General features: G+C 44.3%; 4 protein-coding genes across 7 annotated transcripts; 2 read left to right on the top strand and 2 right to left on the bottom strand.

Annotated features, from left to right (window-relative positions):
* The first annotated feature begins 37,197 nt into the window (after window positions 1–37,197).
* On the top strand, window positions 37,198–41,529 carry APCDD1L (APC down-regulated 1 like). Its single transcript, XM_074157553.1, has 4 exons — window positions 37,198–37,228; window positions 37,332–37,461; window positions 37,914–38,472; window positions 40,765–41,529. Exons 1-4 carry the CDS (start codon window positions 37,198–37,200, stop codon window positions 41,527–41,529), a joined length of 1,485 nt encoding a protein of 494 aa, XP_074013654.1.
* A 9,677-nt stretch (window positions 41,530–51,206) lies between these two features.
* On the bottom strand, window positions 51,207–80,594 carry VAPB (VAMP associated protein B and C). 4 transcript variants are annotated; one of them, XM_074156836.1, is made up of 7 exons: window positions 80,251–80,464; window positions 64,760–64,912; window positions 58,136–58,239; window positions 55,786–55,866; window positions 54,918–54,971; window positions 54,620–54,658; window positions 51,207–52,391 (listed from the first exon to the last, which is right to left on the bottom strand). In XM_074156836.1, exons 1-7 carry the CDS (start codon window positions 80,306–80,308, stop codon window positions 52,233–52,235), a joined length of 648 nt encoding a protein of 215 aa, XP_074012937.1. In that variant the 5' UTR covers window positions 80,309–80,464; the 3' UTR covers window positions 51,207–52,232. The 4 variants fall into 4 exon arrangements, with proteins under 4 accessions (XP_074012937.1, XP_074012939.1, XP_074012938.1 ...); XM_074156838.1 differs by lacking the exon at window positions 54,918–54,971 and having other exon boundaries at window positions 80,251–80,594; XM_074156837.1 differs by lacking the exon at window positions 54,620–54,658 and having other exon boundaries at window positions 80,251–80,339.
* Window positions 80,595–89,059: 8,465 nt separating this feature from the next.
* Window positions 89,060–103,911, bottom strand: RAB22A (RAB22A, member RAS oncogene family). Its single transcript, XM_074157024.1, has 7 exons — window positions 103,706–103,911; window positions 101,731–101,810; window positions 98,083–98,164; window positions 93,961–94,032; window positions 93,735–93,841; window positions 91,782–91,891; window positions 89,060–90,475 (listed from the first exon to the last, which is right to left on the bottom strand). The coding sequence occupies exons 1-7, from the start codon at window positions 103,739–103,741 to the stop codon at window positions 90,378–90,380; spliced, it is 585 nt and encodes a 194-aa protein (XP_074013125.1). The 5' UTR covers window positions 103,742–103,911; the 3' UTR covers window positions 89,060–90,377.
* Window positions 103,912–104,123: 212 nt separating this feature from the next.
* Window positions 104,124–129,652, top strand: LOC141471137 (serine/threonine-protein phosphatase 4 regulatory subunit 1-like). Its single transcript, XM_074157551.1, has 20 exons — window positions 104,124–104,130; window positions 104,251–104,295; window positions 109,870–110,002; window positions 110,331–110,437; window positions 111,095–111,237; window positions 111,745–111,891; window positions 114,263–114,370; window positions 115,510–115,575; window positions 116,133–116,291; window positions 116,818–117,011; window positions 117,370–117,806; window positions 119,658–119,890; window positions 120,893–120,985; window positions 121,452–121,637; window positions 121,916–122,077; window positions 122,693–122,793; window positions 123,866–123,986; window positions 124,677–124,811; window positions 125,538–125,679; window positions 126,607–129,652. The coding sequence occupies exons 1-20, from the start codon at window positions 104,124–104,126 to the stop codon at window positions 126,759–126,761; spliced, it is 2,874 nt and encodes a 957-aa protein (XP_074013652.1). The 3' UTR covers window positions 126,762–129,652.
* Window positions 129,653–143,527: the final 13,875 nt, after the last annotated feature.

The raw sequence follows: 143,527 nt of genomic DNA, 5'->3' as shown, positions 1-143,527 counted from the left end.
AGTAAACCCCCGCTGCTTCCTCACCCATGAAACCCTGTGGCTGATTTCTGACCTATTACCCTTCAGTTTTTCTTTTGAGGTTTATAGTACTTTTATGACTTGACCAGCAGACTGTAAAATACACATTTAAATGCATTCAACTCAGATAACAATCTCATCATTAAAACAGCCTACCTTCTTTGCTTGAAGTTAATCACTCCCAAGTTCTTCTGGATTCATCAGCACACTTACCAATACCTGGTTTTCTCCCTGAAGTTGACCACGTAATGTGACACAAAGACCTTCAGTTCCTAAAGGACAGTAAAAAAAGATTGCAAATCTTACTGAAAATTCCCCTCAACTTTAGAGAAAAATCTACAGAAAAATCAAATCCCAATTTGAATCCAGGACATCTTCAAACATTGAAAATGAATCAGCTCCTGAGGTTCAGGTGAAAGGATGACTTTTTCTAGTTTTATTATGCTAAAAATACAGCTGAGCAGCAAGTACAATGTGGTAACATTGCACAGGCAGCAAAATACCAAAATAACACCAAGGACAGGAGACTGTTTTAATGTGCTTTCTGGTAAGTTATTTAACGTGCTTTTGTTGGCAGGGCAGATGGTTTGGGACTCTGGACCAGACCTGCATTACTCAGAGCAGGCCATAGGCAGTGCCTCTCGCGCGCTGGTTGTTCCCAAATACAGCCGAAACTGGTGTAACGGGACGCTGGGTTCTGTTTCTCTTCTCTAACACAAACACCACACGTATCCCGGTGTGTCCTTAAGTTCGGAAGAAAAAAACCCACTGATCCATTGTGGCTGCAGATGCTGAGCTGGGTCCTCACCTCACCAAGAGGTCCCACCGCCCCCACGGCAGGAAGGAGGGACCCGGGGCTGGTCCCCGGCTGCAGGCGGCGAGTGAGCGCTGCGGGAAGCGGAGCTGGTGCCAGAGACGGGGGGGGCACAGGCTGGGGCGGGCAGCGCTTGGCTCTGCTGCCTGCCAAGTGCAGGTGGAGCAGAGGAGCTGTGTCCAGCAGAACCAGCCCCGCCGTCTGCCTGAGGTTGCTGCTCGGTAACTTCACCCTGGAAACCTTCTGCCAGGGTAACGACCCGAAAAATGTGTTTCCTTTTCTCCCCAGTTGGATCATTTGGTGTTATGGCCAACAATCAAAACTTTTATTTTAATACATTGCCTAATATATCATGGGCTCTGTCCATCATACACAGAAATGCTCATTTTTCAAGTCAAATATTACTGTGCCTGTGTTCATACACTTTCTCTGTGCAATCTTTGGCCTCTGCATTTAAGAAACATGACCCTGGGAGGTGTTTATAGAAGTCTGAATATAGGTTTATCTGTTCTAGTCTTTCCATGAAAGATCTTTTTCCTTCAACACGTGGAGATTAAATATACAGAGCAATATTAGTTAACACAAGGTATGGCACGCTGTGAAAATCGCCAGGAAATTTTGTTCTGAAGCTGACGTTCCAGTCCTAACTCCTGTTGACTTTATATTTCTTTTCTCTCAAAGGCATGAGCCGAGGATTGGGTGTTGCCTGTGGCCGAGTGACGCTGCTTCAGGCGTTCAGAGACACCTCACATTCATCTCTTTAGGTGCGCCCTGCGGGTTTGTTCAGGTCATGGTGGAAACCAAGAGCAAAAATCCCGCTGTTCTCAGCAGACCGGAACCTTTTGAAAGCAATATCTGTGAGCCCATTGTATTAACTCTGAGTTAAATAAAAGAAAATGAACCAAACTTGAGGGAATTTACATCATACCAGCTGTTTGCGTGCATCTTCTGCTGGTCTTAACTCTCACACTTTGGGCTTTCCTGTTAGCGTTTACAATAACATCATTGCATCGTGGTCCTAGTGTTTAATATTCCCTCTTTCAAAATATGAAGTTGCAGCTGACTCCCTGTATCCTTCTGGGATAAACACAGAAAAAGCTTTACTTAACAGCTGCTATATATTATTATTATTACCTATTACATCATATCTTATTACAGCTCTATTACAAGTTTCCCCTAAAATCTAATCACATTCTGGAATTGTTTACAGCGAAACTAGAAATGGGCTCGAGACATAAAGTTCACGTCCCAGCATGGGTCTGAACTTTCTTGCAGTTCAGATTTATTCAGACGCAGCATTTAACTCTCTTGCTCCTGAAACTCGGGAGCCGAGAGGGATGTGCGGTGCGGTACCTCCCGGGGGCACCTGAGATGTGCCCAGTCAGGGGCAACCTGACGTGGTGGCACCTGAGATCGGGTTTTGCTTCCTGGCGTGTGCTCTGGGACTGAAAGGCGGAGAGAAGCAGGGAAATTCTGGTCCCATACATGTGAATAGTAAGACTTCCATTGATTTCAGCACAGCCAGGATTTCACTCAAGCTAAGAGACAGATGACAGATAGACAGACAGGCAGATGCTAATTAATCAACTCATTTGAGCTAAGCTAGGCTTATTTCTTTAAAATGCAAGGGAACACTGGCAGGAGCATGTCATCTTACCCAATTTTAGCTGCTTATGGCATGTGTCCAGGAGCCCAGCATGGGGAAGGACAGGGGATTTGGAGTGGTTTGAGGCTCCCAAGATACAGCATAAAGCTCTCCTGTGCCCAGGTCTGCCCACTGGAAAGGGTCCGGAGCCTGCCTCAACCTCCAGGGACCCAGCCCAGCCCCTCGGGAGCTTTATCACGGTGCCCAAACATCTCCTGCCTTCACCCCCCAGGCTTGCGCAGCCCCTGACCCAGCCCCTGGGCGAGACAGCGACGGGCAGAGCCCCAAGGGCTTCTCTGACAGGAGCAACTGCTGCTGCTGTGGGTCAATCGTCACGGGACGGGCCCTCAGCAGAAGAGCACGCTCATAAAGGTGGAATAAAACCAATCCAGGTCACTAGCCTCATCCACACACTGACATTTCTATAGGTCGTTGCTTTACAGCTATGATATTAAGTAGTTTGGCTAGCTTTTTAGAAATGTTACTGTTTTCTTGACAAAATGTCGAGTAAGTTTTCAGGGGGGAATACTTCATAACTGAAGTATGTTTTCCTAAGGGCAATAAACCACTAAGAAATGTACTTTTTTCCCACCCAGCCTTTGAGCCAAAACTTTCACATGTTTTTCAAAGAAATAAAATTATAGGTGTTTTTCTGTAGTAGGGTGAAGTACCACCTGGGTGGCAGTGGTAGAAAGCTGGGCAAAGTTTATAAATCTGGAAGGGGGAGATTGTTTTGGCATGACTTAGGGTTACAGCCTGGGTTTCCTATGCATAATTTTAAAAGGAATTGCTCAAAACATCAGGAAACTCTTGCCGGTACACTATGCCCAGTGTATGGCTCTTACCTCTTTAGGCTCGTGGAAGATTGCCACGGCTGAAGAGAGGACTTTTTCAGTGCAACAAGCAGCGGAGTCAAGAGCAGAGTTTTAATTACTTCTGTATCTGACAAACCCACGCCCGTGCACGCGCTGCTTTAAGAGACCAGAAGAATGTGAAGAGAATGGAAAATAATGAGTTGGTCACCACGGTTTGATTTGGTTCCAGTTCTGAGGTGGGTTCCCATCGTCTGCTGGTCGTGAGGACGGCAGCACTGAACTGGTCTGGGACGTCGCCAGTCTAATCTCAGCTCTGCAGAACCAATGGGGGGTGGGGGGGAGGGGGAGTTTTAATAATTACCGGTAAATAGCTGAGGGGTTGCAAATGCACTTGTGTTTTGGTCATTTTAATCTCTGGGATCACAGTGCTTAGAATGAGAGCGCATACTATTTCTGATTGAACTCTGAATAGAGAAAATTAATATCAGTTCATCCACAATCGCTTGACATGGGATGGGGAAGGTGGGCAAAACCGAAGGAGACAGAAACTTTTGCTAAAATGTCTAATGTGGTGCGAGACCACGAAGAGTTAAGAAGCTCCTTGTGGGGCTGCCTGGCACCCTGACCCAGCCAGCCAGGCCCCCAGTATTTTTTTAAATATTAAGAAACAAGCAACGTAAAATCTCTCTCCTGGAAATCAAACACAAGGAAAACTAAAGTAAAGCTACAAAGAAAATCTTGTTGCCTGGCCTGCCCTGCGTGCTGGCTTCCTACGTGCCGGGCTGGGGAAACTCTGAATCCTGTGGAAGAAATCCATGGAGAGGAAGCAACAGCCATCGCACAGTATAAAAGATGGGGCTGGTTTTAATCAGGGCTGATTCTTCACAAATAACAAATGGGAAGGAGAGGTTAAAGTGGGGCATAAGGCTAAGCCAATAAAACCTTTTTTGAGACAAACTAAGGGCATATTTCAATATGCCACAGTGGAGAGGGAGTCGAAGGAGCTAACGTGTCTGGGATGTACCGACGGCCTGACTCCAGGCTCGCGCTGCCCGGCTCGTGGCCAGCAGCCGGCTCCCAGCTCAGGAGCTCAGTAACCCTCCTCGGAAGGCGAGTTCCTGACTATGTAATGGGGCCAGATCTTAATTGAATCAGACATCTAAAATTAGACAGTGTGAACCTCCCCACCCCCCCATCCCCTTCCCACCCCTCCACATGCACACGCATCCTTACCTGCCAGCGTCCTAGCATTTTTCAAACTTTACCGGGGAAAACATACAATTTTTGGAAAGTCAAACCAGTGGGGAAGGTGTGAACAGGAGCAGTCTTTGGCTCTCCCTGCATCTGGGATGCAGAGAGCTCTCCTCCTCGGGTGGACGCCAGGGTCTCCTGCCTGGGTTGGGGGGTGAAGGGTGTTACTGGTGCTGCTGGTGAAGGTTTCCAGCGGATCTGTGTGTGGTATGGATCCAGCGCACAGTTTTTAATGGTTCTCTTGCAGCCAGCATCTTAACACCAGCCCTTAAACTGCCAGGCTCCTTTTCCTGAAATTCTGGTGTGTCCAGAGGGTGGATAACTCGTCCGGAAACAAGGGACGGCTGGTGACAGACAGCAAAATTTCAAGAGGTCTCGATCCGATGGCCGTGTGTGGGGTTGACACTAAATCACTTAGTGCTGCAGCACTAAGGCTAAAAAGTGATTCCAGCAAGCTGTGGTAATGCCTTGGGTACAAGCAGATTTCAGGGCCAAGGGAAAGAACAACTTTTTGGATTTCTATAACAGATATTGGCAACACCTAGAGCAGAATCTTCCAAGACCACAATAATATTTTCAGTGCTTACTGGATTTTTTTCAGCATAAAGCTGTGGTTTGTGTGGGTTGCTCCTTAGTGTCTTTCAAGTAACTGGCCTGCTGCTATGCAAACATTTGGGGTATGCAGCGGCCTCTGTGGATGCTGTCTTGATTTATAGCAAACCCTGGGAAGAGCTCCTATAGCACCTGAAAGCAATCTTTCAGCAACTCAAGGAAGCAGAGTTGACTTTTAATTCCCCAGTGTTCAGTAAGAAAGCAGGAAACCATTTTATTTATATATATATATATATGAGATACAGTAGGGCAGGGGAGTTATGAAACCAGAGATATGTAAAATACAAGCTATTAAAATGCACCTATTACTGACTACTAAATGGCAGGTGAGATCTTTTCTGGGTATTGCAGCATATTATCGGAAATTTATTCCACATTTTGCAACACTGGCTGCTCCATTAACTGATCTCACTAGGAAAAAATCATCTCATAAAATAAATATGACCCCATGGCGTGTGCTAGTCTTTCAAGGACTGAAATCAGTTCCTAGACATCAAACGGTTTTCACAAGCCTGAAATTTTAAGGTCTGTAGAGGGTGAATCTCAGTGTCAATAGTCTTAAACCAGGGTCAAAATTAGCACAAAATTTAAAAGGATGATAAAAAAAAATAATCCAAATTTCCTTGATAAATTATCTGAAAGAAATTGAATTCCCCGGGTATGCAGAGATTTTAATAAAGTGGATCACAGCATTTCCCTGGAAGGAATTATATGCCACACTAAAGCATAGGTGGTTAAACAACAGGAAATTCATAAAGCCAAGCAGAAAGTTAGTGACTGTGCAACGTTATGTGGTCAGTTTAGTAACTTATGTTTGTGTCGGACCAAATATACCAATTAATGTATTTTTCCAGGAGTGACTGAGAGTAAAGGGATTGGTTTTTCATAATGCAATTGCTCTTTGCTGAATCTGATTTGGAACAGATCTTCCAAAGTATAAATCTTTTATTAAAAAAGAAATCATTAAAAAAAGATCAAATATCAGCTAGAACTCTCACAGCGAGGCGGTGCTGCCTGTGATTTCCAGGACACCAGAGATCACCCTGGTCTCCTCCTCCTCGGTGACTCTCCAGTTTGCCAGAGCCCAAAGGCTTGGCTGAGAGAGCCACAGCTGAGGCAAGCAAACAACGAGCCCTGCAGAAAACTCACTGCTGTAAGATGGTTTCCTTCAAAGGAAATAACTTTTCCAAATCTGAGTTTCGTGATTCTTCACTCCTGAAGCAAACAATTTTCAGCAAAAAGGGAGGGAAAAAACCAAGTTGGTCTGGAATATAATTTTCCTTCGTAGGAGGGAAGGATGAACTTGGCCAAAAGAAAAAAGACTAAATCTGTCCTGGAGGCGGGAGAGAAGTGTGCAAGTGACACAAGCCAGCGCCTCGCCTGCTCTCGGGCGGTGGCGTGCACATGCTGTGGAGAGAGAAATCACAGACGTGCCATGAACCCGCCATGCAGAAGGTGGGTTCCCAGAGCCCTCCAGGAGACATCTGAGCCTGCATTTTAGTGCAGCTGAACCAAGCCGTGTCCTCAGTCTGAGAACCTGCACTATATTCATTCCTATCATTAATCTTTCTCTGCATCTTGTTTCTTAAGTGGGTTTCTAAGGAGGTTTGGGTTGGGGGTTTTTTTTTCCCAAAGAATGTAACTTTCCACAGCACTAAGGAAAACATTCATCCAGCAACACCAGTAATTGCGATAGTGGCTCATGCAGCTCCAGCCCCTACCTGCCGCTGCACGGAGGGAAGCGATACCTCCTCGGGGGCCGTGGTGCTCCGCGGGGCTACAGGTGCTTCTCTTCACCCAGCCTGGGAAATCTGCAGGATATTTGCCGAGACCCGGGTATTAATTTAAGTCTTTGCTTTTTTGTGAACTCAGATGTCCAGCTCACACTTGAGCCCAGGTCCTCTCTGTGGAGACGACCCAGCTGGGGTTTCAAAGGGAGCAGGAGGAAACACTGATGCTGGGGATCAGACCCAGAGCTGGCATCAGCCCTTTGCTCACCCAGGACCAGCTGACAGCCCGCAGCACTCGCAGTGGTGCAGTTAAGGGGTTGTTGAAGGAGGGAGACTATTTGCTTTTATCCTTTGGGTATTTGCACTTGAAGGATTTACCCAAAAAAACATAGAAAACCAGCTAATCTCTGCACCCTAAATAAAAAAATCCTTCGCAGTGCTTCTTCCTTCTGTGAAACATGGCATGTGGCCCGGTCACTTGCTTTTCCATCCAAAAACCCTGACCTCAAGTTCTGTTTTCTTAGGCACGCTTACATTTAATTAAACGGAAACTATCAGACATAAAAGTAACCCTCTTAGATATGCTGTATCCAGTCCCAGGTTAGGCCTGTTCATGATTTCTCCATGTACAATTTCCTCCAGGATTCCACCCTAAATGGAGACCCGCTGTGATGCAACACCACGTTCAGCACAGAAGATAGGGTAATGCTGGCTTGACAAGTGAAATTAATTATTGCATTCCATTAATTTTGAGTCATGCGCCCAGCCCATGGAAGCTAGGAGAACCTTGTGAAAAACAAACCCGGTACATTGTACTGTAATATTGTTCTTGGCTGGAGCTCCAGGCCGGCGGCGGGGTCCTCCCGAGCAGCCCGGTGTCCCCCCAGCATCACAGGGCAGCTGCTGCCGTCGGAGAGTGAGAGGGGCTCAGTCTGCGCTCGGGACCGTAATGAGGACAGCAAGGCCCCCCTGGGTGTCTTTAAATGCAAGCAGGACTTGGGAGGGTGGTGACATTGGCTCCTGACGCTTTTGAGTGTTGAGCTCCAACTACACATTTACTGCAATCGCTAAGTGACCGCTCTGAGCATTTTCTGTGCATGACCTGGCTCCTGGAGCGTGGCATGGGAATGGCTGCAGCAGTGAAGGGGCTTTGATCCTCCTGAGAACAAGGTGACCTCCACAAAGTCCCCGTGACAACTTCATGAGTTCTCCTGCACCACAGCATTCAGCCGAAACCCCGCAGTAGCATCTTCCCAATCGTAAAGAGGAATGGCTTGGTGTGACTCAGAGCAGAAACACTGCCCATCCCAAACGCGGTATTAAAATTCTGAGTGTGAGTCACCCCGGTTCCCTCTGGGGAGCACAGTTGCTGCCAGCGAGCGCCTGCTGAGCAAGGCCCTGCTCGGGGACCGCATCCATGGGTTTCTCCCATGGGAATCCATGCTGGAGACATGCGGGCACGGCGCTGGCCTGGCACTGCCGGGGTACGTCCGCGACTCACAGCAGAGGCTGTCTTGCAAAACTGACTTCATCAAACTGCGGGGAGCTGATGGGGATCTACCAGACTTCAGGAGAATGGGATAAAGCAGAGCTTCCCAGGCTCCACAGGCTGACTCATGCTATGATGGGAAGATGGTTCGACACCTTCTCCTTCAGAAAGGGCAGTGGCAAAGCACTGAGGAGGCAAAACTAATGGATAAGCCTTTTGCACCCTTACAGCTAGGAGCAGATGCCATATCCATAGCCTGCAAGCCAGGGCAACTGTCCCCGTTCCTGTCCCCACTCTTTTCTCTTCCGACTTTTTCCTGGCAGACTGAATGGGGATGGGCCTCTACATTAACTGACTTCAATTACTTTGGAAAATAAAGAAAATCTTTTCCCCGTCTGGTGCTTAGCAGTCCCCTGGGTCCCTTCCATATGTGCGGCTGGGTTGAGGGGACACAAGCCTTGCCCCTCTCAGAGAGCCAGGACCTGGGGCCAGCGGCTGCCCAAGGCCACCCAGGAGCCTCCTCACTCATCTCCTCACCAGCGATGGCCACGGACTGCTTCCCGCCCCTCCTCTTTCCCTTATCACCCACTTTCCCTCTCTCCCTGGCAGATAATGAAGCATATAATTGCTGTCTTGTCTCTGGTATCTGTCTGGGGCATCAAAAAATCCTCCCTGCAGTGAAGGGAGGTGTTTGACACGGCTCAGGCCGCTGCTGGCTCTCCCCCTGGCCAGCTTTCTGCTTCGCGTGGGCAGAGAAAAGAGGAGAGTGGCGATGGAGATAAAATGGATGGTGCAGGCAGCCTGAAAAGCCTTTCGCTGAGCACAAGGACAAAGTGAGGAGGATTTATCAGCGGTGACAGAGGCAGGCTGACAAAGCCCCTCCGCCTGCCCCGAGCAGACCCCCAGCACGGCCGTCCCTGTGTCCCCACTGGCCCCCTGGCACCTTGGCTCCGGGGACTCCTCTGGGCAGCGAAAAGGCATTGCAGACCCTTAACACGGGAGGCTCAAAAGGGATCCTTGTCGCCGCTTGTTTTCAGTGGAGGCATTTTCAGTTAGTGGTATTATTTTAAGGAGAAGAGTTCTCTTCTCACCAGGCTCCCACCTTTCCGAGAACTGAAAAATCTTTAGTCCCATCTCTTCATTTTTGTGAGTACGAAAAGTCTCTGCAAGAATCTTCCATGGAAATCATTGGTGGTTTCTGTGACTCTGGCTGCTTTTATCTGCTTGTCCTTGGAGGAAGAAGAAGCAGAAGGCCAACTTCCAGAAAGACAGCTTCCTTTCTGGAGAGCACAGGAGCTTCTTTTTGCTTTCCATGTCCCAAAACAGGCTCTGCTTTTCTGGCTGTGGGAGATGTTGCACTTGAACGCTAGGTCAGCCCCTGCTCCTCGGGAGAAGCACAGGTACCAGGGTAAAGGTGATGCAGGGCACACAGGTGTCACCACACGCCAGCAGGACACACAGCCATGTGGACTCTCCACCTTCTTTGTTGTACCAGGGTGAATGACACAAAAGTCATCCTAATTTCTTGACTTTTCAGCTGAGCGTCTCAAAGAAAATCTAACATTTGGATTAACAAAATTGCACGCATTGGCACCAACTTCACAGCCAAGAACCTGAAGCTGAAGATGACAAACCCAAACCACATGGAAGATCAAAGTCTGGCTCTTCCCATCCCTGCACTAACCATGGAGCTGGCAACAGTCAGCCCCACAGCACAGCCCTGGTAGGAAATGCAAAGTTATAGTAGCTCATAGCAGTAGGGACCAGCCTAGTCTGCTGGGTGGGAAAATACAGGTAAGAAATATTAATAGATCAAGGCTCTGAGAACAGCCAGGGAGAACAAGTCAGAAACATTTTGCAGAATCTCATTGATTAAAGCGAAATCTCATTTAAAATAGTTGATAGCAGTAGTTCTGCCTTTACTGTTTCATTTTAGTCACATCAAAATGTTTCAGTTTGGTAAGAAAAAGCACCTTTATTTTAACAGTCTCAGTTGGATTAGTTCTGATTTATGTTACACATCAATCTTACCTGTTCTTGGTAAGTCTTGCAGAGATAAAGGCTCTGAAATGGATGGTACATGCTGTTTAATTTTAAAATGAAGACAATCATAAACTGCATTTTAAAACACAATTTCAACAGCATCCTTGGTGCAAAATGCCATGTTACATTCATTACAGGTAGTTTCCCGGGATCAGTCATCCAGGGACTGGGCATTTGATGCAAATCTTCGACCATAACAGACTGCCGCTTAGACTTCTTCCTCATGTACATCAAGCTTGAAAACACAGCTAATAAGGGCCAGATGGCTGCGGGCTTCTTCTCACACCCTTAATATTGATGGGAACATTCTGGAGGGAGTGGATTCTGCCTGAGCCTTTGCCTTGTGCATGACATGATGATAACCACATTTCAGCCTTTGCACCCTTCTGTCCTAACGCAATTCAAATGTTTCCTGGATTTCTAGCAAATGAATGAAGAGCAGCTCAAAAGAAAATATACCCAGCCCTTATTAGAAAAGGTTGTACTCATCACAAATGGTCTAAATACCTCATTTCTGACAGCAGGGAAATCCTTTTATTGCTGGGTTTGTTTGGAAAGATTTTAAATAGTTCATTATAAAATTGCTTTCATCTCTTCCAGAACATATAGAAACCAGCCAAAGTCCAAAATCTGGCCCCGCTCAAGTCCAAGGGATTTGGCATAAAATGGCAGAACTACTGAGCAGAATACTTTGACCTGGAATAAAGTAGTGCATCTTATCTGCTGATGTAACCCACTGAAGTGTGCTCTCCAACACCGCAAAGGCCTTGCAGTTAAGTTCTGTCTCACTACACTAATTAAGAAGACTAATTAATGCCAAAACATAATTCTCTGGAATGCTGCAGATATCACAGATACCGCACGATTGCACAGGATATTGCTCAGGATTAGATACTGTCTCTGTTGGTAAATTCCCCGTGGTTAGTAATCTCATCTTTTATATTTCGTTTTTAATAAGGAGCTGCCTTCATTGTGAAGCCAGCTCTCTTTAAAGCTGCAAGAAAAAAGGTAATTAAATCTGACAGGACTCACTTTCATGGCATATATTGCAGGCTATCTCATGACACGGAGACCTGGTCATATTTTCGTTATAAGGAGCTGATTTATTTTCACCAAGTATCTCTACTAGGATCAGAGTTTTCCTGAACTCTGTGTTTCTTCGCCGCCTGTCTCTGGCTTCATGCTCTGCGGCGCTGCTGGCTGCTCACCCTCTGCATCTTGACATGTCATGGTTTGAACATTTGACATTTATATGTAGCTGGCATTTGTTTAGTTGCCTTGCAACCATCTGGTTCCAGAAGAAGCTCATAAACTGCTGTTGAATCATGCAACCACCAGACAGCAAGCAGATAGAGCTGTAGGGCTCTGACAGCACATTTATCACACATCTGCGATAGCCGACACGAGCACTGCGCCTTCCCCTGCCTCTGCCCTACAGACCAGCCAGGGAGAGGGGGAGATTCTTCACAGCAGCGGGAGTTTACGGCTCGCACTGCCTCTGGCACACCCCGTATTTAGGGTCTCTGGCAGCCCACGAAAGCTCTGCATGACCCAGCCTGTGCCACCGGGTCCCTGTGTCTGGACACGGCAACCAGTCACCTTTGCCAGTCCCAGCAGAGGGGACACCTCCAGAGCCCGGGTTCTGAGCTGCACTTTCCCAGACCTTGGAAATACCGGGGGCAGATTTCAAGGCAGAGCTTTCATGCTCGGGCATGAAAAGAAAATGAAAAATGCATGGCCCATGCTGATTCTGGTGGTGGTGGCACACCTAGAAAGGGGACCGGCGGTGACCTGCCATCGTTCCCCGGCTCCATCACCCAGGCCAGAAGCAGGGGGCAGCGAGGCAGCCTGCTCACAGCTTTCTACTGGACAGATAAAATTTTGTGTGGAATGCTCTTGCCACAAAAGCTATGTTCTTTATTGTCAAGTTCTTTGCTCGGTGGATGGACTGATAGACGAATGGAAAGTTTCTAGGAACAAAGTGCGTTCTGGAAAACAGAGCAAGGAGAGTGCAGTTGCATTTTTCTTGGCTGTGGTTTATTAGGAGGACAGTGGCTCCCCTTGTCATTCCACTTGCTCGTCCTCTCCTTTTTATTTCCAGTTCCTAAATCCCTGACACTGGCCTTGTGTTCATGAAGCAAAGAGGTCACTTTTCTCAATAAACAGGAGAACTGAAAACTGCAGGAAGACCAGGTTATTAAATCCTAAGAACTTTTACTCACACATTATGTAATACCAATTTAACGAGAATCTTGGTCTGTAATTAAATCCCCATAACTCATCATATAACTGTTACCTCCTCTTTCCAAATTAAACATTGCTTTTTCTATAATTGGGTAATATTAGAGTACTACACCAATTTGGGTTAAGATTTCATCATTGGAATCTTGTTTTTATTTTCAGCTTCCACAGATGTGTACACGAACCCACATTGCACAACAATGCAAAAGAATGGCTTTTACTCTCCAACACTCAGCAAATAACAGCAGCAGTCACTGGAGGGCACCTGCCGCAGATTCTCACCTGGCTAAATGTGCCAGAAGGGAAAAGTGAGTACTTAAGATGACTGGAAATGCTTCCTCTTCGATTCCAATTGCCTGCAAAAATGTTTTTACTGGGTTCATACTGGTTTTCTGAGTCTTTAAGCTATACGTGTGTGCATGTGTGTGTGTGTCGGTGGTGGAAGAGGAGCCGGACGGGGGAGGTGGGTGTGCAGCTGAGTGCTCAGGATGGGTGACCAGGCACAGAGCTGACCCAGGTCAGCCAGGTCAGCACCTACTTTAGTATTTACTCCGTTCATTATTCTTATGTTAAAAAAAAATAAAATATGGGCTCTGTATGCTAAGGATTTCACAAACATGTAAGAAGAAGCCATTCCTGTGCCAGGGATTCTTATATGTATACGGACAAGAGGAGGGATGCCGGGGCAGCTACTGACACGGAGCAGGAACAGGGCTTTGTTATCAGGACTGGTCTGAACTTGACAGAGGCAGTGATTTTCCATGCCCTTTAATGGCATTGGCTCTTCAGGGAAGGGCTTAAAATCTTATTCTTGAAAAGTGCATCTCTGTAAGGGGTAGATAGAGGGAGAGGCGTTGCAAAGAGCCGGGGAGGCGCATCCACGTCCTTTTGCAGTGTTTACAATATCCCGCAAGAAGGTCTCTGCCTTCCGCGCTCCTGCTAGGGTCAGCGGCGTGGACAGACTGTGTCTCCAGTAGCCTAATAAAATATCTATTGATGCAAAGAAAGGAGAAGTAAGTTCCAGACCTTTTTTTTCATGGTCTTTGCAAAAGGAAGGACTGCAGCAATTTTTAGAAGTTGTTTTGTATGGGTTTTTTTCCTTCATTTAAACCAGCCAACACAAAAGTCATTCGTAGGTAATATTTAGGGAGATCTTTCACTCAAGTTCTGAACGCTCTTGGAATGTTTTCAAAGGAGAAAATGAAGGAAACTCCACCATTAACAGCCAGTTAGAGAAATTTTCAGATTACTTTCAGTTTCTTACTTATCTTGGCACTCCATTAAAATAATTGCATTTGCTGTAGCAACAGAGAGATTGATTAGACTGAAAACTTCATTGTTAGCATGTTTAACATTATATTTACCCCACTTAGCAGCTTTTGAGTCAGTCAGGCAGTGTGTTGAGTGCATAAGCTTAACAATAAGAAATGGAAAGTAATTTTTATTAGGAGGTTTCAATTTTAGTAGCTTCAGTCTATTCACTATAAAGGGGAACTATGGTTTAATCTAACTTTTCTTGGGCTTAGGAGACTAAATTATTGCTTGTAATCATGCTTTCTAGCCTTGCATGAAGCAACACATTAAAGCTGGGGTTTTAAAAGAGCTTAAGGAATACATCTATCATTAAAATTCAATGACACTGGCGGCTTAGCTCCCTGCCTCCTTTGAACATCTCAGGATTTCCTATTAATAAAACAACTTCTGTGAAACTTAGAAAAAATATTAATTTTCACCCCCTCTGGATATTAAATGGGCTTATTGGCTCAATGCAAACCCATCCCCCACTCCCGCAAGTCTTCCTGCACATTTCACTGTCCCCTGTGCAGTTTTCTTTAGTCCTAGGGTTTTTTTATTGCAATCCAATGTTTCTTCGAAGACACTTGGGGGCTGTGGTGGGTGGATTCTCTGACCATTTCCAGATATGGACAGAAAGGAGCATCAGCTTCGGTCAGGGACCACGTAGCGGGGTGGCTGCAGAGCATCGCTGAAACGTTTGGCCCAGAGCGTGGCCAAGGCGGCAGCACCGAGTGTGTGTGAGAGAGCCCGAGAGAGTTTGCAGGACCTGAAACTATGTTTGTGCTAAAGTCTTAGCTGATAATGCTAATTTTACACCCCAGGCAAATCACCCTCATACACTGGTCGATGCTCCCAGAAGCAAAGGAGCACACAAGGCAACGCTGCTGATGATTGAGAGCGGTGCCCACGGCCGTGCTCTGCCAGCCCCTATGAAATATGCTTAGACAAAGCTTTTGCACTAAAAGTGGCATTTATCTGTAATTCTTTCTCCCCCCAGAGTTTCCACTGGATTCCCTTTACAGACAGAAATCTGGCAACTGTTCAGGTTAAACACCAGAGTGAATTTCCTTGGCTCCAAGGAAGACATTTCTGCATCGAAAGCTAAATTATGTTGCTGTTTTTCCACCTGTTAATGTGTAGATTATATAATAGAGACATTTTTCTCAATTGGTTTCTTTTTTTCTTCTTATGATTACAATGATGTGGAGAAGGTGTGATCTTCACAGCTTCTTCATTGCTTCATAGAATAATGCCAATGCTTTTGTCAAAAAGATCAAAAAGTAGTATCTGAAACCATGAGGGTTTTACTTGCTGCTTACAGAGCTGTTTTTAGTGGTAAATGTTACAGAGCTTTTAGTCCAAAGCTATTTTTAAGGTTTCAATCTTTGGCAATACAAGAGCTCAGTCCTAGAATTTGGATGGTTGTGGGTAGCGCTGCTGGAAATCCAGATGTGTGGGTCCCGATCTGCATGTTTTGGGATGCCTTGATTTCAGGGTAGCAACATCTTTTGAAACTCCCAGCTTCCTGGACGGTGCAGTCAGGACATCTGGAGGCCAGTCCCGGTGCGTAATGAAAGGGCGAGTGCGAGTGGTGGGATCCCCAAATCAAGGGTCTGGGCTTGGGAGTTGATACGGGGCTGCTGGTTGTTCCCTGAGCCGGACCCGGGCTGCGCACGCCGGAGCCGTGCCGGTGTCACACACCGAGCCCGGGAGTGCAGCTGGGCTTTGTATTTTCAGACTGCTATTGAATATGTAATGGCAAGTCCTTGTTGCTTTTTTAATCTCTCCTTAAACAAAGTCATAGTTCTTACACAGTCACCTCTGAGACAGGGAGAGAAATATTTTCCTAACAATTACTGCCATCGGCTTAGCTGGGCATTTGAAAGTAACAGACATTTAAAAATATACAATAACAGTAATCTTTAAAAATACTTTATTTTAAAAATATTATTTGGGAAAAAAAGTCCTTGCTCCCTTTATTCAGCAGGAAATGCCACACAATTATCTTTATTTTCTTACTGTTTGTGGGGTGAATTGAAAATCACTGTTTTAGATGAATTTACCTAGCAGCAATTAACATTTAATTTCCTTTAAAAACATAGAAACAAGATTAAAATGCCCATTGGGGGGTCATTTCTCCTTGATTAAACTTTAGAAGTAACCAAAAAAAGTTGGTGTTCAATGCATTAATCAAGAAATAAGAGAATGAAAACTCATGTTTGATATTCCAGAAGCCAACTCAGAAGTGGCTCAGAAACTGTTTTAGCTTATTTTTATTACCAGAGCAGTAAGTGCTTTGCAGACGTACGGGTGACCACAGCCCACTGCAGCAAACAGCAGACCTTCCAGCGAACTCAGTGGGCCTTGGATTCAGCATGGTTGGAAAAGTGGGCTAATGTTTGTACAATCAACATTTTGTGTTTCCTTAGATGTTAAAGGACAGAAGGAATTCAAATGTGATAACCTGTGAGATTCAAATTCTACTTACGATGATCCGTATTAAAATATTAATTACTACAGTTATCTGACACTAACTTCCTTGTGATCCTGCAAGTTTAGGTCAAGGAGGACCAACTTTCACTTTCAGGCCATGCTTTTAGATCTCATGCCTTAAGTCTCTGAGATTTTTACTGGCTAAAGCAGAAAAAGAGCTGCTTCTGTTGCCTGTGTTCTTGCGTTGTCTTTCATAAACAAAGATGCTTTTGGGGACCACACTGTACCTTGTGCACATGGACAGAAGGCACCGTGCTCGAGCAGCAGCCTTTCCCGTGTGTGCTGTAGACACGCCGAGGCCATTCTCGTTTCTCTACTGAACAGCAAATGGCCCCATGTTTCAGACCTGCCCGTCTCCGCAGCAGCCCGGGGGGACGCAGCTGGTCCCTGCTCCTCCTCGGCAGGGATCCGCGCAGCTCTCTGCAGGCAGCACCGGCACCCCCGTGCTCACAGCAGGACGGGGTGGACACATAAACACGCAGGAGAATAAAGATGGAGACAGAATCATGACATTTTTATTGCATTTTGACTTTTTGCAGATTGTCTGAATAATTTGGAATCTGGCCCATAAACAATAATGTTCCAGATTGGCCAAAATGCACATGCAGTTGAATAATCGATTAATATGTCCAATTATTTGGCTTGTGAGTAGATTGGGTAAAACTTGGTACACTTTTCCAGCATATGGCTGTACTTGTTTGAAACTTTCAACTTGTTTGGAAAAAAAAAAAAATAACCCCAAATCCACATAAATAACTGTCCCACCATTTTTCCTGTCTGCCTAATTTTGTCTATTTTCCCCACTAGCAACCAGAGATCCAATAAACTATTGAAGGCCAAGGGCTGATGTAACTCCTTTTTTAGGGCAGTGATTTCAACAGCAGTGACTGTATATGAAGAGTTTTTTTTAAATTAGGGAAGAAGAGCAAACAGCTAGAAAAACAAAAATGTAAAGTGCTTATGCAAAAATCTGTCAGGGACATCTGGACCACCCCTGTCCAGCTCAGGAAATGTAACACCAGTCGTGCCTCTCGGTGAAAAGAATCAATTGCACTTTGTGTTCTTGGAGGATCAAAGGTCCCTTGTCAGAGCTGTGACAGGCTGGGCAGTCTCTGGGGTCCTGGTCCCTGTCCCCCCTCGGTCCCGCGGCACATCGGCTCCTGCCGCCGCATCCCTGCATCCCTGCAGCCGGGCACCCAATGCCACGGGGTGACACAGAAAAAGGGAAAGTCAGACAAGCACCCAAAGTCACCCAGCTCACCACCTTCTGCGAAAGCTTGACCCTCGAGCCCAACACACCATTGTTTACAGCACACGTGCAACTCACCACGATAATGGGGTTTAAATCCTGCTTCTGTAAACGTGGAGTCTCTCTGCTTTATCCCTAAGGTTTTGGGACATACGGGTACAGAGCTCAGATTTATAATTGTCTTATTTTTGGAATACCTAAAGTGTCGCTGATGTGATAGATGGTATTGGCTCCAAAGGACTGGTATAACTAAACAGAGACACAGTTTGATTTAAGATTAGATACTTTTGTAAAAACAAAGCTTTACAAAACATAAGATGAGGGGAAATTTGCCATATTTATAGTTCAAACACCAAAGAAATCTCTCTCCTCAACACTACTGGGTCTAGACATCTGTTTTTCATGCTTAAAATACAAATGCTGTAACAGCAAACCAGTTCACAACTGCAGGAATTGAAGCTGTCTAGAAACAAGAATAAAAATGACTTCTCCTCCATGGCAAGAAAAAGCAGGAGGGAAAAAGCCTCTTGCAATTAGTGGTGGAAAATAAAGTTAGGTTTTCAAAATTATTACAGCCATATGTAAGATGGACTCCCTCACTGCTGAAGCCACAGGGAAAACACAGTCTGGAGTACTCTTCATGCAGTGATCCCTAAATAACTGGGAACAATTGGGACTTTTTGAGTCATAAGACTCACAGCTATCCCGTGGAACCACATCAGAAACCTCCGCGAGAGGCTTTGCTCCCCCCGGCTCTCGTTCCCTCAGTCCAAGGCCGTACGTCCAGTCAAGAAGCAGCTCCCATCCATCATCGCCCGTCCGAGGTTACATCCACCTCCTCCCAGGCCTATTCTCTTTATAATGAACTGTGGTCTCTGCTGACGTAATCCTCATGGGAGTAATTGATTCACGGTTTCAAATGTAACATGGATAACATGAAAAGAATCATCTATAAAAAACCACACATGGCCAGATTCACTGACTGACCTGGACAATGTTCCTTCAAGTCTAAAGCCTCCATTGTGCTAAATACCCAGATGTTAACAATCTCTACTGGAGGCTATTGAATGCAGGAAGGACATGTTTTTAGCAATTAGAAAAATAGTAGTACACTTACACATGGCAATATTTAGCAGAGTTTGTTTGGTTAATAGGTCAGCAGTTTGGCACCATTGGTGGCTGCTCTGGGGCAGTGGGGAGAGTCTGTGCAACCAGACGTACCGGCCAGCACAAGGAACAAGGGGTTGGAACAGATGATCTTTAAGGTCCTTTCCAACCCAAACCATACTGTGATTCTATGGACAGCCAGGTGCTCATGGGGCACTCGGACATCTAAGTGTGCTAGATAATCCAAGGGACTCAGAAGATACCCATTATCCCTTCGTTTCCTTATACCTTTAAAAAAAAAGCTTTGAAAACACTGCGATAGGTTTGAAGAGTGGCAGGGAAAGTGCACATATACAAACTAGAAAAAATGCACAAGGCTGAATAACGCTTGGGGCATATAAGGATACTACACACGTAAGCCATGAACTGAAGTTCATCTCCATAAACACGTTTTGGGTAGAGCAAGAATTAAATAAGTGAATAAGTGCTTTCCTGATGAGGGCACCGGTCTCGGCTGCTGTTTGGAGACCCCTGCAGAGACCGTTCTCGTGCGCTGGAGGATGCTCCACGCAGGGGACGGGTCTCAGGTGCACAGGGACATCTCTCCCGGGGCAGACACCTCTCTGCTGCCACAATTTACCACGCATTCCTCACAGTAGCGTGAATTTGGCTGGCAGCCTTTGTAATTTATCTTTGCTGATATCATTATGTGCCTTGAGAACATTTATCTTCCTAAATGTAGGGAGTAAATGATTGTTTTAACGAGGAGAAAACAAGCTTTATTGTAACAGCCCTGGACTGGGGACCACAGAAAGGCTTGGATTTTTAACACACTCCCATCTGTTTTAACAGCTGCTTATGGTTACTACAGTCACTGAACAAAGATATGGTTATTATACCTTCCTTTGTTGATGGCCCAAGTTCCCTCTTATTTTCTCTGTCTTTGCAGAATGGCAGAGGCTATGCCTGGAGCCACAGATCTTTGCAGTGAGCCAGATCCGCACAGTTTTCTGCACACAGTGGTGCAACTGGCACTTCTTACACTGAAATCTTACACTGAAAATTGGATTACATATCAGGATACAAAAAAGGAGCCATATCCAATCTAAATAACCCATCCATTGATGTCGGTGGTGGTTTCCAGTCTTTTAGGATTCATGGACCCCAATGGAGTCACTGACAATAGACCTGCTTTTCTTGGTTATAATTTTTGCAGAACCTTAGAATTAGCTCACAGTCACCACAAGGCCTATGGAAAACACATAAAATCACGCATCTAACGTGTTTATAAGACGCTAGCACTTAAATTCCTACAATCTTAATGGGTGAACACTAATAAACCTTGAGGAAGTTTGATTACGTGCCCAGCAAACAGACTGGATCTATGATTATGCTCTTTCTAAGCCACACGCTGCCCTAAAGAAACCAGTCTCAGCACAGACTACGTCTCTATCTACAGTAGCTTCTCCTCTAGTAAAAGTCAGAGCTAGTGGGGATTTGCAATCCATAAGAATAAAAGCAATTTCTTTCCAGATTGTTATTCTTTTCCCTTCCTGGGTATGGGCAGAAACAGAAGAGAACACGACCTCCCACTAATCTGAAAAAGCTAAACCCCAGAGAGGAGTAAAATGAAGTTTTAATAAGGAATCAGGGCTTTGGAGGTGTCAAGTGTTAGAGTATGACTGTCCCAGCTCTCATGCCACTAGAAGGGAGAATGGAAATTAATGCTGGGCTGCTGGGGTTGTGGAGGAAGCAGCATAACCACAGAATCAGCACCAATTTTTTTGAATACAGGCCCAGCTTTTGCTTTGGAACAAGAACTTGGACTCACATGAATTGTGTGAGGGCTTGGCCTTGAAAAATCAATGGGTGCTCAGTATCTGGCAGGATCAAGTCCATGGCGAACAAGAAACTTGGCCCAGAAGTGAAACAACACTTCTTCTGCTTCCCAACCCCATGGTGCAACCACCAGACCACAAACGTCTTTCCCACTTTTTGCTGTTAAGAAGGAAGCGTCAATTTTCAGGCTTGGAGAAATGTGGTGGACTGAGGGCAGGAAGGATCTGTCATTCATACAAAAACCTGGGCTAGAGTTTCAAGATCTATTTAAATTTTAAATTTCCTTAATGCCGATAGAGTCCGGGGGCAGAAGAAGGTTCTGTGGCCTGTGGCTCCCGCTGCAGCATGGAGTGAGATCTCTCCTCCAGCTGCCTCTCACAGTGTCTGTAAAAACTAACGACACGCTTAATTCCTTCACACTTTGGAAAACAGTGGCACCTTGCACTAGATAGAGAGCTGGCTCATTTTTGATTCTTTCTTCCTTCCCTAGCCACGAAAGGGACCTTGAATTAATGCGCCCTCCTGATTGGCATGATGATATAAATCACAGTGAGCTGCTTTCATGCGGAGATGTGAAGCCAGTGCTCCACGGTGCCCTGCAGCACACGTGTTCCCAACAACTGGCAGTGCAGGGAACCCAAACAAAGCTGTTCCTGGTGTAATGTGCTACACAAACTGTTGCAATTATCTCTGAGGATGTGGGAGCTTTATCTGCTTCAAACCTTTGCTCTCAGACATTATAAAGTTAATTATAAAATGTGCCAAGAGGGAGGCATGGAGAAACCTTGTTAACCTTTTCTTTCTGTGGTTTTCCCCCCTCATTGCATTTACATTGGCCTTGAAGAACTGGGACATTTTGCAGATGGTTTAGGGTCTATAAATTCCTATTTAAATCATCACGAGCCAAGTATAACAGGTAGCAGTCCAGACTTCTCCAGAAAGGACAAACCCCAGCTAAGCCTGTAAATAATACTCCCGTGCTTCTTAGCATATAAATGCATCCCCGAGCCAGGTACCCTGGAAGGTTTATTCACATTTTCCTATTGTTACTCTGTGCAGTGCACTGGGTATGCACCCTATGACTCTGCAATATTTTTTTTAGTGCTACTCCTCAGTGAATAGTGCAAAGTAACAGGCTAAAGGAAGGTGATATTTCCTTCGCTGCTCCCCTTGGGTGGCTGACAGCCAGCCAGGAGGCTGGCCATCCCTGCCTGTGGCCACCAGCAGCCGCATAGGGCAGAGGCCAAAGAGGCTGTTGCCAGTCGTGACAAAGCAAGAGGGAATCGCCTGTTTGAGCTCAGGCTGGTGTAGGAGATGAGGGGTGACCATGGAGGGCAATGCTACGATTTCTTTACCGATGGGAAGCGTGTGGCCGCGGTGCAGCACGGAGCACAGCGCACAGCGTTGTGCTGTGCCCAACCCCGGGAAACGGGGCACTCGTCACTGCACGCTGCGTGTGAGACAGGCACTGATGACACCAATTATGTGGCCGAGCAAATCATATCGTCCCTGGCCCCTCTGTCCCTGTGGGGAAGACAACGCTGTCTTCCTCTGGCCATGTTATGAGAGTTAATGAATAAAGGCTCCGTGCGTTGTATTTCTGGTGAAGAATCCTCTGCACCTATTAACTGTTTTATTTAAGAGTGAAAGAAATAGAATCTGCACCTTACATTTATTATTTTTTTTTCCTGAGAAATTCAAGAATCCTTTCCAGGCTTGTTTATTTTTTATAGCTTTTTTTATATCTTTTTTCTGTCCCCACCTGCCAGCTCTGCATCACGGTCCATCTGTGGGTGAGTCAAAGAGTGTTAAATGTATATAGCTCCCTCCAGAGTTTCCCAGTGAGATTCAGTGAAGCTCTTGCCATGAGGGATGCCTAGCCCTTCTCCTCCCACAAGCCCCCAAAACAGGGATTTATTATTCAATTCCATCTGCTCTTGGCTGAGACTTGACAAAAGAAACCGTAGGTTGGAAGTCATTCACAGACATTGAGAAAGATGTAGCTCTGCTGATGCAGAACAACATTTTACAGGTGACCATCCATGGCAGTTGAAATTACCCGGACGAGAACAGACTCTGAATGTTAACAAAGATTATTTCTTTTTTTAATATTGTACATTCACTAACATCTTTGCAGTAGTCTTGTGCCTAAACATATAGGCTATCCTAGAAAGTTGTTAGGGCATACGCATTCCCATAGCTCCATAAAATACACCCCTGAAACTGAAATAAAGAGCAAGTGGTTCTGCAGGGCAAACATTAGTTGTAAATGCACATACTCAGCACTTTCAGGTTACCCAGTATTTTCAGCTCTGCAAACATTATATCCCTTGGTATTGCCTCTCAGAGACTGAACTGAACTGAACTTTCAGGTTACCCAGTATTTTCAGCTCTGCAAACATTATATCCCTTGGTATTGCCTCTCAGAGACTGAACTGCAGAAGCAGAGCTGCTGTGGCTTATGGACACGGCTTTCTGGGGACCAGAGTATCTCGCCAGAGGATCACTTTCTTCAGACAAACAGTATTTTCAGAGCTGTTGGCTTATTAATCTTTGGTTTCCTGGCCTGCTGCCTTCATGTGTGGTTGTCTATCCTTGCTAGTCTGGCAAGGGGAAGAGAAAATATTTGGCCTTTGGGGGCTAGGCAACTCATTGCCCTGTACCACTGACAGGAGTGCATGATTCCGAGTTCAAGTATTCTGTACCTGCTTTGCACAGGAATGAATATTACACAAGGTGCCAGGGAAGTGAAGCGTAGCTAATGTGCAAACACCTTGGTCTGGTTCCCAGTTACCCTGCAGTTGTGTTAGTATTTACAGTGCCGTGAGTAGTGCTCCTGAATCAGAATAGGAACAGCCTATATTCACTTTGAACGCATAAATTGGGCCACATAGTTCTGCTGGAATTACAGGCTATTTGCAATCATTTGTCTTCTTCCACGAGTTTTGCCCAGCAGGTATTCGGTAATTATTTGATAATAAAAATTATAGGCATTTTTACATTGCTGCTCCTCTGCAGGAGCTGAAGATTACCCAGCAATTTTTATACGAGCTGAGAATTTAAGCCTGATGCCCTGGCCAGCGTCCAGGCTGGAAGACTCGCTGGCCCATCCGACTCCTGCCGGCGTTTCTCACGGGCTGTGGCCCTCCCGGGGCGGCGCGCTGGGAAAAGCCGTGCTGCTGGGCTCCGGCAGCTCCGTGACCCATGGGTGGCAGCAGGAATTCCTCCACAGAAAACGCGTTCAGGACTTGGATACTGTGATAAGGCCCCTCAGGAGCCACAGGGAGGAAAGAGGCCGTATGAATGAAATCTATCGCTGTGCCCCGTTGGTCTGATGCATGGTAAAAGCTCAGGATAATTTACATATGATTATTAACATTTTCCAACACCTGTGTAAAAGTACTCTGAAATTGCTTTGGTTTTACTCCCTCCCTCAAAAAAATGCTCTCAAAGTACTCCAGAAGAAATGAAGGAGATTAGGATTAGACATTAGAGGTGCATAGTTGAAAACTGAATTTGTTACCAGTAGGAGATTACCCGTACCATCATCCTTCTGGGTTTCACTGGACTGGGTCTGAAAAGAGTATGTCCTGCTTTGTAAGGGAAACTTCTTGCAAAATTATTCCTTTCTCTCTAGCATCATTATAAAGGACAATTTTTTTGCCTATGCATTTGATAATTTATGTATTTGTAAATATAATAAAACTACAGTGGTTTGGACATTTACTGAGAATGACTGGTTTGGGGAATTTGAGAAGCAAAAAAGAGATAAAAACATCAGCTAGAAAAAGGAGTGCCTGCATTACAAATGGACTTTGTTATTTTAATCTTGGCAAGTATCATTAAACTTTAATTCTTTATGCACCCATGACAGATAAGTTTGTTCCCCTCTGCATTAAAGATGTTATGTGTTATTTTTGACAAAGTAATAAAACCGCTGCACTGAGACCTCACCCCAGCACACTGAAGCCTCCGCTCAGCAAATATGTGCCTGCAGAATCAGGCCTCCACTTCTTCTCCGCACTGCACTCAGCGGGATTACCACTGTGATCTTGGAGACGAGCTCTTTTACCCTACAGTTTCCCTTTACTCAGTGAAACAGCCGGTTTCACTAGGAAAAGTGAGTTTGCTGCGTCCTGGGGTTCTGCCGGGGGCACGCATGTATTTTGATTTCTTTGCCTCATTTGCAAAAACTGAGCTTAGTTTTTCAGTCTGGAAAAACGCACTGAGCTTCCATCTCTGGCGCCAGCCCCCCCTCCCTCGCTGCCCACAGACCCCCCGTCCCCACAGCACCCGGCCCCGCACCGCGCTCCCAGGGCGGTGGGTGAACAGGGAGGTTCACCAACACAGACAGGGAGAAGCGTTGTTTTGTCCTAGGCACGTCTGAGTTTGGATTTGTGCTTAGCTCCGTGCCAAGAGCTGGTTATAAGCCCTTTATCCGCCGCGGCTCTGTCCTTCAGGTCATGGAGAGGGAAGGGAAATGGCTGGCACGAGTGCCAGGGCCCCGGGCGGCCACACTTCGGAGTCACTTTCAGAGGGTCCTATACTTTTTCAGCAAGGGATGTTGAGGGGGTTTTAAAGGCTTTAGACTCTGCAGGGGACACACCGGTATCTCTTGATGGCCCCGGCAGCGGAGGGTGAAGATGAAGGAGGACTGTGGGGTCTGAGGGAGCCACGGCAGGAGGGCCTGCTAGCAGGGATGAGCCCCACCGAGGAGAGCTGGCCGAGCCCCACAGCTCGGGGTAGCTGGGGCAGCCCCACCGCCATGGGGGACACCCGCCCTGGCCCGCCGCGGGGCCTCTGAGGCGCAGAGCAGCCCACCATGGCCATGGCGCCCCACGGCCGGAGAAGCAGTGGGCCCTGAGGCCAAAGTGCCGGCCCCGGCCGGGGCTGCCGTCGGCCGGCCGTCGCGGCGGGGCAGCCTTCCTCCTCCTCCTCCTCCTCCTCCTCCTCCTCCATCTCCTCCTCCGCCTCCTCCGCCTCCCCCCGCGTGTGCGGTGCGGCCGCATGTGGGGCGCAGGCGGCGGAGTCTCCACCTCCTCTGGCAACTCGAACCTGTGGCTGCCAAGCTCCATCAGAGCCATCAGCGGTCGGGGGGACTCTCTCCACGGCGAGGGCGGGCTGGGTTCTGGTGGGGTTTTTAAAAAAGACATATTTTACTTTTTCCGCCCCCCGTTCGCCAGACGCGGGGCTGAGCAGAGACACCGCTCCGGACCCCCCCCCCCCCTCCGCCGCGGGCCGAGGCCGGGTCCCGCCGCCGCGGGCACCGGAGCGCCGGAGGCGGCCCATGGCCGCGCCGCCCCGCTGAGCCCGCGGGCACCGGCGGCCGTCCGCCCCTCCTGCCGCCGCCGGGCGAGGAAACACGGCGGCCACCATGCTCCGGTGCTGGTGCCTCGCCGGGCTGCTCCTAGGTAGGTGGCACCGGCGGCCGCTCCGCTCCGGGGCGGGTGGAGGGGAGCGGGAGCGGGAGCCGGAGTCGGGGTCGCCCCCTCAGGGCGCTCCCCGCCACCCCCTCTTCCTCCGGGCGCTGCGGAGGGGCAGGAGGAGGCTGCAAGGAACTGGGGTGCAAGGGGACTGTGCGGAGAGTGCGAAGGAAGGGCCGGGAGGGTGCAAAGAGGGCGCAGAGCGATGGCCGGGAGGGTGCAGGGGGCTCCAGGGAGTGTGCGGGGAGGCTGCAAGGCGGCGCTCCGTGGGGACGGCTCGGGGGTCCCCCGGGGGTCCCCGCCGCCCCGGGCCCTGCTGGCGGGGGCCAGTAGGACCCCGGAGCCCCGCCGGCTCGCCCCCTGCCCCGCTGTCCCCTCGGTGCCCGCCCGGCCCGGGGAGGGTTCCCCGCCGAGCGCACCCGCTGTGCCCGGGCGGAGCGTCCGCGCTTTCCCGCACCGCCCGCCGCCGCTTGCCCGCGGAGGGGAGGGACGGAGAGAGCCCCGGAGGGAGCCCGTAGCCCCGGCGATGCTGCCGAAGGGAGGGGGGGCAATCACCCCCCCGCCGAGGGGCTTCCCCGCAGCCTTCCCCGTCCCCGCTCCGGAGCGGCTGGTGGAGCCGCCAGCAGGGCTGGAGTCCGGTGGGGGCTCCCAGGACGGTGTCGAGCTGGGGCTCAGCCTCTGCCCCTCGCCCGAGGCTCCCGGGGTGGTGGGGTCGCTGTCACCCCCATCCCCTGCGGGACTTTCCCCGTTGCGGGTCGCTCCTGCCCAGGGCGCGGGGCACGGCGAGCGCTTGGGCTGGGTTTAGCTAAATCCGGGAGTGCTCAGAGGTGTTTCACTGGGAATTGGGAATTATCCCTGGGAGGATCCAGCACCTGCCCCACCAAGGGACAACTTCACAGGTCGTCTCCTGCTCCGGGGACGTGCCACCAAGCCCCAGCTGCGCAGACGGAACCCCAGAGCAGCGCGGGCTGCATTTTTGCAGCTCCTTTTCAGAAAGGCATCCCTCAACCCCACACTTCTTGGAACAGTTTCAGAAGAAAAGGTTCTGTCTTGAGGGACCATATGAGAGAACAAAGACAACTGTGCTGTGAAAAAAGGCAAAATGATGTCTGTTTACAACAAGGAGCAGAGCTTGAGGCTCCTCTATCCTTGGAGAGAGTCTTTTCCTAGGAAAGCAAGGGGGACCCCCGCTGAGACTCCGCAGAAGGGGCAGGTGAAGGGAAGGTGGGAGGGTGCCCGGACACCCCCGTGCAGCCTGGGGACTGGAAATCCAGACACCTAGGTTCCTGCTGCCAGCATCCTTTCTGCCACTTAGTTTACTCATCTGAAGTTTTGGGCAGCAAAACACCATGCTGACTTGTCTCTCCAGCTCAGGGCTTCGTTTAGGGATCATTGCGAGAGAATCGTTAGTGACAGCCATCGGACATTACTTGCATTAAGAGTAAAGGACCAGACTGCAGAAAGAAATCTCTAAGCAAGGTACTTCTATAGGGTTACTTTTCTGTTCTCCTTACATGGTATCTTTGTCATATGTTTTTCCCCAAAGATAAGGCTTAACAGGATAAGAAATATATATTTTCTTTCTCAAGTTGCTCTGCTCAGAGATCTGTTACACTGTGTTATGTAAAGGTTATTCACTTAAGTCTAATTAGAATACTTCTTTCTTGAATCTAATTTCAACCCTATGCTTGTTCCATCTGATGTCAGTGAGAGAATTTCCATTGACTTCAGTAAGATCTGAAGATGGACCTTAAAATATATATTTAAATAGCTAAGTCAGATCCAGAGCTCATTGAAATCAAAGCAAGGTTTGCCAGTGACTTTACCGTGAGCAAGACTGGCATGCTGTGTTTTGCATAAAACAGAACATCAGCGTGAGCGTGGCACCAGTGCATAATTAGTTGAAAAAGTGCTTTAGTTAGGTAACTGGATCTGATTTTGGAGTCTCCTCCAGCAAAGAATCACTCATTCCTGGGAATGTCCCCAGAGATTTGCTGAGTTTTACCTAAGCTTTCATTAAAGTCTTTACATTCCAGTAACACCACGCTGATATTTTTCATGTGTAGCTCCTCCGACATGGCTTTAACATAAAAGATCTATTCTTATTTTTAAGGTTGAAAATTACAGTGTTGGGGTAGGATAAGATCAGCAATTGCATTCAATTACGAGATTAGGAAGAGAATCCCATAAATGATAGTAATTCGTTCAATACAGAGGTGTGTGTTTACACATGCAAGTATATGTGCTGATGATTAAATTAACATCATTGTTCTTGGGTCAGATATGTGTTTGGGCAATGTTTACTTAGGTAATTTATTTTTACCAAGTTGGTGGATTTTATTCTTCATTTCTCAAGCTGGCCAAAAAAATCAACAACTAATGTATTCTACCAGATCGTGTGATACAACTCTATTTGTTCTTTCCATAATTATAGGTTAGCCATGTTTCAAAGTATATGGATATAGATAAAAACAGGGCTGAGATGTAAAAAAAGCACAAGTGAAAAAATATCGTGTGGTTTCTATATTTTCCCCACAAGCACAAATTGTTGAGTAAGGAGATTTTCAAAAGCCAGAAATTGCTGTGAAGAAAACCAAAGCTGGAATCCAATGCTAGGGGAGGCTGCATCTGGCAGAACAAAGTTTGGAAAGAGATTTTGCTTTCAATGGGATCCTGTGTTTCCCCACAACATAGCATATGTCATCTGTTCATGCATGAGATCCCATCGCTGCTAAAATCAACCTCAGAATTAGGAAGCACCTATGCAATGCTGTTACGCAATTCCTTTGCTTTTCATATTTATTTGCCAAGGAAGATAAAGCTTTGAAAACAGAGAGTTCCTAACTTCATGATTTTAAGGTGGTGCATCTCAGATAAATAATACCAAGACACGGACAGTGAGAATGTGAGAATTTTAACGTGTAACCCTTCTTCTGTAGGCTACCAGTGCTGCCAGAAACTGAAAATATGATTCATAGAACAGCTCCTTCTCTACCTAGTTTAAATTGTGTAAAACCTGAGAGGTTAGTAATCTGCAATCTGTGGTTTTATTTTCTTTAAGGATTTAAAAGGTCTCATGCTCTAAAATGCAAAATTAGGAAAGTTCTGCTTCTGTGCATTAGGAAAGAAACTCTGATGCCTATTTGAAATGCCAAAGCTCCAGAGTGTTAAGTGATAAAAGGGTTGAAATCCATTGTTATTTTTGAGGTTTTGCAGGGTGATGGTGTGATAATCATGTCTTCATATGATGTTTTCTCATTTCCAGTGAATAGCTTATTAAATCATCACAGCTTGAGTTCGGCTGAAGCTGAGAGTGCTGCAATGGAGCTCAGCTCCTGTGACACTGGGATCGGTGCAGCAGCAGCTCCCCACTTACAGCTGGTATGATGGTACATACATCAACAGGAGCAGGCTCACCCCCAGTGTCTGAAGAGATTTGCTTGAGTGTAGTTTTGAAAATAATGCTTTAAACTTGAGTGTACCCCTTTGGTCGATCACTGAAAAAGTCCCCTGCGGTTTCTGCTGGGTTAATAAGAAACACAAACGTGTGACATTTTGGCCTTGTGTAAGTCAGAGACAGAGACCCTCGGAAACGGGCGATCGCCCTGCACTCTGAGATCCGTGTATGCACCATGCTCCCCACGGAGACAGTTGGATTCACCCTCTTCGCACTCTTACTGCATCCACAGCTGCTGGGCTCTGGCAGGTCATGGCTTTTAAGTGTCTCTGTGCCCACGTTGATACAAAAATACAATGACACTTCAGTTTTAAAACTTTTCAAAGAATGTTTTTCAGAGAAAAAGTCATTTTTCCCAGTTAGACTCCCTGGAAAAGACAGATGAAAATATAAACGACAGCAAAGTTTTGTTGAAAAAAAGCTCTTAAGTTTTGTTAGTTTTGAGTAGCGCGAGTCCCGTTATTAGATTATGCAGCGCGTAGGTTGAATGTCAGCTTTGATTTTAGCATCTGTCGGCAGCGTTTAACAGAACTGGAACACATCAAAACTTGGCTAACGTTGACAGGCAAAACAGTAGACTGAAATTTCAGGCTATCTAGAAACCACACCCAGACCCCAAAACACATGTTAGAAGTAATTTTAATTCTGTACTTCAGCTGAACAAGTAACCTTTTTCTGTGGTCACTTGTGATTCTAAGTCAAACGTGTGCTTATTTCTGGTGTGGGCTACGTATCAGTTTACCACCTTTCTGCAGAAATTGTTTCCTGAGGATGCCTTCTGCTACAACTGCTTTTGAATGCCCTTCTCATCCTTGGCTTCCCAGAGCCAAGCAGCCTCAGACTATTAGATCCTGTTAGATCCTGTTTTATTACTATAAACAGTACTGTTTCAGCAGTGCCAAGAGTCCTGTTGTGTGAGGTGCTAAGTAAGTAGAGGACAGAAGGATCATTCTTGCTTTAGTGGCTTTATAATCTAATTTCCTGGGCTTGGATTTTCAGTGATGAGTACCTGGCGTTGCAGGGACCGAGAGGGATCCCCGCTGTGTCCGGCAGGTCAGTGCCTCTTGCAGTCACTGGTGTCGATGTGCACCTAAACCCCTTCCTGCCTCCAGCCCGTGCTTCTCCTCCGGCACAGGGCCGGTGGTGGTGCCGATGGGCAGACAACGGGTGTACGCGGGAGAGAGCTCTGTCCCGTGGGAGCGGGGACGGCCCCTCGGCAACAGGGACTGAGAGACTGCTCAGAGCATCCCCCAACTCCCTGCCAGGCGCGGGCGGTTCCCTGCTCCAACGCTCTGTTCAGCCCTGCAGTATCCTGCCAAGCAAGTGGTCTTATGCTGCCCACTCCATTGTGCCTCAAGAAGTTCACGCTGATACACAAGCCACATTTTTTCCTCTCTTCATTCACTCCCAATAGAACCTCTTCATTCACTGCGAGGAATTCCTTCCCTTCCTTGGTGTTTGTGCTTTGTGAATATTTATAGGCTGTTATCATGTCTATCTCACCCCGGCTGTCCCTCAACCAGGCTACGTGCTCTTTTAATCTTGCTTCGTAACCCAATCTCTCCCACCCCCTCATCATTTGTTATTGTTCTGCTCTCGACTCCCGCCAGTTCCAGTTGCTCATTTTGCTTTGGATAAATGCTATATTTATGTTAATGGGATGTGGTGGGTGGTCCTCTCTGTGCTTATGGTCCATGGGAGTGAGTTAGATGTTCAAATTGAGGTTGGCATTTTATAGCCAAGCCATGGCCTGATTACTGGTTCCGCTCTTCAAAGCACTCCGGGAAGAAATATGCTTAGCCATCAGTATTAAAAATGGCCACGATAGCCACTAATAAACTGTCTGTGCAGGAGTTTAAGGGAATTGCCAAAACTACGCGGGTGCTCTATACATTCAAAATGACAGTGTGCCATTAATTTCAAAACCACGTGCTGTATTTTTCTAATGAGTTTTCATCTCATCTAAATGGAGGAAGATAGAGGCAATACTTCCCGTTTGGTAAGAATATGAATTCCAGTTAGAATTTATCTGAGTCATGGTTGTACCCTTGAGGTGTTGTTCAGCTTGGTCTGGGTTGGTTTGCTTTCATTTCTGAAAATAAATGCTTTCCCCCATGTGTTCTCACCAATCTCTTGTCTGCGTACCCAGGGGATTAGAGATTATCTCACTGTGGTCTCACCTGTCTCACCAAATTAAAATTTAAACTTTCACCAGCGTTCAAGGAAAAAAGCTCTAACGTTGCCCTTCTTTCCTTCAGTTTCCTTTTCTTTTTGGTTATCTGTTCCCGTGTGCCAAACTTCTGCGGCAATACCGATCAGAGTTTAACACAAGGCAGGATGTGTTAGCGTAGCCTGAACCCATTTGGTTTTTCAGTGCTTGTTGATGCCAAAAGCAAGAAGGTGCATAGCAGTTACCCCGTTAGTTCTTACCTCTCCTCGTTAACCTTCCCTCTCCCCAGGCTCTCTGCTGGAGGGGCGTGTGGAGGTGGTGAATTGGGGCAGGGGAGCCCTGGGACTCCTCTGATTCCCAAGTGCCTTAAAAACCTGCAGCCAACTCACCACAAGCCCTTCATTGTTTTAATTGTGGACATGAGACAGATTAGGCAATGATCACAGCCTCAGAATAAAGCCAGGCTAATGCTGTAGAACGTGGTGTCTGAACCTGCTGGCCAATGTGTTGAAAGTATGTAGTGAAACCGTGTTTTGAAAATGTCTCTGAAATCCTGAGATGCTTGGGAATTTTGAAGTAGCTGAGTTCTCTCTCAGGATCTGCAGCATTTCATATCTGATGATGCTGTGTTTGCACGGGAAGCTCGAGGTGATGCTCTACAGTGATAGCTAACGTGGTACATTTATTGGGCCATCCTTAACAGAATAGCTGAGAAACATCTAGTGAATCCAAAACATTTTACAAACAACATGAACTGAGCGTCAGACTGGTGAAACAGCTATATGTAATTATACCCCTTTACAGACAAAAAGAGAAGGGACGAATAATAGAAATACTTTTCCAGAAGCCAGACAGTGCTCCAGTGAAAGCGCTGGCATCCTCCCTCAGCCACTTGACCACATTCTGGCTTCGGTTCAGGGAGGCATTACTAATCAGGAAAAATGCTCATGCACTGGCTTAATTTCAAACACATGCTTAAGTTTCACTGAAACCAATTAGACTTAAGCATGTGCTTAAGTCCTGTCCTGAACTGGGTTCAGTTTGCCGATACGCAACATGAAAAGTTCTGCTGTGATACAGTTTTCCACCCCCAGCGAGTTTTATAACTAATAATATTATAATGTAGAATGTATCTCTTCCCACAGAATTGTTCTTTTGGGAATGCCTTATTCTGAGTGAATTAAAAGCACCAATAGCTTAATCTCCACACAAATGCAAGAAAAATTGACTTGCTAAATACAAACATTGTCTTTGCTTTTAAAAGAATGCTTATTGTAGTGGCTAACCCAAAACCCATTCTGTGTGCTCTCAGGAGAGAAAAATGCTAAAGAAACACTATTTTGCTCTGTTAATGAAGTCTGTGTGGATAAGTATAATTTGCTTATGCAGAATATATTGATATATTTCTTATCGTCCATTTCATTCCAGTCTGAACATTCCTCAGCAAATATCAAAGGTTTTATGTCATCTCTAAATGAAGAAATGTGTAATGCTCCATGACTTCAGGCACTGATCTTATCCCTGTGAATGGGTGACTAACTGAAACATTAGAATTATAAATGGGAATAATAAATTCTGGCCATAGGAGGCAATAACATGTAACAGCTTAAGCAATCTAGCTCTGGAGAAGAGTTGATCTACAGTAACTAATTTGGTGCAAACTCTAATGTATGCATTTTCTCCTCCATTTGCAAAGAAACAGATGTGTGACTCAACTTTGCTTTTTTCCATAGTCAATCTGCTTGGAAGAACACAAACAAGATCTGTTTCCAACAGGGCATATTACAGTATTTCTGTCCCAGTTGGTGTTTTTTTCCTTTGAAAGTGCGAAGTGGGTCTGACTGTGGAGCACACAGCAGTCAGGGAGCACAGCCCCACTGGCAGGCTCTCATTTTCAGGCTTGGCCCTGGCCTAGGAATCTTTCATCTTAATTTTACCAAAAATTTACTTTGCAAAGAATTTCCAGTTCTGCATTTCTATCATTTGATGCTGTGGCTCTGATTTTTCTGGAAGCGCTTGTACAGATTAGCGTGTGGAGCAGCTGGTCAGCTTTCGCTGCTGCTGCTGTCTCGAGGCTTGATCCAATTCCTGCTGGTTCCAGCATCAGCCGCCGTTCCCAGTTCCTGGCATCCCTGCTTGTGCAGCCCCATCATTCCGGGACCTTGGGACGGCGCTTTGGATGCAGCAGGCACCGGAAAGCTGGAAAAAGATACTGTTTTGTCTAGTGCTGTTCTGGGGAGCTCTCTGGAAAGGCTTGTGGTTAATCGATACAGACAGGCGGGATAACGAGTGCGTGGAGGAGATCACAGTTGGGGATTCTTTTTAGATTTTCCTATGAATGAGTATTTTTGTCTTGAAGATGAATTGTGAATAATTCCTTCCTCCTGCCCAAGAAGTCTATAGAGCAGTTAATTTGTGTCTCTCACGATGGGGAGAGGAGCTGCTCTGGTGTGCTTCACCAGGGCCTGAGTCGCAGAGTGACACGTGAGTGACAGCCACTTCATGCTGCTCTTGGAACGGAGATGTGCCCTAACTATAGATATTAGGGCTGGAATTGAACTTTTCCTGCTTGAAAGGGTGTTTGGATCTGGTGGGGCTGGGCTGGAGTATTTGAGAGAGAAAAGCAGCCACAAAATTTGGACACAAGCCAATAGCTTTTGGTTTGAGGATACATCCAGCTTGGAGTCTTGTGTACAGTTAAGTAAGGCAAAATCCCTAGGAATTCCCATCATGTCAAATATTTACATTCTGGGGGCTTTTTTTTTTTTTTTTTCCCATGGCGTTTCATCCTGATTATAAAAATTCTCTTTTCTATTGGATGTGTCAAAATGTAGCGATTGCATTGCCAAAGCGCCTGTGCTCTCAAACAATGTAGACTTTTAGTGTTTCTGCCAAAAGGAGCAATAAGGGTTTAGTCAACTATTGAAGCTTCTGCTGCAATAAACACGCGCAGAGGCAGTTAGCGAGTTGGGAAGGGGCTATATTCTGTGCTGGTGTTTCGGTGTAGCCATGGACTACACCAACACCTCTAGAGTCTTTCCGTGGTTATGAGCAAGAGCAAATTTGACCATTATAGTCCATTACCTCTAACACAAATACAGGTATTTTTTAGTTTACCGTATTTTCTAGGATAATGATTTCATGTTTAAGTGTAATTCAGTTCAGCCTGTCCTTGCACTGAAGGCTCTCCAAAAGCTTTGCCAGTAATTAGGCCTCTTGATAGGTCCGTCAGATGAAACTTGGCGCATTTGGCAGCTGAGAAAAAAAAAAGAGGAGTAAAAGGAGCCCACGGGAATAAATCTGCCCAAGGCCACAGAGCATGGACCAGGTTTGTGGCAGAACCGGGATGGGGACACAGAGCCCTGACTCCTAATGGGCTCTACTGATTGGGTACCCATGGGGCAGCCTGTATGGATGCTGCAGCTCCCAATTAAAGGTTTAACTAAGAGCAATGGGGTTTGTATTTTCCCCTTTCCATATGAGGACTCATAGGAACTGCTTTTTAGGAGGCACTAGTGCAGGCAGTGGTGAAGGAGTTGGCTGCCCTTGCTTGCCACGTCCAGCTGTTAAAGATGATAAAAAACAGTACAATTGTGAGTCTGCTCCAAAAAGAGCCCGTAACTCTAATAATGTGCCTTTCCAGCTGGTTCATGCACTCCAGTGCACGGTGAGGTAACCGAAATCCAGAGCTGGTTTCCCTGGCCGTTGGGTAGGGAGGCTGCTTCCCTTACTGCTCTCCTGCTTCACCGGGGCATGACTCCCCATGTGTTCATTCACTTTGTGGTAGTTTCACGGTTTTGTGCTTAAATCTACACACATACATTTCAGGGACCCTGTTACTGTGACCTGCAAAGCCTTTGGGAATGGCAGGGCCATAGAGAAGTGACTCCAGATTTGTCCATCGGACGCAAGGCTTAAGTTATATATCACTAGAGTAGTAATAAAATACTACTGGAGTGGAAACCTCTCTGCTTTGCCACATGTTCAGGAGCCTCTGACTTGCAGAGCAGACGTTTAATTACCCAGTTCCCATTTGGCTTGGTCTCGGGCTTGTGTTTGTGGCAAATTTGGATGCTGGGGATGTGTAAGAGGGTTTAACCCTGCACGTGTAGGATGTGTTGATGCCAGGGATGAGAGGCTCCTGTTGGAATAAATTGACTTTGGGAATCGGGGGAGCCTGCCTGGTAGAGCCCAGCTGTGAAACTCCCCCAGAGTGTTTATAGTTGTCTTATTTCCTGAGCTGGTGAGCCAGGGAATTTTGCTGACATTGCTCAGTGGCTCGAGCCTTGCCCATGGCTTCCAGCAGATCCCTATCCACTCGCCTCATCTGCAAACACTTGGTGTTAAGAAGGTGGTGGCACCCTCTGACCGCGCTCGGGCCCGTCACCAGCTCGGCTGTCCCTTCTCTCCGGTGCAGGCGGATGAGTTGGGTTTCTCTCCCCAGTGAAGGGAGATCTCCCCGTGAGGATCATGGGGTGGTTCAGGTTATACAGGAGCACGTCCGTGCTCACAGGGGCTGAGGAGCAGATGTGACTCTGTGTCCAGATCTCCTTGACCGAGGCACAGGCTGTGCGAACGGTCAGCAGCTGCACTCTGTGGGAAAGTAATAGATAACGTGTTGGGTCTTTCTTCCAGCTGACGGGCAGGACGGAAGGCGACCTGTGTCCTGGCCATTGGTGAATAAAAGTTGGCTTGAAAATTTCCAGCACGCTACAAGGCAAATTGCAAAGTACAGCTCGAGCAAGGGACCCAGGCTGGGCTCGTAAACCCCGGCTGGGCCAGAGGGCCCGGCTGAGGGACCCGGCCCCCCCAGACCCGGGGCTGCGCGAGAGCAGAACACGGGGGGGGGAGAGGAGCCATGGTGGGAATGCGTTTCATGCTGTTATATAAAGAGGCAAATCCCACCTTCCTGACTGAAGCAAAGTCATGATGAGTGCAACAGAAGTTTGCTTAAGTAAAGAGTGAATAATATATAGGAATATATGTACATATATGTGTGTGCATGCAAAGGTCTTCAGGATTTAGCTGAGTGTTCACACATTCCCTAAGCCAATAACATCCGTTGTTATGGGAAATGAGGTAAGTGACAGAATTACTGTCCTTATGGCGGGCGACAGGCGAGTCTAACGTTCCCATGCTGTAATTCCCCGTTTCAGTTACTGCAGCAACAATAGCCCGAGAGAGGGAACACGAACAAAGAGCACTCAGTTTTATTTGAAGATTTCATCTAAGAAACAGTTGGATTCAGATGAGGCTCAAGTTGGAGAACAGTAGAAGACCTGTGTCCGTAGCTAAGAGCCTGCTGCGCAGCGAGACCCTTTGGGGTGCCGTGCTCTGAACCACCCCCTCTGGTTAGAGCAGCCAGAGGAGTTTTGGGGTGATGCCGTTTAAAAGGCTCTCTGTGCCAGTGAAGCCCTCAAGGGACGCACTCGGCGGGTCCGAGGTGCTGTAGGAGCCCGCCGGGCCCCGCAGCCCCCCAGCCCGGCTCCGCGGCTCTCCGCGGGGATGTGCCGGGGCGCGGAACCCTCCGCAGCCGGTACCGGCCCCAGCGGAGCCCCCGGCGCGGGGGGGGCACCCTCCGCGCTGCCCCGCGGCTCTGACACCCCCCTTCTCTCCCTCTCTCTCTCCCGCCCCCGCAGCCTGCGCGGCCGCGGAGCCGCCGCTGCGCTGGGAGCCGCGGTGCCGGCAGCAGCTCCGCCACCTGCGGGACGGCGGCGGGATCGCGGCGCGGCTGCCCCCCCGCCTGGAGGGACGATGGGTCTCCACCGGGTAAGGCACCTCCAAACCCTCCGGAAGGGTCCCCAAACCCCGCGGACCCCCCCGTCCCGCCCCGCTCCCCCCCCGAGAAGGCGACGCAGAGAAAGGCTGCGCCTTCACCCCCTTCCCCGCGCCCCCCCCGCCGCTGGGGAGAGGCCGAGGTACCCCCGCACCCCCCTTGGAGTCCCCCTGCCCCTTCCCACCCGGCTCAGCCTTCATCCCCCCCCCGCACTCCTCTTCTCCCGGGGATGGTCCCGAAGCCCAGGGTCCTGCACATTTCGGCAGCAGATGCCCGGAATCGCCCACGGGTGGCCACTGGGGTGGGAGGCTCTTCCCCGCGATGCTGCTCCCACCCCTGCTCCCCCTTCTGCCCCCACACCCCAGGTGCCCCTGGGAAGGGATTTCACCCCGCAAAGCCCCGGCCGGGCGCTGTGGGGGGCTCACATTTGCCTTCCCCCCCCCAGGTGTGAGGTGCGGCCGGGACCCGAGTTCCTCACCCGATCCTACCTCTTCTACGCCAACCGCCTCTTCAAGGCCCACCAGTTCTACTATTGGGACCCCTCCTGCCGCGACCCCTCCTACTCCCTGGTCATCAAGGGCAAGCTCCGGCTGCGCCAGGCCTCCTGGATCACCCGCGGGGCCACCGAGGCCGACTACCACCTCCACAAAGTCGGCATCGTTTTCCACAGCCAGAAGGCCATGCGGGAGGTGGCCTCCTGGATCAACCAGACGTCGGGCGCGGGCTGCGGGGGGTTCCTGCCCCCGGGGCGCAGCTGGGCGCCCGGGGCCCTCTACGAACTGCTGAGCGCCAAGGGGGAGCGCGACTGCACGGCCGCCCTGGGCTTCGCCATGCACGAGCTGAGCCTGGTGCGGGTGGAGACGCGGTTCCAGCCCCTGCCGCAGCCGCAGCAGAGCGGGAGCCGGCTGGTGGAGGAGCTCTACCTGGGGGACATCCACACCGAGTGGGGCGAGCGGCTCCACTACCGGCCCACCGGCTACCAGCGGCCCATGCAGAGCGCCGTGGTAAGGACCATGCCCTTGCGCGGTCGGTCACCGTGGGCTTTGCCGAGCGGGAGAGATTCCGGGCTGTTAAAGGCTGCGCTGAGCCCTCCTGTCCCGGGAGGGGCGCAGGGGGAGGTGCAGGTCCCTGGGGCGCTGTGAGGGGTCACTCTGTCCCCGGGAGACGGGGGGAGCTCAGAGAAACCAACATCACCAACAAGCCGCATTGGCGCGAGCCTGGAGCGAATGGCGTTTCCTTGGCTCCCTTCTCCTGGGAAATGCTGTTTCCTACTTTCCCGCACCAAAGTCAGTGAAAGCTTTGGGCTGGGCATCGTTAGAGCTGCCCGTTCTGTCCCTTTGTCTTCCTCTCCTTGCTGTCGCTCTGCGTCGTGTCCTCCAGGCTGAGAGAGGAGCGAGGAATCAACTTCTGCCATTACATCCCTGCTCCTCGGTGGAATGCCGTTAGAGGAGGAAAGTGCCCCGAGTAAAATTATGTTGTTAGCAGAAATCAAACTTTCCTTTTGACATAAAACTGAGCAGGAGACTTGGTTGCATTTTATTTTACTTTTTGCTTTATATTTTATCTTATTTTTTACTTTACTTTTTAAATTTTTGTTTTATTTTTTATTTTATTTAATTTGCAGGAGGTTAGTTTCCTAGTTTTCCTTTCCAGGAAAGCACATTTCTGTCTCAGTCACAGCTAATCAATTCAGAAATGATTGAGCAGTGAGATGGGGTGAAAAATCCTCTCTGAACTTGACCAGATAGAATTGAATTAACGGAAAAAACAATTATTTTGGGGGCAACATTTCCCCACACCCCAAACTGCACCAACTGAACTCTGAAAGACACAGAGCAACGCCTCTCTCCCCCTCGAAAGTGATATTCTCAAATTGGTTAAGCTTGTGTTATCTCAGGCCAAAACCATATATATGAGCAAAACCAGATGGTAAACATAAACACGTTTAAAAGTTGATTTAAAACCAAACGTAAAGATCCTGAAATTCACTCTCTGAATATAGCACTGTAATTAATCAGCTCACAGCTCTCCGATGGACCAGCACATGATGTCACCACTTGGCGATAATTAGAAGCTGCCATACATTGGAAATAACTTCACAGGACTGGTTTCAGCGAGTAAGATTTTTGGCTCCATGTCCAGAGTGATAATTTTATTGGGCACAGGATTTTTCTTTCTTTTTTTTTTTTTTTAAATTTTATTTCCTGAACTAACATCCATTTGCTTGCGCTAGTGAGGGTTACACAGCTATGTTAGGAATTATTTTTTAACCCTCTTTATGAAAATATCACTCTTTTTCCCTTAAATTTATATCTGTTTTAAAGAAACCCATTCTCCCAAATTACCTTTCATTATCAAAGAATTTCCTGTTTAAGGAGAGCACATACATTTGCCAGCTTCTGGGATTATTTAGCCATAACGTACTGTGTACTGTCAGCACTCATTAAGGTGACAGTAGTAGTAAAGCAAGCTGAAAATGACTAAATTACAGTCGACTCCAATCAACTCGCATGTAAATTACCCACCCTACGGTTAACTACCGAGTTATTTAACCTTGTTGCAAGCGACAGTTCAGTGAAGATTAGCTCGTGTTCTAGAAAACGATATAATGTTCAAACCCTGGTTATTTAAAAATAAATCAGTTGTGATCTGTGCAGTACAAGGAAAAGTCCTAAAGCTGCACAGGCCCCTCCTGGCGCTGGGGGGGCTGCGGGAGCCGTTCGACCCCCAGCTTGGCCCCGGGCGCGGGAGCAAAGTCCTGGTTTGGCAGCGGGTCCTTCCCTTCTGGGTGCTGTGGCCGGTCCGGCTGCGTGGCCTCGGCCAGGGGCCGCGGGACGTGCCGTGCTGCCGTTGGTGCGGGTGGCAGAGCCGCAGGAGCCTCCCCCCCCGTTAAGGTTTCTCAGCCTGTCCGATGGCGGGGAAGGCTGCATCGTTTTCTCTGGAAGGGTGCAGAAACGCGGTGGTGTATCTGACCTCTCCCAGCACCCTCATCCTCACCCTCGGATCGCAGTGCAAAACGTGGGGGAACAGCCTGGCTCTGCCCTTGCCCTGTCCCCTCCCCGCAGCCCCTCCTCGGCGCTTGCACCACAGGGCACAGACCCGTGTCCCCCCCAGGGCACCAGAACAGCAAAGAGCCCGGCAGCGCTTTATCTCCCTCCATCTGCTTGGGTGTCTTGGGCCAAGCCCACCGCAGTCGAACACCCTGCTGCAGGAGAGGGGACTTTCAGCTTTTAAAATATTCTGAAAGGGTTTTTTGCCCATCAGTTTACAAAAATGTTATTTTCTGTCTTCTGCAGCACCACGTGCATCCCTGCCCCGCCTGTGGGATTATATACAGGGCGGACGAGCACCACCCCCCCATCCTGCCCGCCCGCGCTCCCCTGCCCATGCGGCTCAGCGGCAGCTGGGTGAGCGCCCACTGCGAGGTCCGACCCGCCGTGCTCTTCCTCACCCGCTTCTTCACCTTCCACGGCAGCAACCACACCTGGGAAGGGTATTACTATCACTACTCCGACCCGCTCTGCAAACAGCCGACGTTCACCATCTACGCATCGGGGCATTACACCCCAGGCATCCCCTCCTCCAAAGTGCGGGGTGGCACGGAGCTGGCCTTCCGAGTCACGCAGGCTCGGGTGACACCGATGGACACGGTGACGGTGACGATGCTGAACTCCTCGGAACCGGGGAGCTGTGGGCTGACAAGCTCCTGGAGCGCGGGGGTGGAGCAGGACATAACCCCCACCAACGGGTGTCTGGCTCTGGGCATCAAGCTGCCCCACACGGAGTATGAACTCTTCAGCACGGAGCAGGACGCGCAGGAGCGCAGGCTGCTCTACATCGGGGAGCGCCCCACCGATGGCTCCAGCCCCGACAGCCCCGACAAGCGACCCACCTCCTACCAGGCACCCCTGGTCCAGTGTGCCGCAGCGCCGGAGGGGTTCTCTACCTACCTTAGTCTAAAATACTCGGGAAAAAAGGATGCTAATGGGAATGAAGCACTAAAACCTTTGCCTGTGGCCTTTTTATTGTTTATAGCACTTCTGTTTTTAAGGTGGGACTAGGTATCTGTTCAGGTACAGCACAGAATTCAGCTAGTCTTGGTGCTGGCACGATTTTTGTATCCTTCAAAAGAGCACATCTGGAATCAGTTTTACTTGGATTTGGAAACGCTTTTCAAAAACACCCAACAATGGTGAGCGAAGCCAAGAAGCTCTGCCTGACCACACACTGCTTGTCCTGTGGCTTCATTGCCTCATCTCCCCTCTTCGGTGCCTACAGATCTGATGTAGTGACACGGATGCGCTGCACATTGCAATAGATAATTTAGCAATACGAGGGGGGGAAAAGCCACATCAATTACAAGTGCTGCTTTGAGCTTTTGGCATTGCGAAGATTTAATCAAGAGCTTGATTCAGATGTAATTCAAACATCCAAAGTGTCGGCTGCTGGGTGTCTGTAAGGTTACGTTCCCTCCCGTCGTACTCCTTGTTGCTGTTCTTGCAAATTTAATGTGCAGCGTCAGTCAGCGACACACAAACAGTCAGCAAGTGCTCTCGATGTGGGCACAGTTCATCACGCCTTTCCCAGCTTGCAGACATTTTCTGCAGTTGTTGTGCATACGCACGCACACAACGATGCAACACAGAGTCCTCCAATAAGTACGTACAAAAAGCAGCCCGTGCAGAGCATTATGCCTGGCCCTGCTCACGAGGGAAGATAACAGTAAATGGAAAAGGATTCTGTGCACAACTGCTCCGGCCTCCAGCGTTACCCATCTGCAGGCACTGCATCCCAGCGGCGTTATCCTGGCTCTCCCACTGCAGGCACTGCATCCCAGCGGCGTTATCCTGGCTCTTCCAGTGCGGCGCTGGCCGGTGCTTTGGTGCCTCAGCAGCGTCCCCGTGTCCCCGCACGCCTGGGGCATCAGGCAGAGGCTCCCACTCGCCACGCGCCCAGCGAAGCAGATCTCTTACAAGTCTTCTCAGGCCACGTATTGTCACTGTCGCCTTTTCAGTGAGTGTCCTGGAGCACCAGTCGTTAATCCAGCTCACCCTTCAATCAAAGTGTCCCTGCCAGCCCCGTTCCTGTAAAGGTGGTTTATAAACCTGCCTCTCGTGAGCAACGGGCTGAGGAAACGCTCGAATCAGAGAGCACAGTCGGGTCAAGCTGATTTCTACTGACAAGAAGCACAAACTAAGAAATGACATTCCCTATCTGCTGCAGCTAAGAAGCATGTAATTTACTTGGAGAAGACCTCCTCCCAGTAGCTAAACCCTCTCCAGATAAGCCTATATATCTTACACACAAAGGATATTTTGTTAAACCAGCTATGCAATAGCTATCTTCTTAATGCTGTATTTATGAACTTGCAGCTTGTACTCAGATAAATTATGGGGTTCATAACATAAAAATACCTTTGGGGAATCTGTACATTAACTAATAATTCAAATGAGATGCTTATTAAATGCATACAGTTGTGACATAAATGTTGTCATCATGTTTGCACGCTCCAGGCATGATCAAGTATCAATCAAGCACATAAACAGTTACACTTTTAAGACGATAGACAAAAAGGCTAACCTTGGCTCCCTCTGCCATCAGTGAAGGAGACTTCTCACGGCTAGTTCAGCAGCCAAAACACCTCCCTGGTTCTGAGGGTCGTTGTGTTTCGTTGCCTGCTGCTGCGTGGAGATCCACGGGCAAACGTCTGAAGAACTGAAGTGCCTCCTGAGGACCACGGCATCTCCTCTGGGATGTCCCCGTTGGGGGAGCCCGGGCTAGCGCAGCCCCAGCTCCTGTAGCCACAAGCACAGCAGGACGTTTTCTGCAGCAGACGTGGTTCCCGGCCCCGTGCCGGAGCCGTCACTCGCTGCGGCCCAGAGACAGGCTCCCGTGACTCCCATCAGCGATGGTACGTGTCTCTGCAGGGCCCAAAGACGGCCAGAACAGGGAACAGCCTCGTGCTGCCTTTGGCGGGTGGGTGGAGGAGGGGGAAGGCAATTCATGCTCTATATTTACCCCTAAGACTGAGATTTGTGTGCAGACACTTGTTTTTTTCATTTACATAGTATGGAAACGTATTAAAATTAGCAAGTGCTCGGGCGTCGCACGGTGTAAAAACTCCTCCAAGACCACGGATCCTGCCAGGGTGGTGATGGGATGAACAGGGAGTAAAAAGCCACAAGACGTCACATCTTACGGGGTGCCCCTGGGAGAGCTCCCGCCTCCCACCCGGCTCCAGCAGCGCTGGATGCTCAGACACGGCCCCTGGACGGGGATGACGCTGACCCAACCTCCCTGCGGCATCCTTGCCAGTGTCCCCTGCCTCCCCCCCTCTGAGCACACTACTGGAAGACAAAAAGCCATGAAAAAGCTATTTGCATAAATATTGTAACTTTTATTGTTCTGTTCACAGTTTTTTGGAGAAACATTCCTAAATTACAGTTATTCTCTCTTCAGAATTTGTGCCTTTTTCCAATTTGAATTCGCCTGGCTCCGATTGCCAGTCAGTGATTCTTGTGTTCTTCTTTTTATCTTCAGAAAGCTGCGGTGTTCAGTATCTTCTCCCCGTGAAGGTACTTGTGCACTCTCTAATCAAGATGTTCTCAACTCTGGTAGATAAACTCAGCCAACTGAGTTTTCCCTCTCACCCTCTAAGGCATCTTCACACTCCACCAGCAATTTTTGAGTCTTTTTTTGCATCCATTCCAATTACTCAGCTTCTCTTTTAAAATGTAAATATCCAAATTGCATCCAAAATTCCCAGCTCTCACAGCTGAGACATACAGAAGTATAATCACTTACTGCTAACGGTAATTAAAAACAAGAACACATTCCTATTCATTAGTCTTTCACCCTGGGACTGCACTGGGAATGCGTGGAGCTCTTATTCACTCTGGTCCTGGGTGTGGGCATTTTTTCATGTTAACATTTTATCAGTAGTGATTTTCTATCTATTTTCACCAGTGACCTGGAACCCTGAATCGTCTCGGCTCCCAGCAGGATCCTTCTAAGAGCATCCCCATTTCACTGCGGCTCTCTGTGATTGACTTTCTAAACAGTGTGAATGTCAGAAACAAGCAGCGTTGCAGGGGCCCGGACACACTCAGCTCACGCTAATCCCAAAGACAACCGCAAACCAAAGACAGAATGAAATGAGATGCATCTCACTCCTTCATTAACACCCACCTCCTTTTCCCTCCCTCCAGCCAAGCCCCTCTCCCCTTTGCCATCCTCACCCCCCGGCAGAAGCTGCCGATACACAGCTTCTACACCTGCAGAGTTTAAAAAGGTTAATTTTTAATATTAAGCATTGCTAATGAGAGATATCACCCTTCCAGTTCTCTGACATCATCACCAGCAGTTTTACCACCTGCATGTAGTAACGGTCCTTATCCTACCGCAAAGATTTCGTCTAAACTTCAGCTCTTCATCGCCCTCCCACCCATTTTTCTCTTCCTCTGGCTATTGCTTATTAATTTTCTACATAATGCTCATTTTGATTTGATTGCTGTCTGCTTCCCCTTTTATTTGTTTTATATTACTTTACATCTAATTTTTCCCTTCATTTCATCACTGAAACCTGATGGACAGTTAGTCAAAGCTGTCCCCCATCCTGCTTGCAAAATTCTTGGGGTTTTGGCCATTTAATAGCTTTCACTTAGAAATGTGCCAGTTCTAATTCAGGTGTGCATTGGATTTTTCCTTCACTCCCAGATTTGATATGGAGTTTGCTCAGCTAAGCCCCTCAGAAGCAGGGGTTCCTTCTACGAGCAGTCTGCGTGGCTGCACACGCAGCTCGGGTGTAACGGGGATCCCACGGGAACCCCCAGCTTCTGTGGTTCTTTGATCTGACATCAACAAGACAAACCCAAATAACTTCATGTTTCGTGTCTAACGCTGCACTAGAAAAGCGGGTCTGGGACAGACAACAAACATTAGTCCTAACTACTGGATTCCTTTCAGCTGTAAAACAAATCTATACCTTTTTATTGTACCTGTGAAGAAAACCCAAGCACCCACGAGAGCTGGGAAACTCCTCCCCATTCGCCTCTAACACTTTTCAAAAGTTTAATCTCTTTCAACCACTCAAAAAAGCAGAGAAAAGCAAAAAAATAATGTTGAAACGCTCAGAATGCATTAGTAGCTTCCTGCACCGAGTCTAAGCATCAAAGCCTTTCGCGCCTTCTTCACGATCACTAAGCTACTTGAGTTGCCTCTGCAAATTTCTGCTTCTCTCGCAGGCAGGAAAATCTAAAGCAAGAGCTGTCTCTGCCTGGCACACACAGTGACGGGTCTGCTCTCCCCTTCAATTAACAGCAACTCATTTTAAAATAAGTGTAAAATGCCTTAGAATGTATTTTGCATTCTAGCCTTCCCAAACAATTCTTAAACTGAAACAGAACTCACAAAAACGTTCTAAACCCGTGCTGGATACATTAACAGGGTTCAGCTAGTGCCGCATTTGTGAACAGCACAGCAAACACAAAAGCCAGCCCTTTACCAGAAATAAACCTGCTGCAGTGAGGCAGCAGCCAAAAGCTGGAGACACAGAGCAGCTGGTGACAGGACTCGCTGCCCCAGACTCCGAGGAGCGCATAGGAAGGAGCAGGTTTGAGGGAAGAGGCAGCGGGACGGTGAGCGGTACCCGGGCGGGAGAAGGAGCACAGCGGGGCTGGGCCAGGGATGCTCGTAGCCCTGTGGCCAGGACAGGCAGCCCGGGGTGAGCGAGAATGGAAGGGCCACGGGAAGAGAAACTGAGATGGAAAATAAATAGACAGCAGAGAGAAAAAGCCACTTAAAGATACTGGGCTGAGCAGAGGTTCCCTTGCCAAGGAGCACAAGCAGGGATGGCTGGGATTGAACCAAAGGGCTGAGGGGAAGGGAGAGAGATTTGACAGCCCAGGCAGAACAGATCAGAAAAGAAACTGGGCAGGGGAGGCTGCAGCCCTCACAGAAAGAACTGAGCCAAAAATTCCTGGCTCCGCTCATACTTGTGTGTGGCCTCCCAGAGACATCAGACACTGCAGCTTCAGCTGGAGGCGACTCCCCAGACGGGACGCTCGGGGCAGGACACACACCTGGGTCATGCCCCCCACACCATTCTTTAAGTTCAACTTTTAAAAACCTAATTATATGTCTCTTAAGAGAACTTGAGCTCTTAGCATCCGGGGTCGGGTGGCGTTACCCACCCCCAGGCAGCCCCAGCCCCCCAGGAGCGTCCACGGGGGCACCCGGGGCTCGCCCACCCCTCACTGCCAGTGGCCGACTGTGAGAGTGGCTGCATGCAGGTAATTCCGTGCAGGAATTCGGCCAACTCAAACACGAGGGGCTTCAAGAGGCTCTTCTAATCTTGTGAGTTTGTCCACCGAAGAAAAAGATTTGATTAAAGAAAAAAAGAAGTACAGCTAAACCGGGAACAATTCTTCACTCCGGGCTGTTCCTCAGTTCTTCAGAGGCACTTTGAAATCTTGACAAAAGATACCACAAACTTGGAATTTATTAAATAAGAATGAAATGTACCAATGCAGAAACAGAAATGCCAGATGTATAATCTCAACTTGTAGTACGGGGCTTCAATTAGTTCTTCTTCTTAATTCATTTGTTTTCTTAACTTCTTTGTTTTGCCATCTGGAGAAGACCATTTTCTAATGACAGATCACAGGAGGAAAGATCCAAAGTTCAAGTTTGCTTCAAGGAAAAGCAGCCTTGTTTCCGCACTCACAGCTCCCTCCTGCAGCTCCCACTCGCGGAGGCTTCAGGACAAACTTTGGCCGGGAGCAGGAGGCAAAAGAGAGCTTTGTGGAAGTTCAGTGAAGTTTTACTCCTCAAAGTACAAAAGTGAAAGCAGTTCTGTAAAGGGAGGTGAGGGCACAGGAAATGGAACAAACGAGAGGTGTATCGGCATTCTGGAGGTGTGCACGTCTGTGCTTACCAGAGTATTCCATGTACGGGATTTCTGGCTGGTTCTTACTTGTGTTAATTTAAAACATAATCTACATTTATCCAGTTTTAAAAAAAAAAAAAAAATCAACCCATGTGTAAAACAAATTTTATAGTTAAGCAGATCTGAGTAGTGGAAACACACAACTTCTGTGTTAAAAGCTAATCAAAATAAAAGTGAGTAATGTCACTGCTGCACGGACACCCGTCAGGCACAGCCGCTCAGCGTGCGAGGCTGGCAGCGAAACGTGAAGAAATCTTCACTGGACACGGCCAAAGGATCAGCATTGCCCTGCTTGAACAAGAAATCCCACTATTAATCTAACTCTAACAGGTTATTTATACTAGCATTGTATGCCATTGCCGTCTTTTCATCAAGTAAATCCAGAGAACAGCGAGGTTGCAGCACAACACGAGCAGCCTGGCTCAGTACTTGCTCTTCTTTCCAAAATGCCTAAACATTGCTTTATACAAATATTTTCTGATCAGTGAATTAAATCTGTAGACATGTATCTGATCACAAGGAACAGAAACCTCCACATACAGCACTGAACTAATCCTGTACAGATCGCTTCCTTCTTTTTTATATTAGTGTTTCTGACTCAAAAAAAGATCTGAACGGCGTTCACTGACATTCACCCCCGTCCCTCCCAGCTGGCTCCCTTGGGACGCGAGTGCCGGCTGCCACCCGAGCGGCTCCAGCCCCGCTGCGATGCGCCACCACAGCTCCTCTGCAGCCACCACGAATGTGACCTTCAGAGAGCTCCTCTCACAGGTTCTTTAATTTCAAATAGAGGGATTCTTGGTCGTCTTTTTTCTCAGTTGTTTTATATAGAAAACAGAACTCAGGATATGGCATTTCAGAACATCACTGACAGCAAGAGAAGTATAGTTTCCAAAACCAGACTACTATGGTTAAGTCACTATCATGCCCGAGAATTAAGGAGTGTTCCAATGAAGAGCTGACAGTGTCATACACATTTTTCAAAGAAAAGGGATGGCAGAGTTTTCTTTCATTAGGCAACTGCAACACCAAGTATCTTAAGACATGAACGATCCATTTTTGTGTGCACACCACTGTGTAAATATGCGAAGTCAAGACTGTAACAAGAATTGCGAGTTTACATGTGCAGCAAAGAGAAACCCTTTATCCTTTATTGGTGAGAAGAAACTCCAGTGATTTCCAAAGGGAGGTTCCAACTTTATCCCACTGACAGCATTTCACGAGAAAAAAGTAACATGGAATACCACCATCAAGCTGTTACAATTCTTATTTGTAGACAATTCCACTGTGGTACATTGATCCCTCTCACACGACACAGTGCTTTATCCCACTCCACAGTGGCTGGAAGGGCAGCTCCCAGCCCGTACATGCCATTGCTAGAGCCGTGCGGGCACAGCCGCCACCGCAGAGCAATGGTGAGCGTTCATGCACCGAATACTGGCTTTAGGATGTGGGGAACTACATGGGAACAGTAGAAACCATTCTCCATCCATCTCCCAGTACGAGGCTTCAAGCCATTTCAGATACCTGTTTATACCAAATTTGCCCCGAGTGCAGCCAGGAGGTTACCTAAGCAGCCTCTGCTGCCTTCACAAACACCAACGTGAACAGATATGCAGGTGGGTATCTTGAAAGAACAGCAGGGACAATAATTAGATAAAGAAATAACTCGAGTTGTACTATCATGTATCAATTAGAGTTTTCTAGTATCTGGTGGTGTGTGAGGACACCAGACAATAATCTTATTTAGAAACTATGTTTCATGCACAACTTCCTAAGATGTATAATGCCCTCCAGAATAATTCACTTTCTATGAACACTTAACGAAAACATTTGCTCTGGTGTCATCGCGTAAGGAACAACTTACAAAAGATCCAGGTGGCTTAAGAACATCCATCCAATATATTTTTGCAATGTATCTACAGACTGGCCTTTTAGGAACCTTGGGAAAAAAACCAACCCTGGTCTTAGTTCTGCTGCATATGAAGGGCTCCGGTCAGCCAGACAGGTAATAAGGATTCCACCCATCAGTCATTTTCTTTTAGGCTCAGGAAAAGCAAAGCATTATCCAGACAATCCAGTGCTATCGTCTGTTCAGGCTGTTGTCAGAAATTATTAGGAAAGACCTAAGAATTTTGTTAAGTTCCAAAATATAAGTAGTTAATTTAAGAGCCTTGTTTAGGGCTGGTGGTGCGGGTCAGCCCCCCCTAGACCATAGTTGTGACCAGCAGATCCTTAACCAGGGTCCTTCCTGTTGGGTCTCTTTAGTTACGCGCTCGTGAGGCATCGAGTGAAGCACGAGTGTGTTTCTGGGGCTTCTGTAACCCTGGAGTGAAGCTTTGCTCGCAAACGACTTCGAGTCCCAATCTGTCCCAGAGCATGGAGAAGTGACCACTGAACATGGGGAGGGGGACATTCTGCTGGACCCCCCTTCACCCGGGGGCTGCCTGAGCCAAGGTCCCCTCTGGTACATAACTGTGTGTGTAAAACTTGCCTGAAACATCATTGCAGACACACTCCCAAGAGACCCTTTAAAGCTTCCATCCTCTCCCTTTACCTCCAATGACAGCGATTTTTTTTTAAAAGAAACTTCAAAAAAAGTTAATTTTTTTTTTAAAGCAAATAAGGAATTTAGCTCTTCTGAGAACTCATTTTTAGTGAGATCAAGATGTTTACAGCCTCTTAAAAAACCAATGCATAGTTCAGTCTCCTTCAGTGAAGGCTTTCTCAATTATATTCTTCAAAGCCACGAAAACTAAATTTTGCAACTTCACTTACAACCTTGTCTTTCTGAAAAGGTTCTTTTAGAATGTTTCATGTAGAACGTTTCTTTAGTTTCTACTGCCCAAAAAGTAGAAGGGCAGGTCTGCCCCCTTTGTCAGGCTGAACTCACTGCTTCCCCCTTCCCAGCTCATCTCCCACCTTCCCTGCCCTCCACAGGCACCGTCACTGCTTTGTCACCTCCACCCTGAGCAGACAAGGCACAGCACTTATGAATGATAAAGATTCACCTCTCATTTTTGTTGGATCTTCCAGAATTACTTCCAGAGTTATGTTCATAAGCTGAACACACCAGTTCAGATTTTTTTCTCCAATTTTCTTATTAAACCTCAGATAAAATTTCGCTTCTCTTGGGGGCAAAGCAGGAGACCCTGGAGGGCACGGTGAGACAAGCAGAAGGGTCGGTGAGCGCAGCAGACAGGCTGCAGCCCCAGCGCCTTTCTCCAGAAATCACAGCAGTAACAAAGGAACCAAAAAGACATCCCATAATCCTGAAAGCTCTCACAAAAACTTCTGCCACTGATGGGTTCTGGACCCACCATCTCAGAATATTCGGGAATTTACCTGCTCAAAAGTGATTTCACCTACTGAAGCTCAGTAAGTTAAAACACGTTGAGTTTATGTAATTCCTACTAAAAGTATGCGTAGAAACAGAATTCCCTTAACCTTCCTTTCAATATGTGATCAAGCATCTTACCTACCAAACCCAACCGCACTGGGACGCGGGGAGTTACCTCGTCCCTCGGCAGCTAGCGCAGTCACCTCCAGCAGCACTTGGGGTGTCAGGCTCACCATGGGCTGGTTCGGATTGATTTTAAAATTAGGCTGGAAAAAAAAATCATCCTCAAACAAGGCCACAAGTTTCCTTATGCCATAAACCAACTAAATTGACAGAGAATGCTGTTTCCTCCTCCCCTCCAAAACTCTGAGTACATGACAAAAGTAACAAAGGAAACATTAATTTGGGGGCTTTATTTAATTTTTCTTTTCTTTTTTTTTTTTTTCTTTTTTAAGATGCTACATAGTCAAACAGGATTGGTCTTTTACGGCATAGGACTAGTTTACTACTAATATTTTTTTCCCCTAGATAGACTTATTTACATACAAAAACAGTTTCCTGACCACTGTTTCTCCAATGCTCAGATGATCAAAACTCCCAACAATTGTGTAGTGCCCAAAACATCAGGAGGCAGAAGAATCTCGCATCACTACAGCAGCAAATTTTTAGTTCTAGTCACTGGCTTTAAACAGGTGCCTTTTCATACCTTATAGTATTAGTCAATTTTGTGACAATAAGGAAACATGAGATGAAATACATTAAATAAGTTAAATATGCATTAAACATCTCTGAATAACACTTTAATTCAACTAAATGAACCAACAGCAATGTAGCTTGGTCCCCTCATGAGAACAAGGCGTTGACCTCTATTCCAAACGAGCGTCACACCAGTCAATATACACCTCGATGATGCCCAGCACATTCAGCATTGCCACAGACAACTCTTTTCAGCTTCTCGCTATTCATTTAAGTGCCAAGAAATCGGTAACTTGCACAGAGTTGAAGACACTGACAGAAACTGTTAAATTTATGAGCAGAATGGTGGATTAACATATTTTACAGAAGTTATCAACACCTCCTGCCTAACCCAGCTCCAAACATCCAATAGGGCCAGCTCCAGCAGTGGAGGAATAGTTCTCTTCTACTTTTTTTTTTTTTTTTTTTCCTTTTTTAAAAGAGGTAATCCAGCAACATGTAGCAGGGTCTAAGAATGTTTAAAATGACATATACAATATTCCATTGTAGTGTTAAATCATGATTTTCTCCCCCCTTCCATCACTGAAGAATATTCATTCATTCACTCATTGCACATTTTAAACTTTCTAGATTATGTTACATAGTATTTGTGCAGGGGTAATTTAAAGGCAAGACCTGTGAGATGTCATACATTAATTTTTTTTAAACATTGTTATGAATAAATTTAATCCAATGATATGGCAGAACCATCAAACCAATTTACAATTTCCAGCATGCTGCCTCTACAAGGCTATTTTTCCTATAATTACACCGAAGACAAAGAACAAAACCACCAAAGCAAGTAGTCTGGAGCTGAGCCCTTCGTCCTTGACAGCAGCTGCAGAAGCAGATATTGGGTTGTTTGTCTGGGGCGCCTTCCTCATCCGCAGTCCATCTTCTTCCTAAAGGAAGATATATTGATTATTTCTACTGAAAAGAGCTTTAAATATTTACCCCTATCATATTTATTTTAGATGGACATAATAAAACAGGTGAAAGCTAATTTACAGCTCTATTTCTGGAAGTGTTCAAGGCCAGGTTGGATGGGGCTTGGAGCAGCCTGGTCTGGTGGGAGATGTCCCTGCCCAGGGCAGGGGGTGGCACTGGAGGGGGGGGTTAAGGTCCCTTCCAACCCAAACCCTCCTGCGATTCCCAGATAACCCTGAGGAAGGAAGGGCACTGAGGCAGGAGAGGGGTTATGGATCTACTTGACCAGCAGAGCAGAAAACATGCTCAGGAGTTTTCTCCCGGTGACTAAGGTGGCGGGAAGCCAGGAGGAAGCCTGCAAGAACACGGCCGGAGTCTGGAGACAGCTCCCGAGCTCCAAGCCCTGTGATGCAAGGAGCGGCAGGAAGATGCTTGACTTGCTCTGAAAGCAAATACAGTGCTGTTGGGGAAAATGCTTTCCAATGTAACTAAGACAGGCTGTGAAAAACGTGCAACTTCAGGGCAATTATGCTCATCATTCCCCTAGTTAGATGTCACAAGCAAATTTTACCAGCATTTGAAGGTAAATCTGTTTCCCACATCACATTAGTGCTGACTTTCAATGTGAAACTAATGGCAATAATTAGGATATTCTCTTGGTATGAGTTTGATGGCTCTCTTGATTTAAAGATGTACGAGACAACAGATAAAACAGCATCGTAACACCAGATACTCCCATGTCAAGTGGAGCCAACGCTCCCCACACCCTGATCTGAACTGCTGTGAGCACAGCCGTGTGTTAGTGCACCCCCTTCGCACACACCCCCTTCACACCCTCCCCGGGAGCGGCAGAGTGAGCCCTTTGTGACCCAACCCGTATGCAGCCGAAGCAGCAGCATTAGACTTGATGGGATGCAGTATTGCAGCGCAAAAGTGTAAGATACTGAAGCAAAAGCCTCCAGTCCGTAAGTTAAAAAAAACATTCAAAAATAAAATTGTACTAAAAGTTACTGCAGCCTTAAAAATTGTCAGAAAAGCGAAATTCCAAAGGCTCAGTGTATGTCAGTGTCACTTTTGACTGTAAAGGGGCACCTAAGGTTCTGGAGGAAAGCCTTATTTATTTTTTTATTATTTATTTATTGAAAGTCACTGACTACCTGATACCTCACTACTACTCTAAGTCTGGATAGGGACAACTGACTTTTATAAACAATAAAATGTTTTTTATCTATATAGTAATTGTATTGCTACAAACAACATATTGTAATTTTAAAAACTGTAACTTCCTTTGACAGTGACCCTAGCCTGGCACTGACAGCACCTGGGGGGGCTGGCAGTAATTTAACATTGATTTCTCATGTTTTGCAGATGCTTCTAGCATTCCACAGAGGGAACAAACAGCTCACCATTTTAAGATGTTACTGTAAGACATCAGCTCAGTTCTAGGTATCTCCTATTCAAGGCTGATTTGCAATAAAATAAAACAAAATAATATAGTATTTCAAGTATTGTGAGAGACTGGCAAAGCAAGAGCACAAAGAGAAGTTAAGGTCACGCCTTAGCTATATCCATATATTATTTCTATATGCAAAACAAAACTGGTTTATAAATGTTTAAAGAATTTCCTCATGCATCAGGCAGCCAAGCAGCACTGGAGCTGGCAGAATGGAGTTCCTTTCATTGGGCTCTAACAGTCACAAACTCCAAGTTTTCATTGGTCCTGTTATCTATGAAACTAGGCATTTCCAACAAATGAAACTACCACAAAAGGAGTTTTTCAGCATGGTGATAAAAGCTTCTCAATTTCACAGTGATGTCCTGGATGTGACAGGAAGCATATTTCCTATTCATCCGTCTTACTTTGGTCATTTCAACTGCATATAATAGGTGTAATTACTGAAACACTCACTATTTGCACAACACTGCCCTCAAGCTCCCACCAGTTTGCGAGAACAGGGCCAAATGCAACACTGAATGCTTAATTCGGACTGAGAAAATTAAGTGGGAAAAGAAAAAAAAAAAGAGGGGGAATTCCTTACTTTGGGTTGCTATCCAACCAGTTCCTCTAACTTCGTGACTTGTATGCTCCTTTCAAACAAAGCCCTGATTTTAACACTTTTTCTCAGTTTACAGAGAGAAGCCTACATTATCTTTTAATTTACAGACAATATTAAAATACTGTCCCAAGGACAAGTAACCAAACCTTTAAGTCAGAAGCTTCTTTTTCAGGAAAGGGGTAAATCTGAAAAAAAAAAAAAAGCACCTTTACCTTAAACTGTTTATTCTCCTCCCGTAACCTCTGAACTTCTACTTGAAGCCTCTTATAGTCTTCCATTACTTTCTTAACTTCAGTGTCATCCAAAGAAGAACTTATTGATTTAGACATTACAGAGGAATCTGTCTTTGTTGCAGTTGTGGATACAATTTTATTTATTTCTATGTCATGCTGTTAAAAAAGGATAGAGTGATTTTTGGTTAGTTATTAACACCACACCACACACCTGATATTTAGGAGAAGAATCAAGTAAAATTGTCTGTGCACACCTGAAACGTGCCTGTGTCAAAAGAAATAAACAACATTTTTCTTCCTGTAACCTTTACTTCCTGTTTCACAGAAAACACCAGATCAGCAGCAATAAGTGCAGACAGAACAACCTCGACTTTTCAGTCCCTGCGCATGCGGAACAGGAAATATCCTTAGACCGTGTCTGACAGCAGGGATGGAACGCATTTGCTGACAGTCTGCTTATGGAGTATTACTGCTCTCTGCCCCTTTCCTCCACAACACACGCAGGTTCTCTGCTTCTACATCTGACACTGCACACTGCCATTAGGCATTAATCAGTGCTACCATTAGCCTCACAAGAAAGGATCCTACAACATCATTGCTGCTCATCACAATATAATCCCTAACTGCACTCCTGTCTTCCTTACTAACTTCCTACAATGTACTTGCTGAAATCAGTATAGTATCAAGGAACAAAGTGGAGGGTTGGACAGACAAACTGACGTTGCTGATGGTGATAACTGCTTCAGCATAAACTCTAAACTTCATGACCATCAATCAGCATCTTTCAAATTTTTTTAAATATTCTTTATCCTATGTGATCTTTCATTCAATAAAAACAGCTCAACTCAAAGATTTCTTTGTACTCCTGTTGTACTTAACATTGTTCAAATTAGGTGCTAGTTACACTAAGCATCACAAAAATTTGAAATAGTTTTGTATTTCAAAGGCTGATGCCATCCAGGCAGTGAAATAGCGGCTTCTGTCTTTTGCTTATATAGCTGTCTGTATAAACATGCCATTTTACATCATTAACTGTGGTATTAAGTTAAAACACTCAATATGCATCTGAAAATACTCACAGGCTTATCATTTTCCGCTGGTAGCTCAAACACACACCTAAGTTTCGAATCCATGAGTTCTTCTGGTTTTGCTTCTTTCCACTGGAATAATTTAACATTAATTTACTATTAAACATATTAGTATACTAAGGCAGATGGAAAATGCAGTAAATTATGTAAACAAATACATCATCTTATTCAGGGAAAAAAACCCACAGGTGTTTATCACGTTACCATTAACCACAGACATACAACTGAGTGGTATCATAAAGATACTACGACCAGATACTACAAAGGAAATAATTCTATATCATCTGAAACTTACACAGATAATTTATGAGAGAACTGGGAATTGTGTAAGAGTAATTAGCATAGATAGGGGGAGCTATGGTCCCGATTAAAAAACAAAACAAAATGCCCCCCACAAACCTGGAGGGTGCATTCAAAGTAAAGGAAAGGTAACAAAACCCCCAATCAGTAGCAATGGTCATTGTGTTTGTTCAGCAGAGTTCCTGTTCAAGCTTTTTAAGTTTCACGTGAGATTTTCTTGCTAACTGTTATGAATTATAGGACTGTTCTTCCCCCCGCCCTTGTTTTCCACCTCCTTATTTTTCAGGATCAGTCTCTAAACAGTAACAGATGCTCCACGTATTGGAAGGAGTAACTCGGTAACTTCCCCTCCCATCCTTCTCTCTCCTTCCACTAGGAAGTCTACTGCAATAACGCTTCCTTCCAATATTCTTACTAGGGATTAACAGTTATAAATCCTTGCTGGCTATCAGCTGTAACCCTGAACTGAAAAGACTGATTCATAGCAGTGATACACAGCAAGAAGCGTCCACGTTGATGTGGCAGAGCTCTCACACACTCCCCTTCTCTCCGCCCGCAGCTCTGGCAGCACGGCATTGCCCAGCACAGCCCAGGTAGGTGCCAAGTTATGGGGAGCCCTCTGCAACCTGAGGAAGCATCTGACTCATCCGGAACAGCCGGGCTGGGCTTCAGCTCGCCCTGCCAGTAGTCAGAGTTCTATTTCAGGCTCGTTGGCTGCCTGTGAAGTGCTGAAAGCTTTATAGTACCCCAGTAATTTGTCTCACCTGTTTATCCCAAATAGGAAGAGATTTGGAGAGCGGTAACAAAACTAAGAACTGACCAAGTGTTATAGGAAAATAAATGGTATTGGTCTGGAGAGCTCTGGAAAACTGCAAGGGCCATCTATGTCCTAAACAACACTCCTTGCTAGCATTTTTCATAGTATAAAGTAACTCATAAAAATTAAAGAGTTAGAAAGAAAGGCAGACTGGCTTATCTTTCTAGTGATGCAGACGTTTTATTAGTCTTGCTGTTTCTCCCACTGGATCTTATTTTGAGGCCATTAAACAAATATGGTTCCATAAATCTTTTTTGGAAGGGAAATTCTTAACTCTGCAGAGTGCTGCAGCTTTAAAAAGCTATTCAGAAGATGCATTGTGTAAAGACTACTGTAAAAAAGCCACTCTGAGGTTTTTTGGGGTCTTTTTTTTGTTTTGAAGTAATACACATACATACAAACACACCCAAGCCCCACACTTTACAGTAATGGCCATTTTTTCTTTTTTTATTGTGTCCTAAATAGCTACTGAGTATTCAAGCCAACAAAAGCTAGAGCAGAGAAAGCTTCCTTGTGCCTTCCTGCAGTAGCAAATCTTGGTGTTGTAGGAAAGCCACCAGCTGACACATTAGTTTGCTCCTTTCCAAGTTGTCTTAATGTAGCCTGATGTCTAATTTCTACATCTTTTGTCCATCTCTGCTTCAGCACCTACATGCTTCTCTTACTCTCATTTGTAATCCACAGGACAAGATCTACGAGGGCCTTTCATCTCCCTACACCACAAGAGGCATAGGTAGGGATAAAGACAAATACAATAGCTGTAAATCATGCTCCGGGTTGCTGCCAGGAAAAGGAGCTGCTCAAGGGAAGACTGAAGACAGAGTACAGTGGCACAAAATACAAAAGATGCCATAGAGTTCGAATATATTCTATACATTATTAGAATGTATAGTTCAAGTTGGCCTTTTAAAAAAGTGATATACTGAAAAAATTACAACTCCTTAGCATTTTTTTCATGACATAGTATCCTATTACCCACAGCACTGTCCTAAAGAAGCGGCCACAGACACCAATTAAGTCTTCTGCACTGTGTCTTTCAGTGCAAGGTTCCTGGGGCTCAAAACAAACAGAAAAAACCTCACCATGCACAGAGATGGAAATCTGTCAAAGCTTTCAAGGAACATTCGAGTATGGTTTTACAACAGTCCTTAACCAACACAGTAAAAAGTCTTACGAAATTATACAATCAGAAAGAAATCCATTTTAATTAATTTCAATACTTACTACTGCTTCCATATCTGAAGTATCAGCTGGAGCAAACATAGACTGAACCATAAACTTGTGTTTACTTTTCTCGTTAGGGTCATAGTCAAACGGCTGTAGCATCACTGCAAGAAGAATCCCAAAACACATTATGTTAACATTGCTCTGGTGCATACTCATGCTGATGATATAGTTACGATTTGAGAAATACAACCATTAAAATGGTTTTGAGTTGTATGTCTGCTATGACCAAAGCAGCAGCTGAGATCAGGACCACCACTTCAAAAAAAAAAAAAAAATTTAAAAGAAGGTAAGAGAAACAGACTTCTTCAGTCTGTCTAGATTTTTGTCTGAGAATTCTGGAAATGCCCATTACTGTACAATATTCTGTACACAACTATGACAAGATAGTAATAGAAATTTATAGTAAATGGGATAATTTACATATCTTCTGGGACAGAGGGGGAAAATTCTCAAACTAAGCATCTTTTTTCCTTCCTCCATCCTTGGAGCAGAAGTAACAAGCCGGCATTTTGATTAGTTGTACACACAGTACTGCTGATGGTTCCTGGGAAAAGCTACAGAGGCAAAGCCAAACATTCTAAACCTTGAGGTTCAATTCTCAGGATGGAATTTTCCTCTACAAAGTTTAAGAGTCTCATGGTATTTGCTTTATCAAATATTAGTATCTCTCTTCCAAAAATAAGTTGCTGAAAGTTTGTTACCAATTTGTAGCTGGAAGTTTATGGTTAAATTCTGTATAAACTTTACCTCTGAAAAGTATACAAGAAATTTATTTCTCTCCATTCAGAAATCACAAACATCCCAGAGTTTACTTATGCAGGAGATGACGGTGTGCAGGGGGCAGACAGAAAGGAACAGCAGCTTTGGGGGGGGGTGTGGGATTTTTTTTATTTAATATTAGGAATTTCCATGTCTTGTCTTTTTCAGTAAAGAACTAACGTGTTGAAATAACCTAAAGAGGGAGTTATATATTTCATTTACAGGGAATATTCCCGAATCCCGGTGGTCACTTAAAACCCCTACATTTTGCAAATGAAACCTGGATATTCAGCTACTGTAACATTAACACACACAGGTTTGGCCTCACCATGAGACAGTGCTTATGTGAACATAAACAAAGCAGTTGGCAGAAACATATTGTTGGATATTGCAAAATTAAGATGAAGCTTGCATATACTGCAATTACTGCTAACATAAAAAATGGTGTAAGGTTTAAAAATCTACATTTTAATGCCCACGAGGCTACTTCAGTCCCTCAATCCAATCACTATGAAGAGAAGCAGTTCAAGAATTAAGATTACTTTCAAGTACTAGTGCTATTAACATTATATTCCCAAAATTCATGTGCATTAATTGCAGGGCTTTGTTGTATAAAAGCGATAACCAAAGATCCCATTTATTGCAAATGAAAGCAAGTCAAACCAATTTGCCTCCTTCAACGAGCAGAGTGTGTTATGGCTGTGCCATCTTTATTACATACACAATCTGAGGCTCTCGACAACCACGTGCCTTTTAAAGCCAGAAGAAGGGGAAGACAGCAACTTCTCTCAGATGAAGTGCTTTAAAAATTATTGTACATTTTCAACTCACCTTGCAGTAACCAAATACTAGTCCAAAATAAATGTTTGCAAATTAACAAGCTACTTTTAAAACTGTTTTTCCAAACAGAAGTGACTGCATTGTGAAAGCACATAGATTTCAGCACAGCATGATACATGACTGAAAAGCAGCAACATCATTTTTTCTCCCCTGTAGTAGACACCTCACTTACTTCAAGTCTATATAATGCGTAAGATCCAACTGGGCAGTCAAAACTGTCCACTGTTTATGGAACTTCTCCGTATCTGCAGTTTTTTCAGTTTGCTTTGCTGAGTGCAGCTATAAGCTCATTTGAAAAAAAACATTATTTCCCAAGTGATAGTGCCAAAGCCAAATGGCTGCTGCTCTGAATTCCACTCACTGCATCATAAGAGCAAGCAGCTACACAGGGCTCGGCAGTACAAATGTTGTTAGCACTTGTATTTTTAGATCAATACATGAAAGCCACATTGACACAAATTATTCAGCAAATGCCTCGTAAGCCAGATGGAAGCTCAAAAAGATATACTTTGTTCAAGAGGAAACAAGACCATTTCATCATTTATTCACATACTATCGGGGGGTTCTGTGAAAGACCAGTTCCATGTAACTGCCCTAACTGCTGGAGGATTTGCTACTGTGAATATGGCTCCTTCGTTTTGACCAGAAATTCCATACCTTCTGCAGGAATTATGTGAAAAGCGTATGTTCCTACAAAATGCCTTATCAAATCGGTCATCTCATCTGGTCAAAAGTTTCTGACCAGCTTTCATCAGAACCCAGAGTTCTAAGAAACCAAAGGATTACCACAAGCTTTAAGTCTCCTATCACCAGTGTCTGTTAGGCAGAGGTGCCTATTTCCACCACTCTCTGGACTGGTCACCCCACAGCTGAAGCACCAGAAGCAAAAACTGCAAAGTCACTGACAGGTCAATGGAATGAAGAATAGCACAATTTGCACTTGTTAGCCCACCTGTCTCTCAAAATTCAAACACAAAGGACCGATCTGATGTACATCCTGTTCCGAAGCGTTTCCAAAGAAATGGGTACCAGTTTTCCCACACATCCCTGCTGCACCTCCCATACGCTACGTCCTCTGTAGATAGCAAAAGAGAGGTGGTGACCACCTGAAATGCTCTCTTTTTCATAAACAGCTCACTGTCAACATTAGTAACAATGCCAGCAGCATTAAACTCTTCTGGTTTTCACTGGAGTAAACCTGCTCTCTCAAGGAACAGAGGACATGTGAAGCCAGGAACACGGAAGGAGGCAAAACTCCACCCGTAACACCTGCGAGGATCTAGCAGGCCCTTCAAGAGCAGAGGGAACAGAACAGTCTCTCTGCTCAGACCGTCAGCAACCTTCCTCTAGTTCCATGCACTTTTATTAATGGCCTGTTTACTTGGTCCTGGACCAACGCTGCCCTTACGCTTAAATATCAAAGGGGAAGGGCCATTTACTCCTGGTGCGCCCCAAGACATCAATCACAGCAGCTCCTGGCTCTCTGGTGAGCTAAACGAGCCAGAGTGGGCGGTGCTGTGCGGGCTCCCCATTCATCCCTGCACCTCTCCTGGCCCCAACCCTCCGCAGGAGCTGCTCTGACTGTTCACCCAGGGTGTTCACCAGAGCCTCAGGCAATAGCACTCACACCCTGACCTCTCCTGTTACCCACACTGTTTGCGTGTACCACATTTGCTTTACTCACAGCCACATTACGGCAGCACCTCGGTCACCCTCCGTTTAACCAGCCTGCAATTATAGCAGGAGTATTTTATTCTCCCAAGTATGTGATTTTGCAGGTTTTCCTTTTAAACGCATCCTCTGTTTCTCTTACTGTAGTCTTCAAGGACACCCAGTTCTGCTGCATATCTTCAGCCTCCCAACATCATCAGGGTTTTTAGCGTACTCTTTGTGCCAGAATTGCTTATAAAAGCACTAAACAAGATTAGTACCAAGAATCATTCCCAAGAAACGTCACTAGTAACTTCCTGCTATTACATTTCCATCCACCACACCACTGTTTACTCTTAAGTAGCCCATTCAATAGCCTGTGAATCTATCTTTTCAAGCTTTATTGATGATTTTCCCAAATGGCACTGCATGAAATTCTTAATGGTCTGGATAGATCAAATCTACCGCACTTGTGTCACGTACCTCAACCAGCTACAGAGGCGAGCCTCAGACGGCCGCACACCTTGCCAGAGGTGAGCAGAGGACACTCGCACCTCCACAAACAGGCAGGACCCCCCGCACCATCCCACCTTTGTTCTGTGTTTACATAGTTCTTCCTGTAAGTATTTCAGTAATACCACAAAACGCTGAATCTGTGGAGATCCATATAGATCCTTCTAAAGCAAGCGGACAAAGGCAGACCCAAGGCTGGCAGTCGCTAACAGCCCCAGAGGCTGGGGACCGTGCTGGGGACAGCCCATGCTGCCCCAGAGCCGGGGACGGGACTCGGTTGGCATCTTGGCAGAAGGGACACACAGTGACCGGAGTGGAGACCGGCTGCAGGAGCACCTCCTGGAGGCCACGCAGACTGCCCTTCCACAGTCAGGCAAGATTACAACAGACTAAAAATCCCTCCCAAGGATATTCGACAGCAACTGATGACAATGCCAGCTCCTCCCCATTCTCAGGAAGCATCTTGATCGGGCCAGTGTGCACAGACGGCACCACCTGTACCACCTCTGCCCCCAACAGACACCTATCTGCCATCTTCAACCCCCAAATTCAGTCCATGCAGGGTGTAAAGGAGCTACCAGGAGTGCAGTATATACAGCTCTATTAAAGAGAAATTCAACCACAACACAAGACACAGCTTCAGTTTAGAAAGTTTTAGGAAAAAAAGAATTAACATTTATAATCCCAGAATTCCGAAATGTATCTACCTATCAATTTACCTTAATACATTACCTAAAGAACAGCTAACACTGCAGCTTGCATTTTAAAGTATAGTGTTAATGTAAGGACTGGCAACTTCGGATCATTATTTATTATTACCACGTTATCAGCATGAAAATATGTGGAACACAAATGTGAGCTTGTGATTAAATACACCACAGCCTTTTGCAAAGCTAACTGAATCATAAAGCACTATAAAGCTATCAGGAAAGGGACAATTTTCAAAGCTATGAAAGCACAAACAAAGCACAGCTTCGGGTTAGCACAGCAATCTCTCATAATGGGACACTGAGCCACCCCTTGGATTAGATCCATGTTCTGTCTGGTACACCTCTGGGAAGTCAGGCTGGAAAAGCAAGATGTCGGGGTGCTGGTACGTAAGGTGACAGGGCTCACACAGCGCTCGCCTATGCTACATGCTGCTCCAGGCAGGGCGGGGGGTCACTGTAATCAGAGGTTTAATACTCAATGTTGAGATCAAGACGACATTTAAAAAAGCATGGGATGTGCCAGCAAAGGAAGAGGGCTTTTAATTTTCAAAGTTCATCTGAAAGATGAAAAGAATCCACATCTTTATAGCATGAAGATAATTTGTAGCTAGAAACCATGCTAATTTTCATTATCACTTCATTGATTTCTATGCATTTAATATGCTTGCCTGCAGCTAGTATAGATGACAGAGAGCTTTACTTGGGAATTGTCCTGAGTTTTAAAAATCTCCATTTCTCTCTAGAGAGTGTTTTCATTTACATATTAGTCACTTCAGAGCTTACCGGATCATGCCAGCCTTCTCCTGCAGCAGAAGTGCTCTGCCTGCCCCCACTGCTCTGGTCATCTCCTGCTGGCACCCCCCGGAGACTAACCGCAAGCGAGGCACAGTTCTGCCATCAGGTGCACACTCAACTTGCACATGAGGAATCCCAAAGACAACAGATCAACAAGCGTGCAAATGGAGGCACACACAACATGATTTACAGGATTAGTCTCCTAATGTTGCAGTGCTAAGTATTTTTGGGATCAGTTTTTATTTTGTTGAAGCAAGCTCTCCATGGGCGATATTTTACATTTTATTAAGTAAAAAACTGAAGTCTTGATTTTTACACTTTGATTTTTTTTTTTCAAGTAAAAAGCAGCAGTTTTAGCTCCCAAAGTTTTTGATTCCGGGCTAGAATTGTTTGGTAAGAGACTAATGGCAAAGTACATAACCTATCAGTAAGTAATTTTTCTTATTGTGCCAATATGAAAGTTTATTAAAAAGTGAAACAAATCTGCATGTTTATAGAAATAATTTTCTTAACTAGAAAGTCAGACTTCATTTAGGCAGTATGCCACTACTACTACATGCTTTGATAGAATTCTTTACTAAAAACATGGACTGGAGAAGTCATTGAGAAAACACATTGCTTTCAAGCATGTATCATCAGCAAGTTAATACACAGACGTTCTGTTTACGGGAAATACTCAGCTCTTTATGCTTTCAAAGTAAGACACTCCTTTGCTTTTCCATTACCAAACTTAGGCAGGTCAAGAGCTACTGACTCATGAGAGAAAATCATTAACTTCTCCTATGGAACAGCAAAGATTTAGCCACTTGACATTTCTAACACCAAAGCATATTGCATCTTCAAGGAACACAAAATAAGCATGGTTTGAAAGGAAATGTCTTCATCATTGGTTATATTAGGCAGTTTGGCAACAGCCTCCGGTCAGCCCAAACCGTCCTGGCTGCAGTCCGCCCAGTTTTACTCTTCCCTCGACATGCCCGACAAGCACTTGTGTGACCCCGCGCTGAGCTGGTTCAGGGAGTTAAGCTAGCAAAAACTAGCTGTACAAAAATAATCCCTCAGGGAGGGCAGGGCTGATTTGGACAGGCTGGCTAAGGCTGTCCCTGAACTACATCAATCATTTCCTTGTTTCTCCTTTTTTCTCCCCCTAAAACAAGATGTGAAAAAAACCCTATTACTGCTAGACTGGGAATAAGGGAAGTAAGGATATATGAAACAGTGCTTCTCCATAAAATCACCACCTCTTGCTTGTACAAACATTCAACAAAATACTTTCAGACTGCAAAGCATTCCAAGAAATAATTGATTAAAAGAAGCTATTTTCAATCACCAAGAAACTGCTTGAATGACTTACCAGAAACATTAATTGATGTTCCTGCATCAATAATTCCACTGTTAGGCCTTACACAGTATCTACGTGGTGCTGTGGTCTTAACTTTGAAGCACACGTTTCTGTCTGTAGGATTGCCCAGCTTCAGGTTTGTAGTGACAACATCTGTGAAAGGACCTGAGGAGGAGAGCAGAAGCAGACCTGAAATCACACAGAAAGCACTTTTCAAGCAGAGGCTAAGCAGGCTCTAATTCTCCATTCACAAATCTTATAAAGTAATTAGATGTCCAATTTCCATCTCTGGCACATACAGATAATCGTGCACGCAAAGCTGCGGGTGCAGCAAGGCCTCCGAGCACTCTGACTGCAGCATGCTCCAGCACTCAGTGAAACAGCTGAAGTTGATCATTAATAGCAAAATAAAGAGGAGGAAATCATTTATACATGGTGCCTACACAACAACATGGCATTCCAGTGATGCCAAATTCTCTGCTGTATCGCAGTGACTCCGTTCTAACTACTGCATCCCAGTGAACCCCGGCTTACAGGACACCATACACACCCCTGTTACAGACAGTCACTAGGGGAGCGCAGCATAGCACATTAATTAGCGAGGGAACGATAATGAAGGGGCCACGACAGACGACTCCGTGAACACAAGCTGTGCCTCCAGGGCAGCGGGGTCCCACCCGGCATCCAGAAATAGACCCCAACCAGCAAGAGAAGCATTCCGTGTGCATCCCCTCTTCCTACCCAGTCTTGTCTTTTGTTTGTTTTAATAATTCTCTTGGCTACTAGAAATGACAAACCAAAAGAAATCTTCGTAAAATAGCCTACCTCACCCAAGACAGGAAATAAACATGTGGAAATAGGAAAATTCTTGGATGCTGAGAGCACTGGCAAATATTTCTGTATTAGCAAAGCCAGAATCAAACTGCTGTCACGTTCTGCAACCCCAAGTGCAGGCAAATCCATTCTCGCAGCTCACTACCTGAAACTGCCCAAGCCCCTTCGGCGAGGGGAAAGGCTACTTACTGATTTTCTACGAGACACTGACACGTCAGACAGGTAGCACACAACTGCAGCGCTCGCTCAGATAGTAAAGAAGTAAAATTAAAAGAAATATAACCACAATTTCATCAACTTAGTCATAAAAGTAATTAATTTGATGCCTGAATAAAATATCTTAATCTGTCCCCAGGAGTAAAAGCAAATTGGTCAGAAAAAGCATCAAACCTTTGAAGAAATGACAGCCCAAAAATTTAACAAGGGTGAATGATGAATAATAAAAATACTAGCAGGTAACATTCCACCATCCTCCTCCTACAGCATGGTTGGCTTAAAATAATTTAAGCTTGCTTCCTTTTCTACAAATTTATCACGCAAATTTGTCTCCTAAGATGACACTTAATACAGCTGTAAAAGTATTACAGTCCTACAACCTTTATCCTTGATCCAATTTGTTTTAAGTGATTAGAAGAGGAAAAAAACCAAACCAATCACTCACACCAAAACGCCAACCAGACAACCCCGTAGCACCGTTTCTGCCTGCACTCCGGACAGGCCAGCTTCACACTGACAACACAACACGGTAGCAAAACACCAAAGTGAAGCAGTAGGATTTTCAGATTCCATGACAAAGATTTCACTAAACCTGTGCCTGGTGAAACACTGAGATGTGGCAGAGAACGCAACACAGCCGTCAAGTTTTCTCTGTGCTCTGCAGGCAGAGAGAGACTTGAAGCTGAATGGAAAACAACTGGGCAGAAGCAGCCATGAGTCGTTAGATAAGTTAAACAAGCCAAACTACCAGAAAAATCCAGCGAATGTTTAGGGGTGTAACGACAGTGGCAGATCTTCAAGATGGCACTAACCGGGAGAAGCCTAACCTTCCAGAAGATATTACTCGATGCCTAAGCATTAAGGATGTGCCTTTACTAGAAACCTGCAGCTTCAGCTGTTGGGGGCGGAGGGAGGGTCTGGCAGAGCCCTCACCTGCATCCCCAGTGCTTCCCCAGCCTCCCTGTGGGAGACATCCCAGGGAAACACCATGGCTTTACCTGGCTGACCCACGGATACGCGCAGGGTTTGTGTGCCCCAGCACAGAGCTGCAGTCTGTAATAGCAATACAGCAACAATCCTGTGTGTAAAAATAACTTCCAAATGGAGTTACTTATTGCTAACACAGAACATCCCAAAATACTTGGCAGCAAAACCTTTCAGCAGACCAAATTCATTTCTTCTTTCCTGCTTGATGCTTCCTCTTCGTTCTGCTAAAGCTTAAACAGTTTCTCTAGATCCATTTTCCCCAAATCACGGGTTTCACGGCCCAGCCAGCACAACTGCACTAGAAGGCTGATGACTGCTTTCAGCAAACTCCTTTCGGCATTGCTGTTCAAACACTGCAGCAACGTGAACCACAATAGACAAATGCAGGATTAAAGTGCCATTATTGGTGTTTTGAAGCATGTAAAAAAAAAAAAAAAAAAAGAAATAGACAAGAGTATTACTCAGGGGTAATTAGGGCATGGCATTGAAATATTCACAGTTTGGCTGGCCTGCCGTTTAAGCGTAAGGCCCCTGGACCGCCTCCTCAGGCTGAGATGAAACCTGGACAGCCTGTTGTTGGATTACTATAGCCTAGGTTAGACGTTCTGGGGGATGCCGGGGTACGTGGGGGAACTGATCCCAGGATAAGCAGAAGCCAATTCTGTACTGGAGATACACCTTTGCTTTCCAACGTCTGGATTTGAGCACTGCAGGTACAGTTAGCGTGGGTGTTAACAGTCGCATGAGACACACTCATCCTGGAGCTTCACTGTTCCATGCAAGGCGTTAGGACTTCTGGAATCATACCCCAGATACAGTAGGATAAAATGCTCTACCCTTCTTTCCAATGCCTTTGTCCTCACTGCAAGTGGATGGACTATTTATACATGTACATGCAACACCTGATGATGTCTGTACCCCTAAGGTGGGCTGTAAGCACAATTACAGCCAGACTGGCACACATGGACGGTGCTGGGGTTAAAAGCAGCACGTTGACTCTGCAGTGAAGACTGACTCTGACTATGTGCCCAAACAGAAGCCATACTCTTAAACACCACCTTTATTTCATAACATTCAAAGCAATGTATTTTTGATTGGTCTTAATATTTCTATATAAGTGAAACATATTAAGGCAGGGTCCGCACTTATTAAAAAAAAGAGAAAAAATAAGGACCTATTTTTCTCCCATGTTTTTAAAGATCATGAGAAAAATGCCACTGGTGTCATCCCAAGAACAAAGTTATGGGAAACTCAGGGTCTGTACATGCATCATCTGACATGAGGTTGTCAAGGGAGCAGGCTCTCTAAAAGGAAGAATGTGGTAAATTGAATTTGGTGGTGAAAGTTTGGAATATTCCACAAGGGCTTGATGAGTTTTTCCTGCTAGTTAGACTAAAGTCGACTTGTGTGAACGCGAACGGGGCATCTAGTGATAAGCAAACTAGCGGCACTACTTAAAAAGAGGAAACATCACCTCATACACTCATGCAACAACAAGCAGCAAGAGGTATCATGGCTTTTCACAGGGTTGCTTTCCAGCAGGGCTAGTTGAAACTACAGCCGTGGCTTTCCACCCAGGAGCCACGCACACAACGCTTCACACTGGAAGATCACAGCATTATCTCAGCATTTGCCACGCTCCATTTCCTATTCAAACACCACGGCTGTATCCATCTTTCCTCAGAGTGCCGTTCTGCAGCGGACTGCATTATAATATCCCACATCATTTTAGTAATAATAAAAAAGCCTGAGAATTAGGTCAAATGAACATGATGTCAACTCCATTTAAATTTTAAATACCTCTCATTGCAATAAAAATTGCCCATAATTGTACCAGCAAATCCAGGCTGATAACTTTTTGATCAGCACAGCACTTGCTGTAAGTTTCTTGCCCCTCAGTAACCACGTTACATGGCTACATCATTTGTACTGAATCTTAATACAATTATTCTCATCTAAACCAAAATTCTGTGCTTTGGCATGGCAAAGAAACAATCCTCACACAGGTGTACCTTCAGTGCAGCAAGAACCCAGCAGTGGCACTGCTGGTGTGAAAGGAGCGAGCGCAGGTACCAGAGGTAAAGCGTGGATGGCACAGGCCGGGGCAGGAACACTCAAACCAAACAGGCACAGCCCTCTGCACATTTGTGTGTGCAAATGGTGCTACGTCTTTATAACTAACTACACACACGAGTCGGGCCACAGGCTGCTTTACTGCTGCATCAGCCGGTCCCAGTGCCGGCAGGGGAGGAGGTGGGACCCCCATCTCCGGCAGCTGCTCCTGCACAGGGTCCATCGCCCCGAGCGCCCAGCCAGGAGCTACTGGGCTGGAATCAATCCGCTACAGGGAGGGATGAGAAAAAGGAGAATCAGTTTTCAGGCAGACCAAGCAGCATTCAGACACTGGCACTGGCGAAGCTGCATCTTTCTGCACAGCATTCTGCCAAATTAAGGCACCAAGATCTTGTATTTAGTAGGTTAAAGCTGGCACATCCAGGCACACGCACTGCACTCACACTTGTAGTGCTGGCATAGTTGTTGAAAGTAATTAGGTTCATGCCTAATTTTTCTGTGCTTAAACCTAATGCAAATTCTCATCTGTTTAGAGTCATGTGTCCCCTAAAAAACTCAGTGAACTGGTGCTTTTCAGAGCAAAAGCACTGCAGGAGGATACAATCGTAGTCACGTTAAACTGGCAACTGGTCATCAACAAGACTAGGAATGAATTCTCATCAGGCTGCCCATGTTAATCCCAGTATGTTTTAGAGGCACTTTCATCATCTTTCCACGAACAACCTTTGCCACTACAGCTCAGCACCACGGCATGGACCCAAAAGCAAGGACACTGCAAAACGCAGAAATACAGGCAGAGCTTTTGGCGAGACAACCCCTCCTGCACTTCCTTGGGGAAAGCAGCAGAATGCAACAATGGGAGGGAAGGACATATTTCACCACAGCTTAATCCCATCGATGTGTCAGATGAAAGTCATTAATCACCTGACATTAATCAGCCATAGAAAGTTAACCAAGGAATCTTTAATAAGGGAGATGGTGGAAAGCAGCAGAGAGGAAACTTGAATTGTTTTGTGGCTATTCTCAAGGGCTCAAATCCTACAGGTTGATGTACCCTGACCAGTAGATGTCCAGACAGAGCAATGATCCATCCAGTGAAAGAGCCACATGGACCCTGCAGGTGTGAGTGGAGGGTGGGGGTCCCTTCCCACGGCACCCCTAGGCTGCAGAGTCCTAGCAGCGGCGCATTAGCACCACCGACAAAACCACCGCAACCCAAGGACACAGTCTTACCAGCTCGACATTCCAGCCCTTCTACTTATAACTTTTCTTATCATCGTGAGTTGCTTCTCAGCTCCTCCACTATGCCTCTGACAGTAACAACTGATTTCATTTTATTTCCATAATTTCTCCCGTTTTATTTCTGGGGTTGTCTATCAGCAGTAGATAGTCAAAATAAAAACACTAGCTATGAGCAAGAGGGCTCAAAGCTGTAGAACTTGACCTACTGTACTTTTTACTATAATAAACTTTTTAAAGTTTATTATATCAAGTTGACAACCTTTGAAGATAAACAGTAAAATGGAAAAAGTGAAATATCAAGCAAGACATCTTGAGCTATCAGCCAGGTGCCTGTGAATTGAGAACACCAGAGATCCAATCAAACTCTCCTACCCTCTTACTTGTCTTTAGACAAATCACTGAAGGGCTTGATCTTCTCCTATTAAGAGCCTTAAGAGCTGATAGCAACTCCAAAACACAGGCAGGTTTGGACCCTTATACTTTTCCTCTCTGTGAAGTCAGGAGAATACTTACCTAATTACAGAGAATCTTGTGAAGATTGGTGTTTTAAAAAGTACTTTATGCCAAGTTTTAATCATCATCATCATCTGGCTCTGGAGACATTCATAATTAAGTGAGCATCTGCAACTTTTGAAATCAAAAAAAGTCAAAGAATGAGAAACAAGAAGGGCCTGTGTTGCATAATCATCTGATTTCACAGGAAACTCACTGAGGGGACCCAACAACCTCAAATTTGGTAATTATTTTTAAGAAAAACTTAGGCTTCTCTTAATCCTTGTGTAAATCACTTGTAAACCTTTCAGTCTCAGCTCAGATTTTACATGGAAGTAGCTAGAAACTCCTGCCCCCATGAAATCCGTTTCTCTACTCTTACGATGACGATCCTCGCCCAAAAGAGCCCTTGAAGCAAAGTGACAGCGGGACGTGGTCGTTTCCACTTCTGCTGTGTCAAGCAGTAGATGCCTTGATGAAAAACCTATTACAAAAATAGAGGTGCCATCCAAATCACTCCCCATGCAATAACTGATGCAATGGAGTCATTTAAAAAAAAAAAAAAAAAAAACATAATCAATAAAATGATCTAAGAGAAGGGGAAAAAAAGGATGTAGAAAACTAACAAAATTACATGATGCAGGTGCCAAAGTTGGAGTAAGGTTGGCAATAAAATATTCCATTTGGATGGATTAATCAGTGTCCTTTGCTGGCCTATTTCAGCACAAACTATTTTTGCCAGAGTATGCCTCCTGCTTAATGGGGAAAAAAAAATGAGAAAACAAATACGAGACTGAAGACTATTTTCAAGGTATCTATTAGTATGTAATTTTTGTCACCTTTTATTCCCCAGAGGATCATTAACAGTTTGACTTCACAGTTGTAAGAACTGTGAGGCCACACATGAGCTTGCCAAGAGAGATGGAAGAATATGCCCTTCAAATAATTTTGGTACCAACGTCATTTGTTTTTTCCAACTGATCTCTTCAGAGTTTTATTACACCCAAACATTACTTACAGCAATCTTCAGCAACAAAATCGCACAACATGAAATATTTTCTCTACATCCTAAATTTATGCCGTTTTCCATACACAACTGCATAAACAGGAGACCGATAGCAGAGCTGGCGAGGTTTTAGAGGTGCGTCTCTCTTTCAGCTCTGCTTTCATCTCCTTTTAGAGCCCAATGCCAAACGTATCCTATTACTTTGTTCACTCCACTCACAAATATCGCATGAACCAACTCTCTCCAGGTATGAAAGCAGCCTGGAAAATAGTGGCATACTCCCTCTTGATAGTAGAACAGTAGCTACATCTTCTTCAATAAGCACCATACGGTAGGACCTACCAACAATCAGACACCTACTCGCTCCCCATGGCCAGCAGCCTCACTGAGGGTGCTGGCGGGTACTGGGAGGGCAGGGAAACAAAGCAGAGGCCCCCAGGGAGAGCGAGCGCAGCACCATGGGCTGGCTTCTCCGCAAAAACAGGGCCAGGGACCCAGGGCAAGGGAAAGCATCTCCCCGGAAGAACCACCCTGATTTTAATCTCCACCCCGAAATACGCTTCGTCTTGTACTTCTCGTGAGGTAATTTACCCTGGTCTAATTTCATCAATAATTGCCACTTCAGATGCACATTAAAATGGTAAGGAATTTAATGCTCATATATACTCTTCAAATAGACAAATTTGATGTGTAACTTAAATAGCAACTGAGCAAATATTTTAAGTGCAAAACTATGCATAAATTGCAAACACCAGAATAAGCAAGCAAAATTAGAGATTTTGGGATGCACAGTGAGTACCTGCTTTTCTACTAAGTTGAAAAAAAAATAAATAGATGGTAAGAAACTAACGATAGCTACAAATAAGGAAGGAATCCTGAATTGAGCAAGATACATTTCTGGGGAACCACTTGAAAACTAGCCTATTAACTGTGCTTTCAGAATCAAAGGGAAAAAAAAAAACCAACAAGCCAAAACCGTATCAGAAATTTAGTCAGAAGCAGTGAGAAAACTTAGTATGGAAAAAAATATCTGACAGCTTATCCTGTCCGGCACAGAACAAGATACAAACCTGAAGTTGCATTCTCCAAACCTAAACTTCCATAAGGATGATCTGCACCACCGTTTTAACATCAGTAAGCACAGTGTAAAAAAAAGCTATACAAAAAAAAAAGGGAAAATAATAATCTTACTGCCTTTATACCTTTGCTTCTAGTCTGGTAAAAATGTAGGAAGGCAAGAAGAGGAGACTTTGCAAACCAGAGGAAATTATGCATGCAAATACTTTGAGAAGATGCAAAATACATTGTTAATTCACATATCACACATAAGCAGGCAACAGCGGCAGCCCAAACATGAAACTGCACAGGGGAGGGCTGGACTCCTGCTCCTGAGAACCAGCAGAAACACCAGGAAGGATGAAGTTAACTGGTTAGGTTAAAAGGAGCAGGCATGGGGAAAACAAAGAAGTGCAACTTTCTTTTTAAAGAATTACACAGCCATTTGACGTACCTTCTACAAGCACAACTTGGTCTTTAAAATTGTTTGCAAAACCATAAGATTTGGCTCCACAGTGAGCCACACCTACACGATTTTATAATTCACATCATAAGTAACTGGATCACCAGGCAAACCTCCCCCTTCTCTATTTTTTCCAGCCCTCGTGGAAGTCAACCAAGAAAACAGGATTAAATTTAGAACGATAAAATCTTTCATCCATAGCACCATGGTATGAGGGACTTTGCTTACAGCTCAGAGGACTAGACACTAAAGTAGTTTAGCAAAGAGATTATTTTCATAAAGTATTTACAATAACGTGGGATAAAGTACTGCAGGCAGCAGCAGTACCCAATTTGTACAAATGTTTTTGAGGTCAGAAGAATTACAGTTGAAGTAAGCAATTTTCAGAACAGCTATAATATGGAAAGGACAGACTCAGTCAACTCTCAGTCTGGATTGTCTCGCTCGTGTAAACATGCAATCACTTCCATCCGTGCGCGTTCTAATCCTGCATTGAATTAAACATGGCAATGGCGATTCGCTTTGCATACATTTTCAATGACAGCAAGACTGTGACAGCTGCTCCAGACTGATGGCACAAATCCCTTCATGGAGGTTGCCTAGCAGGCCAAGATTTAAATTCAACAGCATCACAGATGCATCAGAAAATATCCTCTGTGTCTCTAGAGACATCTCAGTCTACAACACAGGTATGAAAAGATTTATATATTGAATAAATATTGGGTCAAATACCAGAGGAAGAGACTTGGCATGAGTCTGGCCACTAGTTTAGACAAAGTGGTATTTAAATACTCACATATATATGTAAAAGAGGCTTCCTCTCTGCCCCTGGTCAAGACAGAGGAGACAATGAGAAGGGGCCGCGGTGCTGGCTGTGGCAGGAGCTGGGAAAGAGCTCCTGACACAACCACCTTCTCGCTTAAATCAGGGAAGGATCTACTTGGAGGTTTTCCAACAAAACTGTTGCAAACATCATCAATAAAGCTTTCAAAGCCAACCAACTATCTACATGGACAGCAAAAGAAAAAAGGCTGTTATTGCACCAACTATGAAATGCATTCAGGAGTTATGAGCTGTTCCCTGCAGGGAGCAAACGTACAGCACACCATGAGTGGGGCTGTGGGCAGAATTAGCCAGGTCATTCCATTCCCTCCAGCCGGGCAGAGACCTGGGTTTGGAGGCATTCAAAAAGCAACAAACAAGACAAAACCCTCCATCACCCAGTTTCCTACAAAAATTGCACCATAATACACATAGAAGAGGCTCATTTGATTCAAAACTCACCTGATGCCATCAATACCTGCTAGAGCTGGGTGCATGCATTAAATTAAGCTTCCTTTAAAATTGGGTATTTGTTCACAGATGTAAGCTGACCTGAGCTCATGAAGTTGGATCACTCGCTATGGTGATGATGCCTTTTTTCCAGCCGAGTTTCAAAACAGATCTGAAAATCTATTTAAAGGCTTGTACTCTTAATTTTTACAATCCTAATTCCAAATTAGAGTGCAATTAAACAAAATTCAGCCTTGTATTCAAAGGTAGCTGATCTATTTTAAAATAAATAAAACATTGCATGGCTACTGATAAGTTTTTAATTTATAAAACCTCTGAAGTGATTAAAAAAAAGGCAACAATTTCATTTCCAATGAGAAGAAACTATCTTATGCAAATTTCTACTCTATTTTCCTCTTTCATGGGTGATAAGACATTGCACATGGCGTGCCCGGTAGCAGCTGGTAAATACAACTTACTGGTAAGCACCTGTGTGAACCTGCACCCACTCCGAGACATCGCCTGTGTCTTTATTTTGACGAGAGCCACGCTCCTAGGACTCCAGATAGCCCCCCCTCACCTTATGTTTACATATGGATTTTCAATCTAATTTGTTACCAGGTATCTCTTCTGAAGTGATGAATAGAGGACACATCCCATCAACCAAATCAGACTGGCACTCTGCCACCCTGATGAGCTTTAAATAACAAACTTGACAAACTTTTTCACGTATCATTGCAATGGTTCCATAGCTCAAAGTGAGCAGAAAATTGGTGCACAAACACGAGATTCCTGAGGAACGGGAAATTATGAATGTATGTGTCCCCCATCCCTCACAGTGAAGGCAAGCAGTTGATCATACTAAAACCACAAAATCCCACAAAACTAAAAGAAGTAACCACCAAATAACATTTGTTCATGCTGATTTTATCACCGCATTAGGACTGTCCCTGAAATGGTAATACTTTGATCCAATTAATGCTCGTTACTTCAACTGCAATTCTTAAAATCTATGCAGTAAAAAAATATTCAAAACCCTTAACCCATAAATCCCATTGGCCAAAGCCTTCAAGCAATTGCGAGGTTTTTGGAAACTGCCTTAGGAGACCTAAACACATTAATTATATTTAACAGAAAATGGAGCTAAACCTCCTTGACTGCTTCAAACATCTCAAATAACTGTTATTTGGCTCTCTAACCATCCTATTCAAAGTTTCAAATTTCTGTTAGCCCCCCCAGGTACAGTTCCTCCCCCTTTCCTAGTGGAGTCATGTCTCCAGAGCACAGGACACCAGCAGGTTAAGGAAGCTCAACAGAAGCACCATCTCCAAAGAGAGAGATGTGTCACAGACACTCACAATGCATCACTATCTTGCTTTCATCCCCAGTTCTTCTCCTCCAAACACTGCTCTTTTAAAGTGAAGAGTCTATGCAAAGTGATGAAGTAATTATAAAACTAATGGTGCACGTGAAATTAGAATAATTCAGCGAGATGCAGCAAGTCTGTACAACTATAACAACACAATGGTTAGAATAAGTTATTGATTTTAGCTCAGTTGCAAGAATAGCGACCATAACATGAACTGCAAATACTTGTGTAACCAGAAAATGACTGATTTTGTTTGATAGTTGGGCTACACGCTTAGATTTGTTTAGATTTAGGAAGCCTGCCTGTTATTTAAATACTATGTCCTCTTTTTAAGTGTGTAATGATAATCAAATTCAAATATGTAGAGAGATGTGCAGGTTTACTTGTATTTGATGCAGTAACAATGATTTTACTAGGAACAAGCCTAGACAAAAGGAAGCATGGGCTGGTACATTTTCCAGCAGAAAAGCAGATAGCCATCAGCACAGCAGCCTTCAAAGAGTAAGGAAACCCTAGCACTGACTGCATTATGCTGCGAATACCAGGAGGGCTCTAATAGTTTAGAGAAAACAGCATGTAAATTTTCAGCTCAAAAGATGCATGTTAATCACACTAAACAGGCAACTTCTCACAACACTGTCAGTAGTTTACATTCTCCAACACAGCCTGTTCCAGGGACAATGACTAGAAATCCCGATTTATCCGATATGGAACAGGACGAGGAGCGAGTGAATCCCCCCAGGATGGGAGCACCTCAGTTGGTACCGACAGGTCATGTCAGGGAGAGAGATGTAACTGTATAGTTCAGTCACAACGTCTGACTAAGCCCTTAACCTCTGAGACCTGACAACTGTCAGTTCAGTAAAGATTAATCTTACCTCCCAAATGTTACTGAACTGCTGACGAGCCTTAGCCTGGTATCTGGTGAGACTGGGATACTCACATCAGGGATGGGGACGGGAGGGGGGTTGCCAGGATCCGACTACAGTTCACAAACTCACCCGGAGGAGCTCAAACTGTCCTATTTGGGAGCGGCAGCCGCCTAACCCCACCAATGCAGTGACACCAGCTGCGCGGGACTGGGGCTGAGCACTGAATCCCTCGCTCGCAGCGATGCAGAGACTCGGCTGGACCGGGCACGGCTGCGCCCGGGGTCGCGCTGGAGCCAGTCACAGAGGGAGCCTGGGAAGGGCCCCTGGGGCTCAGCCTGGTGCGATCAGAACTGTTGGGGCTGGGGAGAATCGGCCATTCCGGTTTATTGCTGTGCCCTTTGCAGAAAGCAGTGACATGGGGTCATACCACATGGGTGGGGGATCACAGGCCGGGAGTGGGATCAGCGTTCCCGGGATGCTGCGCCCAGCAGGGATGCGGTGCCCAGCAGTTCTGCCGTTTGCCGCTCGGGGAGCGTGGCCGCACACTGCTGAGTCACAAGTCCACCCAACCTGTGGCAAACCTCTACAAGCCCTGCCGAAACGCTCCTCAGCCCATGCCACCTCCGTCTCGGTGCCTGGCCCCTACCAAGCACCACTGCCCTGGCACCCTGCATCTGCAAAGAGAGCAGAAGCACTTCAAACACCTAAAAGCCCAGAGAAGTTCTAAAATAAGTTATATTCTTATAAAATTTTACTTGCTGACATTAAACAAGTGATCTCGATTCCAGAGAGCCACATTATGCAGGAATGACCCCTGGCATCCCTGGGTAGCCATCCTGCAACGATCAGAAGCTGTGTCCCACCACACAGGTGGCACTGTAATTAACAGCTGTAGCAGAACACACCTAACAATGGGGGCAGGACTACACATCTTTGTGTAAATTTAAATTTTATAATTCCTAAAGTCAGGCCCCTGAATACTGTCACCTAACTAATCCTTGGCAGACTGTTAGATGTTATTGCCTATACTTAAAAAAAAAGAAAAAGGAAACATAAATGGAAACTGTGTCACCTATAACAACAAGAGTCTTTTTCACCGTTCACTACCACTGGAGTCTGAACAACAGGCCTTCAGTCAGCTGCTTTCTCACCTAGGCTGGACATCGGCAGCAGCCTAGGAGCGGGGAAGTGGCTGGCAGGACAGCACGGCTCCTGTTTCTCTGGACGCAGGGCCAGGGCGAGGAGCGGGGCTGCTGGGGCGCGCGGCGCCGGTCAGGGAGCCTCTGCCTCCCACCCCACGCAGCTGCGGCTCAGCGCAGCACATGCCGGTGCTATTTTGGAGCCTGTGGTGTAGGAGATGCGAGGCGGGGAGGAAAGACAAGCCCTGCTCATGTTCACATGCTGCGAAAAAACATTCTAGCATGAAAAACTCCTTTGATATTTTTGCAAACAAGTCACAAACACAAGTATTCTGAAACAGGCAAACGGATTTAGAAGATTCACTGCAGGTCGAGGGGCTGCAAAAAGCTTCTTTACAAAGGTGTTCAAACCCTTTCCAAGTGAAAGGGCTGGCTAAGAGAGAGATGGCCGCAACCCCCCAATGCCTGGGACACATTATAGAGGAAATCCTCACTTTGGTACCTTACTCCACACATCTTTCTGCAAACATCATACCTCCCTCTAGATTTTATATTCAAGAGCTACACAGAGCACCTTAACAGCATCAGCGCTGTTTTTCTCTATTTGCCTTTTCTACCTGTCTGCGTTCTGCCCAAGACCGTCACCCATTTCCAGTGTTTGTGAAACTGGGTTTACAGCCCTGTCCCGCTGACACGGCTGCCCTACGTGGAGCCCCAGCTCCCTCGGCGCAGAGCAGCTCGGCTGACCTCTGTCAGCTCCCATCTGCTCCCACCCTGCAAAGACACGCTCTGGAAACACACACAACCGCTCACAAAGGTGAGAAAACCATTAACCGTTACTGCCGTATTGCCAGGCAATATGCCACCGCAAAAGCAGTAGGACAAGAAGTGCTTAGAGCAGAATTTACTTCATGAATGCTTCAAACTGGCCTTTCCTGAAGGAAGGACGGTGGTCGGCACTGCTCCTCAGAAGGGGCTGTCAGACAGAATTTATTGCCAAGGCACACCAATGCTATCCCTAGCATTAAGTCTGTTTCAACATTAATATTTAAGCATACTTTTGAACTAAGCCATTTATTAGGCGCAGTTAGTCAAGTAGCATGTCACATTATAAGGAGTGCACGTTGCTAGCTAAAGATTTGGCAACCAAAATCTATATGGCTAGCTGATTTACCTTCCAATGGTTGCTGATTATTTAGCCCAGAACCTCAACTGAAGGACAGGCAGCCTGACCCTGACAAGTTACCTTTATTTCAACAAAGAGCAGGGTTTGGCTGGGTTTATACTTACCTGTGATGAAGTGGAACAAAAACCCCAAACCCTGAATCCCAATTATGTCTCATTGGAAGTCAGTGCCAGTTAACGCCCCACCTTTTGCCCACCCGAGTTTGCTTGTTGAAAGCAGCATCATTCAGAACGAGAGCTGATTTTCATCTAATCATAATTAACATAAAGAATGTTGAGACAATAGTTAAGCATGTTTGATACTGCTACCATAACAACATGCAAATACTTCAGTTGCAACAAAGATATATTCGTTCCACCCCATGTTTATTACCATGCTTTTTGATAAGCCTGCTTTATAGTATTACTTTTAACATATTTACTAATAAATACAAGTAAAGACTTCCTCTACATTCTAATAGGTACATAAAAGCTTTTTAAAGGAGTATTATTTTCACCAGAAGCCAGTAAATAAAAAAAGTGTATTTGCCAGATATTCAAATGAAGCTGTAAAGCACCTCTGACTCTGGTAGCATAAATAAACTTGCTGAATGCTTATTTGTAATCCCAGAATATTGTATTACAGCGGTGCTATCTGTCAGGCTCCAAGACAGGCATTTCAACACCAGCGAAAAAGCAATCACATTCAAGATACTTGTTCCGAGAAAGGCCGGATTTTCGCGCAGGCAGAGCGGTCACGACCAACTGCTCCGAACGGCCTGTCCTCACCCTCCGCCGACAGTAACGGCACGGGGACCCGCCGGGCGCTGCGGCCGGGCGCGGGGCCCGCAGGCACCGACCGCCCGGGCAGGGCCCGGCCCCGCCGCCGCCCCCCCCCTTCCCTTTCTCCCGCCGCCGTCCCGGGTGTTCCCCCTCCCGGGCGGACCCTCCGCGGCGGCGGGGACGTTCGGCCGGGCCGGGAGCGACGGGCCGGGGCGGGCGGCGGCCGGGCCCCCCCGCGCGCTCTCCCCTCAGGCCGCCCGCGGCCCTGCGGCAGCCGCCCGCGCCGGGGCGGGGGGGGGGGGGGAAGAGACGGGACGGCGGGGACCCCGCGGCCGGCTCGGGAGGGGGAGGCGGGGGGCGCCTGCCCGCCCGCGGCCGGCGGGAGAGGCCCGGCAGGGCGGGGGGCGGCGGCGCTGAAGGACATTTTGGCGGCGGGTGCCCAGCCCCGGCCCCCGGAAAATGGCTGCCGCCGGAGCGGGGCCTGAGGGCGGCCGCGCCGCCGGCCCGGCGCGGGGTGGCGGCGGCCGCCTCGTACCTTTGAACTTGAGCTCGTGCTGCGGCTCGAGGCTGAGGACCTGCTCCGCTTTCGCCATGTTCCTCCTCCTCCTCGGCGGCGCCCGGCGGAGAGAGGAAGGGCCGGGGCGGGAGGGGAAGGAAGGGGGGGAGGAGGAAGGGGGGGAGGAGGAAGGGGAGAGGCGGACGGACGGGGAGGGGGGGGGGCGCGCCCGGCTGGTTATTCACCCCCCGCCAAGCGTCCCCGGGGCGGGCAGGCAGAGGCGGAGCGGGGCCGGGGCGAGCAGGGAGAGGCGCGGCGGGGCCGGGCGGGCGGGCGGCGGCTCGGCGGGGGCCGGTGCGCGCGGGGCTGGCGGGGACGCGGGTGCGGGGCGGGGCGGGGCGGGGGCGGGGCGATGCGGCACGGAGCGGCCCAGAGCGAGGCTGCGGCTGACGTCGGCCGGCGGCGGCGCCGCGGGGCCCGGCCGGGGCCCGGCGCCTCCCCGCGGCTGGCGCGCGAGTCGGGAGCGCTGAGGAGGCCGGGCCGCCGCCGGCGTCGCGGGCAGCGGTAGGTGCCGCGTCAGCCCGCTGGTCGGGCCCGTCCCTCCCCGGCCGGGCGGTAGCGGTAACTGCCACCGACCTGCAGGGAGGGCCGAGTCCGTGGGATGAAACCGGACTTTGAGCTCATCTTCGTCACGTGTAAGGCATCCCCCCGAAGTGAACCGTGACCGGAGTCCCGGGTTCCTCGCTTCGGGGTTTCGGGGGTGTTTCGGGCGGGTTTTTGTTGTTTGGGGGGGTTTGTGTTGTCGTTTGTTTATTTTTTGGAGGGGAGTTGTTTGGGTTGGTTTTGGCTGTTGTTTGTTTTTGTTTGCTTGTTTTTAACTCCAAGTAGCGTGATTTAAAAACATTTACAAATTTCCAGGTCGTTGTAATGGGAAGTGCTCTGCTTTGCTGACAGCCCCAGGCCGCTGTAGTTACAGTAGCGCTACCATTTCCTTCCCTTAAGGCTGCTCTTCCTTAAATTCCTCCTCTGTTGGAGAAAAGGTGGTCACACAATGTCATAAAGGGGTGCATTTTCTTTCCCAGGTCCCTTCTAGTCTACTCTGCTTAGTTAGTTAGATTTGGAGCCTGGGATGTTCTTGGCTTATTTTTGTTGCTACTTGTGGGGATTTAATTTATAGCATAAGCTATGGATTATGTCATAACATCTTACTAGATCTCAAATCAGGCAAGAATTGTGTTCCTTCACGCTTCGGAGTACGCTCTCTTTGGCTGATACTCTGGAAATGATACCGTCTTTCACGTAATGTCTTAGGTTTTATTTTTATAAACAGATTGTCTCACTGAGCGAGGCAGTCTCAGTCCAGTAATTAGTCAAAAGGACAAGCTTTATACCTATCTGTGAGTTAACTGGAAACTAACAGCGAGGAATAAGACAGAGGAAACTTTATGCAACATACACGTAACAGAACCCCTAAAGCAAACAGCTGTTCGGTGTTGCTGCCCAGGCCTTTCCAAGCTCTCATTTTCCTGAAGGAAGCACAAAGTGCAGCCCTGACCATTGGACCATCCGCGTCCCAAAGGGTGTTCCAAGGGGGAGCACCTTCTGCAAGTGGCTGCTCTGAACTCGCCTGCTTGAAGGACTCGCCCACATTTTCAGGCAGAAGTTTTTATAAAGCACAGCATTGTTTTAAGTTGAAATTTTCTGACGTCTATTGAATGTAGGTTGTCAGGGTTTTGTTCCATGTAAATAATGTGCGTACATTTGACACGGCGCAGATCAGGCTCGCCGAGCTGGGCGTGCTGGAAGGCCACCTGCAGTACCGCGTCCCTATCAGTTACACAAACCAGCCCTCACTTTATTAACAATTCAGCCCTGGCAAGGCTAGAAGGCAGCCAGTTGCCAAGGCAGGTTTTTGGTTAACAGGAGCAAATAGGGATGAACACAACAGGGAAACTCTGAAGAGCACCGGAAAGCTCTGTGCTGGGACAATTTTAAAGAGCAGTTTCATCTGTTACAAAACTCTTACCTTAAAAGCTATGAGACTTGCTGCAAGTAAAACGTTATCTCACAGTGCGTGTGTGCAAATGAGGTGGTTTGTATTTAGTTATCTAGATTCCCTCTGCAAACGCATGTAAATATGTTTTTCTCTCTGTTCTAGCACATTCCTTGTGTTTCCTGTTCCGCTGCTCTCTCCGACGCCTGTTCATGCCCCCCGACGCTCTCCACAAGCAGGTTACACACGTCTAAGAGGATAACTAAACCCAGCAGGTGATTCCAGGCCTCTGTTAAAAGATGACAGCCTGTGTTTCCTGCACGTGAACTGCAGCCAGTTGCTTAGTGGAAACTTTCATTTGCAGGTGAAATAGCAATATCAGAAACGGGACTTTTTTTTTTCCTTGTTTATGCTTTTGAAGGCTACTATTAACTGAACACACTAGACTTGCATCACAACTTTAAACAAGAAAACTACATCTCTTAAGCATAAGACAAGTAAAATAACTGTGGCCGACTCCTCCTTTTTGTGCCCTGCATCACCACCAAAGCAGTGGTTTAAGAGAAGCAAGCCACCAACCAGCCAGCCCTATGAGCAAAGAAGAAAGGATCCCTTCCCAGCATGAGAGGCTCCCCCAGCACTGAGTGGATATAAAATGCGCTTCACAGTTTTGATTGGCAGAAACTTGGCCTGAGCAGTGGAGAATTTTACATTTCATGCAGTCTAAGCTAAAAGCAACATATGAAATACCTCGACCCTGGTGGAATTAGTCAGGCCTTGCCCTGGCTGCTGGGGCTGCGTGTGGCTGGCGGTGCTGCAGAGAGGCAGTGCTACACAAATGCTGCATTCTCTCTGCTGTCCCCCAGCCCCTCCACCTTTGTGCCTACAGAAACCAGGAAAAAGCTACCGTTTCTGAATGGCCAGTACTCGGTAGTTTGGGAAACAGCGAGTCGAATCATCACCTGAATTCACTTTGCCATGGTATTGCTTACTTTCCTCTTGTATAATTCTGTTACTCTAGACACCCTTTGTTAAGATGTTGAGAATTTCAGAACCATTTATAAACAAAGCCAGCACATTTATAAACAAAGCTTTTTATTAATAAAATGTTTACACCTTTTTTTTTTTTTTCACAATACATCAGACTGGTAGTGATTTAGCATGGTATTACACTAGAAAAGTTTATTATGAATGCTTAAGCTGAAAAGGCTGTTTACATTATGCCAAATCAACATTTATTTGCATTCTATGCACTACATGGGAGTGTAACAATTCCAACAAAAAGGAGAGAACAAAAGCCTGGTTTTCCTCATTAGCATCTACAGACCAACAATACAGACAAACCTGTACACACTCTCAGGGCCAGCCCAAGAGAAGACTAAAAAAAGTCTTGAGACATTCATAAGCTTGGGAACTCCTCACTACAGGACTTCATCTCCAGGAATCTGACTACACGTCATGCAGTGAAGCAACGGTTGTCAATTTGTGCAGTTTACAGTGCTGCAAATGCTCTGTAACTCTGAGCGGCTTAAGTTAGTTTTAATAAGAGACACTATAATAAGAAGGCACAGACCTTTCAACCTTTGTGAGAGGTTATCCCGATCCTAGAATGAAAAGGCAGAATGTTCTTAAGAGGGACAAGAATTGCCCATACAAAGGTTAACCTTCATGCTTAATTTTACAGGCAGACATATATTACACTGCAAGAGCTGTATGCATATCAGGTTATTTTTGTGCCCTGAATACACCAATGCAAAGTTTCTTGTTCAGAAGAAACATTCGGAATGATTTTATTTTTTTCCTTCATTGTACTGGGGGTGGGGGGCACAAGCGGGGAGATTCCCAGGAAGTCTGAAGTGTCTTCCAGCTACAGAAATGCGATCCGCTTCTGTATCTCAGATCAATCCCCTGTGTCACAATTTCATGTTGGATACACAATATTCAGAAATAGGAAGTCCAAAAAAGGAAGTTAAAATACAGACGTGCTTACACGGTGTTACTAGAGCGTACGGTGACTTGTCCCCTGCTGAGCGTGCTGGCAGCCCCCGTTCCGTGCTGCACTACAGCAGGGACACGTCTCGGCCACTGGGTTTCCAGAACCGTTTAATAAGGCTCTACTAATGAATTACTGTTTTGTTTATAAATATTTGCTACTGTGACAGATACTTCTAGAACCCTTGAGAGGAAAAAGCCACTCGCCACCTAGTCTTGGCTAAATCCCATAAGGAAACAGAATAAATCATCAAGAAAACATAATAAATTTAATAGGAAATACATGCTGTGACACGAGTAAGAGTGAGGCAAGCTGGCAGCAGTGGCTCTGTCGGAGTTACAGCATCCCCAGGTGCCACGGCTGGGCGGAGGATCACATGAGTGAGGAGCGCGACAGGAGGAGCGGTCTGTATCCTTCAATATTCCAGAAAGAAGCAGCAGTTGGTTTGTTCAATAACTCATACATGAACACATTAACAGAAATGAAGCAAAGAAAAACCCAGCCTTCTTCAGAGTAGAGTACCTTTACAAAGGTAATTAGCTCCTTCAGTAAATTCACTGTTAGTGTTTAAGTAAAAACTTAAGAACCCCAACTTGCAGGATGATGAAATGGGAAAAGCAAAATTGTTTCTTAAGAACTCTTTATTCTAGGTTGAGAGCAGTTTCAGCAAATGCTGTCCCAATTTTTAGTGGGACAAACCATCTTACTGCCTTGATTTTCCATGTAAAATAGGAAGCACCAAATAACTCCAAGCCTCTAGAACTTTTCTAGGCATTTCTAAATAGCTGTTTATAGCATGCGCACTCTGACAACACTGTGTTAAAAATTCAGGGTTGGGTGGGGGAAATGGCAGGGGAAGGAGGAAGAAGCTGCCCCAAGGACCATTTTGACATGTCAGGGACTAAGCCCATCAGTAGGTGCTCTTGGCTTTCAGGGTGGTCCTACACCCCTTGAAAGATGTGTTACCTCTGATACTTTATCTATAAGTTTGGTAACGCTTTTTTCATTTTTCCAAATCATGCACTTTTCATTCTAGCTGACCAAGAAAGGGTTTGCATTCAAACTTTTGAGACCTCCAAAACATCAGAAGGGATTTTTCAGAAATAAACACTGGTGTCACAAGGCCTAATAATTTTAAGGGAATATGTTTTGGCACCTGAATTCTTGTATGAGAAACCAAGATGTGGTTTCAAGCCCATTTCTTCCACCAAGCCGGAGCCATAGGACTCTGAAGAGGAGAGCTGAGCTGACATTTTTTTTTATACTAGAACCTAAATTTCTATCTTAAATTAGCAATTCACACCAACATCTTATTTCTAAAAGTCTTCTGTCACCTACTGGTCTATTACTAGGAATGTGATCTGAACATAAAATTTTAACAGTTTTCTTTAGAGAATTTTGTGCAGATTTTTTAGAAGCTTAATTCCAAGCACACAATTCTCCTGCTTCAAGTAACTGATCTGTGGCACGCAAACAGTCCCAGGCCACTGTAAAACAACTTCCCGCTAAAAAAGTTCAGAAAGTTTGTCCTTCTCTCTTGTCCATGAACAGAGAAGCCTCTTTTTTTAGAGGTTTAAAGTGTTTAAGAGAGATAAATGAGGCAGTGTGGAAGTTTAAGTCAGTGAATTATTCAGGCTCTCCTCACGTTTGAGATGTTTTTTTCCTCTTCTATGCAGCTATTGTTGCTTCTCAGCGAGGTTCAGTACAGGATGACCAGCTACACCGTTCAGCTTCTGTCCTGTAAACCACCAAGACAGCCTGTGCAGATTGCCGACAGCACACTGCAAATAGACTGCACCATCCTTAATAAACACTAAAGACTGTTTCACAAGAAAGTAGTTCAAACACCACTGCTAAAGCTTCCTTTTCCAACTAATACTCAGTATGTTATACTGGAAATTAACAATAATGTTAAGGAATAATTTAGGATTAACATAACAAAAATCTTGTTGAGGCCAACTTTTAAACCACTCACAATATTCAGCCTGAATTATTTTTTGATAATTAAAATGAAGCTTTAACCATGAACATAGACAGCTCCTAACGAATCCCACACCTCTCACCCAGGCTAAAGGATCAGACTTCCAAATCGGCGGGTGAGCACTGTCTGCTCTCCCCTTACTCTCCTCCCAAGCACGCAAATAACCATTCTTCAGCTGGCTGGTGGCATTGAATTGGTATTAGGTACAAAATGCATCAAAGACTCAAGTCTGCATGAAATGCCCCTCTGAACTGTGAACTGTCTGATCCTGCAGCGCTTAAAGGAAGGGTCTCACCGATGTCAGTGGGGAATGAAGTGCAATGATTTGGTTTGTTGCAACACGGACCCAATAACATAAACAAAGTCTTCACGTTCTTGGCAACAGCAAAAGTTGTTAGAATGGTCTTAGAACTTTTCAAAGCACCTCTAACAATTTTCAGTAGTTTGACCACTAGATGCTTCTGTAATTAAATACAAGCTTCCAGATTTCAACTACTCGGGCATTTAGTATGCCCGTTTTCAGCATGTATATAAAACATACTACAGAACTACCCACAGCAGAGATCAAGAGCCTGGCAAGTCAGTTAACAGACTTCTATTGCAGAGGGTAAGATGAAGATACCTCCAGAACATGAGGAGCACATTTAAGTTGCTCCAAAGCTTAAGAACTGAACATTTATTAAATGATATTTTTGTACAAATTTATAACTTTTGTGGGAAAGAATTGGTGTTGTTTAGAAGTTGAGAGAGTTATATTCTTTTCAGTTAACAAACGCTCTGGATCAATGATACGACGTGCACCTCGTTACATTTTACATACATGATACTTTACCCTTCCAAACTTGTTTGCAGGAATTAATTCCCTCTGAGAGTATCTGAAAGTCTAGTCTCTATGGTAAGCTCCATTCATTAAACAGAAAGGCATAATGGAATAAAACTTCAGTCCTGAGCTTTTTCAACAACTTAACAGAAAAAAAAGTTATTAAAAATTTAGCTGGAATGGTTGATGATCAGCACTCCAAACACTCAAAGGCTAATGTATCTCCAAATAGAGAAGCTATGTTAGGACAAAACATAATCAGTTTCAGCCAGCCCAGTGCAAGATGAAAGCAGATGGCCTAACAAATTATTAATAAAGAAGAAACCATTTTTCTTCAACACAAACGAAACAATGAACATGTGCATCTCATCCAGGGAAGACTCATTCAGCTTTCAGCTGGGGCCAACGGATCAATAAACAGTTATCTTGGCTCACAAGAACTTACATCAACAGTCTGTCATTTTAAACAGGCATGTATTAGAAAGCAGCCTCACTGCCGTGTTTGCAGTTTGAACAATCTGAAACACTGGCCATTTCCATGTTTTCCTTAACTGCAGTAACTCAAGATCAGCCCTGCAAAGGGACCTGGAGTGTGCTCTGCTGGCACCCACTGGGATCCTGAGCACAGGAAAGGGACCCTGAGGCATCAAGTCTCGGCTACGTCTGAGAAGGGCCAGATTGTTGCTGCTTCTTCAGGGTTTTGGGGTGGGGTTGGTTGGTTGTTTTTAAAGTCTACTTTTGGTGTACAGCAAATAAGCCAGGATAGATCAGAAAGCAGTTGACAAAGACTTGCTAAGATACATGGATCTCTCCCCTGACAGGAGAACTACAATAATCTCAGCACTAGCCAAGCTCTCAGTCTTGCCTAGAGTCCAGTATTTTCTTCTCAAGTCAATAAATTTTGGATAAATACTATTAAACCATTTTCATTATCTCACCGAAAAAACAGATTTAAACTCCATTTTTACCACATGGTAACAGGCAACAGCAATAATTTTCAAAGTCTGAAATTCCTTTTCCTACTAACCTACATGAAAGATATTCCCAGTATCTGAGACGTTCCTTCTCCTACTATGATCTCTCCAAGTTCAAGAATTTCCAGATTTATTACTAACCAACTGTAATAAAAGCAGTACTTTCTGTTTGACAGTTAAGATACTAAAGCACCTGATATCTTGGTATAGAATAGACTTCTGAAGCACTGTGAACACAAAATGTTTAAAAAACCTAGTTGAATTAGATAACCAGACAAATTATTTTGTAAAAAAATTGCCAGGATAAGAATTGAGATATTTCAAAGAAATTAGGGATTTCCATGACTAGCACTGTGAAAGTTCTACATTTGTTAACCTGCTTTTTTATAATTAAAAATATGCCCAAGAGCAAGCTTACTCTGCACTTTCTTTATTAGTTATATTTCCATCAAGCATTTTGTGGTACTAAAGTTTTCTGTTCATGATTTATTTGCTTTTGAGTGACAGAAAACAAGATATCCTACATCAGGCTAACACCAAACACGTATCTGTCTCTACTATGAGATGCCATGAGGACCAATGTTTCAAAGGGGCTTCAAACAGCCTTCCTTGGATGAAAATTTACTTCTTGGGCTCTCTATAAGCATGTAGCCTCTACAGCTGTGGCAGAGAAAGCATAACTGAGAATGCAGGGTGAGTAAAAGGCATGATAAAAATGTAGTCATCGGATTTCATTAAAACATAATGACCCATTCGAAAAAATCTCACTGTAATAGTTCATCTGTTGTGCTTTAGAACAGTTCTACAAGAATTTTCACTAATATAAACTAATCTGAAGTACAAGTCCTTTCACTTCTTACAAACTTTTCTGTATTTCCTTCAAAGAAAATACTTGAGATGATAGAAAACCAGATTACAAACAAAGAATAGGCATCATCAACATGACCTCATTTTGATACTAAAGCTAAACAGCGTATTTTAGTATATATTCAAGTCTATTACGCTCATTTTCTTCAAAAATGTAAAGTTTCTCCCTAGTGCTGGTAGGAAACAAAAAGTAAAAATAAATAAAATAGCACAAATGGGTATGGTCAACCTATAGTTTAATTGAAAGCGTACTAGAATGAATACAGATTAAGCTAAACACTGATTTGCTAAAAACCCTCACAGATGAAAAAGCCCAGAAACCAAGAGGTAACGATCTACATTACCATGTCTGAAGGTTACTTCCTATTTGTATTTTTGTGCCCAAAACGGGAAAACTGGGTGCACCACAGATGAAAACTTGTTCAACAGACAAACCTCACGCTACACCAACAGCATTCTCTATTGGCCCTTCCAAGTGTGATTGAAAGTGAAAGAATTTCAGTCTGCCTCTGGATGAACTCACAGTGACAACACCTGAAACGCAGGAGAAAAACTGATGGAGATTCCCCAAGAGTTTATCCGTAGGTGTGGAATGGAAGGAGTATATAAGATTGCATTATTTTTTTACTGTTTTTACATAATTTATAACACTTTAAACACTGGTCTCATAAATATAACATGAACACTTTACACATGCCAAGCAATTAAAAGCTTTCCTCAAAAACTTTTAGGTCTTATCAGAACCACTGGCAGCATCTGTTTACAGCATTTTAGTCAGTAACCACTTAATTTAGTCAGAACTACAACTAGGCTTTCTTCAACCAACACCTTAATATTAAAAAACTTGTAGGAACCAAAAGATGCCTATAAGCATATCAGTTTGCCTTAAAGTGATTAAAGTCAGCAAGAAAAAAAAGATTGTCTGTGATTTAATATCTGTTGCTTGTGTCCCCACCCCCGGCGCCTATTATCTTTAAATAAAAAGTGCAAATGGGATTTGGGGACTGGATGGACAGATTTGCCTATTATTTGTCTTCAGTTGCTTATTCTGTAGCCACCTCACATCAACTGTCCCAGCGTACTTGGGATTAGCTACAATTAAATTTTAAATAAGGCTCACTGAAGAAAAGGAAGAAATGACATCTAACTTCCAGACTCCTCCCACCCCTAAAGTCCCACAAAAGTGCTCATTTCCCTTTTACAAAAAAAACCCTAAAATCTTGATTACAAAACTATTAAACATTTCAGTTCTACCATCCATATAGTCACCTTCCTCTCAAGCAAGGCCAAAAAAGCAATGATGGATTCCCTTTGAATGCAAGAGATACTACACCTTTTGTAAGTAAACAGCTGACATTCTGATTGCAGTCTTTTCTGCGAGTGTACAGTTGTCAGATGAACTGGCCCATTTCTGTGGGACCTCAGGTGTATGAACACCAGCAGACACAGATCTAGGACTGATAATATAAACCCAATGTGAACTATTAACTGCCGAGACCACCTACTGCATAAACAAGTCTGATTTTCTAAGGGAGCAGTCAACAGCAGCTGCGCTTTGTCACCGATGGCTGTCTTCGAAGCTTGAAGCCCTTACCACTAGACGGGGGGTTGGTGTCAGTTGATGGGATTCTGCGACCTACGAGGAGGCAGAAAAAAAGATTATAACAAACATTATACTTGAAACTGAATCTAAGCATTCAGTGTATGCTTTGTGTATAAAAATGTGTCTTCAATTGGTCATAACAATGACATTCCTGCATAACAGAGGGCTGGCAGTTAACAGTCTGTGCTATGTCTGTTCGGGTTCCACAAAGAAGAGCAGAGGCAGTTTTAACTAATTTTGCTGCATTTACACTTCAGGCTAATCTAGACTTGGACAGCTAAGCCATAAAAGCACCCAGAGAATATACACTGCAGGCTGCAATACCATCTGGAATATCTTTGTTGAGAACTACCATCTTGGCCTGTATTTCCCCGGCAGATCGCCTGCACCGGGCTTAGCACAGAAGTGCTTGTAACAGCAGCCGCTTTGCTCATCTAATCAGTCTTCAGAATTGACTACTCCTGAGTGAGTATTCTTTTCTGAGGAGGATTTATGATTTTTTTCCAATAGTTTATTCAAGATCAGTTTTAGAGAGCAACTATTAAGTCAGTAAATCAAGGAAGCTAATTTACAGCACATACTTTTTATGTCAATATATTCAACTGCTTCTAAGGATCCTTTTTCTTTTTTTCCTGGTAAGTCTAATGTTTCTTTGGTTATCCCAAGCTAAACTGCCGTGCACAGACACACAAACGGATTGCTGTCCTCTTTTCACAACCTGCATGAATTAATTTTGTAATACTGTCAGCTTTTCATTCACACAAAAAAATGTCATTGTCATCCTCGCCATGAACGAGACAGAAAAGATTTGCAATTTAATTAAAAAAACCCAAGGTATCACAAAAATACTTGTGGAAAATCTACACACAATCATTGCTATTTCCCATGCAGTAATCTGGCATTTATGAATTCCTATATTTTTGAAAATGCACTGTTTTAGGGTAAGTACAAACACTAAGAGTTAGAACTTAATTCCTTTTCTCAGCTGTATAAATTCTGGATCTTCCTCACGCCACTTCCTTTCCCTTCCACAACCCTGGAAGTACTAATTGAAACATTCAATAACAAAACCAGTAAGATGACACTGACTTCTGACACGAGTGCCCTACTTGCTATTTATCCACCAGCACCACACGAGGCTTAAAATCTCTAGAAGGAATATTTAGAGGCCGTTAGACGACCAGAGATTATACAGCTCATTTTGCAGTTTGTATTCGTGTCCGACTGTAACAAATTTAAGTCAGTATATTCTCACCTAAACAGCACAAACTAATATAGTAATCAAATTTCTACTTGAACATCCTTCAGAAGAAAACACATTAACTGTTTAAATACTTACTAATTTCTATAAAGAGTTCATTAATGTTTATTGCATTTTTCGCACTTGTCTCTACAAATATTGCATGAATGGAATCTGCATAGTCTTTAGCATCTTTTTCCATGACTTCTCTGGAAAAACAAAGCAAAAACCAAACAAATTGTGAATGCAAAAAAAAAAACCCCAACCCAAACACATTATTCAAAATCTTAAGGGATATATTAAGCTTTTAAGTGTCTCATTAAATGAGTATTTTGTATTTTACCTGTTTGGCATCACACTGCTCCCTCATCCTGAAGCTGATGCTCATTCTTTACTCTATGCTATCTCCCTGCTTGAGGTACGAGCATCACTGCAGCACAATCCCAGACTAAAGGAGGCCTGAATCCATCAGACAATACTACCCTGGAGTTTGTTTCCTGCGTGCTCTGAGTGTAGGTCTGCAATCAATCTTTAGGGGGTGCTTTACTCTTCACACAAACAACAGTTTTAGACGTACCGAAAACATACTGAAGCATTAGTTCCACTACTCCAGTGGATTTCTTACAGCTGTTTACAAAAGCAAGTATCTCACAACACTGCCCAGACCATTAGTGTAGCACTGACTTTACAGGAAGCACAGAGATGCAGCTATGAACGGGAACAGATTTAGATTGAGTACACAAAAACAGAGCCAAGAAGCAGAAAACTTATTCTGCACCCTTAAGTAGGCAAGTTGATCATGAAGTATGTTTCCTTAAACAACATCAAAAAAACAAACCCCAAGGGGTGGAGAGGGGACTGGACTACACGTTGGATCACTTTACATACAATTCCTAGAAAACACAGGCTGCTTTCAGTAACAAGGGACTGAGGATATCAAAAGCACAGACTTTGCATCAGTGACTCAAATACTGCCTCTGACTAAAGTACAAGGAATCTTGCTCACTACCTTGAATAGCAATGTTTATATAAGAAATAAGTGTGTGAGACTTAATATTGCATACCTTGTATTTGTCTTCTGGTAATTTTATGCCCTATTTCTTTCAAGAGACATGCTACTTCTAACAGAAGTTACTAGAGCTCACTAGATAACTGCTATATATTAACAATTTGTAAAACTATACTAAGAACTGACTGCAGTGATTCTTAAAACACGTAACCATCTGTCTCCTTTGAGACACCAGCTGTGGTACCTTTTCCAATGAAATCTAAAAACAAGAACTTTGCCCACACTTTCTTTCTGAATTTTGGCTTATTTAACCAGGACATCAATAAAAAAGGGCTTCTCTTGTTTTTAGTACATGCCTTCTTCAAAGTTTGGCTGTTCATAAAGTTTCTCAAGAACTTTTCCTCGCTCCCTGCAACTATTTCAGCCACAGCCAATTCCACCCCAATATTTAAGCAGGGAAGGAAGGCACCTGAACAAGCAAGTCAGAAAAACTTACACAATGCTTTCCAACAGGCTGCATGTTTTTCCTAACAAAATGAGGTGCTACAGACTGACAGGAGCACTTCTTATAAAGTGAGGTAAACAGCTTGTATTACACTGTAGTTTCACAGGCAGTTCAGGCTTGTGTAACTTGGCACTGCCACCACAAAAGGTAATCCTGTCTCCCTGTAAACTCCTCATCCTGGCCCCACTGTCCCCTCTCTGTCGTGCCAGCGAGTGTTCACGGTGTGAGAAAGAAATACACTCGGACCAGTTTTCCTTTTTTTAAATGGTTAGTTTTAACCTGGATCCATTTTACAACCTGATTTACTGCCCACTCACATGCGTATTCGCACCAACAGCAGGGAGGAAGTGGGTAACACTGTCCCAGGACCGACGAAACAAATCTTCTGGCAGCAGAAACAGCTCAGACCCCCTGTGAAACTACAATGCTAGTGCTCAACGGCTTAAATGGCTCTGCACCTCTCACCTGCTCCGAATCTTAAACCTACTTAGCACTATGAACTTAAGTGAAAATCTCCAAACTGTCAACTGTTATTTACCTTACATCATTAAGATCACACTTATTTCCTGCAATAGCTACAACAATGTTTGGAGGTCCGTGCTGTCGAAGCTCTTTAACCCAGTTCTTTAATGTTGAGAAAGTTTCCTAATGTGGAAAAAAAAAAAGAAAAAAAAAAACAAAACAGAAGGAATTAAGAGTCAGAACTGGCCCATGACACAAAAACCCCAGAAATAGTAATGCTGGGTCAAGCTCAAATTTCTTACCTCTTTTGTGATGTCATACACTATGATGGCTGCTGCTGACCCTCTGTAATACATCGGGGCTAAAGCACGAAACTGAAAGACAGACACCATGCGTTATCAATCTGATCTTCCACTGACCCCCATGACTTCCTTATCATTATTATTATTGAAGAAAGTGAAAATTAGGTATAAAGTTCCCATTAGTGGAAAACTTTTCTTTACAATGATGGAGAGGCTGCGCAGTAGAGTACATAAACTTCCATGAAAGTATTGTTTTACAAAAGCCAACCAATAAATAGTCTGGGGATCAGCAGCACACCTACTGCAAAAAGCAGGAAGCCAAACTTGACCTTATTCTGACTAGATCAGAATGTCTCATTTAAAAGACTGTAGATTACAGACAAATACAAATCTGCAGGATATATGCTCAACTTCAAACACCCAGCAAAGGAAAAATAGTCAAAATTGAACTTGCTTCTTCCTTTTTAAGACACTCATGCTTTTGGACAAAAAGTAATCTCAAGAAAACTAGCATGTGTCACTGCTGATGTGAAATGTTCTGAAGTCGGCGTCAACCCGTAGCCCCATGGATCAGTCATGGCACTCTTAAATGCTAGAAATGTTGCTTTCTTCATGATCTAACTTACGGCTTTAAGGATTTCACTTAAGTTTTCCTCAAAAGCACGTTTAAAACCAAGAACCGCAAAAGCCCACAACTATGTGACCTCTTGCAAACAGAGCTTTAAAAAACACGTAGATAGTAAAAGGCTACAGTAGTTTTATTGTAATTTCAGAATCAAATCTGCAGCGGGCATATTTGCTTGGTAGTGCATTTTCAGGGTATAAACCAGGCCGGTACCTCTGTATGCACAGAGTGCTATGAACCCAGGACTGAAAAAAGTGATCGAGCACAAGTGAAATACCAATCAAGCATTCTTAATAACAGTGTGAACCAGACAACTGATCTAGCAACCAAAACCTCTCAGTAAAAGCACAGAGTAAACCGCATATAAGCATACATGATTTAGAGCTTTTGTGCACCTTATTACTCAGGGTAAAAATCATGAATAGAATACAGTTTTTCATAAAGGCTTATTCGGTTCTAATAAAATACCTATTTCCTTTTGCTTAGTACAGTTCAACTGAGAGCAATATTATAAATCATAAAAATCTTGCTATAAAGCAGAATTCCAGACCATTTACATTTGGCTCTCAAATTCTGTTTTGAAAACAGGATTTTAAACACAAAGTTCAGAATATAAAAATATTTAATAGTGGGAAAGGGAAACATGGGCAGCCATTCAATTCAGTTGGGACATAATCCCTCTCTTCCTCCTAGGTACTAAGACGTAAAGGGAAACCTATTTGGTAAACCACTACTTGGACTTGTTGCAACCTGGCTTTTTGATTATTTGAGTATTTATGTTGGGAATAAACCAACTTTCACTTGCTGATTTTGTATTACTCTCATTTCCTGCCTGCTAACACTTAGATACTTTTTTCCACCTAAGAGCAGTCAGAAGATAAAATACATTAACAAAACAGATGTTAACCAGAAACACTGAATTTTCCTCTTGCTATTTTTTCAAAGACTTCAGCTTGCCCTCCAGTCTCCAATTTGTGTTTCGACAGAATCATTAAGATAATATCAATCCAGGGAAACTGTCAAAATTGTTAGGAAAGAAGGCAAAACTCCTAACTGCTAGAAGTAATCTCCTATTGTATTGGCAGAAGGAATGAGAACAGAAAGGGAAATGAGCTGTGGGAAGTGAGTTAGTGCCCACCTTCGGACAAAGCCAGCCAGCTGGCCGCTGCCTGAAGCCATTTACAACAAGGGGTTGCCCAGTGCAGTGCAGAACTATTTGCTGCTGGGCTTTCGAATTGGAAAATAGCAAATGCTCCTCAAGAAGCCAAGACTACAAATACCATGCATTATGCATCATAGCTCAGTAGAGACATTTCAATTTCAAGAATGATGTGGACATTTTTGGTATTCCAGATCACCACGGAGGGCATCCCGTCCGTAATTCATTGTCCAGTGTGCTGCAGGACCAGAAAACTGCTGCAGATTTCAGGGCAAGGCAGGTATACAGACCATTTATGACTAGCAGTAAGTGACAGTGCTGTTCTGTTTTGGAGAAAGAAACATCTATGAAAATACTGACATCATTTCAAAGTAAACATCCTTGCTCCCATTTCACTGCTTTCCTTGGATATATTGGGGCCTCAGAGTGACACTCTCAGGTGTGGAACAGAAGCTTCACAAACAGCACACCTCTTGGGTCAGAGCCCAGGTAAGACATCTCTCCTTTTTTTATTTAAAGAAAGATATCGTGCAACTTGCATGGAAGAAAATTAAAGAGGTAATGCCCAAAGTCTAAAAAAATAAAGCCAAGGACCATGCTAGTCATGTACAGAGATGCTTCCTCAGACTGTAGTGTGCTGGAAAGCAGACTACAGCATTCTCCCATTACTTGCAAGCACAGCTAAAGGGAACAGGATGGAATGCTAATATGGAATGGATGTTTCCTGCCAAGTTGCGGCAGGCATGCTTATAAAGCTTTCCATTTAAGAGTACGAGCCTCTCAAAACTCACACTATACCTCTCAGAAGACTCACATTCCAGCATTAACATTTCAGAATGGGCTAGGATGTTCACATACAACTATTTACAGCAAGTGCTGACTGCTTGCTAGTAATGGAAGGACTTGGGTATTTCTGATAACATGGGTACTATTGGACATATCCCTGACACACGTCCCTGACACATAAGTTTGCCTTATATGGTGCTGCTGGAAGGAAATAAACTGTCATTCAAAAATCTAGAGCACCAAAATGCAATACAAATATACTTGTGTTACTTTCTAGTCACCAAGGTTGTTACCAAGCTAAAAAGCTAGCAAGTTGGTTCCACCACTGGGACTCCATAAAGACAAGTGACTCTGACCAGGGATGACCGAGCCTTTACAACTGGGGTGGTTTTGTTCTTCTTTTGGGGATTTATTTTGTTGTTGTTGTTCTTTTGGTGGTGCTGGTTTTGATTTGTTTTGTGTTGCATTTTTTTTGCTGGGGCTCTCTGTTTCTTGAGCCAATCCTGAAAAATAGTATAGCTGCATTTGCCAATTATTATCCTAAAGTAATAACCCAACCAGATCAAACTGACTCTTACCGGGGACAGTTCTGGTGTCTACCTTTGTTACAGTTATCTCACATCCTAAATAAATTCATCATGAGTAACTGACAGTTCTCACTAGTTAACAGAAAAAAACCTGCAAGAATAAGCACTGTTAACACAGCTACAATAATTTCTACCACTGTTAGTAGTACTCCATAAATCAGCTAGTTAACTAGCAACATCTTCCTTTTAAATTCTAAGTAAAAAAAATGCGTATTAATTAGCTGTGATTTCATTTGATTAGTCATTTTCTTGGAAGCTTCTGTTGCCTCCCCTCAGAAATACTCATGCTGCAGAGATCAAAACCTCGAATTACCAAATTAAAATTTAAATTTCAAAATAGAGTTCCTGACATAGCTTCTAACACTACCAGATTTGAGAAGTAAAACTTTACAAAATAATAAAAGATTAGTTATCACCCATAACATTGCTTGAAACGCTGCTTTTGAACGCCTAAACCCACATCCTACTCACATGAATAATCTTAAGACCGAAACTAACAGAATGTGCTAGCAGTCGTGTATTTTTCCAGAACCAGGGCCTCGCTTGTACTACGAAACATGATCATTCATTTCACTCGGATTCTCCTGTTGCCATTGCACTGCCTGCAAATGCTGCAGCTGAACGTTTAAAACCCAGCTATAGAAATGGTACTAGAAACAGCTGCTGGCTTCCCCTGCCTTGTTTTCTTTTGAAAGGGCACTCCTCTTTAGGGAATCTAAACCCGGGCTTTTGTTTTATAAGCTCCTCTTCTTAGCTAAACATCCTTAACTTTGTACTTGAACCACAATAACAGTGAAAAGTAAAACCAGATTTACAGCACCCTTACCTTGACAGAAACCTGCACAGAAGCAAACTTTCTGACAGGTATTGGTAAAACCAGATCACATTGTGACTTTCAGGGGTAGGGTTGAAAAGCAGCCCAAACTCTAGCCAGAACTATCACTGCAGATATTGATTCTACTCACCCGCTCCTGTCCAGCTGTATCCCAAATCAGGAATTTATGCAGCTCATTTTGATACTGTACAGTCTTGGTCATAAATGAGGCCCTGGAAAAAAAATACAGCTTATGCTTTTCAGAATATAAATACGTTCTTAAAACACTACTAACATGAACTTGTGAAAAGGTTTACATTCCAATAAAAGTGGTCCCCCCGAAACTGAAGAAGATTTTCATACATAAAGCCTGACATTAATGAAGCAAAGGGCCTCAGAGATGAAATTTCCTTTCAGAGGATGAAATGCAATAACAAAACAGAAGGACCATGAATGCAAATTACAAGCTTTTATTGTTCATAAGCTTTTGATAAAAATAAAGGATGTTATCACCAAAAAGATCACCCTTTTTATCAATATTCTTCCTAAGTGGAGGAATCATCACAGCAAACCACGTAAGTGGATACTAGAAACTTCCAGAGGGAAAGAGATCAAATCCTTTCCCTATGCATCAGCTTTTCCTATCTCTGTACTAGCATTCAGATAAACGCTGGTAAGTCCATGCTTGCGAATAAAATACGGGAGACTCATATCACTATTGGTAGGTGTTAAGAGGACAGAAATCAATAATGAGTAACTTCCTTTTTGTCTGTGCTCTGTACAGCTCCCAAATCCTGTCATTATACACTTGAGTCTGCAGAAGCTCTTGCACTTCCAGAAGACAACAAAATCTCTTCCTATGCTCCAGACCTTTTACAATAAGATACTGCAAAATATTGCAAAGTGCTTCTATGCATTACTTGATCTGCTTTACATGAATCAGTGTATTTCCCACAAGAACAGGAATTCAGAGACCTAATCTTTTACAAGATGCAGTTCTTTGCTATATCTATTACCTGTAGGCACATTTTTTACTAGAAAGTCACACACTGAATTCAAATCCTTGTAGAATAGGAAGAATCATAGAATCTCAGAATCATAGGGATCATCCAGTCCAACCCCCTGCAGAGCAGTGTCACCAGGAGCAGGCTGGACAGGAACGTGTCCAGGCAGGGTTTGAACACCTCCAGATGCCGTAATTATTTTAAGCATATGAGATCCTACGTTATGATCTTGAATATCTTTTGTGTGCTTAATTCTTGTCACTCGAAAATACTGCAGACTCCCAAACTTGTGCTACTGCCAGTTTTGGAGAGGGTGCAGGACAGGATCCCAGAGGCAGCCTGTACTGCAGCTCCTTACAGTACGCTAAGCTTGTGGGAGATTCCAAGTCGGAGAACAAGAGACTTTCAGCGTGATCAACAGCATTGAATGCCAGAGACCAGGACTCTGAACTGCAGTTTATCTCAGGTATTAAGTACCACCTGGGTATAGATTTTTAATGACGTCCACAACACTTTAGTAGTTAGTATAACTGGGGTCTTTCAATGTCATAGGAGGACAAAACAGCTAGCTACGTTTAAAATAAAGAAAGGGAGCAATTACACAACGCTTTCCACCGTTCAGAGGTAACAGTCTCCCCATTCCTTAAGCTCAGATGATTTGCCAAACAGTATGTCAATCTCAAAAGTTGATTACTCTTTTAAGAAGCCAAATACAAGGTTGCAGCACCCCTAAAAAGAAAGAGTCTAACTGCAGTGCATTTCAACACGATTAACTAGATGATGTATCTTAGCAATGAGTAACGGAAAATAAAGCAATAGAAGTATCTGTTGTAAAGCACAGTAAAGACTTCCACTTCTTTAAGACTTCTGCAAATTAAGCATCAATTCTGAATTCTCTAGCCAATATGGAAACAATTTCCTAAATCATAGATTCTCACTGAAAATTTATCTTACTCAGCTCTATAAACCAAAATGGAACAGGAACAGCTGTGTTGCTGTAATTCACATCACAACTAAACATATCAAATGGTAGCTGACAATAGAGGTTAAATCCTAGTTGAAATTCTTTGACATGTGGAAGTTTTCATTGTGAAACACATCAATTAAAAAAAAAAAATCCAAATGAACAAACAGCTTGACACTTTTTGGGTCAACAAAAGCCTCCAAACTAGAACTACCCTCAAGGACTTCCAGTAAGAAAACAGGCATTATCCCTACTGAATTTCCTAGCTGCTTCTCCCGTGAACAAGATGTACCTGAAAGTAGTTTTATACTCATTCTTAATTCCTTGGTGCTATAACAGAAGACTAGACATTCTGGAGTACGTAGAGATACATGCTGCTCAGGCAAAGCAGAGCTGTCCTGAACTCTGACAGTGTTTCTCCAGCTCCCCATATCTGAACCCGAATGATGAACATTCATGACAACATATGATTGCTCAGGTAATTCTAAGAGGAATGGGAACAGGACAAGAAACTTAAGATTGTATCTTATGCACTCAAAAGCCCAGGAGTAACCAAAGAAACATTCTCAGCTTTAGTTTTGCAAGAAGCTCAAAACTCCTCTCTAGGTGTGAACTTTTGATACAACTTGAAGTTAAACATTTAAGACAGCCTGCGCCCCTAGTTATGCAAACAGCAATATGACTACTGTCTTCACATCACTTTTGTGGTCCTCCAAAAAAGAACCTCTATTGTAGCTAATTTGACATTAACTACGAAGGTCCAACCCTTGAACATCTAAGAAAACTACTTAGCGATTTGTCTCAAAGGCTACCTTTGTTAACAGGGAAATTAAAATAAAAGCATGCTTCCTGCGGACCATCCTGCAATTCGATACCAGTATTTACACTCGAAAAAAAGAGGTGGGGAGTGTAGGGGGGAGGAGACAGAGATATCATGGGAGCCACGTTTTTTTTAGAAGGACAGGATGAGACACAACTTTATCAGCAGGATCTTTTCTGGTCAAAGCTGTAGTAGAGCCTGTGTGACACCTGAGACAGGAAGCTGCGCTGACACCCCGCACACACTTCTCAGCACCAAGTAAAGTCATGTTCTCCCGCAAGTAAGGAATTACTTCTGAGCAAAGTGAAAAGGACTTAAAAAGAAATAAAAAGATCCAATCAAGAATTCCTGATGCTCCCCCTTCCTTCTATCCATTTGAAGATTTGAGCTCAGTAACATTGCTACTCTGAGGGTCAACTTTCAAACATCCTTAGCTGTGAGACCAACTGCACTAACAATTTCATCAGTTACTTACGAGCGCGTGTATTGCATACCGATGTATAACATTAAAAGGAATAATATGTGAAGAGGACTACAGCCTGAATTAGTATGTTAACTACCTTCAAAAACCTAGGAGACTTGTTATTGTACTGGACTCTTAAAAAAAAACAACAAGCCTTAAAAAAATAATCATGTAGCTGCATAATAATTAGACTTGGAAATTTAAGAGTAGTGCATGACAAAAGCACGTTGTTTCTTTAACAGAAGCACCTATAGTGTAATTCATTCATAACCCAGGACTCTTAGCAGCAGTTTGTTAACTTGGATTAACAATACAAAACGGGTGCAGATCTGACACATGACAATGGAAGCTGCAGGAGTGGAAAACATACTCCTGTGCTTCCCAAGGCAGCTCAGGGGAGAATTAAGGCTCCACTCATGTTTATCACCACACTTAGCTGCCACACATGGAGAATCCTCAAGTGATGTTATTCAGGAGGTACAAATACATATTAATACAATTTGGATTTATTCTTGAATAAGTCACGTTTACTTTATTCGGCTTCTTACCCTATTGTTGGGTTGATGTTGGGATCAAAGCTATCTTCTACAAATCTCCACACGATGCTTGATTTGCCCACACCAGTGTCCTAAAGAACAGAAATAGGTGAAAGAGACATGAGTTACTATAAACAAATTACTCTTTTTGTCCTCAAATCTTGCAATACACTGTGCACGAATAACACATTCCCACAGAGAATCTTACAGAGGTTAGATTCTGAAATACTTCTGGTACTATATTTGCTTAGTAGAAAAATGAAAGGTCTGCGATAAGTTACAGTTTTCTAAACAAAATTTTTAAGATGTTTTTATGAAGGACTCTAAAAATCTGCATTCATGGTTATTATCATTTGTGCCCAGGGCAGGGGGGTTGGAACTCAATGATGTTTAAGGTCCCTTCCAACCCAAACCATTCTATGATTCTATCAGTTATTCAAACTTTTTCTTCTATTTTTTTCCAAAGCTATGCACAAATTGCATTTGAACAGGAGTAGGGAAAGACCGTCTACCATTTTTAGTAAAATATACAGCACCTGAGTATGGTACTCCATCTTTGCAAGCCAATGGAGCACATTAAATTACACAAGTGTGACACACGCATTTCAGCCTCTGAGTAATGCCGTCCCACCCTGCTTAATGAAAGGCTTGAAATTTCTTCTGTGACACACCTGAAACGTTTCTAATGCAACCCTATAGAACTATAAATGGTAAAAGAGGAAACGTAACATGAAAATTTTGGGTCATGTACGTATTTGCATCACTGACTCCATAGTTTAAAAAAAAAAAAATCTACAGAAGGCGTATTTAGGAGTGAAATAACAACAAACTACCAGCAGTAAAACTGTTCTCAATAGCAGCTAGACATTTTAAATGGGCATTTAATTACAAGAGGTGAAGACAAACTTCTTGCTCTGTATCTCCAGAGCCGTTAAAATTTCAAAGAAAAAAAACCCCGAGGAACCGCTTCATTGAAAGTGAAGTTGTACGCCATTCATGCATTTTCTTGAATCTTCTGAATATCGAAGTAAATTTGGGTACAGTATGTATGCTTTTGTTTAACTTTTTCAAGCTATTTTCCTCTCAAGGAAAAGCATGTTATTTCTGTTCTGTATTTTATAATGTTTCTGGTTTCAATAAGCAGCACAAATCTTGAAAAGCGATACACAGATGCAGCTCACGGCTCCAGTAGCTCAAGGGCCAGTCTTCCTGGATGCTCGTTCTCCTTTTCTCACACGAGGAAGGGTTTCCCGGGTCAGGCGAACGCCAAGGGCGGCTGGTAGTTACCCCAAGCGCCTCCACAGCCGGAGGAGCACAGAAGCAGGCAGTTTCCCCGCTGACAGGCGATGTGGCCATCCCGGAGCAGGGCACGGCGCTGGGGTCACTCTGCTCCCCACAGGAGGCGGAGGAGACGCCCCCTCTCCGCCCTGAGGAGATCCGGAGGGGCCCCCGGCCCAGGCCCAGCCAACGCACGGCTTCACAGCCTTCAATTCTTTTTAAGCTTCTACTTTGGTTAGCTTCATGTCTCCTTCTTCCACCACCCACAACACTTCGGGCACTTCCAAAACCAACATATGTTCTTTTTAAAAAAAAAAGTTCAGGCCCCTCCCTCTCTCCCACGAGTTTCATTTCAGGTGCTGGTATTTATTTACTTAGTGAGCTCGAAGCCCAAAACAGCTCGCGGGGAGGAGGGAAGCACGCGCTGGATGCTCGCGCTTCCTCCCTTCTTTAAAGGAAGGGACGGAAAGAAGAGGAGGGGTGTTCGCCTCTGGAAGACGCCCCCGCGGAGGGGAAGGCCCCTCCGGCCGCCCGCTCTCCTCAGGGGCCGGGCCCACCGTGCGCCCGGTGAGGGGAGCCCCGCGCTCGGACCCCTCCGGGGCTCCCGCCACCAGAGTGGGCCTTCCGAGCCAGCCCCTCAGCAGCCCCGCTCCCTCCCTCCCTGCCTGCCGCGGGGAGGCCCGCGGAGGGCCGGCCGCACCGCACTTACCCCCAGAAGGCAAACTTTCAGCTCCCGCAGAGCCATGGCCGGACCGGCTGCGTCTTTAGCGAGCGCCTGACACGCAGCGCAGAACGACCATAGCCCTTCCCGAGGCAGGCGTGCGGCCTGCGGGGCAGCCCTCGCCTCCCCGCGCCGCCGTTACCAGCGCACCTTCCTCCCCGGGCTCCGCGGACGCGGCGCCATCTTGGGCGGCCGCCGGCGTCACCTGACCGCGCCCCCGCCCGCCGCGCTTTCCCCCGCTCGGGAGCCGACGGCGGGGGCCGAGGGGCGACTGGCCCCCGGCAGCGCCCGTGTGTCGACCCGGCGGCGTTCCGGCTGCGCGGGGTGACCCGGGGGCAGGAAGTGCCGGCGGCTCCTCCCTGCGCCCTCTCGCTCCCTCCTCCTCCTCGCCTATGTCCGTTCCAAGATGGCCGGTAAGTGGGGCCGGCGGGCGGGCGGGGGGCGCCGGGGCGGCTCGTCTGGGGCTGCCGCCGTCCTCGCCGGAGCCCTCTGAAACCAACCCCCCGGTGTCTCTTTTCTGTTTTTGTTTGTAGGGATCCCTTTGTATTTTGTGGATTTGCAGGATGACTTAGATGATTGTGAGTAACTGGTTTTTATTTCTCTGCTCCCTCCTTAGGCCCTCTCCCCCCCCCCCCCCCCCCCCCCCGCTCTCCCACCCCGGGGCCCTCAGTCGCCCACGTTCCCTCTGTCCGTGCCCAGGTCAGGGTGGAGGGCGGATGGTGAGGCTGTCGGTGCCGGTAGGTGAGGGCTCACAGGACGTTAGGGGCGTGTTTGTGCATCCGCCGGAGCGCGGCGCTGACCGGGAACGGCCGCTCCCCCTTGGCGGACCCTCGCAAGCCGCCGCCGGAGGCCGGGCCGCCGTCTGACGTGGGGCTTGGGCGGCGGCCGCCGTCCCGCTGCGGGGGGGACCCGGGGCGGCGTCTGGGGGGCGGCCTCCAAGGAGACCCCCGGACTCCTCGGGCGGGCGCGGTGCGAGCAGGGCCCGCCGCGCTTCTCGGGGGGAAAGCGGGCCGGGCCGGCGCAGGGGTGGGCCCCGCGGCCGTTGTCGGTGGGAACGGCCTCGGGGCAGGCGGGGGCTGCCGGCGGCACCGCTCGGGGCGGGGGTCCGGCGCCTGCCAGGCGGGACGGGGCTGGAGAGGGGCAGCACCGCTGCCGTGCTCCCGCCGGCCGCGGCCGGGCTCGGGGTCAGGCCCTGTGGGGGGTCCCGGAGCGGGCCGCAGCCCCGGGCCCAGCCGCCGTAGCCCCGAGGCGAGTTACGGGGCTAGAGCTGAGCCCCGGCTCGGTCAGAGGTGATACTGGAGGAGGTAAATCCCTGACCCATAATCGGATGAACTTGTGTCGCTTTAGAAAGCGGCTGTACGTGTGGGGTGGTTTCATTGGTGCTTTGGGTGCTAGACTGACTTTTCTGTTAAGAAAAAAAAGTAAAGAACTGAATTTGTTTCTTGTGAGAGGGACTCTTTGTTTAACACAAAACCATTATTGTTTAGTGGTATTTGAAAATAGGTAACAGATGGATTCCCCTCCCCCCCAGCCTAAATAAGCTAATTTAGGAAGAAGGTGGTCTTCAGGAGCACCAGGGGAAGCGTTGGAACACAAGTGAGATGTGCTGCGTTGTGTTGGGGGTGTGTGCAGGGTCTCTGCGGGCAGGGTTTTGGCGGCTGCTCTTAGTCTTCGAGGTTTCTGCATTTCACTAGTAGGTAGTTAAAAAAAATAATGGTGTGTCGTTTGTGTTTTGCAAGAAAAGTTTGGGATCTTTTGCAATGTAAGTGATGTATAAGTGGTGAGAGAACTGTGTATGTAACAGTTCTTGGTTTGCTTTATGTTTGTGTTTTTGTATACTGCAAAATATCTTTAACGTTTCTCTTATACAAATAAGTTGTGACTGTGTGAATTTTAACGAATGAATGTAAAACAAATTAAAAAGCATCCTCCTTCCTTAATACAGTTGTCTACTGGAGAAACTAGAAATCTGAAAAAATGTAAGAGGCGTGGAGGATAGAACTTATAAGAAGTCATCACCTTAGATAAATCCTGTTCAATGCAGGCATGCTTTTTGTTAAGTGGGAAGAAATTAACTGGTAGATTTCAATGTGCTTACAGTGATTTAAGGACTGTTGTGCAGTGAGTTTCTCCAACAGAAGAGCTGCAACAGTTGTTGCTGTAGTACCTTATTTAAGAGTTGAAAATGTCTTTCTCTGCCCAGATCTTAAAAAACAAAACCAAAAAAAAAATCCAAACAACCCCCCTTCATGGCGCTAATGAATGTTTAGCGATTTGATCGAGACTTTCTGAATTGCTCCCAGTTCCCTTTCCAGTTTTCTCCTCTCTATAGTAAGAAAAAAACCTCAAAACTAGCATGTCATTTGGGCTCAGTTTGCCGAGCGTGTAAAGTGCAAGTAGCGGAAATAAATGCAAACTTCCCGCAGTGTGCTGTTGTGGGTGTTGACGCTGAACCAGGGCTGACCATCGCTGGCAGTTGGGTGTTCCTTCTCCCTCGGCACTCGGCCTTTGGCTCTGCTCCTGAGACTGGGACTAACGGGTGTGTCTGGTAACTCGATTAAGAAGTTTGATGCTTGTAGGCAAAACTAGTTTGAGTTATGAAGTTAATAAAAATGTTCAGATAAAGAAAGTTTTGCCATAAGCAGTAATTAATACGCTTTTAAAAGAAATGACTGGTTTCAGGATGAGCATGTAAACAAAGGGTTGTGCGTTTTAGAGCATTATTGAACTCCTACTTTATGATATACAAGTATTAAGTTCATTAATTTGACGATGTAGTTAGAATTATGGCATTGAAAGTTGTCTTCTATTTGTGTTACCGCAGAGTTCAGATGTCTCATCTAGACTGAGATATTGTTGTGGTCTAGCAAAGAGTTCATGGTGCATTTTAGGAGAATCTCAGTGAAATAAATCACTGGAACTGGATTTTTAGTTACTTAACTAAATTGGTGAAATAGCGCCATGCATATTGAAGATCAGCTCCATGGAAACAAATGGAGAGACTGGCGAATTCCTTTGAATTTTGGGAAAAGCTGTAGTAAAATCTGCCTAAATTTGAGTACAATTTGAAACTTGTTTTTTGTAAGGCAAGATATGGCATCATCTGGAAAAATAATTAGCTTAGTTATGCCCTTTGTACAGTAAAGAAGATGTATCCTTGAGCTTATGAAATCACTGGGCTCTGCACCAGCATTTCCTGTTTTGTACTGGGGCAAGTGGATGGTGCTACCCAGCTGACGATGGAGAATCGTGTAGTGAAGCCCTGTAACAGAGTGTTCCTACAGGCTGTGAGCAGCTTTTGAGCTCAGGCCAAGCTAAGGCTTGGTGAGCTCCAGTTCAACTGTGAATAGGCTCATTTGTTCTTCTTTACAGGCAGACAGATTTCAAGCTTGCTTGTTTGATATCCTTACAGGGAAGAATACTGAATGTTTGATTGACCTAGGAAAGAACACTAAATCAGTTAAGAAATACTAGTTCATAATTTTTCTGTGATTTACTTTCTAGTACTGTGGTGTATTTTGAAACCTGTAAGTACCTATGGCTGCTTCTTTTATGGAAAAAGAAAATTAAAGTTCTTGAGAGAAGACAAAATGGATTCTGCCATGACTGTTCCTTACTTATGTGTACTGAGTGTGGAAAAAATGTCAGGTATTTAACTCTTGATCTTGAGCATGAGCAGTTTGCTCTGTTTTCCCTCTGGTCCAAAAAGCGCTGGTGTGTGTTAGGTAATTTAAATGAATACTAGAACTATTCCAAGTAGTAAAATTAAGTATGTTTATCATGTTTACAGATTAGTCCCAGGCGTAGTATTGTAGTGAAACTTAGAAGAATTGAGATTTACTTCATTGTCATTTGAATTGGTAGGAAATCTGAAATATTTGAAGTGAACTGATGAGGGAGGGAGCCTTCATTTTTAAATTGTTTCTTAATTGAAGAACAAGTGGGCAGTAGATAAAGTTAATGACAAGTGTATTGATTTTGGTTTTTTTTAAACCCTAATAAATCTTTCTTTGTATAACGGGTGGCTAGCCTCAAAAATTAGCTAGTGAAAGAGTGTCTGATTACTGTGGATTTTAATATATATACACATGATAATTGCACAGATATCACAGAATCATAGACTGGTTAGATACCTAAGGATGGTCAGAGCTGGGTTTGGGTATGGAGAGTTTGTTACAACCTCAGGAAGGAAATCTGCAGTCCTCTACACAGTCTGTAACTCCTATGTGCTGTCAGAGGGTACGGCAACTGCTTTTGAAACAGCAGACACTGGATGCTGTGCTTGGGGGGAAAGCTGGTGCTGGAGTGTGGGGACAGTCCCAGAGGGGTCTGTGCAGGTAAATGTTGTCAACCTGACAGGACTCAAAAATATATAAAGAGCAGCCACTAGAAACAACAGTGGTTAGTTGAATGGAAATAGGGATGTCAGTCCAACACAGTCGTTATAAATCTATGAATAACTAGTGTGTGTTGATGTAGCTGTGGCTTCACTTGTAGTATCTGTGCACACATTTGAAATGTGAACATTTAGTCTAATCCCACAGCTTGCTTCTGTTGGTCAGAGTGTATTGTCTGCAAGAATTGAAGAATTCAGAATTGCTCTAGTCTTTTAATTCAGCCGTGTTCCTTGGAGACTCTGTGCTTTCCTAAACCAGCCTGCTTCTTTTTTTTTTTTTTTCGCCCTGAAGACTCAGGTATAACATTGTGCTCCAAGTATGTTCAGAGGATTTCTTTAAATGAGCTGTATTTCTGAGAATGCTCTCCAACCATTTAACACAAGCCAAAACAGAGTTTTATATATGAAATAGGAAATTTTCTGTAGAAAAAAAGAAAAGCCGAGGCTTGGTACCTCTCAGTAATAGAGGATTCTTTTAATACAAAAGCTTATTTTATAATAGGTATTAATCCAGTTTAGAGCCAAAGTTCATTGTCCTAGATCTCAGATTAAGGGGTTCTTTAGGCAAGAGTGTGTTAGGAAACCAGTAAAGTAAGAGTGAGGGTAAAGCTGAAGTTTAATTATCCTGATTAAGGTACAGTCATTTCAATCCTGAAAAAGTTGTTATATCAGAGATCTTGGAATTACAAATACACATAATTTAACCCACTGGCAGCTTCAGAGTGCGTTATGAAATAACACAGACTTGACTTTAAGATGTGCAAAAGCTCTATACTGATTGGGATGACATTGGGAAGACCTGTAGTTTTTTTTTTATTAAACCAAAATGCTGAAGATAAGGGGTTATAGAATACTTTACATACATGTAATCTTCGAAGAGTGTCAATGGGAGAGGGTATTCCTGTTCTTCCCATTTTACAAACAGGGGAAACTGGTGCTATAAATGAAACTAGTCCTTGGTTTGCTTTTAGTTATTTAGCCAAAGCTCTGCTGTTTTTTGATATGGAGGCACCGTGTGAGTTCTGCTGCCTGGAGACAGGCCATCTCTGCAGTAGGGGGGACATCACTGAGTGCCTCCGCTATAGTCTCACAGGCACTTCCACATAACACCCTGTTTGGCTCCTCACTGTGCTCTCAAGTTATTACTAGTTTTGTGCTTTCTTTACTGATTAAAATACCTAATTCTGTGACCTGCCACGTTGGAAATTGGCTTGTTGTCTTCAGTGGGTGTCACTCAGCCCTTAAGCTGACTTCAGAGACTTCTTGCACGTGAGAAGTGGTTTGGGCTGGGTTTGCATGTAGTTAGTATGATGGCAGTAGCTATATTACTTACGTGAACAAAGTGTGCGTAGTTCTAGGAGTGCTTGGTTGGGCAAGTCCTAAACCCAGAGCAGGAGTATCGGCTCTGGGGATTTGATTGCTGTTTGTGTTCCTATATCCATTGCTGAAATGAGAGAATTTGTTGTGGGTAGATTATTTCACTGTCTTTGTTTTAAGGATGAAGGACTAAAAAACATTTGGCAGCAGTTATCCTATTCCCTCTTGAATTCACAGGTTGCAAGTGTTGCTCTTGACTTCATTAGGTATCAATTAAGATCTTTTTTTTTGGTAAGGCATTTCCAGTAATGTACAGGTACTTTGAAGAATAGCTCTAAAAAGAAATAGTTATTGTATTGTGCGTTTTATACTGTAACATCTATTGCTAACACTTGGATTTTTTTTTTTCTTTTTTTGGGGATTACTCTTGTCTTTCAAGTTGGGTTTGAAGATTATGGACCAGACTGTGATAGCATGAGGATAACGGCGTTCTTGGATATTCCTGGACAGGATAATTTAACTCCACTGGCTCGTCTAGAAAAATATGCCTTCAGTGATAACATATTTAACAGGTAAGGGTACCACACCTTTGCTTGATAGTAACAGGGTCTGATAGCAGTGTGGAGGTTAAGGTGTTACTGCTGTTGTTGTTATTGTCCTTCTCTTTGAATAACTTTTATATAACATTTCCATTAAAAGAAGTTTTCATTCTTCATCATCTAAGTAAGATTTTTCAGCTCCATCCTTATGTTTTTTGGGACATGGAGAAGCTGTATAACTGGTATGTCTGACTGTTCAGAGAAGAGCTTGATCATTTTTAAGGTGCCCATTTACACTTGTATCCCATCTACATGTTGTTGGCAAGATATTAAGGCAATCAATATGTTGTTCGCTCCACAGGCAAATTATTGCCAGAGGTCTTTTGGATGTCTTTCGAGATTTCAGTAACAATGAAGAAGACTTCCTGACTGTAATGGAAATAGTAGTCAGGCTCTCTGAAGATGCAGGTTTGAAAGTTGTTGTTTTTGGTTGTTTTTTGTTTTGTTGTTGTTAGTGTTTTTTTTTAATTTTTGGAAGTTAGGCTTACAAAATTATAAGCTATAAGTTATAAGCTAATGTAGAAGGTAATAACTTTCAATTTTGAGAAGGCAATGAGTGAACTAAAGAAAGTAAATCATCTAACAGCCATAGCTGTCAGTGAAAATGCGATTATTATATTTTTTCCTCTGTTTTTGAAGTATTTTGTATGGTAGGTGTATCAAGAAAAGGCTCTTACTTGTATACGGCCTGAAGTAGTATCTTTCAAGGAATTGATTTCATCTGAACCTGTGGTGTATGCAGCACACAACAGCTGTGCATTTAATACTTCATGTGCATTCATTCATGGTGATTGGGTTTTCTAGCTGGTGCTCTTATTTTATCTGATTTATTAGGGAACTGATCCCAAATTTCTGGGCTGTGATGATGTACGTAACGCTGTTTATTTTATTCAGCTTTCCTTTAAGAACAGGCAGTCTCAGTGATGATATTTCTTAACGTTTTGAGTATTTTCATTCTTCTCTGTTGTGAAAACACCGAACAAAAAAAAAGCTACTTTTTTCTTAAGGTACTTGATCTTAATTTCATATTTACTGATGTAGTTTTGACTTTCTTTTTATTACTAGAACCAACTGTACGTACAGAGCTGATGGAACAAATACCTCCTATTGCCATTTTTCTGCAAGAAAGTCGACCAAAATTCCCAACAGCATTTTTGGAGTACCTTATGCCCATAGTAGTGAGATACCTCACGGATGTTAACAATCAGGTAGGACAAACAGACCATGTGATTTGAATAATTGGAAAATTCTGTGTGGCGCAGTGAATTCGAGGCATGAGGAAGAGATAATAGGAAATTCCATGCTGATTGATACCTGTCTTGTAGGTAGTGCTTTGTGTTATTGGTTTCAGCACACTTTGCTAGGGAGTCGGGATTTGTTTTTATGCTTTCCTTAGCAGGTAATGGGAAACTTAGAGGATTTACCTACAGCATATTGACAGCATCTGTTACAGGAGTCATGACTTACTAGTCCCGTCTTCTGCTTCATCTTTTGACTTCTCAGAACTTGATGAAATGTCATCTAATGATTACATGGAACTTTTTAGTATTTATTACTAATTCCTTATGATGTTAAAACTGAGCTGTTTTTTTCATTATTTGTTTTTTTGTTTAAACTTGTACCTGTGTGTTCACTGAAAACATGCCTTTTGTGGCGCTCAGATCAGTAAATGTTTCTACAGTGATGTACTTTTTTTGGTTTGTTCACATTAATAGGTTAGAAAGGCAGGTCAAGAAGCGCTGCTTATACTGCTGGAGCAAGATCTTGTTGCTCAGAGTGATATTGAAAATAAGGTGTGTCCCATTCTGTTGGACCTCTCTGCTCCTGACAGTGATGATGAGTACAAGGTGGAAGCTGTGAATGTAAGTGAATTTGGAAGAGATCCAAAGAAATATTTGCCTTTTTTTAAATTGCTTTTGTTCTCTAGCTTTTAGCAGTGCTACTATAAAGCTCTTTTAGAATATAACAACTTTGTGTGAGACTTTCATGAGCGTAAACCCCAGAAAATAAAAATTGTACTTGCGTTCTTAGTGTCCTGAGAGCTTTACATTAATCATTGAACTTATACTTTCTATGCCGTTACTATTTCAGTTTGTTTTATTCCTTCTGTGGTGAATTGAGTAGCTGCTGTTTTGATACAGTTGAAGCTTAAGTGTGCTGAGCTATTACGCCTTGAATCAGTGGGTTTCCTAGTCATTTTCAGTGTTGAGCACCATTGAAACAACGTGAGTTCTCAAAGAGTTTGAGCAGGGTCATGACCAGATGCACCATACTGAGAGGTTAAACTGTTCTTCACTGAATTGAAGCAGAAAGCAGGGTTGCTCTGGGTACTATTGATTAATGCCTGTGGCTAAGTGTAGAGGTACTTCGGGTAAGCTTTCCCTGGGTCTTGTACCTTCTGCGTGATGAAGAAATCTGGGCTTCTGCATCGATGAAGTGCTTGAGGAATTTTTAATTGTGCTTCTTTAGAATTGAGCAGTACAGCACAGTAGTTGGGAACAAGAATGTTATCATATGTCAACAATGTAAAGTATCAGATCTTCAGACTCAGTAGAAATTACTGTCAAAAAATGATGAGCTTTTTCCTATAGATGATTTATGTATTGAGTACTTGAATATTAACAAAAACCACCACTCCTTTTCATTTATAACAGTGGTTAAGATGAGGTCCAGGAGTAGTGCTGACATTAAATAAAATAAGCAATCAAACCTTTTGTGTTTATTCATCAGCATACTTGGTTATTTTTTTTTTTTAGTTTAACACAGCAAATATTTAATTTTTGTTCTGAATTTTTGAAAATATCAGATTTAAAGAGACAATCTTTATACTTCAGGATGCTAAATGATTATCAAAATGTTAGTCAAATAACTTTGAAATGCAGTTGATTCTTGGGAGCTTTGTTTTAATTCTTGTTAACATCGTTATTGTCCCCAGCAGTTTCTTTACACTTGCTCTAGAAGGCTTCACAGTACTGTTTTAAAAGTAGGAATAGTGATCTGATTTAAAAAAAAAAAAAACAGTCCCTGTTGGCTTTCAAAAATCAATTGACTCCACAGTAAGGTGCTGGTGTGTAATTACATTTCAGCATGGATATCTGACACTTACCCTCTAGATTTTCCCCTTCCTCATTTGAGAGTTGGGCATTGCTTGGGCAGTTCTCCAGGGTGACATATGAGCACAAGATGCCTTTTAGGAGTTTGAAAATTTAGCGGACGCTCCCTGAATGGTGTCTTGCTTTAGTTCTCATTTAGCATTCTATTACAAAGGCAAATGTTTCTAGGAATAAAGCTTATTTTTGTGGAGGTAGAAATCTTCAGTAATTTTGGAAAAATGAAAATAGAAAGCTGAGTACTGTTAAGCTGCCCACACTTGTGTGAGCATTGAACTCTGGGTGCTGCAGGCAGAACAGTAGGAGGGTGCATGGGAGTCCCTTCCTTTTTACTGCTGCAAATACAAGAATTGCAGTGAGTTATCCCAGAAAGTGGGAGCTGAAAGGACACTTACAATCCAAAGCACCTGAGTTTTCACAGCAGAAACACGGTTTGTAATGGTATTTGAAATTGATGGTTCCTCAGAGAAAGCTAAATTAATGAGTATGTTAATAACTTTCTTTAGTTATGCTGCGATGTTAACTCCTGAAATTTCTGAGGATGATTCCTGTAAAGTATGCATTAGCTCACATGTGTAACTGGTTTGTCTTACACTCCCTTTTCTCTGCTGCTGTATGGCCAAATTTTACTTTTTATTACATTCTCTGAGCCTATTAAGGCCTGGGACTGTGCATGTTTTTAAGTATCTGAACAGCCCTGTTAAAGCCAAGGGGCTTACTTGCATGCTTAAGCTTGAGATGTTTTTAATGTTCTGAAAGATTGTGATTTTGTATCTTGGGTTAGTGCAATGGAGCTTTTGTCTTCTCCATTCAAACTATCAGTGTATGTCACATTGTAAAACACCTTGAAAGCGCATTTATTAAAAAAAAAAATACAACAGTGAATTAAATGCAGAAATGTTATGTTCAGGCATAGTGGCACAGAATGATTTTGAGTAAAAATTATAGTTGTGCTTCACATAAAACAGGGGTATGAAAATATGAATAATGAGTAGCAATTAAATCTATTTGATGGTAGTTGCTGTCTTGCTCTTGGAGGTATTTTTTTGAGGAATATATGGCTGTGCTTATAAGCTTTATAATTTTCCTTATACATGTTCCCTTCTTGATTTTTGTTTTTTAGATAATCTGTAAAATGGCCTCTATGTTGAGCAGAACGACAGTTGAGCACATGCTGCTTCCTCGTTTCTGTGAACTGTGCAGTGATGGGAAGTTGTTTCAAGTCCGAAAGGTTGGTGTGTTGTCAACCCTAGACGCTTAAAAAAGAATTTGTATGTTGCTGTTCAAAAGCCTTCCTGAATGATTTAGTCAAAACTTTAGTTGATGAACTTTGAAAGAGTCTGGAAGAGCAGTTTTAATTTATTGACATGGTTATAGTTTCTGTAGTTCAGTAAAGTAATGGATCACAGTCCTTGGTGAATAGCTTTGGTCTAGCAGTTAAACTGATCTTCCACATTTAATAGTTTTGCACAACCTTATCTTTAAGCCACTGTGCTTGGTGATAGGCTGCAAACAATTTACCTGATCTCTGCCATCTTATTTCAAAACCAGAAATTCAAAAGTAATACATATTTGAGACATCCTTCCTTTAAAAAGAAATAAAAATAAAGAAGTCTGGAAAGAGAAATCCCAGGACTGATTTTAATTCATGTTGGAGTACAAAAGGAAACTTGTGGCGTGAGAAGTCTTAAAATGTTTGAGTAGGCTTAGGGGTCGTGCAGAGTTTTAGCTTGGTCCTTAACATAAGCTGCATTTGTTGGAATTTGAGCTGCATTATAACCTTCTAAATAAACATATAGAATGAATAAACTGTATATAAACACAGTCCTGTCTTATTTGATTTCAAATTTTGGCAACATCTTTTTCCAACATGAGGAGATGTTCCTTTTGCAGTAATTATAGCACTTGTACTGTAAATGGCACTAACTTGAAACCTCGATTAAACTTTGCCTCAGCAAAGTGCTGAAGCCAGTGCCGGCTATAGCAGAGACGGCTGTGTCGGTCAGAACACCTAAGTCCTGCCCAGGTATCGTGTTTTGGGCTGCTTTGCTTCTGACAGCTGCTGCTCAGAGTCGTTTCAACTTTCCAGTAGGCTTATTGTTCCCTTTAGCCATTACTGAAGTAGATGACGCTTTTCATGCTGAAACCTTTATTACTATTGATTTCAAAGGCATGTGGCTTATGGGACCTTGCTCTAATGAGTCTTTGTTCAGGATGAGTTAATACTGCAGGATGTAGTTACATGGCTGAAATTTGAATAGTCAAATGTGCAGTTGGTACATGGAATAAATAATGCACGGTGAAGTTGATAATAAAGCTAATGCACTTGAAAGAGACAGAATGTTATTAATGACTTGTTTTATTTCTTAGATTTGTGCAGCTAATTTTGGTGACATTTGTAATGCAGTTGGGCAAGAAGCCACAGAAAGACTGCTGGTATGTAAAAATCAAAATCAATTTACAAGACTTGTATTTTTTGTGCAAAAGGTTTAATAATGAGTTCTTTTATTGTCTTATCTGTAAATTAGTGCATTTTTTTTAATTGATTTGGCTAACGTTTTGGTTGCAATTATTTAGCAAAACTGGAAATGAATAGAAATGCAAAGTTCTTGTTTTGGAAAACATTTTTAAAAATGTAATTGACAGCATATATACACACACACTTTAGGATTACTGACTCGCTCTTTTTATTCTGAATTAGATGATCAGTCAACTTACAGTTTCAGGAAGAATAGGCCATTAATAATTCTTCCTATTTTTTCCTAGTGCATAAAGTTATACCTAAAATCCTAATGAAGTAAGTGGGAGATATATGGTTTTTCCAGTTTCTTCAATTAATAGATGTTTTTAACATACCCATCTTTCTCTGTTTTTCACTTAGTTTATTCTCTCTCGAGTTATCGTCTCCAGTTTCCAAACAAGTACCTTTATAGTAAGTTGCTGCAGTCTTTGTTTAGTCTTTAATTAGTCTTGGTTTTGCTTATTTTTGGCAGATTCCCAAGTTCTTTGAACTCTGTTCTGATAGTGTTTGGGGAATGAGAAAAGCTTGTGCCGAATGCTTTATGGCAGTGTCCTACACCACATCCCCAGAAGTTCGCAGAAGCAAACTGTCCCCACTGTTCATCAGCCTTATTAGTGACACTTGCAGATGGGTAAGCCACTTGCTCTGTAACCGATGCATCTTCCCAAGCAGATCAGGCACAAATAATGGGCAAGTCCAAGTGTGCTGTAAAAGGTCTCTAAACTAAATTTGCTGGGATTAGAGTGTAATCTAATGAAATCTAATCTCCTCTAATAAATTAGTTAGAAATTCTAAGTAGTAAGAGAGAGGAAAAATAACTATCAACAGGGTTGTGGGTTTTTTGTAAGTGCAATGACTCTTCTGAGAATAGGTTGCTGGTGTTAAAGGTATTAGTTGAAGTAGACAGTGATGTCCTTCAAATTCATAATTTTTACAAAATTTCCTTACTATGATTGTAGGTACATACTTAATATTCTAATACCCTTTGCTTACATGTCACTTATTTGGTATTGATAATTGGTTATATTTGCAATTAAATGAAGCTGTTATAGTAAGAACCAATTGGTTCTTACAAACAAATGGAATGAAATTTTTATTTCTCAGCATTAACTCTGTGGGAGTTGCATGAATCCTGACTGTGTCTTACACTATCACAGGTTCGTCAGGCTGCTTTTCAGTCTCTTGGCCCATTTATTTCTACCTTTGCAAACCCTTCAAGTGCTGGTCTTTACATTCGGGAAGATGGGACGCTGAGTATCCGACCATCGATGCAAGATGTGAATTCCAACTCCTGCCAGCTGAGCAACAGCATCACTTTAATGTCCTCCAGTACAAACGCTACGTTGCCCAGGTAAAACCAGGGGAAAGACATGGTGTAGCGCAAGAGAGAAAAACAGATAATTCTTTTTGTTGCTCTTCAGGGCTAAAAATCTAAACTTGAGAATATAGTTCCAGGGAAAGGTATGAAGAGTGAGATCACGCATGTGTTTATTTGACTGTAGCCACTTTATTGAAAAATGCGGTTTGATGACTTCTCAGGGAGGGTAAAGGGAAAACTGGTGAAGCAAAGCATAGTGGTAACATAAATTCTGTCTTTCTGTGGAGAAAAACTTCTGTAGTTGATGCTGTCTTTTTTGAAGTATTTGACTGAAAACTATTGTTAGAGTACTTTAAGTTTTATTTGGATAACTGTGTGTGTCTGTTACCAGTTCAGAACAACCAATGGAAATCAAACCAGAACCATCGACTGAGGAGACTTCAGCTGACGTTAATACAAAGGTCTCAGCTGAGAACCTAAGTAAAGATACACAGGAAGAAAGTTCAGATTGTTGTACCAGTCCTGGAGAAGATGTATCTCGATTGTCTCAGGGTGACAGAGTTGCTGCTGGTGTCGTAGAAGTCACTAAGGACAGCAGTTTTCCTGGAATGAACTCAAGGCTACAGTCTGCTGAGGACATATTTAATACTTTTCTGTACTGGCGCCCTCCTCTGCCTGATATAAGTCAGGATCTGGAGTTGCTTCAGTTCAAGACTGAAAAGCACAAAGATAGCTGTTCCGTGCCACATAATAACTGTGTTGCTAGTAGTGAGATTAAAAAAGTTCTAGAAAGCTTACAAGAGCACATAGATGATCCAGATGTTCAAGGTGAGACTCCGTAATAGTAAAATGATGTTTTCTCTGGGCAGGTTTCCTCCTGGTCTTTACAAACCCCTTGACTGAATTTTGATTGGCTTGGTATTCATAAGGTGATGAGACTTCCTCGAGGAGTAAATTATAGTACAAAGTTACACAAGAGTCCCTTTCACAAGACCTGAGGTATTTCTAGAACAGCTGGGATGTGCTCCTAGCTCCTGTTCGCATGGGAAATAAATTGGATCAATCTACAAAAGGGAAGAGAGCTGGTTGAAATCTTTTAAAACTGTCTGGAATTTCAAGTACTGTAACCAAGTACTGTAGTTTTAGGGACAGAGCTACCTGTTACCAGCTGAATTCAGCTAATATTTTGTTGAGTGAGAATGGCCCTATTTTCAAGACCTCTTTCCTTAGCCTCTCCACGCAAGCCTGTGATGAACACACTGAAGTAGTGATACCCTGATGGTGGGATGTGTGTGTTTCCTGGGCCAGATCCCTCTTGACAAGCCTGTCGTCCGTAGTCAGCTTGTTTCTTGTCCCACTAAGCCTCTTGAGTATTCTAGTGAATTAATAGTTTTCACCTGCCTGTTTATTCATCCCTCTCTCCATGCAAAGTCATGTCTGGGAGCAGCATCAGCTGGATTCCTTACTGCAGTAGCAGTGAGGAATAAGCTCCTGGCAGTGTGTGGCGTGTTTAGGTGACTCCCTGCAGTCATTCGGAAAGGTACCAGGAAAATAAAGAATTCTTCACCTGTGAGTGGCAAAGGATCAGAAAGAAAGGGAAAGATTTGAAGGAGGAAGAGGTGAAAAATTAAAATTTAAAGTAGTAACAGAAAACGTGGAAACTGAAGTGGACAAATGAAAGAGAAGAAAATAGCGTAAATGAATTTTGGAAGGAAAGGCAGAGACTAAAAGCAAAAGGAAGAGAGCAAAATCCCCGTTATGTAGAAGGAGGACAATTGGAGAGACGTTATTGTGACACTGTACAGTGAGAAGGAGGGGTTTGGAGAGGCAGAGGAGAAAACAAGATTTCTGCATCCCCCCAACTTTAGCAGAGCAGTCTTGCTTCCTTTCTCAGAACAAGGTGATGTGGATGTTAGTTTCTGTTTTCTTCCTGCTCTAACTGCCAAGGCACTCACAAATATGCTTGTGATCCATTCTTCTGCCTTTTCAAGTTGTCTGTTCCCCTTATTTCCAAAGTATTGTAGTATTCTTCACCTTTAAAGCATGTGCCAGTGTTTCATCCGAAGGTGGTGCTTGCCATATGCATGTGCAGATGTGGCGCTCTCAGTTCCTGCACTGGGAACTCTCAGGAACTCCATGTTCCCAGCAGTGATGAGGCATAATGAGCGAATAGAGTTTGTCAGAACTTGATTGGTGGTAGGGGTAAACCCAACCTTTTGTTTTCTGTCTGCTTCTGCAAAACAGTTCGGAGGTGGTTTGACCAATTCACTCCTCTGGATAAAGATTTTCTCGGAAATGTTTTAAATGCATGTTGACACCTTTTCCAAGCCATAGAATCAATTAAAGAATGTAGCAGAAGTTTATATTAAACTGTTTGGTGGTATGAAGGATGGGAGGTGAGACAGGATGCTGTGATACCTTGTTACAGGGGATTACTAGAAATACCTTTCAGTAGTAGAAATTGGTAGAAAGGTTCTGCTGAAAATCTTAATACGTCCAAATCATTGCTCTTAATTTGTGATGGTTTTGTGGCAGAGTAATGGGCCTTTTCTTTAAGATCAAATGTTTGCTAATATTGCATTTCTGGGCTTCTTTTTATCTTTTCAGATTAACTAATTACAAGTTTAATGTGTTTAAGTGCAGAAGGGAGACTAAATAGTTGTCTTTTGCTTTGTACAGCTCAGGTCCAAGTGTTGTCTGCTGCTCTCAGAGCTGCTCAGTTTGATTCTGTTGGTGACTGTGAGACCAAAAAACCTGAAGAAGGCAGTGGCAAACTTCAGCCCAAAACCACTTCAGATGAAGTGGCTGTTTCAGGTGGTACCTGCAGCCAGGCGGAGGAGGACATGCTTTCATCCCCTGCCTCCCAGGATGACACCAGGGACCTGTCTGCCAGCGGTGCACAGAGCAGCACAGTAAGTGTCCGAGATCCTGACCTGCTCCCGTGCTGGGTGTGTTCCTGGGTCCCTGCCATAACTGACCCACTTCTCATCTGAAGCCTTTGAACATCACCACACCTTAACTATCCTATGCGACTTACTTTAATTAAAAAAGAAAAGCTATTGAGGGCTATTATTTCTCTTTGCACACAAATTACTTAAAGTTTTGCAGTAGTCTTGTAGGGTTTTTTCCAGATAAGATGTACCAAGTACAGTCTCACCTCTTCCTGTAACACATCTAAAATTAGTCTTTTATCTCTAGACATGAGGCTGAATGAGGTGCTGACACATCTGCAGTTCCTCATTACTATTTCTTGATAATGTACAGGTGGGAGTAAAGAATTGTTTGCACAGTATTTGATGTTGCTAGAGCTAATTGTGAAATAAAAAAGCTCTCCTTGTCAAGCAGCAATAATTGCACATAAAATCTCTGAACAAAAATGTAAAATTCTGTCTGAACTTTTGATCTTCGTATGTTTTTGGTCTTTTAAACCTTTTAATTCTTTTGAAGTGTTTTGTTGATATGTGGGGAGAGGTGTATGCTCCATAATTTGGTAGACTTGGGAGTTTCCAGCAGTTTGCTCTGAAGTAAAGCTTTTATCGTGGTATTGACTGCCTTGGAGCAACTGCTAAGCTGTCTTGTTTATTATCATTTAAATTCATGCCAAAAAGAAAAACTACTTAAGAGTATAGTAAAAGTAACCATCCAAAATCTGTATGAATGTTGGGTTTCTTGTGTTAAATTAGAGTGCTTTTTTTTTTTTTGAAGTAAATCTGACTGCTGTTCCCCTTGTTGCTGCTGTGGTTTTAATAGTGTTTGTCTTAGTGTACAGCTGTTGTCTTTCGTACTTATATAAACACTGAATTGGGCTTTGTCTGTAAAAGGCTGGTTTGTATCTGAACCGTGGCGTGATGCTTTGAAATCCCCCAACAGCAGTAAGCCCAGTTCATTTCACTGGCTCATGCATCCTTTCACAGGACTCGGAGGAACCACACAGAGGAACCCGTGTATTTTTAAAGAAAGAGCAAGAAAATAATCCACCACTTGAAGACGACAAGTCAAAATTACAGGTGATGACAAGAACATCTAACTGCTCTAGTGGAGCACTGAATACAGTGCATCTCATGCTTAATGCGGTGATAGCTTTGCAGTTGATCAGCTGCAGAATGTTAAGAAATGCTCTAGGCATTTGAGGAGAATCCTGTTTTAAATCAGAAAGCTGTAAGAATTCTGTTGCCTTTTTGGCGCCTTTGAGGCATCTGTGCAACCGAGGTAGGCCCTGACTGTACTGTTTTGCCACTGGGTTTATCATTTGTCTTCAGCAAAGAAGGCATTTCCAGTTTGGTTTGATGGTACATGTTGATGAAGTAACAATTGCTGTTTGTGTCTGACTGCTCTGTCCCAATGAGGGGTCGCTTGCCCTGGGCAAAGCCAGCACTCCTAGCTGGTGGGCAGCAGGAGAACGTGCAGCACCTCAGCGGGTTTTCTTTCTCCTCTCCATGTGTGTGTTGCTGACGTGCTGTCTTGTGTCTGTAGGATATCATACCTCAGCCTTTGTTGGACCAGTACTTGTCGATGACGGACCCGGCTCGAGCCCAGACCGTCGATACGGAAATAGCCAAGCACTGCGCCTACAGCCTGCCCGGAGTGGCCTTGACGCTGGGCAGGCAGAACTGGCACTGCCTGAAGGATACTTATGAGACACTGGCCTCTGATGTACAGGTAAAAAATAGGGTTTTTTTAATGATAAATCAGAATTTTGAGTAGCTTTTTTGAGTTTGCTGCACTAAAGTTGTAACATCGTATACTTTCTTATAAGGGATTAGATGTGCACTAAAATACAAATTTCCAGATATAAATCAGACTTCATAAATATGATTAACATGTGTGTAACTAGCCCTGTTTCTTCTGCTCTCTCAATCCTCACACAGGCATAGTTCAAAAGCTTCTTTATTTTGGTTATGGTGCCTAATCTAGTTCACTCCTTAACCCGTTTGCAGTGGAAGGTCCGTCGGACGCTCGCCTTCTCCATACATGAGCTGGCTGTTATCCTGGGGGACCAGCTGACAGCTGCCGACCTGGTACCCATTTTCAATGGGTTCTTGAAAGATCTGGATGAAGTGCGCATCGGTGTCCTTAAACATCTGTATGACTTTCTAAAGGTAGGAAAGTGTCATTTAATTAAAGATAAATTTTTTTTCTGACTCCTTTATATTAAGAGTTCTCTAATGAGATGTGCAGGTATTCATATCTAATTATGTATTTAGTTTTGTGCAATAATGCCATTCTGTGTGTGTGTGCCTATTGCTTTTTCAGGTCCCTCATGTCTCTTCTGTTTCATATCCCAACAAAATACCCAAACTAAAACCCCTCTGTCAGTGTGGTTGTAAATGCTCCTTGCTGCTGTGAAGGAGTTGGTGTTTTGAGCAGTCCTGCTGGGGAGTGGGAGTGTTGGCAGTTTGTGTTTGGGGCTGGAGAAGAGCGGATCCTGGCGGGGCTGCTGCATGAGAGGCAAACCCATGGTTTGGGGTTGCTCGGTCTCAGCCCGGGGCGGTGCTGTGATGTGTCCTTGCAGGACGGTGACGTGAGGTGCTTCTGGGGGTGTCTGTCCTGTGTGTCCAGGCACTCAGCTGCTCATGTGCAAGTCCTTAAGCATCTTGTGAATGATCTGTGGCTTCCAAGTAGGAAAATGCACCTAAGTGTGAATAGAGTAATACACCACAGAACTGCAAGTATTGAATTTTATCACTTTTATACTAATAACGTGTTTCCTTTAGTTACTTCATGCGGACAAAAGGCGAGAGTATCTTTACCAGCTTCAAGAATTTGTGGTGACTGATAACAGCAGGAACTGGAGGTTTCGTTACGAGCTGGCAGAGTATGTAATTTTGTTAACTTTTGATTTTTAATCTACATTACTAACTTGAAAACAAGTTAGCACACCCATTCTGTATTAAGGAACTGGCTGTTGGGGTTTTGGGGGGGACCTTTTAGGGGTTTTAGGGGAGGGGAGTTGGCAAGTTCTGTTGTAATCAAGTGTGACCGAAATGGAAATGTCTGTGATTGTCATATCTCACAAGCTGCAAGTGAACCAGATCCATTTTGGTACAATCTGATAGATATTCCTCAGAGAGGTTTCAGATTTTACTCAGTTCTAGACTGCCTTGTGAAAATCAAGGAAAAGTACATACAAAGTCACTTCTAATGCGTATGAAAGAAAAAACAGTTCTTAAAAAAATTGGTTTATTCATTTGGTATTTCCCTGTGACTCTGTGTATAATGGAGATAGAGTAGCATCCCACAGTTCTTTTCCTACAAGCCCTGTTGATATTTGAAGCACCCAAAGAATATTTGTAGACATAGTTTGCAGCTAAAATCTGACCTTAGTGTTTATCTGGTTGCTTTGGGCTGCTGGGGGTTTCCTATCCCCTTGTATTTTGGCCCAAGAACCTGAACCTCACAGGGGTGCCAAGAGGTTGTGCAGCAGCTCCTGGACACCCAGTGGGGAGCTCTCCCCTTGGTCACCTACTGGCAGTGCTGGGGCTGAAATGAGTTCTGGGCAGTTCCCGGATAGAAAACACTTTCTGAAATATAGATTTCTAACTGAAGTAAATCTTTTAGTTTTACTTGGCAAGAACATACAGGGTATTGGTCTGAGGTTGCAGAGAAATTTCTCATTGTACTTCTCTTTAGCTTTTGTTATTCTTTGGGTTAATTTTGATTCATTGGTACATCTAGTTTGGATAAAAGTTTCTTTTGGACTTTAATCCCTTGAGGTAAAAGCACGAACCTCTTTAATAGGTGTGTGCACCTCTATAAAGTAAAGAGAAGAACAAACTGTTGAAGTGCTTTGTAATAATCGTATTTTCCAGACTCCAAATGGTCCTTCCCTGCGTCCAACAGATGGTAGAACTGGAGCAGTTAGTCTAACAACTTTCTTTGTGTTTCAGGCAGCTGATCCTGATCCTGGAGCTCTACAATCCCAATGATGTCTATGACTACTTACGACACATTGCACTCACGCTCTGCTCTGATAAAGTGTCCGAAGTTCGGTGGATCTCCTTCAAACTGGTAGGGGATTCAGTTCATCTCCTGGCAGGAAGGAGGAAAACAATCCTTGAAAGGGACACCTGAAATCAGTGTTTTCTTTCAGACAAATAGTACAGATTATCAAAACATGTACCAAACACGGGGAAAAAATATGGGAAAAAAATTAAATGAAAGCTTTATAAATTTTGAGTTGTCTGCCTTGCACAGATCTGAACATCTCTCTGTTGGTTGTATGTGAATGATAAATGTATTTTTAACTGGATGAAACCAGGATATAGATTTGAGAGACCTTTTCCCAGTTGTTTTAAAAAAAAAAAAATTACTCATCTTTTCTCAAAGATTATATAATTTATAGACTTCACGATAGCACCATCATCACATAGATCTGCTGAATGAATAGAAAGATTTTTTCTTTTAATTTCTTTTTTCTTCATGGTACTATGGAAAGGGGCATTATTTTAATGGTGGTCTTAATTTCTTTTAGAGTTTTTTGTTTCACCTGAACAAGCTTTTCTGCAGAATAAGCACAGTGATTAATTGTGCAAGCACAGCTGATTACACTGCTTGCACAGTTCCTTTTTGGTGTTCCTTTGTAGGATTCAGATGAGATAATGCTTTTTTTTAACATTCTAAGGGCTACAACTTAAGTCTCATCTCCTTTTTTTTTTTTTTTTTTTTTATTCCCTCCCTTCCCCCCACTTTGCTTCCCAGGTGGTAGCAATTCTACAGAAGTTCTATGCAAACAATGCAAATGCACTGGGATTGAATTTCATTAATGAACTCGTCGTGCGGTTTCGTCACTGCTCCAAATGGGTTGGAAGACAAGCGTTTGCCTTCATTTGTCAGGTCGGAATGTGCGTTCTCTGTTTCCACGTGTACAGTTAATTTGGAGCCAGTTTGAGGCTTTACCACAACGTGGGCAGAGCTGGAATTTGGACTCACAGTTGTTTTGTCGTTCTTTGGGTTCTTTGATGCTGTGGGGTGACAAGGCAGTGGCAGAGTTGGTCTGTCTCAGCACTAGCCAATGGCTGCCCAGTTTTGGAGCTGTTTTGTTCTGTGTCTCCAGCTGAAGATCCTTGTACTTTCTGGTATCCCAGTAGCAAAGTCAGGAATTAAGTCCAAACCTGAGATACATTTTGTAATACTTTGACATGTGAAGATGAAGGTTCACAAGAGCCCCTCAAACTGCCAGTGGGTGCTCGATGCCAGGAACTCTCTCCCTCTTTATTTCCACTTATGCCCCCCCCTCCAAACCCAAAATGCTGACTTGGGTAGCAGCAAGGAGCAAGGGTTGAATGTCAAAGGCAAAAGGGTGATGACAGGCCAAGGAAGCAGTATTTCCTAAAATATAGTTGAAAGAAAGTCACCTGCTCCTTTTGGATCATCTTTAGATGAATTTAAGAATAGTGAGATGTTTTCATAACAGTATTTCAAAGGTTGTACTTATTTCACCAATACAGGGTGTGGTTTTCAGAGTTAAACACTGACTTTTTGTGGTAGTCAGGCCAAATGAAGAAGATGGAAGGAATGGCAAATAGTGTATTGTTAACATAAATCTTGTCTGTCCTGTAGGCTGCAGTGGAAGAAGAGTGCATGCCTGTCGACCAGTTTGTTGAACACTTACTCCCCAGTCTTTTAAGTCTGGCTTCAGACCCTGTGCCAAACGTGAGGGTTCTGCTGGCCAAGGCTCTGCGGCAGACGCTGTTGGAGAAAGGTGTGCTCATTAATTATCTTTGTGAGAACTGATGTCTGATGGGGCTGTCTCTGCTCTGCCCACGCAGTGCTTTATCAAGGGACTCAGCCTTATTCTGGTTATACTGGAAACAGGACTGCACACAGTAATCTGGGATACAGCATTTAAATCCAGGTTCAGGAGTGCAGACCGCAGTGGCTGTTCTGTCTGGGTGTGTTTGATCGCCATCCCCGTGGGCTGCAGCCCATTGGTGGTCCCAGCAATGCCGCCTTGGTGCGCCGGAGGGCAGTGGTGGCCTTGGTCACGGCCCGTGCCGCCTGTGCTGGGGCTCTTTCTGGTACCCGCGGTGGGTGGGGCAAATACACTTCTCTTAAGCATCGCGTTAGACTATTTTGCTATATTTCAGGCCTTTATATTAATGGAGTAGTCACCTTTGGGGTCCTTCAGCTGAAGCGTTAGGCCTTTTTCTGAAATGGTTTGTTCTGTCATTTTAGTGTTGAGCTCACAGTTGTACTAGGAGAGAATGTAATTTTGTGTGCTGCTGCAGCCTCCTGTGTTACAGTTTCTGCAAAACAACAACAAAAACATCAGATGATCTCTGATTATTCAAAGGAAGATCCTCTCCTGTTTGGAATAAAATACAGGGAATGCCTTGTAAGCATTGGACAGTGGCAGCTTCCTGAGCTTGCTTTCACTTGTTGATAGGTTCCTACACAGGGCTCAGCAAAAGGAATTTCTCTTCATAATACTCAGTTAGGTGATGAGTGAGCGGCAGCAGGTTTCTCTTCTCTGTCAGTGCTGTAGCTTGGTGTAGTTTTTGAAGCAGCCCATGAATTGAATGAGCTCCCCCAGAAGTTCTTGGCATTCTCTGTGTTTCTGCACTACTTACACCCAAGGGTTTATTCTTTTGGCTTTGATTAAAATTTTCTTTTTCTCCCCTTATTCTAGCTTATTTTAAAAGTGTTGGCAATCCTCATCTAGAGGCTGCAGAAGAGACTGTTCTAGCCCTGCAGTCTGACAGAGACCAAGACGTGTCCTTCTTTGCCACCATCAAACTCAAGCAGGGTAATACGGACAGCACCGCCCTTGAAAAACACAACTAGTGTGTTGCGTAGACACTGAGCATCAGATGGTGTTTGGCCTCGCAGGCATGGCCAGGATGAAAAATGGGGACAAATAAGGTGGTGGTTGTTACTGATGTGAGCTGGAAAGTCTATTGAGAAATGTTGCAATCTTCATCTTGTGAGAACCTTTTTCTGCAGCTGTGTCTGATATGCATGAGTGATTAATGCCGCTTTTTACTGTGTAAATGCGGGTGATAACTCTGATCTGGTGTGCAGTGAAGTGTTGTATGCAAGATCTCACACCACACACAGTGTTTCAGTGTCATTGAAATTCATATTTCAGTTTTTAAAAAAACATTTCCAGTAGTAGAGCAGTCTACTATAAGCTTAAAATGGTTTCAAAATCTTAAAACTTGATTATAGCAAACTTACATGAAGATATTCTCTCCTCACTTCTATTATAGTTTTTGTATTGTTTCAAGTATTGCATTTTAACTGAAAAAAAAAGTGTACATATGTGAATAGTTCTGGATTTTAACAAAAAAGGATGAAAAATTTAATTCTGTGTCAGTGGAGAAAAGCTTAAAAATCATTTCACTTTATGGAGTAGTTACTCTGCTAGAACTAAGGCATGGTTCGTTTTTACTTAATATAATGTGATGTTTTTCAAAGCACAGAGAGCTTAAGATTCTTTATATTGGTGACTTTTCTGTTAATTTGTTGTTTCTGGGCTACACCCTTACAGCTGGTAACACCTCTGTTTCGTTATTGCCGGCCCTGAGAGCAGGAGACGAGTTCATGGCCCAGGCTGAGAATTGCTCCTTTTGCCTCAGCACAGTCCCGTTGTCGAAGGGGTTCAGCCAGGGCTGGATCTGTAGAGAGGGGGTATTACACAGTTTTGCAGGCTCATGGTCTTGGTTGGTTGGTTTTTTTTACACCATTTGAAAAACACCTTTAAACTGGTCCAAGACCCGTTTCCCAAGCAGCTCCCCACACCCCCCAAGTGACAAGTGCTCAGGGGAAGGAGGTGCCACCCTTTGCTCTGTGACTTCTGACTGAAGGGTGAGGTCTGGGGCAAACAGCGGGGGAACTGAGGTCCTTGGGCTCCAGGAGGATGTTTTCCGTGTGTTGTTCAGGTGTTTTGGAAGAAAGAAGGAATACACAGACGAAACACAGTTCTGTTAATAAAATGGGATAGCTTCTGACCAGTTTGAGATATTACAAAGCTAAATTTTTTTGGTGGATCCTGTCTTCTGTTGTGTCCCAAATCTGCAGATAATGTGGGGCCTGGAAAATAGTCTTATGTTTCTTAGATTGTGGATTGGACCTTTGTCCTGTTCAAAACCTGATGCTTCAATACTAAAGGAATGATTTCATGTAATAACAGTTACTTTCTCTCTGTGAACACAACACTTTATCACCATAGACTCGTGTAAATAGTTCCCCTTATTTCACTACTACACTGGTTGGTAGTTCACATGGGTGAAGGTTTTTACAGAAATTACTTTGTTCTTTTTTGTTTAGTTTTGAACCTGGCTTGTCCGCAATAGAGCAAGTAGGTTCCTCAGCTGGGTTCTGTAATTTTGGAGGGCTCAGTTTTGTAGAAGTTTAATGAGTCTTGTATTATACCATGTACAGTATTTGTAACAAATTGTTTTCTCCCGAGATCGCAGAACGCTCTGGGAAGCTGCAGGCGGAGCTGTGCCTCTGCTGTCGCTGCCGTTACAGCAAACTGTGAGCTCTCTGAACTCTGCAGCCTTCTACACTTAATTTTTTACAATTTTTTTATAATTTAAAACAAATGCTTCTTCAGTACAGACTTTTTATGATTGCGATTTCTTAAAAAAAAACACCTCTCAAGTTAGTTTTTTCTAGTTCTAATATCTTTTTCTAATGCTGGCATTATACTGCTATTTTGTAACAGTTCAAATTTTCTAAGGCCTTTCTGACAAGGTTTTACTTCTGTTTTTTATTATCAGTTCATTAAATTTCTCAGCACTGAACACATTTTTTTAAGTGTGTGTATATGTAAGTATGTTTGAAGCGTACTGTATATAAATTAAATACTTTGAACGTTAACCCAGCCCGGGGCTCCATTTGTCAGATAATCTTAAATAGTTAATCTTTACTTGCAATAATCCCCTGGAAAACACAAGCTTCCCTGTCTTTTAGCGTGTTTGGTTGGTGTTCATCAAGAGTTTGTCATTAGAATGTCACCAGTGAAGCCCCCAGCCGTAGAACTTCACTAGACGGCTCAACAAAGTTTGCTTTCAGCAGTGTTTTGGTACCCCTCTGGCTCCAGGAACCACCTCTGCTCCGATGATGCGGTTTCGGTGGAGCCACTCGGAAGGTGGGTGCAGCACCAACGGGGGCATTGCAGGTCTGGGGGGGGCGTAGGCAACGTGCAGGTCTGGAAACAGATTTACCTCAACAAGGTTTGTCTTTGCTTTAGTTTTAAACCAGAAATGATTTCAGCGTGAGTAAAGACCGCACTTTACGTCTTGTACTAGACAAATGTATGCAATGATGAGTAATGCGGTGTGTTCATGTACAATTCTCTGGGTTGTTTAAATTATGCAAAAATATGTATTTTAAAAGCCAGAAGGAGCAAAGTTAGGTCATTGATCCACTTCCACAACAGCAGTAAGATACCACTTGTAAACATTTCTAGCTAAGGAACATGAAAACACGGTTAGTGGGTGCAATATTTCTTTGATGTCAGGGGACGTTATCAGGCACTCGTGATCCAAAGCGCGCTGGTGTTGCCCGGAGCTCGGACTGGCCGGGGTCTGGGGTGTGACCCCCTCGGCAGGGTCCGGCGCTGGTCTCTGCACAGTGTTTGGGGACACTCTGGAAGTGTCATTCGTTTGTCGGAATAGAGAATCTATGTAACTTTGTATTTATCTCAATAAATCCTGTGACTGTTTTATAAACCAGCTTGTGGTAACTTTTGTCCTGGTGGTGGGGGGTGAGCGGATGCGGGGCTGAGCGTGGACTCGGGGGTCTGAAGTAGCTCTTCCTGCACTTTTCCTTGGAGCAGGTGGGGCAGAAGTGCTTTGGAACTACATCAGAACTGATATTCCAACGAGGTGTATTTTAAATGAAGAGAACTTGGGTGTGCTGGGTGAGACTGACACTCAGATCCTTACCTTAAACCCTTCCCTCCCCAGACTCCGGCCTGAAGGATGTTCTGGACATTGTTCCAGCGTGGTGTCTGAGCGTCCTCCATCGGTAACTCCCTGTGGCTGTTGGACCCTGGGGAGTGAGGGGGGGAAACGAGGAACTGCCACCGGTTGGTTTGCCTTCCCACTTGTGTGGATACACGTAAGTATCTTCCCGGGATGGTTCTTTGGCGCTTCACAAGCGAACAGGCATTTGCGCAACAGGCAGCCTCTGGCTCGGCTGAGGTCGCTTGATTGTCCTGAATGAAAGGACTTTCATTAATCACTTTTTTTTTTTTTTTAAATCATTGAAAGTGAGTGCCGAGGAGGGAATCCCGCCCTGTCCGAGGGGCTCCCTTCAGTCAGGTTCTCCAGCCTGGCCCCTGGGAGCGTGATCCTGTTAAAGGCCTTGGGGGCTTAAAGGGGCTTGGAGCAGCCTGGTCTGGCGGGAGGTGTCCCTGCCCGGGGCAGGGGGGTTGCAACTCGATGATCTTTAAAGCCCCTTCCAACCCGAGCCGTTCTGCGGAGGCCGCTGTCGGCTCCCTGTGGGAGCTGGGCAGAGCCGGGGCCGTTCCGGCGCCGGGACGGGAGCGTCCCCTTGGCGAGCCGGCGGCCGGAGCCGGTCTTCGCTCCAGCGGCGGGACGTCCTGGCCCCGCCCGCGGCGGCCTCGGGCGGAGGCGGCGCTGGCGGCCCGCAGGGGGCGGTGCCGCCTCTCCGGTGCCGGGCGCCGCCGGGGCCGGGGCCGGGGCGGGTTCGCGCTCCGAGGCCGGGAGGGACCGTCCTTCGCCTCGGGCCGGAGCTGGCCCTTGGCGACGAGCCCGGCCGCGGGCTGTGCCCGCAGCGAGGTTTGCTCCCGGCGCCGTGTCACCCCCGGGGACCCGGCCTCGCCGCAGGCGCCGGTCCCGCGCTTAAAATTGGTACGGACTCGGTCCTGGCACGTCTCGAGGGTCGGTCAGTAGCGCTCCCAGAGACTGCAAATACGGGTCACTGGGTGGGATTTGCAGGTTTTGGTTATGAAATAAGCTCACGTACTGGTGATGCTGCAGCCAAGATGATGAGCCTGACAGCACAGCTCTCCAACGTGCTCTTAATTTGTAGCTTCAGTATTTATAACGCTGTCCCCTGGCCAACTAACTGGCCGTTAGTTAATTGGGCCGTCCCTAATTAACTAACTGGCCGTTAGTTAATACGGTTTGTAGGAGAGCTCAAGCCCCTCTGCAAATGGCCAGGGTCATTCCCCGATAGCTGGCAACAGACCAGGGCGATGCAGTTTAACGGCATTTCAGGGGACTGGGAATCCGGACATCCGGAATCCAGTTCTGGCCCTGACTGGCTTTATCGCCCCTGGCCGATGAGTTAAGGGTTGTTTTGTAAGTAGGGCAGCTTGTCTGCCATGGGAGGGTGCAGGCAAAATTGATGTGCACGTAAGTGGCTAATTACAATTGTCCAGTGCTCGCTCCCTGTCTCCAACGTTTTAAGCCTCAGGGCTTAGAAGGTTGGGGTTTCCTGAAGCCAGTCATGGAGTGAAGCGACTTGCTTACCTGCTTTCAAATTTTCTTAGCATCCTGGATTCCCCAGACGTTATAAAAATAAAAATAGTGCTTACAGTAGACTGTATTTATTTCTGGTCTTATTGGCATAATAAGCCCAGAAATCAGAATACGTTTTGGAGCTCTTGTTAGGGAGGAGGAGTAGGGCAAAGAGACGGAACCAAACGTGTGTGCTTTAAGAGTGCTGTTGTGTGATATAAGGGTCTGGAAAACTGTTTGGGCTGGATGCTGATTTTAGTTGTTGCATCATTGTATTTGTTGCTTAAAGTTTCTATTCCAAGGAATAAAAATTGGATGTAGACAACGCAGATAACATCGCCTGTCTTAAAGTCACCAGCTCTGCTGTAGCCCGCACCAGAAATAAGCAGGCGAGATGCAGGCAGCTGCAGAGCTCAGACAGAAACGTGCCTGTTGAAGAGACTGAGGCTCTGGATTCCTGAAATCTGTGCTCGGCTCTGCTGCTGCTTCATGTATATCTTGATAATTTGATTTCTGTCTTATATGTTATCAGGAATTCCTGTGAACGTTGTTACTCTATTGCAGTGGCGTACAAGAAGGGAAGTTGTAATAACAACCTTTTCAAAGAAAGGAAACATACGCAAGTAAAAGATTTGTGTATTTTGTATTACAGCCATTACTTTCTCTTCTCTATGCTACAGCATGGGGAAAGGATCAGAAGATTTTAGTGAGGTCTTGTTAATGAACTTTGGGATCCTTAGATAATGAAACAGGGAGATCATTATGGAGAAGAAACTGCATTAAAAATGCCTTGAATTAAATTATGCCCAGGGCAGGACAAACGTCACAACTGCTTCCTAATATTAAGAAATCCAAAGCAACTCTTTTGGAAGGACTGTGGTTCCCTTGGATGCAAAAGGCAGTAAGTTAAATAAAGATGACAAGCACAGGAATAATTCATCACACTTTCTTATCATTATTGGCTTATCCCCCCTCCTCCCTGGGCAGACTCCCAGTACTGCTCACCACCACCGCTGTCCCCCGGAGCCCTGGGACAGCCAAGGCTCAGCAAGACTGAGACAGGGACTGCCGCTGTTTAGAAATGGTCGTGGGGCCGGGGAGAGCCTTGGATGTCTCTGAACTGTCACCTTTCATACTTTCAAACACAAGTCAATTGTTTCCCAAACGTTTCCCCTTTCTCTAGAAATGTTTCCAATTTCACCTGAGTTACCCCTCAAACTTGCTTATGTTTACTTTGTCCCTCCAGGCTCCCCCTACACGGATGCTGCTGAAGAGAAAGGCTCAGTGCTGCTGCTAAAAGTGAGCTGCTACGAGGAGGTGCCGAGCGGTGAATGGATGTATCTATAAAGGAGCTGAGGTAGAGCAGAGGGTACGTTGCGACACTGATTTTCAGGCACCTTGCTGCTTCATATCCCAAGGCAAATCCCAGGTAAATAATGAGTCTCCATGTTGAAGGATCCCACTCGCTGCACTGAGCTGTACTTGGCTTTAGGCAGCAGACAGGCCTCCCTCTGCTCCCAGCTCATAGCCCTGAAACTACTTTGGTATTCAAGGTTCTTTCAACGAAGACAGAGATAACTGCTTTTAAAATGTGCCATTTTAATGTGATAAAACTTCCATACCTGTGGGGTTATGGGCCCTTCCAGACTCGGGCAACACCCGAGTACAGTTTTGTGCTTGTGTGTTTTATCAGCGCTCCTGGAAGCACACCACCACTGTTGATCTTGTCTTGTGAAATGCAGGCTATGGCAGACCCCCCCATGGAAACCAAACAATTGGCACTCGAGAGCAAAGACCTCGTTACATGAATAACTTGTCAGCTCAGTGAATTTTTAAATAGAAAAAACCAGCAAGCTTGTTGTTATACCTGTTCCATATTTATCAATAGACAACAGTAGTGCAGAACACTGTGGCAATCATTGCATTCATTTCTTAAAGTGAATCAAATGAACAGAAATTGTTAAATGCCAGAGTACAATACAGCTTATAAAACCCAACAGGCATCAGGAAACTTGTACTGATTGGGCTCTTAGATGTTGTTTTCCTCTTGCTTAGGAAAGAGAATTGTAGTCAGCTTGCAATCTCCCTGACATTGTTCATGAAGGAAGCAGACAAAAAGTACCAATGAAACAGAAGGGCTGCAATTTAGTTAATTTTATGCAAAACATAATCAGCATTCAAACTGGGAGTTACCAAGCAGAAATGTATTGATAGAGAAGCCAAAAGATTCTCTGTGGATAAATGGTGAAATATTAAAACAAAATTTCAAAGAGACTCCTGGAACTTGCATAACTATAGGCCAGAGAGGATGCAAGGGTGAAGTCTGAGACTATCAAAGCCAAGAGGAGTTGAGAGAGGCTGTGATTTAAGCCCCGGCACCCTAGGCCATGCCTCCACATAGTATGAACCGCTGCAGCTCAGTGTGACACAAGACCTTGTATCAGTAAGGAAAAATAGAAACAACTTTTTCAGAGGAGTGGTTAGAAGAGAGGGTGATGGCTTGTAACAGATGGCGGCAAAGGATCTATGCTGGGGAGAGGGTAGAGAAGGAAGAGCAATAAGGAGATAGTAAAGGACAGAGAAATGGAAAGAACTTCAGCTGGCGAATGTAATGATGAAGGTGATAGCTATGCAGGGATCTGCTTTCTAGTCCAGGAGACCCCAAATTGATAATGGGGGACACTGGTGTCCCATTTTGTGTTTTACTTGGCGTGACAGACTCCTGTTAGCATTGAAGTTAACTAAGGACACACAATATTTTTGTACAGAACAACATGCCCTCTTCTTTCTCAAACTTCATGCGCTCTGCTGAAATTTTCTGATGAATCAATCTTTGTGCCTCGAGTCCCTGAAGGCTCCAGCCCAGTGTGCATAGTCCATCTCCGTCTATAGCAGAACCCCTGTATGCATGCTTTCTCTGCCTTCAGTTTGGAATTTGGAGTGTTCCATGAGGTGTAACCACCAACTGTGTTCAAAGACAACCAGAGGTCAGTTGTGAACCATGTCTGAGGATCATGCTGACCACTAACATTTAGAATGGATAGCGGTTTGCAGAGGGAAGCCAAAAGCTATTCATTTCCTACTGTGCTTCCAGCATCCCGTTTAGGTTGGTTTCATGCCTGACCTAGGCTGCAATTGAGGTTAGTGCTTTGGTTTTCCTTCAAGTTCCAGTTCTCCATACACTGTTCTGTTTGCGACATTTGCTTGACATGGCTGTCTGGTATGGTTTGATGGTGTTTTGCTAGAATTCCTGTGTGTACAGAAGCTAATAAAAGAACTGTCAACTCAGAAAGCCCATCTTAAAATATGATCCTACTGGCCTGGGATAAGAAATGCAGAGATCCCTTCCATAAGCCTCTTCCATGGAATTTGTGAAGCTATTTTGATTCCTTTGGCTTCCAGTAACCAACCAACCAACCACTGGGGTCAACCAAAAGTCAAGGTATAAAAATTCATTGCTATGAGCCTCCTTACCTATAAGCTGGCTGTACATTAGAGGAATGATACGGACTATAGCAGTTGTCTTACCTCTGGATGAGCGTTTGTATGCACAATTCAAATGTTTGTGTGTGTCTGAACTCCAGCTTGTATTGATTGAATTGGTCGCTGATAACAAACAGTATAAGTAAATCAGATGGGAGTTAAAGAATCTGTGCTGTATGGGGGGAAAAAATTAAATTCAGTGTAGTGATCTTGAGCAGAATGTAATTTCAAAAGTGCCTTAAATATGCTGATGACATAAACTAAGGCTGAGGAAGTTGGAGAGGCAGGAGGACAGGAGACGGAGGAACAAAACAAACTCATCCAAAATTACTTGGATTTTTCAGGATTACAGGCAGATATGTGCCTTAGGCAGTTTATTGCAGGGAAGTGTGAGGTAATGGGGTTGGGGACTAAAAGTAATCAGTCTGCAGTGTGGAATGCAGATCGGAGTGTGGTGAGGAGGGCACACGTGGCACTGGGGAAGTCTGGTCTCAGGTGAATGGCTGTCTTGATGTGTCTCTTCTCAGCGCCCAGCTCTACAGCTGCGCTCGCTGCGGGTCCGAGACGTGGCTGGGCCTGCCAAAAAGGTTCTTCTTCAGCACTGTCAGTCCAGAAACAGGTTTGTAAACCAGAGCTGGGTTTAAAATTATCTTTCTCTTTGAAGATCTCTAAATACAGTCATACCTCTTTCTGGGAGCAAACGAGTAAAGCCAAGAGGAGGATGGAGGGAATACAGCCATGCCAGCGGGAAGCAGAGGGACAGAATCAGGCCCTATCTGTTGGTGTATCTGCCTGGGATACTGGAAGCACGCAGGATGTGCTTTGAGATGACATATATTCCTGTGATTGCTTATGTTGTTGCAATAATAATAATTAAAGATGACCCCCATGTGCATGTACCTCATGTTTCTGTTACCCATTGGTTCTCTACAGCAAACGGTCAGCGTTAGTTAGAATCTGCATCCTTGGCGTTTTGTTGCCAGTTTAGGCTGTTATCACACACTTGGCTAATACCTTCTAGTAATTTTATTTCTTATTCACATGCACACTTAATGTCCTTAGTCATTAGACTGAAAAATGTTAACCTTGTCATAGTTAGTGACTGGAAGCAGAAAAGTCCATTTAATTCTCAGGGGAATGAATTCTAATTTTCTGCTTGTCACAAAGTGACATTTTACATATTTTTCTCTTTTCTTTTTTTTTTTTTTCCCCCCACCAGTTTAGTGCTAAATTTAAATGTGTGTGTCATAGGAATAGACCTTTTGTCTGTGCTAAACACCCCAAAAGCCTTGGCGGGTATCCAATGTATGAGACTCTTGACCAAAAGCTGCTGCTGGAGCTCATTTCATGCACTGAAGAGAATGGGAGGCGAGAATTAGAAGTTAGAGATAAGAGGTCGTTGCAGAGGGCACATTAGCATTGTATGTCAGAATGCATATTTTTTCCCCTGGAAAATATGGATGAATAGCAGCTCATCTGGGATAAAATATCCAATGAAGAAACAAATTATGTTAATCAAGCAGGCTAGTACTAATATCAGTCATTAAAATGTGACACCTTCTATTTAATGTCACAAACTTCTGGGAGCCTTTGAAAAATGTACTGGTCGGAAGGCAAATTGTCTGCAGATATTGAGTTCACCCTTCTATGACAGGGAATAACTTGTGTCTTGAAAAACAGATGGAATTTATGGCAAAGAGAAACAATCCTCCCACAGATTACAGCTGTTCACTGCATTGTTGTGCTGGTGGTCTTATCTCATCAGTGGATATTTTATAAAGATTTTTTTTTTTTGATACATATCCATAAGGCTGTTCTGAGGAGGGCATTGTGTGCTGGGAGCTGGATGCATTTTGCAAAAGAGACACCACTACAAAGAACTCCGAGTCTAAATTGCAAAGATGGATGAAGTAAAGACGAGGGATGGTTATTTTGCTTTTTACAGATGGGAAGCAGGGGAGAGTGACTGTTGTGGCCAAAGTCACCCTGGGAGCCTGTGGAATCCTGATCTTTGAAGTCCGATTCCAGTATCTTTACCATATATTGTCTTTTTGTTCTCTCGCTGCTGAATGTAGATTTAATATGCACATGTGTAATGAGCCAAACATGTTCTGCATATGTTTAGCCAAATTCTGACCTTAATGACGTGAGGTAAGTTCCCCCCAACTCTAGTTAGGAGTGCTTTTATGGCTGGGCTCAACCCAAGGAGTGCAAAACAGCATTGGCGCTTAGTTTATGAAACTAAAGCCCCTCCTGGGCTTGAAGTTCAATTCATCTGCCTGTTTGGTGATTTACCAAAATCGAGCTGCTCTGTGAGTCCTGGAGAAGAGATGGCAGGCCAGTGGGTAATGAACTGTGTGGCTGATTGTCTGACCTCTTGTATTGTCTGCACACCAAATGCTGATTAATGATTAGCATGTAACAAATTAATAAATCAACACCACAAACTAATAAACCATCCATTACAGTGAGCTGTCAAATCTCTCTCTCCTTTGGGAGAGGAGAGACTTTTAGGCATTACGTTCTTCACTGTATGTAAATGCCTCTGGGCTATGTGCTATCTTGACACCTTGCAGCTATGACGTACAGATTAGATGAATTATATTCCATAGGTAATCTGATATGTGTTGAAAAAAAGGGGTTTTGCTACTTTTGTTCTACGCAGATGTTCTTGAAGTGAAGGGTGAGTAGTCAGCACAGTAAACGTGGGCTCAGGAGGAGCAAGTTCCTGTACAGCCCAGGCATCTCGCCTTGAAGGGGTTATCCACACTGACTAACTTCAGACAACTACCTTTGAAGTCTAAAGATGAGAGCTTATTGCCCAAGCTCCCTCTGCAGCGGGAGGGAGAAAGCAAGGATATTGTATTGCATCATTCAATATTCCATACAGCTAATTAATGCCCTTGTAACAATCAAAGAGAGATTCAGAGTTCAGAGGTGTTTTCTGAACCTGTACAAACACCTCCAAATCCAGAATGGGACAGGGCAGTAAATAAATTCCTGATTGGCCTGACTAGTTTTTCCATTCTCCTTCCACAGGAAGTGTGTATATACTTCTCTGCAGTTCTTTGGGCATGATTTATATATACTAAAAACCAGCAAGTATATGTGTGCATAATTAGAAGGGACAATAAAGAAAAGCAGTTGATGAATTTGAATTATGCACAATAAAGCTGTAATTTTATAGAGATTTCTATAGTCATCAGAACAGAAAGTGAAGATTGCTTGTTTTATTAGTGTTGTGAGAGACCTGAGCTGGAAATACAGTCTTAAAAGCTTTAATATTTTATGATGTCTCATTGCATTACAAAGAACTGATTTTCTAACTCTTTATTCCACCCATTTGTGGGCCTTTCCTACAGCAGCATATTTTGCCCTGCACTCTAATCTTACTTGCTTTCTACTCTTTTATGTTGTGCTGGCTCTGCAGGCCCTGGGTCAACTGTTGTCTAGGTTTAATTTAAGGAGCATTTGTGACTCAATATGGTTGCAAATCTATTCTCTGCATTTTGGACAGATATGATTCTGCCTTGTGTGGCAACCTGACTAGAGGATCTGGGAGTCAGCTGAAGTCTGCATTCAGAACCACTTCTTAGAAGTACAGACCTGGGGAGGTTCACAATCCAGCCAAGCGCTGCCAGATAGTAGGTCTGATATATTTTATGTCAGGTGTCCAAAACCCACCAGCTTTAGGTGAGACCAGATGAACAAAACTTTTGGAACCTGAGGAATAGGATGAATTCTGCAAACTGGTTGTCAGCTGGCCCTATGGGGACCATTCAGTAGGCACAGGCTTACTTATTTATCTACTTTTTCACATTAAAAAAATGTGAAAATCATCACTACAGAGCCCTTCTTCAAAACAGAGAGATTTGGCTCACTAGGTTTGAGAATGCTTTCTCATATTCGCATGCTTTTATTACATCCACGACTACTATCTGCATGTGCGTTATTCAGCTCCAAAACAACTATAGCAACACTGCCAAATACGCATTTGAAATTAATATAAAATACATTCCAAATACATTGCAGTATTTATGTAATTTTTTGTCTTCTGTGTTCCACAAAACCTCAACAGATTGTTAACTCCAGCAGAACCAGTAAGGCAATAGGTGCACACAGCAGTGCCGATCGGGTCTGGCTCCCCAGCAGAAAACAGTATGAACAGAACCAGCCTGGTAATGCCTGTCACTACGACAGTTAATGACTCATTAGCAATGATGCCAACAGTGCAAATGACAGGAGAATTAAACGCAGATTTAGGCAATCCTTTTTCCTTCTTGAGTCCTTTAAGTGTAAAATATTGCACAAGTGCCCGAGAGACATTTTAATTGTGATTTGCTGAGTATAGAGATGACTGTTCCCTCTCACCTTAAATAGCACTGACCCCAGGTGAAGGAGTTAAGTCTCCAGCTGTCCATTTCTAGTGCCTATCCCATTAAAATGCTTATTTTCTCTCTCCTTGAGAGCCAAGTTGTCTAGTTTGCACTGCAACGTGCTCCCTTTATCCTGATGCTGTGCCCTGCTCAGAGCTGGCTCAAGACCACCCCCCCCCCCCCCAGAGTGTAGGCTAAAGAAGTGACTTTTCCTACCTTAAAGATTCAGGGCCCATCTGGTGCTTTGCATTACAGGGAAAGAGCAGGGGTGTCAGAGTTCTCCCTCCCAGTCCCTGACCCACTGCTCACACCCTCTCGTTTTTCCTGCGACAGAAGCAGCACACCAGCCTGACTTCTCAGGACTAGTGCTTAAGGCAGAAGGGCTATTTTATTGCCCCTGAGGATGTGTTGCCCAGGGAGCTCCCAACTTTGCCTGTTGGGAACCAGGAAGGAAATGAGGTGGGGGACGATGTCTCTCTACCCAATGTACCAACAGCGTCCCTCCCTGCTTTCTCTTCAGTCTGTGACCTATATCTGGGCTTCTGCTAAGAGACTATAAATACGTGGGGTTTGTTCATTAAACAAGATGGAAGCTGTAATGCACGTGATTGGGAGCACAAGAAATTACTACAGCTTTCATGTAAACAAAGGACATGGTTGTGCTCTGGCAATAAGAGCATAATGGCTGCTTAATTCTTCCAGACAGGAACTGTAGCTCACTGGGGTTTTTTTTGACTCTTGCTTTGGTCTTGTTTTTGCTCCAGCTTTTAAGGATGAGACTGTTGTGTCTGACGCGTGTCAGCAAGCAAAGGAGACTCACTAGCCTAGCTGGGTTCATCTTGCTCCCCGGTGTGGAAAAAAAGCATTAGCCGTCTCTCACTTCAGGAGGAGAGGGGGGGCTGTTTGCAGCCTGCCAGACGTGCGAAGGCATTGTCAGGTTTGGGTCAGGCTGGAGCAGAGGACAGAATAGCTGGGTGTCACACGGCAGCCTGGAGGCATCGTTCCCAAAAGGCAAGAGACAGTGTGTGTGTGTGCATGGGTGAGGGAGAGGCTGCCATGTCCTATTTTGGTGCAAGGCTGTTCTCTACAGCAATGATCTTTCTGGAAAGCAGACTCGGAAAATGGATCTGAGCTTTTACCAAGGAAGCAGAGAGAGCAAATGGCCACTCCTACACTCCCAACGTTAGAACTCTAAATAATACTTTTATCAGAGCTGTTAAACATCACTTAACAAGAGTCCTGCCCAGCCGCATTTAATCCCAGTCTGGTACCTGCAGTCCATTGCAGCCAGTGAAGCTGGTGTCAGCAGAGCCACCTCACTCAAAAGGACAGGGGCGGAGGAATGAAGATTCTTTCTGTTCTGTTTATTTCTTCATGGTTCCATCTATTTTTGTGCTTTGAAGTTCTTAGGTTTATTTCAATCTGTGCTTCTTTAGTGAAGCAGATAAAGCATGGAAGGGGAAAATATGAGGGAAAGGGCCAAATCCAAAGTTGAATCAAACTTGGGTAGCACATGCAACCTATGACCATAAGGTGTAATTTATATTAATAAAACCACATTGTACTGACTTATCACTTCAAAATTTCTGCCATATTTCAATATAGCTATGTAACTGCACTTCACCTAAATCAGGATGCGTAAGGTTGTCACATGATAAAGAAACAGTAGAACTTGGAATAGAGACCTGGTGAGCTGCCTCACAATAAAAATGGTAAAACTGCATCTCCGTTATTATAACTCATTTTCTGGACTCCAGTTTTACTGATGTAATCCATTACAAACAATCCAAAACAATTCCATTCCAAAACAATTAAATGAATAAATATAAACTTGAAAATCCCTAAAAGAGTAGTTGGCCTTATTATGGCAATAAATTTACAATGGCCATTGGATGGCAATAGATTTAAGATCCTTTGACTTGGAGTGAATTCAGAGCAAGCCTTAGCAATTTCATTTCAGTAAATGTAGTTTTTGCCAGTGTCAGATCTAAAGTTTGGACAGACATCCAAGTATTCAACGGTTTGGGTGCCACAGGGCTTGAGATATGGTTTCGAGTGCAACACTGAAAATGCCCGAGGACCACGTAAGGATGGTGCTGCCTTCTGGGCTTTGCAAAGACATAGGAAAGTAGGGCTGAAAGGAATTTTGAACCATCTTCCATTTTAGCACTCTGCCTGTGGCGGTATCAGCTTACATCCGTAATATCTTTATGCTGATTATTTTTAAAAGTAAACCTAGTATTTGAAATTTTATTTATTATGGATCATTTTAAATTGTGCAGAAATGAAGCAAAAACTTGGACAGAGTTGTTTTAGTTTGTTATTAATTAATAAATTAAGAACTTAATATTTACTGAAATGAAAAAAGAAATGCACTACTCTTGTGTTAAACATAGTTACCTTTTTCTTAGCTATCCTTAAAATCCTGAGCTTTTTAGTACTGACACAAGTCAGGAGTAATAAACTTAAATTATATAAAAGATATGACAGATAATTATCCTCAGAGATACTCTCTAAAAAAGGTATTTTAATGTACTGTACTATAACGTACCTAGCACATCTCTTCCATAAAATGTAACCTCTATTATGCATTTCCAAGGAGTAGGAAGTATGCTTATTCTAAACTCAGATTTTTCATATGCTCTTGTCTCTTAGAAAAAAAAAAAGCACCAAAAAGTAACAACCAGCCTTTGATCTATAATTTCCTGTGCTGTTGCTAAACACAGTGAATATTTTGTACTTTTAGGTTTACTAAGGCTGTGTAATGTTACTTTTGAGATCAATGTACTGATTTAAGAGTAACTAAAGCATGAAAGGTTGGAAAAATCTTACACTGGGGATCAGATGTAATGATGCATACTGCTAACCTGCTTTACAACCTTTTCAAGTGATGTTGTTCTGAAGAATATGTTGCCTCATGTCCAGCCAGAATTTTGCATGTTGTAGTAAATACAGCTGCATTTGCTTAAATGATAAGGAATTAAATTAACCTGCTATGTTTACTTTTATACTTATCAGATGGTCTAACCTCATCTCATCCTTTTCTGAACATCTGGTGAACTGCCTCCCTAAATGCTGAAATGCTGGCTGGCTATAAGCTACAGCGTTGCATGGTGGCCACCTGAAGCCAGGCAGTTTGTGGATGGTGCAGAGGAAAATGCAGATGCTTCAGAACACTCTCCATGACCACAACCTCCGGTTTCTCTGCAAGCCTTGTGCTAGATGACCTGTGGCTTGCCACCATCCTGGGTGGTAAGCCTGGCAGCCTGTAAAACCCAGTGCTCAGACCGGTAAGTGTGTCTTACTTCAAATGTGGCAACACTACATCTTCTACACTAAGATAAAAAGCTGCCCTGTGGTACTCTTCAAGTTATATCAGAGAATTTCCAGTTGGAAACAAAGCCACCACTGAGGCATACAGGAAAGAGCATTCTTTTAATCTCTTTGAACTGTTCTCCATGTAACAGATCAAGTCTTGAGACGTGTGTGAGCAGCCTGAAACCCTACAGTCAAAATTATCTCCAATTCATCTGACAAAATAAGGACCCACAAAACAGTGTTTTGTTTCACTGGTGCAACGTGAATCAGATCTGTTTTGTTTTCACAAAGTTTTTGGTTTTGTTTTGAATTTATTTCTCAATACTGCTGGTCTTTTCCATGTATGATAGAGCAGACTGAAGGGGCAATATTTTGCTCACCGGCAAACTGATGGGTTTCACAGCGCAATGGTGTCATTTTCCAGTACAGCTACATGTATTACACTATGGTCCTATGAAAGGGTTTAACATGCTTTCAACTAGTTAAGTAATGATTTGATGGGTTGGGAAAACCACAGGAGTCAGGAAGAAGGTAATAGTCTGTAAGTGGGCCTTATCTGTCTTGCTACACTGACAGTTACGGTTTCAAGGGGAACTAAATACAACGTATTTAGGAACGTAATGCAAGAAGTGACCTGGGTTGGGCTTCACACAGGAGTAGAGATTTCGGGTCTGGTTGCCAATAACTATTCAGACTTGTGTTTGTCGCTTTGGTACTTTGTAGAATGTGGAAGAAACCACAAAGAATCCTTCACTAAAGGGGAGAATGATGTGTGTGAAGGGGGAGCCTTAGGTCTCTGAAATAATATAATAAAATAATCAATCTCCTCTGTTTTGTAAGGCAAATGATCTCAGAATGAAAGGTATTTCAGGCTGATAGAGCAGCCAAGAGCAGGAACTGCAGATAGTAATTTTTGCACAAACTTAGGACTGCAGTG

Source organism: Numenius arquata, chromosome 12 (assembly GCF_964106895.1).
Source record: "Numenius arquata chromosome 12, bNumArq3.hap1.1, whole genome shotgun sequence".
Lineage (NCBI taxonomy): Eukaryota > Metazoa > Chordata > Aves > Charadriiformes > Scolopacidae > Numenius > Numenius arquata.
Note: the sequence above shows the minus strand (reverse complement) of the source record. Positions and strands in the feature narration are given on the sequence as shown.

Coding starts and splice junctions, on each gene's coding strand:
- APCDD1L (XM_074157553.1), top strand. CDS start 37,198: ATGTGCCGGGGCGCGGAACCCTCCGCAGCCG. Junction 37,229..37,331: donor CGCGGAACCCTCCGCAGCCG/GTACCGGCCCCA, acceptor CCGCCCCCGCAG/CCTGCGCGGCCGCGGAGCCG. Junction 38,473..40,764: donor GGCCCATGCAGAGCGCCGTG/GTAAGGACCATG, acceptor TGTCTTCTGCAG/CACCACGTGCATCCCTGCCC.
- VAPB (XM_074156835.1), bottom strand. CDS start 80,308: ATGGCGAAAGCGGAGCAGGTCCTCAGCCTCGAGCCGCAGCACGAGCTC. Junction 58,240..64,759: donor AACATCAATTAATGTTTCTG/GTAAGTCATTCA, acceptor TTCTTCTTGCAG/TGATGCTACAGCCGTTTGAC. Junction 52,392..54,685: donor AGGAGAATAAACAGTTTAAG/GTAAAGGTGCTT, acceptor ATCTTCCTTTAG/GAAGAAGATGGACTGCGGAT.
- RAB22A (XM_074157024.1), bottom strand. CDS start 103,741: ATGGCTCTGCGGGAGCTGAAAGTTTGCCTTCTGGGG. Junction 98,165..101,730: donor AACATCAACCCAACAATAGG/GTAAGAAGCCGA, acceptor TTTTTTTTCCAG/GGCCTCATTTATGACCAAGA. Junction 93,842..93,960: donor TGTATGACATCACAAAAGAG/GTAAGAAATTTG, acceptor TTTCCACATTAG/GAAACTTTCTCAACATTAAA.
- LOC141471137 (XM_074157551.1), top strand. Junction 121,638..121,915: donor CACTGGCCTCTGATGTACAG/GTAAAAAATAGG, acceptor ACCCGTTTGCAG/TGGAAGGTCCGTCGGACGCT. Junction 122,078..122,692: donor ATCTGTATGACTTTCTAAAG/GTAGGAAAGTGT, acceptor TGTTTCCTTTAG/TTACTTCATGCGGACAAAAG.